The sequence below is a fragment of the Ischnura elegans genome, chromosome 10 (assembly GCF_921293095.1).
Source record: "Ischnura elegans chromosome 10, ioIscEleg1.1, whole genome shotgun sequence".
Classification (NCBI taxonomy): Eukaryota; Metazoa; Arthropoda; class Insecta; order Odonata; family Coenagrionidae; genus Ischnura; species Ischnura elegans.
Window position 1 is genome coordinate 12,237,132 of NC_060255.1, and position 124,074 is coordinate 12,361,205.

The following is a 124,074-nucleotide window of genomic DNA, read 5'->3' on the forward strand; positions in this document are numbered from 1 at the left end:
AGGGCGACGGAGGCGAGTGCGGCCTAAGTTGGCTGAGGAAAGAGGTGGCCTGGCTATTAGGAAGTGACATCATAAAATCTATGGCGGGGAAAGAGGAACATGGTAGGTTGCGTCATTAAAGTTGGGAAGGCCGGTGAAAAGATTTGTTCGAAAGCTGGTGGCACAGAATGGAAGTTTTAGCCTTGGGTGTGAAGTGGTGTAGCACTGTCCCCAAAAGAATTGGACTTTTACCTTAATACAGCATTGTTGTGGCAACCTTTAAGAGTGTCATTGGGAAAGATATTTATCGCTGACGGGAAGACAAACTGCTGGTCGTATATTTTATTTATTAGATCTAGTGACATCTCTTAGTGGTTTGAGAAAGGCAATGGATGCCCTCGGTTCGGTTCTGTTTCGCCGATTTTTCTCACCCATATCCGTGGATTGCATTGGGGTGTGGTGCAGTAGTTTTCGTTGGAATTAAGATAATATTCTTCAACCCTACTGTATAAGGTACTAAACTTTCTTCGCTCCGCCAGTTCTAGCCCCCAATATTAAAATAATTTATGGAGGAATATGTTAACTGTCCATTTTCTGATGAGTATTTATACGGATCCAATAATGAAGTATTGTATCAAGCTAATGAAGCATCCAGAATACTTTTTTTACACCATTTAAGCCATTACCTTGAACGTAGCTTCTCTACATATATACCGGCAGAGGATAATGGATTTTATACCTCAATTACGTTTATATCTCGCACTCTTTCGGGAATATTTTTACCTGCATTACACAAAATCTGTCTTGACAGAATGAAAAATGATGGTTCCACTGAAATGGTTTCGAATTTCGGTGGGGAGCTTCTATTTGTAAAATCGGAGACATATTAGAAGATTTGAGAAGAGTCGCCATTTTTGTCCATTGAACATTGGTTTGGTATAATTTTAAGAATCATTTAACCTTACAACACATGAATTTTAAATGAAAAACAGTGACCAATTTATCTTTGGATGATAATGCAGCAAACCATCCAACGAACGAACGTCCCGGTATATCATTATGACGCGGCGCATGCCTCTAAAGATTTATAGTAAAATTCATAAGTGTAGCATGAGATAAATGATAAATAATCCTGACGGTTTCCTAAAGATTTTTATCAAGTACATACAATGCGCAGTTGCTAAGTACTTCCATATTTCCATTGATGCACTTATTATGTCGTCGAAACGCGGCAATAGGGTGGTTTCCTATTATATTTTTCATTGCCTATATCGAAAGATTATTACTCCTGGAGTACGAATTTCACGCTTTTAGATTTTTAAAGGACGATATCTATTTTTCGCGATTAAATGAAAAGAAAAAATTTCAAGCGCGCGAAAACGCGACGGCTAACTATGAATGATGGGAAAACTCCGTGTGACGTTCTTCTGGTTCCCGCTTTCGCCGTGTGAGGTGACCTTGGGGCGAGGCTTTGAGCGCTGATACGACGCAGGATTCTAGCAGGTAGGAGAGTACCCTGCTAGCTGGTACTACTCGTATAGAAACTAGGTCCCTGTGACGTCACGTTGAGTGGCATCGCATGAACGCCAATCTGGCCTTTTTCAAATGCAGTTAAAATTGACCATTGCCATTCGTCTTAACTGGGATTTATAAAACCAAATAATATATTATGAATACACTAACAGTGGGTAACGAATCGCAATCAATGCCTTTCGTTTTTTTATGAAGGAAACTACCCTACTATTATTGAATGAACCTATACCAAAGCTTTACTGCACATAAGCATCACTCACACTACCTGTATCTTTGAGAGGTGAACGATAATTCATAAAATATCCTCACTCTCAAATAGTTTATTTCCTTTCCATACTTCTAACAATGCTTGTAGGAAGCAAGCTCAGGAAGTTTTGCGTAAAAACAGCAGGGGAGGAGGTCTGGCCTAATTTTATGGCCTATAAAATTCCGGCAGCAAAGTGAAAATGGCTTTCAATATTCCACGTTAACCCTGTTATAAAACCGCAACAATATGCACAAAACCGTGCGATAAACTCTTATCTTTTTCAATTATAAAAATCGCGAAGAATGGCAGAATATCATGTATCGACCATTCATAAAATAACGTACTTACGTGTTGACGATACTATTTTAAGTGGTTGCTCATTTTCAATGACCAAAATCATTATTATAATGTCAAATAGTATATAATTGCACAAATATTCATAAAAATTTGTTACCAATATATTTTGATTTGACTTCTGAAGGGGAGTATGAAGAGAGAAAATCAGGAACGTGTTTTAAATAGCACCCGGGAGAATGAAAGTACAAAGACCGTTGAGGTTAGATAAAATAATATAAAAACTGGAATAGTAAATGCGGCTGAGAAGTCCAGTGGCTACTTTGACAGTAGAAGGGTAAAGAAGCCGTTGATAATGCAATACATGATAAAAGAAACGGAGGAGAGGGGGAAGTGGAAGAACTTGGACACGGAGGAGGGCAAAAGAATATTTAGGCAAATCAATAATCGTGAAACTAAGAAAGCAAGGGAGGCTTGGTGGAAAACACAGTTTGAGGAAATGGAAAGGTTTCAGAAGGAAGGAGAGGTAGGCGCGTTATAAGCCAAAGTTAAGTCGCTATCGGGCGGCAAAAAGAGCAAGCCATGCCTAAAATTAAGGCTAAAGGTGGAAGGATGCTATCCGAGCGAAAAGTACAGAGTAGATGGAAGGAATACGTGGAGGATCTGTATGAAGGAAGGAACTTGGGAGGAGCTTTAGAGGAGGAAAGTGAAGCGGAGGAGGATTATCTTGGGCCATGGGTCTTAGATTCGGAAATCGAGAGAGCCCTTCGTGATATGAAGGCTAGGAAAGCAGTCCAGAAAGGCAGAAAGAATCAACATCCCATGTGAGCTGCTGAAGAATCTAGGGAGGAATAGTAAGAAAAGTTTTTTCGTGCTAGTTCGCAGGATCAATGAGATAGAGGAATATTTCGTGAAGGCGGTTCTAATTCCGCTACCGAAAAAGAATAAAGCTGTTGAATGCGGAGATTATAGGACTATTAGCCTAATATCTCACGCGGCGAAAGTGGTACTGAGGATATTGATCAGACGAATGGAGGCGACGGCAAGCGATAATTGGGTGAAGATCAGTTTGGGTTTAGAAAAGGGAAGTCAACTCGTGATGCAATAGCAATAATGAGGTCCCTCGTGGAGAGGAACCTAGAATATGATCAGGACGTGTACGGCTGTTTCGTGGATTTTGAAAAAGCGTTTGATAGAGTAAACTGTGTAAAGTTAATACATATTCTCATGAAAGTGGTTGTAGGTTGGATTGCTAGGCGACATTCGTAATCTGTATATGGCCCAGAATGCGCAAGAGTAGATAGCGGACGGAGAATCTGGTTGGGCAAGCATGAGCCGAGAAGTGAGGCAAGGCTGGTCCCTATCGCCGCTGCTCTATAACGTATACGATGAGGAGATGCTAAGGGAAGTGTGGGATGAGTTAGAAGCTGGAAGCTGGAGTAAAAGAGGGATGATTCATGTTTAAATCAGAGATATTCGCAGATGATCAGGCGCTGATTAGCCTGTCAGCGAGGGGGCTTTAGGCTCTAGTGGATGCGTTATACGAACGTTGCGAGGAGTATGGGATGAGGATTAATCACAAGAAGGCCAAGGTTATGCGGTTTCATAAAGCATCACGAGCGAGGAATGTGAAACTTAAGGTAATGGTGTAGCAGTTCAACTATTTGGGCAGTACGTTAGAGGAAAACGGATACAGTAGTAAGGACCTCAGGAGGATAATTGCATTAGGAAAGGAGGCGTTCATGAACAGGGAGGAGCTTCTTAGAGGTTTGTAAAATATAAATTTAAAGAAAAGATATGTCAAGAGTCTGATCTATAGTATAGCACTTTACGGTGTAGAATCGTGGACACTTAGGAAGGAGGACGAGAGAAGACTCGAAGCATTCGAGATGTGGGTGTGGCGAAGAATGGAGAGGGTGGAGTGGCCGGGGAGAGGAGGAAGAACGATGAAGTGCTGGACATGGTGGGTGAGGAGAGGCTGCTTTTAGATGAGATACTGAAGAGAGAGAAGGTATGGATGGAGCGAGTACTCAGCGGTGAGGGGATATTGAAAACAGTTTTAGAGGGTAGAATGTTTTGCAAATGAGGGAGGGGAAGGAAGAGAATAGGATTGTTAAGGCCGTATCACACTAGCGACTGCGACCGCCGCTGCGACCGCGATTTCGGCTGCGGCTGCGACTGCACCCCATCGCACATTGCGGCCGACGCCACGATCGCGCATGCGCACGTATGAATGTTTCTGCTTGTGGCATGTTTGTTTACGAAAGCCCAAAGAATAGATAGAGAGCAGCAATTGTTGAAAATGTTCCTAAAATATGTTAAAACGTACTTCATTTTCATTCACCTGTGTACTGGGGTGCAATATCCAATATACTGGGCTTCCAACTTCACTTTAAAAATCCGAAATTATCTCAGCGTTATCTTATAACCTTCTTGAACTTCCCTCGCTACGGTAACCAAAACAAACAAACACGTCTGCCGCAAGCACGCGAGATTGAAATGGAGCTCTCTGATTGGCTGCGACTGCGACTGCCTCGCTGTGATTGGTCGACGGGCCAGTCGCAGTCGCGGTCGCAGCCGCAGCGCCGACCGCAGTCGCTAGTGTGATACGGCCTAGATAGAATGAAAGGGAGCAGGCCTTATTGTGAACTGAAGAGGGAAGTGGTTGATGGGGAGGAAGGGTCCCAGAATTATTCTCAAGTATTCCATGGAAGCCTATCTCAATCGACATAACGCTTTTATTTTATATCGTACTAATTTTTCCTAGGCCATCATGAATTCAGTGACGGGAAACTTGATAAGGGTGGTGTGATTGATAAAATAAGGCAATTTATGTCAATATAGCTTAGTTTGTTGAAGAACCATGGATAGTGGATTGTAATAATCCATAGTTATCCTTAAAGAGTATCCAAATTGAGTATAAATACTTTCTTGGGTTTTTAGTAGTTTAGGTAGTGTTACACAAGTTTTTCCTGTTTTCCCTCCGGAGAACGATACAGTTGTTGGTAGAGGTACACATTATTAATTTAAATTATACGAGGCGAGGAATGATGCAAAATGAGAACCGACCGATGATGGGAGGAAAAGGAGAGGGATCAGGAAAGTTTAGGGTACACCGGGGGTGAAAAATGATAATTCATGTGAACAGGCTTCGCGGTGGTAAGGATTGCGCGTTCCTATAATCCCTAGAGCTGAAATGGTGGCATGAATTTGCAATAGGGTAGTTTCCTTCATCAAAGTAAACGAAAGGCACTGATTGCGATTCGTTGCCCACCATTATTGTATTCTTAATACACAAGTTATTTGGTTTTAGAATTACCGGTTTAGACGAATGGCAATGGTTAATTTTATCATCATTTGAAAAAGGCCAGATTGGCGTCCATGCGATGCCACTCCACGTAACGTCACGGGGACCTAGTTTCTATACGAGTATATAGGAGTTTTACATCGTCTGATATTACCAATGCATGCATGAGGCACAGAGCTCAGGGGAACATGTCTTAATAATCACCTATTAAAACTGCCTAAGGTCGGAAAGTTTCCTTCGTTTGATAGGGGAATAATAATCCTTATTTAAGCCAAGCGCTACCTGCTAGCAGGGTACTCTGCCACCTGCTAGCAGTCTACGTCGTATCAGCGCTCAAAGCCTCGCCCCACGGTCACCTCACACGGTGACAGCAGTAACCAGAATGACGTCACACGGAGTTTTTCCAGCATTCATACTTTGCCGTCGCGTTTTCTCGTGCTTGAAACTTTTCACTTTTCATTTATTTGAGAAAAATTGATGTCTTCATTTCAAAATCTAAAAGCGTGAAATACGGAATCCTGAAGTAATATATTTTCGATTTAGGCAATTATAAAAAATAGGAAACAATCCTATTATTCTCGGTGGGGCTACTCATGCGAGATTGGTCGAAAAACAAGACAATAGGTAGTCCACATGATGGTGTAACTTAAAAAACGCTGCTGGAATGGGACTCCTGGGAAATCCTACCAACTATCTCTTCCCTGAAAACTGAAGTTTGATCTAACGACCTTTGGATGGAATAGCGGGGCCTTAAGGGCATTTTCGAATGAGGCAGTGAAGTCGGCAGGGCCCTCTAGGCCCCATCATGGAAAATCTTTACAGAGCCTCATCATCTTTCTCAGCAGAAGCATCCAAAGATGAGGATAAGACAAAGGAGATGGAAAAGAAGAAGGCATCTGTAAATAGGGGTCGTGGAATGTGAGGGCAATGATGAATAAAGCTAGAAAGAATGCACGAAAATTTAAGCTAGAAATATATAAAGGGAAATGCAGAAAAGAAGGATAGATGTATAGGGTCTATCCGTAGTGAGGTGGAAGAATAGTGGAGACTACTGGAGTGACGGGTACAGGGTTATATAAAGCGTGGAGAGGAAAGTAAAAGAGAGGCACATTGAGTATGAAATGGGAAGCTCGGTAGGAAAGCAGTCGGTATATATCAGGTAAGCGATAGGATTCTGGTGGTAGAAACTAAGGCGACTCACCAAACTTATAGTGATTCAAGTTTACAGGCCCTCTAGCAATCACAGGGAGGAAGAAGTAGATGAGATGAATGAATAGATCGAGAAAATATTTATAGAGACTCCGGGTAAGAAAAATCTATTAGTGATAGGGGACTGGAACGCCTTAGTCGGCGAGGGGAAGGATGAACAGGAAATAGGAGAATTCACATCCCAAACGAGGAAAGACAGAGTACAGACGTATCAGTAGACCACATCACGGTAATACAGAGGCTTAGGTATAGGTAGTGTGAAAAACTCTCTCAGCTTCCCTGCGGCGAATGCTGATACAGACTACACCTAGTGCTCATAAAACGCAACGTAAGATTCAGAGGACGAGTGGAAATAAGAAGGGCGTGGAAATGGTTCGGAGAGGCGCTAAATGAGGCTGTGAGAATAGAATAGAATATTTTTATTATGCTCTAGGTAAAACCTATGACAGCAGAAAATAGAAAATACAGGAAATCTTCTACTCTTAATAAAAGGCATTTTGACAAAAAATAAGGCATTATGGAGATTATTGCTAGGCTAACAAGCAGTAGACATTCATACAAAACATGTAAAATATTCAATACTAATAACACAAAAATATAAGTTTTAACTTAGACAGTAATGAACAAATACATACATATACACACTTATGTAGAGAGTTTTGATAATATCACAACTTTAAGATGATAAATGTAATGAGTTGAGGAGACTGAATTAAACCACAGACTTCAAATGAGGAGAGAATATTAGGAACTAGTGGAAAATAGTTTCCGGGAGAATGAAGATATACACGCTGCAGAGGAAGGGTGGGATATAATTTAAACTCGAATAGCCAAACCCTACTGGAAGTCAAGCCTACTCTTACATAAACGTAGAGAAAAAGTAGATAGTACCCCTGACTTCCGCCAAGTGACTGATACCACGTCGTTCTATGAAGCTTCTACATTGTGGATCTGAAGTAAAACCTTGCACCAACTTGAAACCCCGAATTTTAAATCGTTTTTTCGAGCGTGCGGTCGACTCCTGTTCTGGCCGGCGGCGGCGGAGAGTGTGGCGACGCGGCTACCGTTTGGATGCAATATGGTCTCATTCACTTTTACATGTGGATAATAGATATAATAGTGATAGAAAATAATCACCAGAAATTAAAATTAATGGATGCTGCTGCGAATGACTCTTATGATGCATTGCTGGGCACTGCAAGAAGTGCACCGAAAGGTTTCTTTCTTTGAGTGCATTCCATGTACTACTACTTGGAATTAAATCGTGTGCTTAAAGTAGGGAAACGGAGTCTTTTATTAACAAACAAACTCTATTTCTAGGCAAGAGCCGTCGATGATCCATGGCCTTCACTTCCTAACCTCCCATACATATTTAAAGGCCTGCTGACAATGGTCGTTTTATAGTATTGTTGAAGTGCGGAGCCCTTCGACCTTGTTTTTTGTATGGACTCCTGCTAGCTGTAGAAGGATCGAAAGGCATATCACACACATCGAATAATATATGCTTTTAAAGAAATACAGTTAATTTTAATTTGTCTTATGCTCAATTTAAAGTATTTATTTAAATCTCTTACGTATATATCACAGTCATTCTTCTTAATAACCTGCGCTGCTCACAAAATCGTTATTTTTTAGAAATATTTTACCGTATAAGCAATGCATAAACAAAAATAACACAATTTACACTTTTCCCAACTAACATGCTGCTATTAGCACTTTCAGCAATAAAAAGTTACTGTTTTTCATTCACTATCTGTCGAGTCCTTATCACTTTCACTACCTGAGCTCAAGCATTGTTTTCCTTTTTCAAAAACAGATCCATTACAATTTTCGGCAAGCTGCCAGTTTCTTCCAGTTTAATTGGCGTATTTTTTGTAACTATTAGATATGACGTTAGAAGTTGTTTTCGGAATAAATCCTGATTTGTGTCCACTCGTGATATTTTTCTAGTCAACCGTTCACGGAACTTTCTCACGTCCTTTTTGCGCGCCTCTATTGCTTCCCCTGACAGTTGTCACAATTAAGAATGGACTCTTTTGCAATGTCAGCTCCATGAATGAAGACCTAATGCACGGTCGGTGGCATACAATAATTGTTTTGAAAGCGTCAGCGAGGAAATCTAGAATAATCGTGATGACTTTTAATACTCGTACCTGTTTCATCCTTTACCCAACGAAGAGCATCTTTTACCAAAACAAGAAGGCACAAGGGTGCTCACGAGCAAGAATTCATGAGACGTAGGCTCTCGTTCCCACATGTGATTATATTGCGCATGTCCTAATTGCTGTCAAAGCCGTGTTGCAACGTTTAAAGTGCACTTTATATGCGACGCGAGACTTGGATCTGTTGAAATGCACGTTGTGATTCGAGTTTCGAATGAAACAAAATCTTTAAAAACCCTTCAATTGAAAGAAAAAGAAGTGCCAATTAATATGGTATAACGGTTTTGTCGATTAAACTATTCATGAAACTGCACGAGGATAAAGTCGGAAAATTTCAGAAAAAGCGAGGGTGGTCGTTTTTCGCTAAATTTGACCTCACATATATTGTTAACATGAAAACACAGGAAAGAAATAACCAGAAAATTTATGCAGAATTTGTTTGAGAATATTTATGCGAAGTTCTTTCAACTTCCTAGCTTTAAAAAATCGTTTTTGATGTTTTGGCCAGCTTTTTTCGATTCTATCCCACTGTGCGGTGGGACTTAACTTAATTTTTACAATGCTCCAGTGGGAGCTTATATCCCATTTTTCCTAATGATTCCGTAAATATGCAGACGTACATGTTTGTAATCATCATAGATGGTTATTTGAGTCTTAAGTACCTTGTTCTGTTATAATCGTATAAAATGCTGAACTAATTTACATTTTTCGTAACTTTTGAGAGTAGATAAAAAATTATACATATTTTTCGCAGACTCGAGGATGGAAAACCTTGGCTGAAAGTTTAAGCAGCGGTCAAATAGACAATAAAGAAGGATAGAGGAAGATACGTTCAATGAAAAGAAAATGCACCGTTTCATAGGTATTCAAAATGTCCTATTTTTTCTATCTCTTGTTTTAAGAGTTGTTTTCAGAGTAGCATAAGCGGGTTACGCAGAGTAGTCGAGAACGTAACAGCTTTAAAAATAATTCAAAGACCCCTCCATCATCTAAAATGGTGAATTTTTTTAATGGAAACAGAGATCTCAAAAGATACACATTTAAAAAATTCTCATTCATCAACAGCACAACTTTTGAATGGAAGCAGATACCTGGAGTTTTTGAAGTCCTTACTTTTTTGAATACAGGAATTCATAATATAGTATGATAATTCTTGATTGAAAATTGATGAGAATCTTGTATTCATTCTTTTGAAGGAATTGATATCTTTTTCATTAATTTATATAATTAATAGTAGCGGTCTTAACTTTGTGGAAATACTTTATCGTAGGAATAGAAGAAACAAAAAATTGGCTTTTTCCACATGGAAATTTATTATGAATGACCATGGTTTCGCTATATCTTGACAATGCTACGCTGTAACTAAGCCATGATCGGTCACAATAAGTTAGCATGTAAAAAAAGCCAAGTTTTTATTTCTTCAATTCCTACGACTTTTTCAATCACTTGTTAATTTTTTACGATATATTTCATTTCCAAAGGGTTAGACTAATGCTACTCATATGACCTAACTTTATAGTGCCACATGTAATCAGTATACTCGCGCTGATATTTGCAAATAAATAAGTGGTTGGCTAAAGTCACCAATGCGAGGACATAATAAACAGCCTTTTGTCCCAATTAACTGTAGGAACGTAAAGGTATTTCCTCAAATGTCTTCTATTTATAAGAGTTAAATAGCACATCAGTGGTTGTCACTTTTATCCGGTGGCCAAAATAAACGGAATCGTAAACATTATCACAAAAGGAGAGCTAAATTCTGCTTAAAGAAATATTGACCCTATTTTGAGCTCAATTTACTCACGGATAATTTACTTTGTGGCTCATAGCATTCAAACTGCTCCGTCGAAATCCATATTTAATATCGTCTCATTTAAGAAATCCGCTTTTTATTGAAGTCGGAACACCTCTTTCTTCCTTGAGAATTTTGAATTTTTATCTCGGGTAGATTTCTGGGAGAGTGTCAAAATAATACTAAAAAATAGTATTGGTTAGATGTGCGTGAAAAATGGAAGTCGGGATTTCCAGAATCGTATTCCGGAATTTGTGACGATTCCTCTTTGGATTATTGACTTCCATTGGATCGCCGTGAGGATATAAAATGCTGAAATATAGTTTATTTCGACCACGAATACACATTTACTTCACAATTTAGTATTTCCCATTTTATATCCTTGACATAATTTTTCCCTTCATTTCTTCAAATTCTGTTTTTCATTGTAATTCATCGTCAACTTTGGAAATTAGTAAATAATATGAGGAATAATATGGCTGTACGTCCCCCAGTATATTTCAAATTTAAAACTTTCGTCGCAGAACTGGAGGTAATGATTTTTTTATTTCGTACTTTCCTTGTATATTAAACGTCTCTTTTATGATATCGATCTTTTTTAATTTTACTAATGAATGAATCCCTCTTCCGTCCACTTGAATTTACAGAATACACTATCATAACTACCCCTAAGGTAATTCAAAAGGTTTCAATTAATTCAGGTTCAAGGTCTTAATCTCAATTAGTAGAACAATTAGCGGCTATTTATGCCATATGGGTCTTCATTTCTAAATATAATGTATAAATTGGAATTCTTTAATTACTCCTCGAAACTTGGATTACCACTTTTAATGCTCGTCTGTTACAGCATTGATTATCATGTAGTATTACATTAGAGGCCATAAAGGACCTTCAGATTCCAGCCACTCTGCGAGTTAATTATCAACTCTGATTATCAACTTTCTTTTATAGCGTACCTGCTTCATTCAAAATCCATAAAATAAGAAAGACCTCCTCGTAAGACAAACTTCTCGGTTGCTAAAATTTACGTTGATAGTGGGAATTATCGCCCTTACAATTTCAGTGCCATAGGTATTAATTTAATTCTGCCTCTTTCAAAGATCTGTCGCTGACGTCTCTCACTGTGAGTGTCTTCTGCAAAGCGTACCGATATGGTTGGTCTACTACTTTACGGTTCAAAATTTATTCAGAATTTTTGTGAAGAAAATTGGTTATGCCGTCACATCCTTTAACCTCTATCCTCACCTACCCTTATAAGTAGAAGTCGGAATTAGGATTAACAGGAAACAGCGAGACATCAGCAAAATTATTTTAATTCAAGGAGTGATAACTTTATACGAATAAAACCTTTAAACAAGTATCCTTTCAGCAAACCGTAGCACAATGTTTAACTACCTAATGTGAATTTACTTCAATAAAACGTATTTATTAGCTAATAATATACCAAGACGCAGCTTGGAGATCTTCCTAAGTGTATTTTATCTTGATTCTTTCAGTGTAACTGACTTAATATCCGTTCTTCCCCAAAATTACGTGCATTTTTATTCTAAATAAATAAATGAAATCCTATGCTTAGGCGAAAAAAAACTCCTCGGAGGCGAGCAGTGGCATTGGAAAGGAATCGTCCCTCATAAAACCTGACTGTGTGAAATTCGCATGCCTGCGGCTTGGTGTGGAGTCAGCTCTACCCTCACCTATCCAAACCACCTGACGGGTTAATCACGAGACTGCTTGAAGAAATTAGGATTCGTCAAGCGTATAGTGGGAAGATTTTCGGATGAGAAAGTAAAAGAAAGGTACTATTTCGCTCTCGTCCGACCGCACCTTGAATTCACAGCGAGCGTATGGGATCCGGTGCAGAAAGACTTAATCCGCGAACTGAATAAAATACAAAGGAAAGCTGCGCGTTTCGTCAAATACTGCTACGGGCGTACAGACAGTGTTACCCAGATGTTAAGCGAATTAGGCTGGGAGCCGTTGGAGACTCGGAGGCTGCGCGCCAGGCTTAGATTGCTTGAACAATTGAGAATGGATATCTTTAAGAGCGACACAGAGAACATAATATTAGAGCCACACTATATTTCCAGGTCCAATAGAAGCGATAAGTTTAGAGAGATGTTTTGCCGAACGGATAGATGTGGGAATTCGTTTTTCCCCTCGTAAGCCCACCCGCACAGTGGGCTAGAATCGAAAAAGTTGGCCAAAACCTCAAAACGATTTTTTGAGCTAGGAAGTTGAAACTTCGCAAAAATATTCTCAAACAAATTTTGCATAACTTCTCAGGCTATTTCTTTCCTGTGTTTTCACGTTAACAATATGTGTGAGGTCAAATTTGAACAAATTTAGCGAAAAACGACCACCCTCGATTTTTTCTGAAAATTGACAACTTTATCCTCGTGCTGTGGTTTCATGAATCGTTTTATTGACAAAACTGTTATACCATCCTAATTGACACTTCATTTTCTTCCATCAGAAGGGTTTTCAAAGACTTTTTTCATCAATAACCATAGATATATAACAAAATGACGGAGCCTGTTTTCAGCCCATTTTTTTACATAAACGTAGAGAAAAAGTAGATATTACCACGGACTTCCGCCAAGTGACTGATACCACGTCGTTTTATGAAGCTTCTACATTGTGGATCTAAAGTAAAACCTTGCACCAACTCGCAACCTCGAATTTTAAATCGTTTTTTCGAGCGTGCGGTCGAATCCGGTTCTGGCCGGCGGCGGCGGAGAGTACGGCGACGCGGCGATTTTTCGGAATCGAGCGTGGACAGGTATTCTCTAGATAATTTTCAAGGTGGGGAGAATGAGGCCAAATATAAATCCCAAGAGGCGGTCCCATCTCCCCAGCCTTTCCGATATCCGTGACTCACTGCCGATAGCTCTTTTTTTTATTCTCGGACGATGGAGGAAAGAAACAGGCGCTGGGGGATACGGGATGATTGGGTGGGGAGGACGTGGTCCATGGGGAGCGATCATCTTTGATGGCTGCAGAAGTGGTTGGTTCCGAGAAAATAGAGATGGAAGAAGTGGCATCGCCCTCGCCTCCTTAGAGTCGTAGCAACGTATTGACTGCGATTTATTGACTCCGATTCTTATCGATTGGTATCGTCTTGCTCAGTCCAGTGACCTCAAATCAAAGGAGTGCTGGCTGCTATGCGCAAGAAGTAGAAGCCAGGCTAAAGACCACACGGACTTTCTTAACATGGTCGAATCCCATGTACTACGAGGGTTGTACCAAAAGTAAGGTTCCCGTATTTTTAACAAATACAAAACTTTTTTATTGTTATTAATCTTCACATCGTTAAAAAGCTTTCACTTTTGCCTATTTTTCAACGTAGTCTCCATTTTTTTCGACACACTTTTAAAAACAGTGCTCCAGCTTTTTATCCCTAAGTTGAAGAAGTCTCCCGCCAACCCGCTGAGGAAGTGTGTGACCTCTGCTCGGACTTCACCGTCGCTCTTGAAGCGTTTGCCATCTAGAGTTTTGTTTCGAGGATATAATGAAATACCCACGCATCATCTCCGGTGACGATAGAGACCAACAATTTATCCTTGTTGCCCCCCACCTTAAAAAAGTTGAAGAAATTTTAGAGCAGTGTCAAGACGTTGCTCCATGATATATTTGCTTGCTCGTGTATATAAGATGGGAAAATTCACGAAATTTTATTGAAAGAAGAGTGTATTTTGATGTGAAAAAATTGTTGCGTGGGATTCAAATAATTTGTTTCGCAAACGCAATTCTGGAGGTCCCCTCATAGTGGCCAGTTGCACAATTTGTCGGAGACAATAGGGGATAAAGTAGGCATAATACAGCATTCCATCGTTCTCATAGTCAGTTCAGTCGCATTTTATATAAATAAAGTCATTTAATGCTGATACTTGAAATTTATGTGGAGAGGGATTCAGCTAAGATATGCCTCCTACCGTTAGCACGTGAAGTAATGTGGCGTGGATTTTCAGTGGTAAAACGGGAAAAGGCAACAAACTTGTCGCGGTGGAAAGGCTTGCGCGTTTCTATGACCCCTAGAGCTGCGCTGGCGGGATTAATTCGCAATTATTCCCGGTAGGGCCACCCATGCCAGATAGGTCGAAGGGTAGGAGCCAGACGACAGGTAGTCCACGTGATGGTGTCACGTAAAAAAACACTGTTGGAATGGAAGTGGGAAACTCTACCAACTATCTCTCCCCTGAAAACATAGAGTTTGATCGAAGAAGCCGCGGATGGAATCGCGGGATCCAGCCCTCAAGCACGGGTGTCGTAGGCGGTAGTGAGGTCGCCAAGGTCCTCCGGGTCCATATCATACGAAATCCTTGCAGAAACATATCATCATCACCCTTTTCAGCATCAGCGGCAGCATCCAAGGATGGGGATGAAAAGACCAAGAGAATGGAGAAAAAAAGGATTCGATAGATGCAGGGACGTGGAATGTGAGGACAATGATGAGGTCGGGTAATCTAGAAAATGTAAAAACAGAAATGCAGAAAGGGAGGATCTTAGGTCTATCTGATGTTGGGTAGAAGGACAGTAGAGACTACTGGAGTTACGGGTTCAGGGTTATACATGATGGTGAGGAGGAAAGTCAACGAGGGGTGGCTTTAGTATTAAACGGGAGGATGGGTAAGCGTGCGGTATACATAGATCGGATGAACAATAGTATTCTTATGGTAGAAATTGAGGCACTACCTACCAACCTAGTAGTGGTACTAGTTTACATGCCAACAAGGAATTATATGAAAGAAGAAGTAGATGAGGTGTATGAACAACTCGAAGAAATAGTTAGAGAAACTCCGGGTAAGAAAAAATCTGGCAATGATGGGGGACTGGAACGATTCAGTGGGGGAAGGGAGGGATGGAAACGAAGTTGGCAAATTTGGATTAGGAATTCAAAACGACTGAGGAGAGAAAGCAGCATAATTTTGCAGGAGAAATAACACATTCATAACAACCACTTGGTTTAATCATCGCAAAGGGCGGAGGTACACATGCAAAAGGTCAGAGGATATGGGGAGATATCAGATACATAGATTACATCATGGTAAGACAAAGGTTTAGGAATAGTGTGCAAAAACTCACAAAGCTTCCCTGCAGCTGATGCGGATTCAGACAACAATTTAGTACTTAAAGAATGTAACGTAAGATAAAAAAAGACTTATGAAAGTTAGGAAGGCGAAGAATTGGAATGTAGAGGCTTTAAAGGGGAGTATGAGGTGAGAATATGAGGAACTTGTTGAAAGTAGCACCCGGCAGATTGAAAGTACATAGACCGTTGAGGTTAGATAAGATAATATTAAAACTGGAATAGTCAATGCGGCTGAGAAGACCGTTTCGTGGACTCTGAAAAAGCATTTGATAGAGTAAACTGTATAAAGCTAATGGATATTCTCAAGAAAGTGGTTGTAGATTTGATTGATAGGCGACTGATTCGTAATCTCTATATGGCCCAGAATGCGCAAGAGAAGATAGCAGACGGAGAATCTGGTTGGGCAACCATGAGCCGAGGAGTGAGGCAAGGCTGTCCCCTATCGCCGCTGCTCTTTAACGTGTACGATGAGGAGATGCTAAGGGAAGCGTGGGATGAGTTAGAAGCTGGAGTAAAAGAGGGAGGAATCATGTTTAAATCAGAGATAATCGCAGATGATCAGGCGCTGATTAGCCTGTCAGCGAGGGGCTTCAGGCTCTAGCGGATGCGTTATGAGAGAGTTGCGAGGAATATGGGATGAGGATTAATCACAAGAATACCAGGGTTATGCAGTTCGTAAAGCATCACGAGCGAGGAATGTGAAACTTAAGGTAATTGTGGTTGGTGAAAAATTTGAGCGGGTTGAGCAGTTCAACTATTTGGGCAGTACGTCAGTGGAAAAAAGATAAAGTAGTAAGGATATCAGGAAGAGAATCGCATTAACAAAGGAGGCGTTCATGAACAGGAAGGATCTTCTGAGAGTTTTGCTTTTTTAGAATTTAAAGGAAAAAATAGTCAAGAGTCTGATCTGTAGTATAGCACTTTACGTTGCAGAATCGTGGACAATGAGGAAGGAGGACGAGAGAAGACTGGAGGCATTCCGTATTGTCAGAAAAATTTTCCACACTGAGTAAAAAGACGAGAGTGCCCGTACCTCGCCTAAAATCAGCAAAAATGCTGAAAACGAAAATAAAAATATAATCATAATAACCAATATCATCATCAACATACCGGTACCGGCATCATCCCAAAACATATACAAAGCAGTTTCAAAATACTCATCCTTCATCCAAATACATAGGTACATCAAATAGTAACAGACTGTAATAATTTTAACCTGTCATATCACGTGAAAATTTCACAACGCAATAGAACAGTCATGAGAGGCCTCGGTGAGAACACATGCTCTTCACACTAAAACAAATCAGTGAAAACTGAAGAAAGTTTAAAGAAAAAAAAATAATATTAATAATAATAACAACAATAATAATAATGAAATTAACTAAAATATTATGCAACAATGAGTCTATTGATAAGCTAGGAAAAAATTTTTGGGAAACTTTTTTAACTTGTTTTACTTGTTTGATACGATGATTCATACTAATTCAATATTCTGTGACAAATAATTTAGGCCTCAAGCGGATTTAAGGGATGCGGATAATTTTTCTATGTCGAACCAATTAAAATTCATTGTTTTGAGACTGTTCTTAAAATACGCTTTGTTATCTGATCTAATTTCTCTACGATAGAATTTTTACAGTTTACACTGATTTCATTCCTTAAATTAAAGAAAAACTCTTTATACAATAATTAAAATTTAAAGCATATTTGGAGGCTTCTCCGTATATTTGAATTAAAATAGATCAATTGTTTTTGATTAGCTACTGAAGTACTTTACTTTGTGGGTGGATTAAATTCCATAATAATAGTAACCTCGATCCTTTGCCTTATATTTCAATTGCTGTCTCTGATTCCTTCAACAATCGATGAATGAAACCTGTTTTCTTCTCATCTGCGACCTCTTTTTTCCTCTCATCTAAATACAGCTCTTCCTTGATTGCCTTCCTTCTTAATCCAGCATTCCCTCCTCATCATTTCCCAAACCAGCACGATAAAGCCCTCCACCCACATAACATTACTCAACCCTCGAGCTCTCCTTTTCAGCCCTCTGAAAGCCTTTAATCCTACAGACCTCGGGAATAATTAAAATTTCTCCGTTCTCTCATCTTAAGGCCGTCATTCCTCCCACGACTGATTCAGACCAACTTTGGTGGAAAAAACGGAGTTCAAAGAGACCTGATATGTCGCCGCAGTTCTGTAGGTTGAAAGATTGAGATTAGAGCTTGGGACAAATCTGAGCGACTTCCTTCGTGATTAGTCCTCCGATTCCGTATCAAAGATATATTCATTGATAAATCAAGGAACGTTCCTTGGATAGGAAAATATCCAGTAGATAGCTTCTCGATATAGAAATTGCGGAGTCGCCTAAAAATCGTATCAAAAATGCGACCATAAAGGTAAACGCGTGTTCCTATAGAAAGAAAGGCACTTTGCTGGTTCCACTAAAACATTTTATGAATGACACTACCTATTAACATATCGTAACATGATTTTCAAGTGTGTCCGTATCACTAGTAGTGTCACTTGAGACCTTTTCGATTATTTTTTATTGCAAACCATTAGAGCTCATCTCATTTTTAAATGATTTTGTCCAAAAAATAAAAAAATTATGTTCCACGACACACTTGTTAATAATGCAGCAACATCGAAACGTGTGGTGTTCTTGCTAAAACTTTTGGTAAAACCTGCAAAGGACATTTCACCCATGAAGCAACGGTATCATCACATCTCACCTTAAACAGCCGTTTTTACTCAGGTTTCGCATTACTAACACTTAAAGACGGCAAACGGTGTGTCAGTGCGTTTTTTCACAATTTCTGAGCATTATTTTTCGATGATTTATAAGTGCGGGAATATTTTTATTACAGAGTGATGTATTCAAATATATCAATGCTTCTAAAAATAAATAGTTATTTCCCCTCACGGCCTGTTCTCCCTATTACTATAACATGATTTATACATCTAAATATTCAGTGTGAAACCTAACACAGCAATGAAAGTGACGCCATGAAGATAAAAAGCAAGTACTTTTTTGGAATGCTGTGTCGGCGTCATTAGAAAACATCATCCAGTTCGAAGCTCGAGAAAGGTTTTTGCTTTCAATTCAGGGCGAAATTCTTAAAATATTTATGGTGAAGATGCGTTTCGTGGGGCAATGGAGCAGGTAGTCCCAGGATGGGCGTAGTACACTAGGGTGGCCCTTATTTTTAAAGTATGCGAATTTATTTTGGGACGCCTCCCAGTTTTGTCCCATTTGGTGATAAAATAAATCAAGAACATTATTTTTGCAACCGGACACCGGGAAAACGTGCCACATGGCACTTAAAGTTTTGAAGTTTTGGTATTTTTGGGTGTTTTTCGGACATTACTGAAGATGATGTCACTCTCGCATTATTCCATCACTTTTTTGTCATCTAAAACGACTCATTAGACCTTTGCAGATTATCACCTCAAATTTCTTTCATTTGTGCCCATTGGTACCCGAGATATCGCACCGAGAGTGAGCGCGCGCCACCCCAGCCAGACAATTTGGGTGGCACGCGGATTGCATCCTCTCAATATTTGTTGATCATTCTCACTCATCGTAAAAGCATAAAATTCTTTAGATATACTTTAAACTTCGTCAATATAATGCCAGATGCTATATTTATCTCTGTTTATTAGCAAAACGGGATTAGTAGCAGTTGTTTATACTCCATATCTAAATGTTATGTATAAGTGCTTCTGTCTAAAGTCAGCCTGAATGCTCGCAAAATCTTTAATTTTGGGGCCCGAGCGGCGATGATTTATAATGTCCGATTTTTAGAAATTTCGGATCTGTACCCCTGATCTAAGTTTGCAACTATACCGCATAGGGAATATTTGATATCTTTCATTTCTTCCCTTTGGGACCCAGGGATGTCTATTGATGTTTTGTGCAAGCTAAAAAATAAGATTTTTTAAATGAGGCATTTGTATTTACCTTCCGTATTTAATGTACTAAAAAGGACGAAAGAAAGTATGCATATTTTAATTTGTAAAATGAAAAAATATTTTTTTACTTATTTATTTTAACTACTCTTATGCTACATTTAAAATTTTTATTCAAACAAATCCATTTCCGCAGTTACCCAACATCATGGGATAACATATTTCCTATCAAAATCACGGATACATTACTTTCACTTACAGGAGAAAATTAAAATTGGTGTAGTGCCCTTTTTTTACTGCACACAAAGCTTCTTAAAATTCTTTTGATAAAGTTGCACTATAGCAGTCTGGAAATTTTTGCCCGTAGTCAGTCACAACACTCAGCAAAAATTGTTTCCGTCTTTCACTTTTTTGTTAGAATTCTATCAAACTCATTCATCAATACTTTCAGCAGTATCATTGACTACTCGAAGATGTTTTACTAGCTTTAATCCTTGCTTATATGCGCCGTGACTTTTCCAATCAACCGGATCCTCTGATAGAAATATCAAAGGAATATTTAATCTTTTTAAAATATTTTTCGAGTGCCTATAAATAAAATACTCGAATCCCTTGCCAATGAATTGGACGATATCATTTGGCGATACATAAATTCGTTTCGGTAACTCGTCTGAACTATCTATAATATCGGACTCTCAGGCCTCTACCATTCGCTTATTCGTCTCCACTGATATATTGTCATCGAAAAATCCAAGGGCTACAGCTCCTGGAGAAAGGTGCCATAAACGGTTCCGAAGTTTTCTGAATTCCATACCACTAACTCCACAATCGGACTTTCTGTATTCATAAAGAGCTTTGAAAAATGATAAATCTCGCACAGGAGTCTCTTCTGCATTTGGCGCAGTAACCCAGGCCTCCACGTAAAGACAAACAACAAACAAGCACGCGTCACGAATTATTTTCTCCTCCAATGCCGATAAATGGAATTACTTGCGGAAAAAAATATATTGTCAGGCAATACAAAGCCTTGGACATCATTTAACATGGTTCAAAGTCCTGGCAGAGCGAAATGACATCCTTCGGAGTGGAACACCGCCCAAAAATATTACAGTTAATTCGAGGATTTCTATGTAGTCCTTCCTCGGGTGATTTTCCTCTTATTGCTCCAACGCAAATTTCATATTATCTGTGACGGCGTCCTGTAATCTTCTCGAGAACGCCTATCCTGCATGACTGATTTGTAGTTTTCCACATTCATCACAGGAATTCGATTTCTAAAAATTCTAAAATTTCATTTTTATCATAGATCGCTTTTAATTTAGGCATTTTAAAGCAAATCGCAACTGCAGCAAAAAATCTTAAATCAATTTTCTCAAAAAATTTTATATCATTTTATATCAGCTTCACAGACGTCTCCAGCTCTAAATAAAATGACTAATGAAATTATTTCAGCGATAAGTTCACTGATTATTCTATAATTCGACACATAATCGTTTTTCCCTGCGTGAAAAAAGTGAAAAAAAAATTATCCAGATTTTTTCGATTTCACCCCCACTGTGCGGTGTGTTTGTTCGTGTATATATTCCTCCGGATGATTATTCTATTAATATCTTTAATTATTGTGAATCAATCCACTCACTGGCCTTTTTCGTTACAATTACTGGTTCGCTGGCCTAAGCGCATCCTTTTCATGCTTTAATTAAATAAGGCTGCAATTAATTGCTGAACACCCATTGCCGTTTATCATCATATTGAGGGGTATATCACGTATACAACTTCTTACTCGTTTACTTACTAAACTAAAATTTAGCCTAAAAGTCAGCAAAATCTCTTTAGTATGAACAGTTGGGTCCTGGGGCATTATTCTAGTTCTTTCTGGCTATAGCCCCCGCAATTCATCGAAAAAATTGACGAACGGTGACTGAATTCGTATTCTCGTTTTCATTCGCTAGCTATTTCGCCAGAAAAACTTCGCTTCGATCCTCTGGCGACGAAAAAGTTATTCTCGTTCTGTCTGGCGAGCATATAGTGAATGTAAACATTCGACAAGAGCGAATTTCTCTAGCGACGACAGTAAAGTCGCTCTAGGGACTTGGCGAAAGAATTGATGGGAGAACGACTCGTGATTTAATTACAGCTATACACCATTATTATGTTATATTTTTGATCCCAATTAGTTTAATTGTTATTCAAATGCTTTGCATACAACATTTGTGTCGTTTTACTCGTCTTGTCGTTCTACGTAATTCAATAGATGTGATTAAAAGTGGGTTTGCATTTGAATGAACCGCGAAGCTTTTGTCTGGCAAACGTATTGTGTTATCGTGGGAGTACTGTTATTCTGAGCATATTAATGTTTGGATTGCCTGAGAAAACTAGTTATTTCGGTTCTTATTCTCGTGAACGTTCCATCGGAAACAAAAAGAAAGACACTGACCGCAGTTTTGTCATATAAGAGCATGACTTACAGTAAATAAAGTAGTGGTGTAGTGGGTAGCATGGCTATCTATAAATGCTAAGGTAGTAAGGTCGATTCCTCCTTTAGTCCCTTTTTTTCTCCTCACCGAGGAGAGGCAGCTTTTAGATGAGATACGCAGGAGATAGAAGGTATGGCTGGAGTTGGTGCTTTGCGGTGAGGGGATGTTGAAAATGGTGTTAGAGGGTAGAATTTTAGGGAAACGAGGGAGGGGAAGGAAAACAATAGGATTTTTAGATAGATTGAAAGAGAGTAGGCCTTACAGTGAATTGAAGAAGGCAGTGCTGGAAGGAAAGGGAGGCTCCCAGATCACTTCTTGAATACTCAATGGAAACCTACCTTAATCGGTAGAATACTATAATAATAATAATAAGAAAAAGGTTCACATACTACTTATCTACTACATCTTCAGAGGGAAGTCTCTTGAATTTGTCAAAATATTTTCTATGCACAGGAAAATCTATCATCAGTTGTTCAGTTCTCATAAAAACTCACTGAATTTCACTATTAGGCTTTACGTTCATGTCCGGCAGATCTCTAGGCAGCATAGGATGTGTAGTACGTTGTTATGCCGCCATTGGTGTTCATCCAGCATCAGCAAATTGCGTTAATATGAGAATATTTGACTGCATTCCATGCCTATTCTTCCCTAAAATCTTATTCTTGCCTTACACGAGTTCCTCAGCGTACGATAAGCTGCTTATCATTTTCTTCCGTGGCAAAACCATAAGAATCAGATAACTCTCTTATTTTTTGCCAATTGAGTTACGTTAAAATTGAAAATATTAACCCATAAGTTTCACCGGAGTAACTTTTGGACACATCGTATGCTCCTACGAAAACGATGAAAAACAAAGAGAACGGTTTTATGTTCAACTACGGAAAACCACCGATGAATTAGCAATATTGTACAACAATACTTAATACGGCAAGAAGATAGTCTCACGCAATAAACAAAACATGGCGTAATACATTTAATAAATATGATTTGAACTTACGAACGTGCTTCGCGCTCTTCAATTGTTTCGGACTGTGGAGGCAGTGTGTTGATCGCTGACATTATCTTGTGCCCATTGACTTATGGGTAATTCCTCATTGCTTACGCCACAGTATTTCGCCAAGAGAACGAAGTTATACGAACTGAAGCGATAGGCGGGGCGAAAAGAACGAGAATAACAGCGGAGAAAATTTTCGCTTCGTTTCTAGTTGCCGTAGCGAAGCGAGGACCTGGGCGAAAAGAGAACGAGAACCACCGCCCAGCTTGCAGTGCTGTAAATTTTCGCCCGGAGCCATCTGCAAGGAGGATAAATAATGGCACACGGGAGAAAAAAAAAACAAATGGGGAGAAGGAAAAAATGTTCATAAATCCCATTCATTCGCCCTCGCTGTTACCTTTGTCATCCGTCCGCGAATCGCCTTATTTCTATGTCCTTGCCTCCTTCACCTCCAAAAATTCCTCCGCCTCTGGCCTGTTCCAAAATCAGCCGCCTTCTCCGGTCCATTCAATGGTACTCTCGCGAGTTAACCATTTCCTGCCGGCGCCTACAATCGAAAAACGTTTTCGTGCTACGAGTAGCATAACAATATTTTAAACCTCTCGGTACGGAGCCCTTTCTTGGGGGTGAGTTGCCTGGGTATTTTCGTCCCTCAGATTTGGGAACCAGCTCAATGGGGTGCCCATCCCTTACCCCAGCCACTGGACAACATCCTTTGTCATAGCATGAATCCATGGTCAACTTATTGCGTTTACCAGAGTTTTTTCGAACAAGCATTGTAGTTGATTGTTAATGATATGTATACTCTTCTGAAAGAATTACTTAAGGTTTTTAAGCATTGTGGAATTTGAAACGGGTTTCTAGGGTTAATAGGAACAAAGTTAGTAAATATAAGGTGATAACGCTATAAGTCCGGAAGTCCGTTATTTTTAACGCTAAAATTCCGTTTAAAAATTGCTTGGGCACAGAACAAAACGAAGAATTCATTTCAAAGTATAAAAACATAGTAATATGCAACAAAACATATCATTGAAAAACTATTGAAAACGTAACTACTATGCGACGGATTCCTGCGGTGCCCTCTAGTGCCCAACATAAATGAGTGGGAGGGTCGGGCTTTATTGCCTAGGAGTGGCCCTAAGGACTAGCTAAGCTGGGTCTCAGGTCGGGCCTGAATGCCTCGGACAATTGCTACCTCATCAGTCACTTCCCTTCCCTCACGTCGGCCAGAGCCGACGTCCGGTCGTCTGCGTTGAAAAATCTGCGACAGCTATACCCGACGGCGTTCTGCGTATGAAAATGCCCGTCGGCTCCAACCGACGTCCGGCGCGAAAGGGTGCCTTCATAGCTCGGCGTTGGGTACTTGGGGGCGGAGCTAAATCGCAGCAAGTTGGCAAGGTGACACCTTCTATCACCTTTGCCGGGTCTACACTAGTAACTTAAGTGACTACTTAAGTTGGCTCTGTATTTAAGTTGGTAGTGTAGGTGTCACCAGCTTCATTTAAGTACACCTCCACTTAAGTCATCTTAGAACCCAACTTAAATTGCGTATGCAACTGTTTCCGCACGGTTGAAGCTCTTCATGTGTTGTAAATGGCACATAATACCCATCTCACATCATCCCGTTGATTATGTTCTAAGTTGTGCTGTATTGTATGATGTGGTTATTGAGCGTTCTATTTCGTTAGTTAATTTCTAGTGTTGGGGATATTAATTCGACGAATTTATTTTGTAGTGTTTCTCATCTTATTGTTGGTTTTATTTCCGTGAAAACTAATTGCTATGCCTGTTGCTCACGGTGAAACTCGATTTATAAAACTTAGAAACGTTTTAAGGAATTTTAAGACTGACAATGAGACGACGGCAGAGGATCCGGTAAAACATAGTTTATTTTCCATGGTGTCATAATCGAAAATAACTTAAAAGAATGCACTCAGTAACATCCCACACACTTATTGAAACTATTGTATAGGGCTTTAATTTTAGTCCTAGGGATGCCGAGGGAGATAAGATATGGCGATTTCATTGTACGTGGGAGGAATTAATGGTTGAAATTTAACATCAATGGTTTTAACAAAGCAGTGGAATTTGACTAGCAATAAGTGTTTTACTTTACGTAATGAATATGTCATTCCACGAAGTCACGCTTAGTAATTCTAAATTCCTCTGGCTCCATCACCTCTCGCCATATAGCGTTCCCTCAGGAACTGAAATCGGTCTTTCCTTTTAACCTTCTAAATCCAAAATGGTTAATTCACGGAGTTTGGAAGTTTATTTCAAATAATTGTCGCTTTGAATCAAAGAATCACTGATTGCTCTCCTAGACCTTCATCTGTCAACATAACTGTTTCCCGATATAGACAATCACGGTGCTGAAGTCGACTTAAAGCTCAAGTGTAGCTACCGCACCACATTTAAGAATATATTTAAGTGAAGTCACTTAAGTTAAGTGTGTAGTGTAGACAAGGCACTTGGGAGCCCTTCACAGCTCTGCGTTGCGAAAACAAATGAAAGGCGAAAAGCGTTGGCTCCTAAAAATCTGCCTGGGAGCATATCATCTTATGATTTCGAGCCAAACGCACAATACATATGTTGTTTTGTGCATTTTTACGCAATTTCATTTCTTAAAATATTCATCTTAACTATAAACAGCATTTGAAGTTAATATGGCGACCATAATGTCGATAATCATGCATGAAATGATGGCCCTTGCCTATGCATTTTTATGATCTTTAAATTTTATTTCCTAACTCGGAATATTCGAGAAATAGCTAATTACATACACTCGGTGAACATAAGTTAGGTGGAATATTATCAGGAATACTTATTAATGATAAATGTTATTCAAATAGATAGTCCTAGTCATGTTATCTAAATAGCTTCAACTGGGTAGATCATGAGGGCACAATTTTTAGGTATAAATTGGACTTCAAACGACCGTAGTCACCAACAAGGAGCTCTCTCGCTGTATTTAGCCTGTGATACCATTGACGGATAAGTGTTACGCTAATCTATGCTCCTAAGGGATTGTAATCTAATTTAGGGTTAACATTTATCCTATGTTTAGGCAAGATACGAAATATCTATGCTTAACACTTCAAAATAATAGTAAATATTGAAATAAACAGCATTTGTCACTCCCATTAGAGCTAATCTTGCATATTTGTGTACCTAAGCTTCCCATAAACAAACACCAATTCGAAATCGTCGGCGTACTGCCGCGTTCACGCAGAGAAAATCCGACAGGTTCAGTTTTTCTGCGACGACGCAGCGAGCTGGAGACGTGACGTCATCAATGACGGGCTCTGATTGGCTCGCTAGCCGCGGCGTCAACGCAACGCCGAACTGTGAAGACACCCAAAGGGTTGAGGGCATAGAAAATGGGGAGAAGGATTAAGCCGTGTCCCAATTGGCCATTTGGCTATGCCAATTCCAGGATTTAGCCATGACGCCATCTTGGAAGGATGTCCCAACTCGTTAGCCAGCATAAGGGAGGGAATTTAGGCAGCTAACGCGGCCGCCAGATTTAGGCATCGAGGAGTGCATCCTTCGCCCCACTTTTCCCATGATTCAAAGCGTGCAAAGCGTCTTCAGGAGAAAGGGCATCATGGCTGTCAACAGGGGATAGTACTTGTTTGCAAGTAGTTGGAGACTTGTTCGAATAATTATTAATTTTAATTTTGTTTATAATAATGGAAGTGAAATTTCGGAGAAATTAGTTAAAGAGAAGGTGGCGTTAATTTTAATGCTAATTAATGTTTGTATGCTTCTTATGTATGTATATGTTATTTTATAACTTTTTATACCGATCACATGTTATCTTTTGCTACCGTTTACTTTTTTAACGTGTTAAATAATGCTTATTGATGTTTATATGCTTCTAATATGTACTTAATTATGTAACAATATGTCTAAATTCTTATTTAACACTTTTTGTACATTAGGTTAACACCCGTAAGAATAAACAATTATTATTATATGTTATTGGACAAAGTCCCGAAATTGGAATCGGAATAAGTAACAACATTTAAAATCCATAGTGATCATAAGATATGATACCGAAACCAGATTTATGTACGTAAACAATACTTGAAATAAATTTTGAAAATAATTCCCAAGTCAGGCGGTAACCGTTTGAATAGACTGAATAGACCTGTTCTTAATGATACAAAACTAGAAATTAAATTGCTTATATATAAGGAATTCGAAAAAGTACTTGGTTGAGAGCAGTGGCGGATACAGAAAAAACTCAAGGGGGGGGCGCAACGTATCTTGAGTTGTCTTTACTTCTATCGTAATAAAAGATGATCAAGTCACAGGCAAAGTATATGAAAATTTTATTTAACGTGATTATAAACATGTAAAAGACAATGCCATCTTATGATATAAAAAAGTTACAATTGTGGTTTTGCAATGTTCGGCAATACAAGCGGACCCGCAAGGGGGGGGCGCGCGCCCCATGCGCCCCCCATCTCTATCCGCCACTGGTTGAGAGACGATTGAAATATTACAAACCAATTAAAAGGGATATACGCTAACATTTCGCCACAAACTTAGCTAAAACCTCTTTAACAAAACCATACGGAACTAAAAATACGAATTTGAAAGAATACCCCTACTTTACCATTACAAAAAGTTTGTCTAAGATACTAAAATTATGATTAAATACTCTTCTCCGACATCTAATAAAATCACTTGACACATCACATTTAAACAATTTAGGGTGGGTTTTGTTCATCATTTGTTCAAATCATTCCGATTATCTCTTGTTTTGCATTGGCCTAGTGCCCAGTAGATGGCAGTACCTGCGTAAGGATGTCCCAATTCATGCTCCCTTGTGGTTGGCTGCACAGAATCTGGCTGGCTAAATACATGATGCCTAATGGCTAACGAGTTGGGACACGGCTTTAGTGTATGGCTGTGGAATGGGGGAATATTTGGGACCATGTCGAACCGAGCGTGAAGCAATGGGAAAGGATAGATGATCCCGTAGCGTACGTCTAGTGGCGTTTGACTGGAGATTACTTTCGTCTCATGCATTAATACGTTCAACTACATTGGCTTTTAGATTGCTAACAACATTTGATCTTACCTTAGAAATTTGGATTGAATGTATACTTAAGTACATTTAAAATATTTCAATCACTCACGGGATATAGAAGTGGAGAGTACATTCAGCTCTCGTAGTGAGCGTCTCGTGGTGTTGAAATTATTGGAGTGATGATTCATGTTTTCTGCTTATTTTGACGTGCACTGGCTTTCGTTATTAAGAAATCTCTGATTAATAACTGAGTTTACCAAGGATAAAAATGTGCGATTCACGATTGCTTTGAACATGTATTGATTTATATCTATATGTATAAAAGAAAGTCGAAAATCGTGTTATGCCTCATTCACATTACGATTGTTCCAGCGATTGTCGGAACTATCGTGCATTCACACAACGATGGTTAAAACCTGTGCTGCCCTCTAGTACTGACATCTAGACTTAATGGGAAATTGACGGTTAGCAAAGCTGTTGAGGTAATCAGGGTCAAGATATTACTGTGTCCAACGTTTATTTACCGAATAATTTTTCTTCCGCCCATATTCTTCCTTTTTTGGACAAATCCATGTAAAAAATAGAGCGAAGAAAGCTTCACGAGCTTTTCGTCTTTATCCTGTCGCTTCCGTTTCCGGTCTCCCTTCGCCTAACCAACGTAAAGTGGCAACGTTCGGAACTACGTGAACTATTGTCAGGACATGCATTCACACGGCTAGTTCGGCTAACTATCGTTAGAACGATCGCTCGGACTATCGTTATGTGAACGAGGCATTAGTTACACCATTTATAACTCGATAACTGCAGCACCGATTTAAATGTGACTTCTCCCTTGGTTGCTTCCGATTCCCGAGCTGTCCCTCCCAACGTTCGCAGCAGATCCTTCGCTCCTCGCGGGCATACCTGACGCGGAGACACCTGTCCTGTACTGGACTCTCTATCCTGATATTAGCTATCCAGGGGCGCAGCTTGGATGTAAGGCTAGGGGATTCCAGGCGCACGTATTACTTGGAGGCCTGGAGGTATTGCATACTCGCCAGAGTAAGCGGGAGGTGCGGAGTCCCTCCCCCAGAAAAAATTTAGATAAGTGGTTCAAAATAGCGAGTTATACGTCTTTCGGAGGGATATTTTATTAATATACATAGGCGGATATAGGGGGGGGGGCACGGGAGCACGTGCTCCCCCCCCAGAACCTTGAAGAAATATACAAGATTTTTAATACGGTCCCGTTATAATTTCCTGGATATAAACAGTTACTTATACCACTTATTTTATAAGAGCGCGACCCGGGTTTCAATGAGTAATCATCATCATCAGGCGCTAATTATAAAATAAGTGGTATAAGTAACTGTTTATATCCAGGAAATAATGGAATACCACATAGTTAACCAAGAGTTAGTGAATTTTGCCAGTTATAATTGCCTTCGTTTTGTATTACGGGGTATCCTTGTGCCCCCCCCCCCCCCGAACAAAATCCTGGACACGGCCTTGCTTGTGCCCCTCCCCCCCAAAAAGAAATTCTGTATCCGCCCCTGTTAATATTTACACTATTTTGTAAGTAACATTGATCCAATTAAGTAAAATAGATTTAACTTAAAAATTTCTCTTGAGCTCTGGGGGGGGATTTATCCCCAACCCCCCCCCCCCCCCCACGCTGCACCACTGATTAGCTCTGCTTTCGGGAGACATAAACATCAACCCTGGCCCTTCCAGTGCCCCATCATGGTGGTTAATTGCCGTAGTTTAAGAAATAAGATTCCCGAATTCCACCATTTAATTCATAGTACGAAGTGTAACGTCATTTTTGGAACAGAAAGTTGGCTAACAGATGATGATTCAGACAATGAGATCTTCCCAAAATCGTTCACTGTTTATCGGAAAGATAGAATGAATCGAGTTGGGGGCGGAGTTTTTATAGCTGTAAAGAATTCAATCGTCAGCCAAGCGATAACCGTAACTGAGACCAGCGTTGAATCTGCGTGGTGTTTAATTAAATGTCCAAAATTCAAAACTATTTTATTATGTTCGTATTACAGACCACCTAACTCAGATATAACGTCAATGTTGGATTTTCAAAATCAAATAAACAGCGTAGCATCCAAGTATCCTGAAAGAAACTTGATTGTAGGTGGAGATTTCAACGCACCTTCTATAAATTGGGAGACTTATAGCTTCATTCCTGGTGGGAGGGATAAAGTGATCTGCGAGGCTGTATTACACACATTTACATCTAATTCATTGTTTCAAATAGCATCCGCACCAAACAGAGGAGAAAATATTCTTGATTTATTAGCGACAAATATACCACATCAGGTAGTAAACGTTGGCACTGTCGAAGGAATTAGTGACCATAGGGTAGTAACTGCAAAGTTTTCTCTAAATACCGCTGTAAACTTTAAAAAAAAGAGCGTAAAGTTTTAATTTTTAAAAGAGCTGATTTTGATGGGTTTAAGAGTCATCTGAAAAATGCTTTCCCCGAGTTTCAAGAATCAGTATTAAAGTTAAATGTAGAGAATACTTGGAAAGCTTTTCTTTCGCTCGTAACTTCGGGAATAAATAGCTACATCCCTAGTAAAACAGTAAAAGAAGGCAGCGAACCGAGATGGTACGACGCGGAAGTGAGAAGATCATTGAGGCGACAGAGAGCGTGTCATGCAAAAATGAAAAAAGTCAGCACGGATTTATCCGCTAATGAACGCGAGCTAATAATTAAAAAATATAGGATGACTAAAGCCGCCACGAAGGAAGCGTTCAGGAATGCGTTCACGAATTTTAAAAGAAAAACACTAGTAGAGCAGTTATAGGATAACCCAAAAGCATTTTGGTCATATGTTAGGGAAGTTCAAGGTAAACGATCTACCGTATATTCGCTGAGAAACGACAATGGAGATGTGTTGACAAGCAGTTACGATAAAGCCAATTCATTAAATTCCTACTTCAAGAGCGTGTTCACGGAGCCTTCCGAAAACTCACCCGAGACCGATGACAATCCCTGTCTACATAAGATGCCAGCTATTGACATTAGTACGCTCGGAATAGAAAATATATTGAAATCGCTTAGTCCAAATAAATCACCTGGTCCAGACGAAATCCCTTCTCGCGTATATAAAGAACTAGCCTCAGAAATTGCCCCTTACTTGCAGTTAATATTCAGTAAATCCATCAAGCAACACGAAGTACCTAATGACTGGAAAATCGCTAATGTAACGCCAATATTTAAAAGAGGAGACAAGGAACAGCCATCTAATTACAGGCCGATATCTTTCACGTCCATCTCTTGCAAAGTCCTTGAACACATCGTAGTCAGCTCGGTAATGAAACACCTAGACGCGCAAAACTTATTAATGGGAACTCAACATGGATTCAGGAAAAGCAGATCGTGCGAAACTCAGTTAGCGCTTTTCGCCCACGATATTTTAGTCTCCGGGGAAGACAACATTCCAGTATACGCGATTTTTCTTGATTTCAAAAAGGCATTTGATAAAGTACCCCACGGAAAGTTAATAATAAAACTGAAATCTTATGGTCTAGACGAAGATGTCATTTCCTGGATTAGAGAATTTCTGAGTGAACGCGTCCAAAGAGTAGTATTAGACGGTGCAGTCTCCAATGAGGTTAGAGTCACTTCTGGCGTTCCTCAGGGTAGTGTCATTGGCCCACTCCTATTCCTTCTTTATATAAACGACATTGGCGAAGTAGTACACAGTAAGTTACGATTATTTGCAGACGACGCTGTAGTTTACAGAGAAATCCGTTCCAGCAAAGATATGGATGAACTAACGAATGACCTTGCTGCTATCCAAGCTTGGTGCGATGCTTGGCAGTTGGAATTAAATTTGGAAAAATGCGTTGTAATGAATTTCTGGAAGAAGAATAACTCCCTACAGCGTAACTATATCATTCGAGGCACCCAATTAAATGCAGTTGAATCCGTGAAATATCTAGGCGTTAGACTCAATAATGATCTATCGTGGAATAAACATATTCGAGAAATAACCGGTCAAACTAATCGTAAAATGGGTTTTGTTAAAAGAATATTAGGAAAGTGCGACGACAAAGTGAGATAAATTAGCTACTTTTCCCTCGTTAGACCACATTTGGAATACGCTGCCAGTGTTTGGGACCCTCATGAAAAAGGCTTAATAACAGAGTTAGAACGCGTGCAAAGAAGAGCTGCCAGGTATGTGAAAGGTCGTTACGATAGTCTTGTTAGTGTAACTGACCTCTTAGATAAACTCGGATGGGAATCTCTGTCGGACCGTAGATTGAAAAATAGACTAAACCTTTTAGATAAATTCAAGAGCAGTGTCTTTTCTGACGAAGTTAACCATATCTTGCGGACGCCAACGTACTACGGAAAATCAGATCATATAAATAAAATAAGAGAGATAGATTGTAGAACAGACAGATTCCGAATGTCATTTTTTCCACGATCAATAAGAGATTATAACGGCAGCAATAGAACTCGTAAATAGATTGCATGACTTGTAGTGTAGCCTACTAACCTATGTAAAACTTAATGCATGTTTCTGAATTTCTATTCTATATTCTACTAGCTGACCCGGCGAACTTCGTACCGCCTAACAATCAATGACCTTACAGTTTACTTACACCATTTATAAATCAAGAGCGGCTGTATCCTTTTTAATCATGTTTAATTTATTATAATAAAATAAGGATACAAATTATATAAAAATACGTAAATGAGTACCAAAATTGCTTGTCAGAAAGACATTTTCTTTATTGAATCTTCATAGTGTGAATCGGAGCACGTTTACGCGGATTTTTTTCAACAAATTTTCTTACGTTTTAGCTTAAGAAATTTTGGGCATTGTGGTTTAATAAAGCAGTTCATGGAATAAAAATTATACGCATTCAGTTGTTGGCTATTTGCGTTATTAGCTGTAAAAGAATGTTTTTAGGTCCAAGTCTGTTGCATACACTTGGCCCATTCAGGGGGCAGGTTGACACGACCCCAGACCGACGCTTGACTGATGCTCAAAATCATGCAAGAAAAGACCCTATGAAGCAGCATTCGCATAAATGACTTAAGGCGCGCCAGTTTTAGTATCTCTATTTGGAAAAAATGCACTGCGTAAACGTACTGCATACGTAAACGCACCACGGTGAGCCCTACACATTCGGGTTTAATGTCTTGCGTCAAGCACCTTCTGAGAAACAGCAGTTTTTGTTTTGTTATCAGGCGCAAGATGAAGCGGATGAAGCTAAATAAATATAGCGAAGCAAAGCAGTGACGCAGCGAGGGGAGGTTTTGGATAACCCCCCCCCCCCCAAGAGCTTAGAGAATTTTTTTATGAAAGATTTTGTTATTAATATTAGGGGGACGGATGACTAACAAACAAAACATATTTAACTATTCACACAGCCACAAAACCCACTATTTTGAACCATTTATCTTAAAAAATGTCTGGGGGAAGTGCCCCCACACTTCCCGCTTACCTTAGCGAGTTTTCTATACCCTACAGACCCGTGGTATTAGCTGCGCCCAAAACCCCCTATCCTAGCTACGCACTTGAAGCGAAGGAAGAAATAGAGAGGATGGTTTATCGACTTGTGAACATAGCACGCTAAATTGACCATGAGAAAATCATGGGTTTTCATTAGCACATGAGCACAAACAACACAAAAACTGAAAGAATGACCATGCGACTTTTTAATCGTTATCACGAATGCAACACGAATTGTAAATTGAATACGTTTTAGCTCAAAAGGGCATATGAGTTGAGATCATGGAATCTACGGAATGAGGACTTCCTAACCTTTGAATTTTCCTTTGAGTAAAGTTGCGTGAATCACATTCATCACCAATTTTTTTAATGATCAAACACGTTCCGTTGGATAGTTATGGTTGGTTTAGGCTTCGAAAGATCATGAGCACAGAAACTACATTTTTCTGTAAATCGTGCCTTGGTAAGCCAGGTACGTCCAAGGACTTAAAATATTCAGATAGATAGTTTGTGATTTCGTCTTCGTTTGTTACACATTTAAAAGATTCGAATCCATGCGGAGTACGAACTATTTGAATTTACCTCGTTTTAGTCATCCACATCTTCGTTCTTGCTCGCTAAATCAACCATCTTTGATTCTTTTGGTGATCAATCATATTCTGGAACTCTTTGTTGATGAGCTCACTGAAACTAATTTGCAATCATTCCAAGGAAATGAGTTAAAACTACTCGATTCCTCGTCAGGAACACGGACATTACCGTTTGTCAACAATTGCTTGGAGATTTGTTTACAAACACGGTAGTGAAGTGTCAACTCGAGCTGGGCCACGGCTGGGCTTATAATCAGCTCGAATTAAATTTTAAAAATGTAATTTCAATTTAATTAATATTTTGAATATATTTAGTAATTAAAATGTTATATTGTTTCTAAATTCAGTTATTAAAGTGGTAAAAACAAAACAAATTATTTAATTTGTAGTTTTGACCGACTCATCAATTGTTGTGTTACTATAACTCCTAAAAGCATGTCCATAGGAAAGAGATGAATTTTTTTGTGAAATTATCCTTTTTTTAATGGCCTATATGTTAACCCCGCCTAAGACGAATCCAAAGAACCAAATCTCATTGAAATCGGTGCAGCCGTTCTCGAGTTACAAGTGTTCTAACTAACACGATTTTCGACTTTCTTTTGCATATATTTATTTCTAACAGCATATAGTAGTATAGTTTGTTATTAAATGGGACGTTTTTTGGACGGTATGGTGTGCATGTGGGAGTCCAAATGCATGCTGCATGCTGGTGATTGATCACCCCCTGCCAAACACCCTAGAGGTGGCTCGCAGGGTATTATGTAGACGTAGATGTAGATCAGTGAGCTTTTACTATCAGAATGTGAGAAGCCAAGTTGTCCTCGTGTGATTCACACGCTCATGAGTTGTCGTCCTTTGATGCCATTGCCCTCTCCGATACATGGCTGAATTCATCCATTAGTGACAGGGAATTGTCCTTTTCTAGCAACCATACCGTGTATCGCCGTGACAGACCATCGAGAGGCTGAGGAGTCCTTCTCGCAATTAATTCAGCTTATCAGTCCATGCGACGGAGAGATTTAGGGACAGAATGTGAAATTGTTTGGAGTGAAGTGTCTCCCTTTTCTCATAAATATCCCGAGAGTAAGTCGAGTAAAACATTCATTGGATGTTTTTATTGCCCCCCAGAAAGTGACTCAAATGTATTAGAGAAGTGTTTTGACTCTGTGCTACAGGCTGTTAACCTCGACAACATAATTCTGATTGGTGATTTTAACTTGTCTATTCGCTGACACTCCCCCACCTCAGGCTCACCGCTCAATTCCTATGATGGTTACTTTATTATTCACTCCATTAATGCACTCCGCTAAGCGCAGTTTAATCTTCATGTCACCAGAAACTTGGCAACATTTGATTTCCTCTATCCCCCATCTCCATCAACCCTGGCATAATTAGTTTCGACTCCGACCACGAGTCCCTCGACGCCACGTTTTGTTGCCGAGGCTCCCGGAATCACCGCGGGACGCCTTATGCCTCGTTCACATTATGATTGTCCGAGCGATCGTCCGAACGATAGTTGGCCGAACTAGCCGCGTGAATGCATGTCCTGACAATAGTTGACGTAGTTCCGAACGTTGCCACTTTACGATGGTTAGGCGCTGGGAGACCGGAAAAGGAAGCGGCAAGAGAAAGACGAAAAGCTCGTGAAGCTCTATTTTTTTCATTGGATTGGTCCTAGGAAGGAAGAATATGGGCGGAAGAAAAATTATTCTGTAAATACACGCTGAACACAGTAATATCCTATCGCTGCATACCTCAACAGCTTTGCTAACCGTCAATTTCCCGTTCACTTTAGATGTCAGCACTAGAGGGCAGCACAGGTTTTAACCATCGTGGTGTGAATACACGATAGTTCCGACAATCGCTGGAACAATCTTAATGTGAATGAGGCATTACAGACCCCATAAGCCTTTTCATAAATGGTCGAACGACCATGGAACGACCTCAACCGCGCACTCGACTTAATCCCTTGGTCTATCCTCAGCTCATTGTCTCTGGATGAAGCAGTGGACTTCTTCTACTCGGTTATCAACAGGGCCATAAAAGACTTGTTCCGCTTGTGACCCCAAGAACTGAAAGATTTCCCTTCGTGGATCAAGCCCGACTCAATGCATACCCTTGGTAACAAAAATGGAGCTTGGTATCTGTATAGAGACTACCTAAGTGAAATCACCTACAAACTGTTCTCGGACCTACGTCGCCTATCTAAATCCCTTATACGCCGTGACTACAAGGAGAAACTGAACTGTATTCCTTCATAACTTCAAATCCTAAAAAATTATGGACCTTTGTCAATAAACGCCGTAATATCCCTCAAATTCCCGATACGGTGTCACCTAATAATTACTGTGCCGTAGGAACAGACAGACCGAACTTCTTCCTCGAATATTTCACCAGTAGTAAAGCGCTAACATCAAATTTCTCACTCATAGACGACTTTTCCCTCTTTCCTGTCAACAGTCACTGCCTCTCAGAAATTCGGACAGATCCCAAAGAAGTCGCTAAATATATATCAAAGATCCCCATACGCCGCTCACATGGCCCTGATGGTCTCAGTCCTGTATCCGACCGGAACTGTGCTCAGTTTTTCTCGGTTCCCACTGCCCTCCTTTTATATCGCTGCTTCCACTCTGGCATATTTCCTTCTCAATGGAAAATAGCAAATGTTATTCCTATGCATAAATCTGGTCCTAAAAATGACGTCTCTAACTATCGGCCCATCTCGATACTTCCCGTTCTTTCCTCGATCTGTGAAAGGATCATCCTGAACCGACTTTACTACTTCACTTCTCCCTTTCTCTCCCCTGATCTATGTAATGATAATTATTTAATTATTTAATAATTTTTGTTATAAGTGCTCTACAAATTGGCAGCCTTGCTCTACGTTTACAACTTTAGTAAAATTAAAAAAAAATTATATTTAGTTTTTTTGGATTCTTCATAGCCCCGGATATCAGAATAAACATTTCAAAATAGAAAAAAATTCACGAAAAAATTGATCTTGACCTTAAGGTTGTTTTATTTGGGGTGGTAATTCTGCAAAAGCTATCAAGTTGGTCAATTTGTTTTGTTTTTACCAATTTAATGACTCAGCTTCCTAACAGTATTGAAAACATTTCAATTATTGAAATATATTTAAAATATTAAAATCATTTAATTCAAGCTAATCCCAGCTAATATTGAGATGCCAACAAACACGTCACTGACGTGTTTTTCAACAAATCTCCAAGTAATTGTTGACTAACAGTTATGGCTATATACCTGTCGACAAATCGAGTGGATTAATTTCATTTCCTCGGAAGTTTTGCAATTTCGTAACATCGAAGGATGAATTTATCAACAAAGTATTCACGAAAATGATTGAAAACTACAAAAAGCACAAATGGTTGATTGAGCGGGCAATATCGGCGGTTTCGAACGAAGATATGGATAACTGAAACTTGGTAAATCAAGATCAAATAGTGTTTACTCTTTATTAATTAAAATCTATTGACTGTGTAACAAAAAAAGACGAAATCACCACCTGCCATCTGAATTTTTAAAGTCCTTATATGTTTTTGACTTAACATGGTGCTATTTACAGCTGAGGGTAGGTTCTGTGTTCACGATGCTTCGAAACCCAAACCAACCAAAACTATGCAATGGCACGCGTTTGGTGATTTAAAAAACTGATAATCAATGTGATTCACGCGACAATACTCAATGGAAAATTCAAATATGAGGATGTTCTCATTCCGAGGGTTCCTGTAATCCCAACCGATTTGCCCTTTGAGTTAAAACGAATTCAATTTCCAAGTCGTGTTGCATTCGCGATGGCGATTATCAAATCACAAGGAGATTGTTTGTGCTCTGAATCTAGAAACGCCATATTGTTCTCATGGTCAAATATATGCTGCATGTCCACGTGTTGGTGAACCATCCGCTTTATTTGTTCTTCCGCCTGACAACAGGACAATAACTGTTGTATAACAGACTGTACTTGACGCAAGTGAATAAAGCCGAATGTGTAGGGTAGACCGGGGGACGTTTACGCATTGGGCACTGGGGCAGGTTTACGCCGTGCACTTTTCCGAACCGAGTTATACCTAGCGTGCCACAAGTCATTACATATTAATTCTGCACCTTAGGGGCAATTTTCACGAGATGAGCGTCAAGTTAAACATCGGGCTGTCGTTACGTGAACTTGGCCCCAGAACGGTGTAAGACTTGGACCTAAAATAATTTTTTTGCGGTCAAAACGCGAATAGACCAACTACTGAATGCATAAAATTTTGACTATATTAACTGCTCTATAAAATCACAGTGTCTAACATTTCCTAAGTTAAGACATAAAAATGATAAAATGTATTGAAAAAAAATCCTCGTATTCGTGACCCGGACAACCCTATGCAGATAAAAATAAAGAAAATGTGATTCTGGCAAGACATTAAAATGCATATTTTTGTAGTTTCATTGAATGTTTTCTTAATCTATTACAATGAATCAACTATTATTAAAATCATTACAGCCTCTCTTGATTTATAAATAGTGTAAATGTAAACTGTTCATTAATAATTAGATGGTACGACGCTTGCCGGGTAAGCTAGGTTAATATAAGAAAAAAATCTAATATTTTTTTTTCTTCTTCGTTTTGCCGAATTTGAATACAGATGCGAGAGGAGCTGCTTCGGCCGGAACAGCCTTATGTTTTTATATTTTTTTAAGTTGGAGTTCCCTCCTTTCTTTTCGTTTTTTCCCGCCTGTCTTGGTTTTAGTTTCTTTTGTTCCTCTTCGCGTGTAGAGGGCTCTAAAAGCTCAGGGACAGAGCTCTTGAACGCCTCGCACCAAGTCTTTCGTTCGCCGATGTTGAGTCGAAGAAGACGGTGCACTCCATCTCGCCGAAGCTCGGGCGAAGAACTTCGCTCCACTCTCGTCGACGGGAAGGCGGACACTTGTACACGGGGTGCACAGACTGACGGAATCCAAGGTAAGGCGTGAATTTCCTTTCTCGCATTCTTTTCCACCCCTTCATTTCTTCCTCTCTTCAATATTTGGTTTCCTGTCCCTCATAATTTTTTCTTCATTGTTTTCGTTGTAAAAAGGCTTAAGTTCCGCCCCTGTATTATGAATATTTCGGTTGGGACACAACGGCTCCGTGACGCGATAGAAACGACGACTGAAGAGAAGCGATCTCGTAGTGACAGCCCAGTAGTGTTGACAAGAGCCGAGCCATGATTTTGGTCTCCTGTTTATGTTCACATGCAATGGCTTCTTTGTCTTCTGATTACTCGAAATGTCAGATTTGGTCTGCAAAAATTGCGTGCAATTCACGACTACCTTGAAAGAATTTCTATTCTAATGAATCAGGATTGTTTTTACGGGTTTTCTTGCGTTGGATGTAGTATTAATGTCACGTTTTCGGTAACATTCCCACCAGCATTGTGAGCGTTACATAAATTTGACTCCATAGCTACGGCGTGAAGCTGGTTGATTTCGGATTGGTTCGCTCATTTTTTTTCTTTATTATTTCCTTTGTAAACGTAAAGCTAAGTTCCGTCCCTACACTACAAGCAATTCGGGCAGGACATAACGGCTTCATGACGCGACATTTTTTGGTGCTGAAACCCGGGATCATTTGGAAATCATTAGTTTTTATTTATATTTAATAGTAGCGGGCGTAACATGGTGGAAATCCATAAACGCAGGAATAGAAGGATCAACAACTTTGCTATTTCCACATAGTAATTTATTGACACCGACCATGGTTTCGTTACAGAGTAAAATTATCAATTACATAGTTACATTATCAATTACAGAGACACATTATTAATTACCATGTGGAAATAGCAAAGTTGTTGATCCTTCAATTCCTGCAGGTTTTTATTTAATTTTAATCCATTTCGATCGTTCAATGCAATCGTGCCCGAAAGTGAAATAACTACGACTCAGATTTTAAATCTTGTCTATCCCTTCTGCGATTCAAATGGGAGCCGTCCAAGGCCTCTCCTTCGATCGCGTATGATTTGGCAAGTCAGTTGAGAGTATACCAGGGGCGATTCAGGGAACACCCTAATTTTGGCGTGTTCTCGGCTAGGTTTTTTAGTATAAGGGAGGTTTTCTTAGATGAAAATCTAGCAATCTTTGAACACTGAAATAATTGGAATCGCACGGTTATGCATAAAGTATATTCCGTTCTGGCAAAGGAGTTCCAGAGGAAATATTATTTTTTATCTTGTCTGTTTTTGATGGAATGAGGACTTCCACGAGTGATGTGAATGGGGAAGCCCCTGTGCCATTTCAAAAATGTAGACTTGCAGCCATTGATGTTCCCAAGTTTTCGGGTTGTTTTCTGAATGGCCAGCTTTTCGTTATATGTTTGAATCGGTGATACATTATCGGAATGATATATCCGCAATTGAAAAGTTTTCCTATCTTTTCTACCTAAAAATTTTTCTCCAAGGCATTTGCAATTATTTCCTCTGTTCCTTTTGGCAAAGTTCATTATCCATGCGCTTGAAGAGAATTCAACGATTTTTATGAAAATCCTCGCATTCTTGGGTTCTCATTTTTGCATGAGATGTTGTCGTTTCCGGAAATTTCTAATAATCAAACGAAGTACCAATTCGCCACAACATTTGCGAAAATGTATGCAACCGTAGGGACCTTTTACATTCCAGATTTGGGCAAATTTGTTTATACCGCTAGGCCGCTAGAGTTATTAATGCAGCTAGGCATTATCCCAATTTGGGTAATCGCTAAGTGGAAACATATTACTTTCCGAAACGGATCTAATTAATTTTAAAAAGAAACATTAAAATTCTGAAACGGTTTCTAGGTTCTAGACACCTCCTAGAATTCTCGAGGTAAATTTAAATTTTCACTTCCAGTTTCAGTGAACAAAATCTCTTCAAAGGTGAAGAATTACTCAGAAAAGCGTGATAATTTTCTGTTGTGTTCTTCTTCACATGCTTTATTTAAATGTCCTCGTTACATTGAAATGAGTCGTCATCACCGTTCAACCTTCGTGCGTTCAAATGAGCTTTGTCTCAATTGCCTAAGGCCGGGGAATTGGGCTCCCTTGTGTCAAGTAAGAGGTATGCCTTGTCAAAGGTGAAAGCGCTACCAGCAAACGCCGTTGCATAATTCTGCAGAGGAGGGGAACTCAGTCGCCGCGTAGTACGCAGGAAACCCATAAAGCACAAACGGTCGCAAACTGGCATATAGGTAAAGTGACCATGCGCCCCAGTTTAACCGGGACAGTCCCGTTTTCAGAACGCTTGTGCCGGTGTCCCCGCGATGTTCCCCGGGACAGGAAAATGCCATGTTTTTTGACTTGCATCTGTATGAAATAATGATACTTTTATTTTACGTCCTTTTAGAAATTTGTTGCCCTGACAAAAAACAACAATACATAATAAATAATGCCACTATTGCTGCTAGTGAGCTATCTTACCTTCTCCATCCTGATACTGAATCGAAAGAGTATGGAGGGGGGAAAACTGGTACCCGACATTTACGACGTTAGTGTATTTTTTTTAATTTCTACATTTAGTTAACCGTAAACAACACAATAAAGTGAATGTTTGAAAGTCTCCCATACTTAAATCACCTGACCATTTTAAAGGACATGTTTTAAATTTAAATACCCTGCCCCAAAAATTCGCGAAAATGCTTAGGTACGCTATGTCCCGCTTTGTCCCTCCCAAGATATGGTCACATTAATATAGGCCGTGTATTACACGTGTTTAATCTCGTGTAAAAACCGTTATTACCCGAGTAAAAACGAAATAAATCTGGTGTATATATGGTTTTATGTCCGCTAAAAACCGGATAATACACGTGTATGCACAAGGAACCCAATAACGGGACCGTTGTAGTTATTCCTTTCTCCACCAGGTTTAGGGCTTCTTGAAATAGTATAGTTGATGACCGGAAAATGGCAGTGACCACGCAAACGGTTGCACTTCACTTATACTGAATAGGTAATAAGGCATAGGCAACATAGTTTTTCAAGAAATTTCATTTATTGCCTCAGGAAAAGGTTCCTCAGTCAGAATAATTAATCAGGAAATACGTACAGTACAAAACACGAGTGGTGATGATTTGACAAAAAAGTGGTGATTGTGTGAAAATAATGTGAATGACATAATGGACAGGATGATAGCGAATATAAGATGATGGATGGATCTTATAAGTACTGCTGAATAGTTTAAAAAACCACAAAACCTTGGTAAAACCGCAAGTCGTTTCACTGGGCGCAAGCATACCAGGATAAAGAGAATAACCGAATTGTTGATGTCGTTGAGGTTACCAGTTCGAGTCGCCCAAGTTATATCGTTACGTGATTGTTTTCCCAGCGTTCAATTCGCGTGGTGCGAGGCTATGACGGAAATAATTCGTAATTACTGAGAATTTTAAATTGACAGACAGCATCATTTTAGTCACAATTGATGATTAACTCGTTCATATTTCAACAGGAGCATATATATTGTCCTAATAAATATACACCTATATAATATTTGCTGAAAGATGATTCGTGAAATGATTTTATCCAGATTTCGTTGGGAAAATTTTGCTGGCATTAAGGTGGACGACTTAATTGAATCATCAATCTTGAAACTTTCATCATGTTCAGATTACTGCTGACCATAGCATATGCATTATCACATTTAGCTTCATATTTTTTGCACATAAGGGTCAAGGGAGTTTGACCAAATTTACACAGCAAGTACGCGTGTAAAAATGGGCGAATTCTCGACTTATTTCTTGCGCCAAATTTCGACTCATTGTCAGTATACACGAGTAAATTTCTGTGCTGTATGGGAAAGGTTCCCACCGGATTACGTCACGGTACTGAAGAAGGCATTTCCTTCCTAGGCACAGCGGTCATCTTGATTCAGGTGGGTAATGGGACGTGGGAACGCATTAGAATTCTAATTGATCCTAGCTCGCAGTTACCTATTATCTCATCCTCGGCTGTAAGACGATTGTCCTTACCCGTATCTGCTTACGAGGGCGAGCTATTTGGATAAGCTCATGTTCTCAGCAACTCAATGGTCAAGTTTCATGCTCTTTGTCTCCAAGACATATGTCAACCCCAGTACTCACTACGAAGTCGGTTGTGGTATCAGAGGTCCCACATTAACTTCCAACAGCTCCTCTCCCGCACTATATTTTCAAAACTTTTCAAATTTGCGTCTCGCAGATCCTGAGCTCGATAGGCCGGCCTCAGCAGAAGTGTTATTGGGTATGGATATATTTCCTAAGAATCTTATTGATGGGCGGAAATCATTGTTTAACGCAAATGTTTCATCTATGAATTCAGTGTTCGGTTGGATTATAATGGGAAGTTGTCCAACCATCGCCCCCAGCATCCTTCTTATGGTTGGCAAAATCTTTGTAACCGAAAATAAATATCTACTCGGTGCTCTTCTTTTTAAGATTTTCAGAGAGAGAATCCCTAATTATCTCCGGGAAATTTTTATGAACAGATCAGTAACTACTCACATATCATCTCGCAAAAAGGACTATTTACGTTATCCTACTCCACGTACAACTACCTACCAGAAATCATTTCTAGTAACGGCACCTACATTTTGGAATTCTCTCCCTGTGGGTCTAAAACAGAATGGCTCCAATCATGCATTTAAATATAAATTATACATGGCTTTACTTAATGGAGAGCGAAAATAAACTCCTACTTAAAATACAGCCAATATATTCCGTGTGTTGTCACATTTCAATCCTTGTTTACGTGTAATTTCTTTATTATTTGTGTCTCAAACAACTTAATTGTTATCACTTTATATTTTCATGAACTTTGTGCTTTTGATGAGCCAATTATTATAAATTGTGTTTTGCTCCAAGGAATGAATAAATATATATTCTATTCTATTCTTACGTAATTTCGCTAGCCATTTGTAAAAGAGATTCGCTTATTCCCAATCAGTTGTAAAGGTTTTGGGAGGTGGAAGAAGTGGAGGTCGAAAATTGACCGTGAGCTGAAAACGTGCAGTGCGAAGTGGGGTTTCAAAATAAGCATCGTCGTATCCCCTACGGCAGATATGGTGTTATGTTGCCGTTTAAGGCATATCCTCCAACTGTGTGAGATTCTAATGGCTGTGCTATCACGCGATGGATGAATACGGACGCCGATTATCGAGGAACTCCGATTTAAAAGGGGAGTAGCATACTATTCATGAAAGAATACGAATCGCTGGGACATTTGTCTTGCTCTGTGAGTCGCGCATCGTATTATCTGCCTCATGATGCCGTGTTCAAGGATGCCTCTCAGGGCGGTCAAATACGTATTGTTTTCGATGCTTCGGCGTAGAAATCACTCGGTAATTCACTGAATGATGTATTAGAGACCGGTCCCAAATTTCAAAGAGGCATTTTTGACATTTTAATCTGAATTAGGACACACGAGGTCGCGTTTATTGCCGGCATTTCCAAAATGTATCGACAAATTTTATTGCATCCCGACCATTGTCCATATCAACACTTTGTCTTGCGAGTGGATCCATCGTCCTCATTGGTAGATTATCAATTACAGACCGTGACCTATGAAGCTGTTTCTTCGCCATTGCTAGTAATTAGAACTCTACATGAGCTCTCTAATGATTAAGGAAAACATTCCCCTTTAGCCTCACAGGTACTCTTTAAGGACACGTACGTGGATGACATCGTCGCGGGAAAGAGTTCTATTCCAGATATGCTATATTTGCAAAAAGAATTAATTTCCTTGCCGTTATCAAGAGGCTTTTCTCCGAGAAAATAGGCAAGCAAACTCCTAAATTATTAATCACGGACCATTGCTTGCCCCGAGGAGAAGCGGGTATCAATTTTAAATTTTGATTCGAGCGAGGTTTGCTTTCAAGGTTTTGGGAATGTACTGGTCACCAAAGTCCGATATTTTTCCTACCCTGTCAATTTTGATGCTGTTGTAAATTCAAAAATAGAGCTGCTACTGAACATTGCCGGAATTTTTTTATCCTATTGGGGTTTTGTCTCCCATAGCTTCATGGGCTACAGTTTTAATGCTATTACTGTGGAATGAAAAATTATTTTGCATTGATTCCCTTCCAGAAGGAATAGGGAATCAATGGGAGACTTTTGTCTCTCAAAGTCATTTGTTGGAGCAGATAAATATTCCTCGATATGCATTTCCGCAGGCTACTTCAAAGGCGCATATGATCGGATTCTGTGATGCATCGGAGCGCGGATACGGTGCGGTGGTGTATGTAAGAACGATCGCAGAATAAGAAATTGATGTTCATTTAGTTGCGGGTAAAGGATTGAAAACCTTGAAAACCTTATCTATGTAAAGGCTTGAGTTATTGGGAGCGGATTTATTTTGTGAACTCCTATCCTGTTTGTCATCTTTTTTGGACCAAAGATTTGAGAAATTTAAAATATGTGCTTTGACCGATTCCCCGATCGTGTTGGCATCGTTGCGAATGTTGCATAACTTATTAAAGACCTTTTTTTGCTAACAGAATCACCAGCATTACGGCGTCAATCCCCAGCTCTTCGTGGCGACATATTGAATCATACAGTAATCCAGTGGATTGTGTTTCGAGGGGTATGATGCCTCCTTTGTTACCGCTATGTGACTTACATTGGTCAGGTCCAGAAATTCTAAGGGAGGATGAATCAAAGTGACGAATCTATAATAGGGTGGTGCGAAAATCTCAATTTACAAATTTCGTGTCGCTATAGCGCGGAGAAGTTGCGATAAGTTTGTATAAGAAAAACAAAAAAGAATTATGAAAGTAGGACGTCATCTTCCGATCCCGCTAAGCGCTAAAAATGACAAAAATGAAAATTTTTTTCGTAATGACAAAAAAAGAACATTAAATGTATATTTTTAACGCTATAGCAAATTGATTTCAAGTAGTATAGGTTATCATTAATTAGATTTTTAATGACCTTTTGCAATCGGAAATAAATGTTTAAAACCATGAATATGTGTGAACTAATAATAACCAACACTATTTGTAATAACTTTTTTCTATAGCTTTAAAAAAATATACCTGTAATTTTTTTATTACGATTAAAAAAAACAATTATTTTCATTTCTGTCATTTTTAAGGCGCTTTGCGGGATCGGAAGATGACGTCCGATTTTAATAATTTTTTTTCTTCTTTTAACGTATCGTAACTTTTCCACACCAAAGCGAAATTTGTAACTATTCCTTCTGCTCCCCATTTTGGGGGACTATAGGAGGCTGGCATTTAATCATTAAAATACCATTTGCGCAGATTTCTTCATGGCCACACTAAACTTAGAGGAATACGCGACGTTATTTTGTAAAATTGAAGCCATTTTAAATTCACTACCATTGACTCCAATATCATCCGATGCTTCGGAGATCAATAGGGTGGTTTCCTATTATTTTTTTATTGCCTAAATCGAAAGATTATTACTCCTGGAGTACGTATTTCACGCTTTTAGATTTTTAAATGACGATATCTATTTTTCGCGATTAAATGAAAAGTGAAAATTTTCAAGCGCGCGAAAACGCGACGCTTAAGTATGAATGTCGGGAAGTCTCTCCGCGTGACGTATTTCTGGTTCCCCCTCCCACCCTGCGAGGTGACCTTGAGGCGAGGCTTAGCGGTGATACGACGCAGGCTGCTAGCGGCTAGCCTAGTACCCTGCTGACTGGTAGCGCTTGGCTTAAATAAGGATTATTAATAACTTATCAAACGAGGAAAACTTTCCGACCTTAGCCAGTTTTAATAAGTGATTGTTAAGACATGTTTCCCTGAGCTCTGCGCCTCATGCATGCAATGGTAACCTCAGACGACGTATAACTCCTATCTTCTCGTATAGAAACTAGGTCCCTGTGACGTCACGTGGAGTGGCATCGCATGGGCGCCAATCTGGCCCTTTTCAAATGAGGATAAAAATGGACCATTGCCATTCGTCTAACCCGGTATTTCTAAAACAAAATAATTTGTATATTATGAATACACTAATGGTAGGTAACGAATCGCAATCAATGCCTTTCGTTTTCTTTGATGAAGGAAACCACCCTATTGCCTTACGCCTGGTCATTTTTTGATGGGTGCCAATGAATGCCTTTCGTTTTCTTTGATGAAGGAAACTACCCTATTCCGTCCCTTTGCATTGAAAAGGGATGGTTTCTGAAAGTATAGCAGGGGTTGGGGACCATGCACCTATTTCCTTATTCATTTCCAAGCCTCTTCTTTTCGAAAATTGGCATGATTACGGGGAAGGATGAAGGATGATATTTATGTACTACCGTTTCCAATTATATGTAGACACCCACGAGCCCCTCTTGACTGATCGGGCCGGGACGGTGAAAACTTGGAAGGTTGGCACATGAAGCACAAGTAGAGCCGACGAGGACGGACGCGGTTACGCGGCTGAGCTGCCGAAGCTGTAGTCGAACTCCATGATATGTCTCACTAATACGTTAGGCATGGGCGGTAATTGAAAAAGTACCGGTATTTTTGCGGCGATTATTAAAAAGCAACAATAGTACTGCCCCGGTAGTACCGGCGAAAAAATACCGGTATACCGGTATTTTCATAATTGATAAAATACCTACGTAAAGAAGTTGAAAATAAGCGTTTGCATTACCCCAATTATCCGGTATCTTGGAAAATTAGAATACCAGGAAGAGAGAAACATTGAAAAGTTTTTAAGTCATTATAAGTCATTATAACACATTAAAAATACATTGGAGGCCCGGTGATAGCGACGTAGTTGTCGAAGTCAACGTCATGCAAACAATTTCGGTGCATTAGTTTTGAGTTTTGGTGTTTCTCTGGCGTATTATGTGTGAAGTTCTCTCGGGAACTCCGTCAGGTGAGTGCTTTCTTTACAGCCAGCGAATTTTGTCAAACTTTGGCACCGTCATCAGAGCGTCTTCTACCATTATCTTAATGAATAAATCTTATTCAAAGACCTGACGGTTTCAGTCTGACAAACTTTATAAACTATAAAAAAACACTCACCTTGTGCCCTAAAATGCACTAATTATTTGAATTTTTGTTCTTTTTTCGAGAGTAAAAATATGTTTACACTCGCCTAATGTAAACACTAACTATTTTACGATTTTTTCATTACTAGAATCGGTGTTTTACTATTAGCTATTTAGCTTCAACTATCGTAAAATTACTGTGCAAGTTGTATTTAATTTGAATTTGAAGCGTATTTTCTGTTTATTTACTTTGTTATCACATACGTAGACTTGCAATTCATTTGTCTAAAACTAATGCTGCCATCAGACAAAAGCCTACTTGCACTAATTTTTGATAAATAAATTTTCAAAATTAAAATACTTAGTTATATTCAACACTTCAAATGGTACGACCCGGAGTTCTGCATATCATGCTATCATCAGGTACAATAGGGTAGTTTCCTTCATCAAAGAAAACGAAAGGCATTGATGGCGATTCGTTACCCACCATTAGTGTATTCGTAATATACAAAATATTTGGTCTTAGAAACCACAGTTCAGACGAGTGGAAATGGTCAATTGTAACCGCATTAAAAAAGGCCAGATTGGCGCCCATGCGATGCCACTCCACGTCACGTCACAGGGACCTAGTTTCTATACGAGTAGATAGGAGTTTTACATCGTCTGAGGTTACCAATGCATGCATGAGGCACAGAGCTCAGGGAAATGCCACCTGCTAGCAGCCTGCATCGCAGCGGCGCATGGGACAAAGATAAAAGACATATCACTAAATGTGCCTTCAAATGGTAATAAATAGGTAACAAAAAAGTCATGTAATTAATGCTTTCGATGTTTTTTTAACTATTAAAAATATATTTATGATAACTATTTGGACATTCGAACCTTCGATGAGCATGAAGATGTGGTTTAATTACATACTGATACCTACCTGTAATATATTATTAGCATTATTTAAATATTTGCGGAGGAAAATGTTGGTAACGACTGGCATAAATATCATACCGAAGCAAACAATAATGTAGCGCACATTAATATTTCTCGTGTAATGAGACACGTAGAGAACTTTAGGTTAATATATTTCCATATTATATTATGTATCCCAAGAAAATGCTTTGGAATGATGAATGCGCCTACTAGACTGCCGTTCGAGTGCGTTATAAAATGCTTTAAAATAAAACGATTTCCGATCAGGAGAGGACGGAGTAAATTCCGATTTTCTTTTCTTCCTTATGCGTGTGTTGCGACGCAGACACGTCTCGATATTTTTAATACCAACCAGACACATCAGACTGTCTATCTCAGAATACTATCAGGGTTAGAAACACATGACTGAGAACTTATGCATTTACTAGTGCTCTGGCACCGGGAGTCGGGTAAGTCGCGAAGAATTTAGGAATAGCGTAGAGTGCCTTACTGAATATTTACTCGGCTGGTGAGAGTAAGTCAAACTGGCCCTTTCAAGGCACAGAAGGCATAGGAAATGCCTGAAGTTGGAGCTCAACGGAAAACGTAGTTACTCGCTCAGGCCGTGGGGACCGACTTTATATGTGACTGTACATCATTTGTTCTCGGGGTAAGCTTGTGTATTCGTGATACGTTAAATGTTTCCTTTCGCGATGCATAGGCTTCGATAACGGCGGGGTGAAGTCCCCGCCCACAAACAGCAGGCCGGCCTTATCAATCCCGCATTGCCCCAATCAAGGACATGAATGTTTATATGTTTATGTGTGCACAGCTCTACTTGGTAAATCTCCCATGCTAAGACCGTATTGCCCTCTTTTAGAGAATGAGTGAAATGAATGAACATTGCGCTGGCGTTGCAACGTCACCATCATCATCATCAGTCAACAATCCTATGATTGGTTTGACGCAGTTCTCCATTCCTCTAGATCCTATCCGCTAACCTTTTCAAAGCTACATCTTTCTTCTCTTATACATCGTTCATAACCTGTCCTATGTAACTCATTCGGGGCCATTCCTTGCCCTTTTTCTCTTCCACTTCTCCTTCAACGATTGTCTTCATCAGACCATCGTGCCTCAAAATGTGGCCAACTAAGTTGTCCCGTCTTTTGCTTAAGGTTTTTAGGAGGCCTCTCTTCTCTCCCACTCTTCTTAGCACTTCCTCGTTACTTACACGGTCAATCCATTTTATTTTCATCATTCTTCGATGGCACCACATTTCGAATGCTTCCACTGTTGACTTACCTTCTGCTGTAAACGTCCAAGCCTCGCTTCCATAGAGAAATATACTCCATAAGTAGCATCTGATGAATTGTTTCCTTAATTCTATGCAGGTATTTGCAGCTGTAAGAAGATTCTTCATTTTGTAGAAAGCCCTCTTCGCCTGCGCTATTTTACTGAGAATTTCTTTCCTAATCCGTCCATCGTTGGTAATTCGGCTTCCCAGGTAATAAAACTCGTTCACCTCTTCAAGCTTATGCTTTCCTAGGTTTATGTTTACTCCAGTAATATTAGCTACAGAGTTGTGGCACTCCGCTGGTATGGGTCCTGGTGGTAGGCCATTTTCTCGTGTGGCTTGCGAGATAAATTATAGAAGGATATTGATTTCGGAGATCTCGGTGACAATGGGATATAATCACCATTTTGGTATACCTAGACACGCATCATAGTTCTCTCACGTAGCTTCACCAGGGTATAATAAGTTGCCTTTATTCGGGCGAGGTTTAGACTAAGAAGTCCCCTCTTCCACCTAACCCCTCAATAGCGTCAATACAAACATATTAAAAAATTGTAGATAAACGTTTACAATACAAAATATATACAATATACACTATTTGTGAAATTTAAAAAATATAAACGAGTATAAGTGAAAATTTTGTGTAAAAAAGATTTCTGTTTGTGGGAAAAGACATGAGGATAAGGGTGTAGTATCCTTCAGCGAAAAAACCCACTGCAGGAAAACGCAAGAAGGGGGGCGTGAAAAACCTGCGAAAACCTACTGAGTGAAAGCTAATACCATGTTCTTTGTAAAATACTACATAGCTAATGAGGTACAAAGTATACACAAATATTACACATGCAATTAAGATATAAAATATAACATATGTACATAAACATTCAGTGATACATATCACTTTGTCGTAGGCGCTGCTCAGTGTCTTGTATATTTACCAGCTATTTGTGAAGTGAGAAGACCTTTGTGTAGCCTCCTCTTAAAAGACGCCAATAATAATGATGAGTTCCTAGTTGAAGGGTTAAGATTATTCCATTCCCTACATGCAGTAACGGTAAATGATTTGTTGTATGTTGCAGTGGAAAGGGAAGAAGGCAAGATGGGGTTGGGAAGGAAATGGCCGTGTGTTCCCCCGCTATTCCATATCCCTTCCCACTCCTCTGGAAGTCTGAAATGTTTTTCTCTTCTTTTAGAAGGAAAAGGGGAGGCGCCGGAGGGTTGACGTCAGGCCGTGGGAGGGTGGGCGGGGAGTCCTGAGCGAGAGGGGTTGCGAGAATTCACGGTCCCCGCGGAAATTGCCTTCAGTAAATCTTGACGCCCAAAAGCATTAGAAGCTAACATCTCTCCCACCACCGTCACTGCTTTCAAACTGCCCCCTCGCACAAGCCCCCTCCCGGAATCCCCATTCCCCTCTTTTCTCCTCGTGCTAACCCGCCCCCCCCCCTCTCCCCCGCCTACAGCACACACACACACGTATATCACCCCCGACTCCTACATTCGCGGCTCTTCCCTCGCCAACGAGCCTCTTCCCCGCTAAGGATATGCAAGATTTTGGGCAGGGATGAAGGTATTTGTGTGCACGAGGTGTTCTTGGAGTCGGCTTGCGTGTTAGCCACTTTGCTGTGCCCCGGGTCAAAGCCCTTCCTTCCGGAAATGTCCTCGAAGGGGCTGGATGCGAACAAAGGTGGCGATTGATCTTTCGAGGGGGTTGGAAAAAAATAAATGCCTTGTCTCAGGGTAGATTTTCACTTACCTCTCACCAAATTAGCAGTTAGGTGTGGCTAATTTTCCTGATCGCTCATTGAGCGATGTAACCCGAATGTTAGTTTGGGTATAAGAGGGTAGCGCTCACCTCGGACTACTGCTTAGACTCCGATGAGACACGTTGAGGGTCTAGGGGTCTGATTTTTTCCTGCTTTTTCAGGACACCCGGAGACTTCACACTGTTTTTGAATCCGAGTTCCTCAGGTCCAAGCGTTCCTCCCACATACAATCACAATGCTTACGACGGACTGTTTTCTATGAGGCTTAAAATCCATCCAGAACAATATTTCTACGTATTCTCTCTGCAGGAAATACTCGAAAGTCTGGGATACAGAAGTATTAACTTGGACAAATTATACTTGCCACAAAATGTGAATGGCAAAATTTCTACACCCTCGTATATAGCTATAGGTATTTGATATTTGAATCGTTTATTCATTCATAGTACTGCAGTCCTGAGATTGGAATCGTATGACCATCCAAATCGTCCTTTCCCAAACTAGTTCCTTTAGTTACCGGATGTTCTAATACCTTGTGACCTTCCTTTTCTGCTTCGAGTAGAGCTTATTGGTCTACTTAGGGGGGCTTCATCTTTTTTTTATCAATATATTCCTTAAGTAATCGCTGTCTAATGACTTGGCATATTCTTTGCTTTGTTTTTGAGCTCCTCGTTTCCTTTTTTCCTACTCTTCCGTAGACCACCTACTTTTTCTCCTCAAGGTGAAACCATTTGATTTTTGGCACTGGTCGTGATCACCAGGTCTCCAAAGTATCGAGTACTTTCTTGACAGATTTTCCAATGCTTTTTGTTTATGATCCGTAGAGTGTCACTGCCCACAATTAAAAGTTTCACATGCGGTATCTTTATGATCATTCAAATGCTCTTGAATCCGTCGAGTATCCGCCTTATTGTCATGAATGCCGTTTTAACTAAAGCTATATGAAAAATACTGTGATGTATATACTGTGTATCATAAATACTGTGTTTTAACTAAAGCTGCATGTGATAAATACTGTGATATAACCCAAATATTTCGAAAATTATCGACGAAAGCAAAAAGATTCCATAACGAAATGCAGGCCTACTAAAAATGAAATGTGCTAGTTAGTATCGTATGGTAATTGCCTGAGTTTTCTTCTTCTGATGTAATTCCAATCGTCCTTGTGTGACAAATACTCTACTCTCGCCAGTCAACTTATACGCTGATGAATGGCAATGAGTGAATGAAAATTCTTCATTGGATTGACCCAGTCACTTCTATGTTAGATGAATTCGTCAGTTTAGTCGATGATGCCACAACTTTATATACCATCTGATGTCTCATTAATACCAGCTACTAGAAAGAGGTAACAGCAGTAATCCATTTTCAACGTAGTGACATGGATTTATGATTAAATAATCGCCAGGCCGAGAGTGATTTGTGGTTAATGTCCCCATTACATCTACATCTACATAATACCCTGCGAGCCACCTCTAGGGTGTTTGGCAGGGGGTGATCAATCACCAGCATGCAGCATGCATTTGGACTCCCATATGCACACCACACCGTCCAAGAAACGTCCCGTATAATAACAAACTATACTACTATAAGCTGTTAGAAATAGAATATAGATTAGAAATTCAGAAACATGCTTTAAGTTTTACATAGGTTAGTAGGCTACACTACAAGTCATGCAATCTATTTACGAGGTCTATTGCTACCGTTATAATCTCTTATTGATCGAGGAAAAAATGACATTCGGAATCTGACTGTTCTGGTGATACATGATCTATGCTAAGCTATATTTTTGATTTCCTTGGAGACCCGTGTCATTATTTGAACGCTAAGTTGTAATTGCCTAAATCATGACCATGAATCGCGTAGTTGAATTGATTTATTTTTTTTGTTTTCATTATTAGTAGGCCAGTAAGTAATGCCCTGCCCTAGTCAGCCAATACCCTATGCAGGCACATTTCTCCTCCGATTGTTTTTTTTTTTAATTCTTAGAAAACCAACATTTAACTCCTAATTTTATGGTTTTCGATAGGAAAAATGGTTTTCTGGGTGGAAAATCTTTCATCGGGTCACGCTACATCAGGTTCATTATGCGTTTGATCTTAGTTGTTTTATCAAACTAATGGGTACCACGTTGATGATATATATCGAACTACATTTATCAAACTTGATTGGTAGAAGACAGAATTATTTGATGCTCCATATGAATCCATATTGGGATGAGTTTGATCAGAAACTGGTATTTTTAACTATACTTTTTGCAGTGTTTACTCGCTTTATGTAATGCTTCACCAATTAAAATTTATTCTCGCAATTCTTTTTCCAGAGCGTTCAAGGCGGATGTCAAAGTTTCTCGTCTTTTATGCGCGTCAACTTAAACAATTTTAAAGCATACTCTAGGTCACGTGATATCTTTTCAGGCTTGACGTGGTGGAAATGAGATATACCTATGATAAAATATACACAACAAATGGTAATTTCCACTCTTTAGTATATAACTCCACTACCGACCATGGTTTAGACGCTTTGTAGTGTTTTGTGTGGGGGATGAGGGGGATAGAGCTCCCCGTTCACACTACCATCATTGTCAACCAGCTGAAAGATGACGTCAGAACCAGCGTGCGTTCACACATGCAATAGTCAGACACTGGCGACATCTGTTCGTACCCTGGCATACAATCACCTTCGACTTTAAGCGGTCTTTGACCTTCTTTCTCTATCAAATTTTGCGTCCATTTTTTTCTCTGCTATTTTTGCAAATTCCTTCCTCCCCCTCCAATCGCTTCTTCGCCACCTTCCTCTCCGTTTCACGCACAGAACGGAAAAACTTCCCATACAATCTCGCAGAGAGGTCACATGCCCCGTTCGCACTACCATCATTCTCAACCAGCGTAAGATGGCGGCAGAACCAGCGTGCGTTCACACATACCATGGTTAGACACTGGCGACATCTGATGAGTGGTAAAGTAAGTCCAAGTGAAAAATGAATTGACAAGAGCGAATAACCTGTTGGAAGGAAATAGGGAATGTGAAGGAAAAAGTTCTTGTGTTAATTGCAATGATTTTCTACGTATATTCATATATGATCTGCTTATGAATTAAATAATTGCATTCCAGTGTCGTCGAGCATTGTTCCCTGCCACGTAGAAGTTAATTCAGATGTGTTCGTCCAACAAATCATTTCATCGATAGCGTGGTTTGCATTTTTCTACTGCTCTATTGAATCAGCATTAAAGTGACTATTAGTAATAATTTGGTTGTCATCAACAACATACTACTACTACTACTTGCCCTTGATTCGGATGTGTTGGCAAATCATTGATGTAGGTGAAGAAAAGAGTACCTAATCTCGAGTCTTAAGCGTCAATTGAAGTACACTTTTGTTGATTTGGAATTTAAATACACTTGTCGCTGCATTGCGGTCTTAGCAATTATTGTTTTCTGATTTTGACAAAGGACATGATCCAATCAGATGCTATACCATAAATGAAAACTATTTTACTTCAATTTCATGGTGGACGAATAACTTGCCTGTGTAATGTGACTTGAATATTGTTGAAATTAAACTTATGAAATAAGAGAACGCGGTATTTTTGTGATATTTAGTATCACTCGACGTTTCTGTCTTTATATTCTATAGTTATATGTAACTAGCAGTAAGCCTGATATTTATATTGGTATGGGAAGAACGTTTTTTCTAGAATGAACTTAAGTGATCTTTTTAAAACTGGGACAAATAACTCTTACCAAAACATTAAAATCATTATGACCATCAGATTTTCATTGGGGTAGTTTCGCACATTTAACATTATTCTAGGAAAAATATTTGTGGAGATTATTAAATATGTCCGTACATTATAAAATATGTCAATACAATGCGAGCCAATGGCTAATTCACTACGAACTACAGCATATCGCATAAGTTACATCAAGTTTAAAATTTAATAATATTCAACAAATTACGGAATGAATCTATTGCACTTTCCTTTGAATTAAATTTGACGAATATAGTTCAATAAGAACGGCCGCCGCCTCTTAGAATGCTTAACTTTATGTTTCTTTCCCCCTATCCCACCTTGTTGCTGCTTCGCCTTCTTCTTTTTCTAACCAGCTTTTAACCAACTTACGATAACACACGCATCAACTACCGCCAACCATGATCGGAAAATGGTGGTCATAATCCCAACCACGGTTAACGGTAACTTGCGTTCACACCTCGTTTTGTAACCATGGTCGGGGCTAACCGGCGTAACAAGAGCGTAGTGTGAACGGGGCATTAGACACTGGGCGTAGTCCAGTGCACGCTCCCAATGCTCCTGAGTGCTCCCGCTTCAGACGCTGCATACTCGTGGTCCACTTTCGCTCCTATCGCTCCCAGTGCTACCCTACTGGATCACGGCTGGAGCGATTGTAGCAATTGCTAGTCGTTTGTTTTACTAGTATCGTCTGCTCGGATATTAGATCGTGTGAATAAGGCATTGATATAGCCCCTTGTACTTTACTTAGCTTGTTAGAAAGGTCATTAATACAAATGACAAAAAGAATATAACCATGGGGTACACCACAATAAACCATATTAATATTAGATCTGCATTGGATACGATGATCGGACACCACAACAGACCGATGCTTGTCCTGAAGATTTTACCCTCTGGTTTGCAAATCCTCTAACACCGAGGTAATAAACGTTGACTAAGAGGAGATCATGATTCATATAAAAGAAGATAAGCCTGATCAATAACACTGATTAAATACCTTATTAGAGAAATTTCATTGAAACCATAAATAAGCCTAATCTGCGACACTTAACTCATGCCTGTTTAAACGATACACGTACATGTTAATACCTGTGTGCGTGAATGATATTTGTGGACTGAAACGGAACATGTACGAATGTATGAACCATACTAGAATAGGTTCTATTTTCCGTTCATGCATTCGCACAAGTTGAGTGATTACCTACTCGGTACATTTCGTGTTCATTCTCGCGTTCATACATTTAAGACTCTTACGGGTTTATGTACCGTGTACAAAGGTCTTAAGTGGAGTGTGCTTGCTACGATTCATCAATTGCACTCATGAAATTGTATGATACGTCTCAAATGCAGCCCTAGACTTGAGCCCATCTCGTCAACAGCAAGCCTTAAGCGTAATTGCAATGCGTGTCAACCTGCCCTTAAGAAAATTACACACGGAAAATACAATCGAACACCAATAATTGCTAAAGCTTAAAGTTAAGTTGAAAATTAGAGGGAGATATCATCATTTAACAGAGGATACAATCTTCACGGAGAAAGGTTGGCCGCCACACAATGCCGCAAACGGAATGCTTGGACCGCGAAGTTCACCCACCACGTACCCTAACCTTAGAAGTCATATTCTATCTCAATTTCACGCAATCTCAAGTTTAAATAACTAATAATTCATCTGAGTATCAAATAAATGAAAATAACTCATAAAATACTAAATAAAAAACAATGTTTCGACCGGAAAGTTCACTCACCACATGCCTTATTTAACTTCGAATAGTCATTTTCTATCTCCACTTCTCGCTTGCTCAAGCTTAAACCACCAATAATTAATCATCACAACAACAAAATTTATAAGATACCTTGGACCTGCCGCTCAATTTCTTCCTCGATCAGGCCCGTGGCGAACATCGACTCTGAATTGTAAAACCATTGAGTTACAGCCATTTCCCTCACCGTAATGTCACCCGAATAGATCTATAACCAATTTTTTTAGCACTTAACATCTGGCTCTCTTAGCGACTTCTTCTGTCAACTCCAAATGGTCATATTATTGTTCGCCTGGTCCAAAATTGTTATGAACACCATTTTCTTTTGCCTTCCTTCCCGTTCAAAATCGCGCTGAAAACCGGTTCGCTCCAGCTCACCCACCTATTTCGCAGGAGCGTTTGTAGCGAGAGAGAGAGAAGCGAATATAGTGACGTAATGCGTGACGTAGGAGAAAGCTATGGGAGCTTTTGTGGCTTCTACTGGACCACGCAAAGACTCGCTCCCAACGCTTCGGAGCACTGGGAGCTTGTACTGGACTACGCCCACTGTAGTGTTGTATGTAATCGGCCTTCTTATGTTCGCCCTTTTCTCCTCCCACTCTCTTCACACCACTTCCATATATCCACAACCCTCCTCTTCCTTGGCTCTGGTATAAATTCATGAGAGAGTGTCCGTTTCATCATAGAGTAAGAATATACCTACTCTATGGTTTCCTCAACTTGAAAATGGTATTGTCGAAACCACGGTCGGTAGTGGGGTTACATATTAGTGTGGAAATTACCGTTTGTTGTTTATATTTTTATCATGTATGTTATAGATATTTGTTAGTGACGAATTTCCCTACTTATTATGAATGGACATATCGTAATATTTAAATTAGTATAGCGACCTTATTAACATTAGTTTTGTAATCATGTTTCAACCAAAAGGCAATTCCCCCAAATTGACACACATTTTAAATCTCAACACGTCCACCCTAGTACATCGTTCCTCTTCATTTAAATACGTCGGTACGCTACGAGTTAAGCTTAGGAAGAGAAACTGCAGTCACACCTTATTCATATTCCAGGATTTCGTTGAATGGTTTGAAAAATAATTATTAAACTTGTTTTAAATATTTATCACGGCAAGCTATGAGCGTAGTCGATAGAGTCTGTTATTACGCGTTGGGAGGCCCGTGTTCAATACCCTGTGCAGGCACATTTCTTCCCCGATTTTTTTGTATTTATTTTGAGATAACCTACGTTGAACTCCCAATGTTATAATTTCAATCAGAGCAATACTTTTCTGAGAGGAAAACCTTTCTTCGGCTCACGTTACGTCGGGTTTATTATGCGTTTGATCTAAGCTGTTTTATCGTACTAATTGGTGCCACGTTGATAGTATTTATCGAACTACATTTATCACACTTGTTTGGTAGAAGACAGAAATATTTAATGCTCCATATGAATCCATATTGGGACGATTCCGTTCAGAAAATTGTATTTTTAACTATAGTTTTTGCAGTGTTTACTCGCTTTATGTAATGCTTAATCAATGAAAATGTAGTTAACTGTAGTTCATAGTATTTCGTAAAGTCATTATGTTTTTATATTAAGTATGAATTGAGTGTTACATTGAAACATGCTCTCAACGATTTTTACATATGAATTGAATAATTTAGAGACACTGTCAGACTCGTAGAAATTTATTTTATTTTTTTAGTCCCTCAGATAAACGTTCCTCTTCTATAAAAATTTATTTTCCTTATGTGACCTACGTACCATGCGCTCGTTTTACATGAAAGTGGAGAAATTGCTTATATCTAGTGTAGCCAACTGAAAAGCAAACGATCCTCAAGTAACAAATGACAGACAAAAAGTGTAAGACTTTCCATAGTGACCATTGTAGGCCGCCGGCCTTTTTCGGGTGTCTGGGGAGGCTGAGCCCCTCCAACGAGCAAAAGCGAGTCCTCTTCATGAAAATGGTGATAATGATTTTTCACTTACAGGATATTTTTTGGAATTTAATTATAATTCTACCCAGAGGGTAACGGGAAAGGTAGGGTAGATTTTGAGGGCACAAAGTACCCTCAACGGTTTTTCTTGAAGATTCCAAATATCTCTATACCAAATAGGGTGGTTTCCTATTGTTTTTTATTGCCTAAATCGAAAGACTCCTGGAGTACGCATTTCACGCTTTAAGATTTTAAAATGACGATATCAAATTTTGGCGATAAAATGAAAAGTGAAAATTTTCAAGCGCGCGAAAACGCGACGGCTAAGTATGAAAAAATGCTGGGAAAATCCCGTGTGACGTCATTCTGGTTCCCACAGTCGCCGTGTGAGGTGACCTTGGGGCGAGGGTGTGTGCGCCCCTGAGATGCAGGCTGCTAGCAGGTAGCGGAGTACCCTGCTAGCAGGTAGCGCTTGGCTTAAATAAGGATTATTAATACCTTATCAAACGAAGAAAACTTTCCGAGCTTAGCCAGTTTTAATAGGTGATTATTAAGACATGTTTCCCTGAGCTCTGTGCCTCATGCGTGCATTGGCAATCTGAGACGATGTAAAACTCCTATCTACTCGTATAGAAACTAGGTCCCTGTTACGTCACGTGGAGTGGTATCACATGGGCGCCAATCTGGCCTTTTTCAAATGAGGTTAAAATTGACCATTTCCATTCGTCTAAACTGTGATTTATAAAACCAAATAATTTGTTTATTATGAATACACTACTGGTAGATAACGAATCGCCATCAATGCCTTTCGTTTTCTTTGACGAAGGAAGCTATCCTATTTTAAACCTCATAAACTGAAATGGAAAATTCGCCTGTCTCGAAAATGGAAAATCGTAATCGAAGGCTTTATTCCTCGGAATTGTTTCGACGTATGGACCTTCCAAGATAGCCAAAACATCAAGCAAAAATCCTCTATCTTGCGTTTCAAGGAATTTACCCTGCGATTATTATAAGTTGGTCAGAAAATTGTCCAAATTTAGCACCATAAGGAAAGTATTGGAAACTTTCAGAAAATCACAATAAAAGTTTTCCTGGATATACACAATTACTTCTACCACTTATTTTTATATCAGAGCGCGACCCGGGTTTCAATGATTTGTCATCATCTTCAGGTGCAAATTTGCGCACGCTCCGATATAAAAATAAGTGGTGTAAGTAATTTTGTATATCCAGGATAACTTATATTGGAATATCACAAAGTAGAGCAAGAGTTAGTGAATTTTAATCATAATAAATACTTAATATCAGTATATCGCAATAAAAATCAAATCAAAAATATACCAGCCCCCATATCCTAATCATTGGGAATACCTCGTGTCTTTACATTTTAGAACCTGCCGTGCTAAATTGTTTTGCAAGCCAGAGGACTCCCCTCAAACTCTCTTGACAAAATAATCCCCTTAGGGATACTCATCAACAACCTTATACAGCCGCCCTTTGGCGGCGAGATACACTTGGGAAGGGCTGATCTCTTCACCGTGCTTACAAAATTCTTCATTTCTCGCCCAAAACGTCTTATTTTTTTTAACAATAACTACTATCTGCAAGTGTCCGTCTGAGCAAGTAGGTTTAGTCCTTATGCAAATCTTTACCTTGACCTGTTCTAAGAAAATTTCTTTAAAACATTTTTAAAAATTAAAACCTCTTCTTTGGCTCAGGCACATGGACGACATCTTCCTTCTCTGGTCTCATGGTATCAACTACCTTAACACCTTTGTATCTTCACTCAACTCATCTGCCTCTATTTCGTTCACTTCTTCTATCTCCAACACTAATATAATCTTCTTGGACGTTGACTCACACCTTTCTGGCAATAATAAATTCAAGACCTCGGTTCACATCAAAGCCACTAACAAACAGCAATACATGCACTACAACAGCTGCCATCCACCACACACCAAACATTCCATCCCTTTTTCTCTCTTCGTCCGTGAACACAGGATTTGCAATAACCCTGGCGATCTTCAGAAGTTCCTCTCTAAACTACATAACTCTCTTTTACACTGTGGGTTCCCCGAAAAACTTTTAAACAATAAACTTACATATCACATCACATCCTGTAGCTATTCGGAACCTAGAAGGTCTTTGGCCTCACCAACTAGGCGCCTCCACATTCTCCGGTCGCCTGCCATATCCAGCTGGTCTCCCATCTTTCTCACATCCTTCTTAACTTCATCGCTCCAGCGCATTCTTGGTCTTCCTACCGGACTTTTGCCTTCGGGTTTGCCTTCCAGAACTTGTGTTCAGCATTGTGTCCTCACTTCTTCTATGTAGGTGGCCCAGCCATCTTATTCTCTTGCTTTTAATTATTCCCACGATATCTGGTCCTTTGTGTAGGTCTCTCAACTCTTTGTTCTTCCTAGTTCTACATCTTCCTCCTTCCTTCATTGGGCCGAATATTCTTCTTAAAACTTTGCTTTCGAAAGTTATGAGCTTCTTTTGTGCTACTTTTGTAAAAGCGCATGCTTCAGAGCCATATAATAATAATGGCATGACTATTATTTTATATATTCTAAGTTTTGTTTTATTTGACAAGAGTTTATTTTTCAATAGTTTTACTAATTGTAAGCTCCAATACGATCTTTCAGCTGCTGCCAATCGGGCGTTTATTTCTACATCTTCTTTATTGTTGTTCGTTAGTATCACTCCTAAGTATTTAAATTGTTTAGTTTTTTATTTATAATTTAATACTGGTATATAATTCTCTTTGTCCTCGTTTCTGCTAATTCTCATGTAATTTGTTTTTGCTTCGTTCACTTTTAAGCCTACTTTGTTCGCCTCTTTCAATAACACCTTCGCTAGGCCTATTAGGTCCTCCTTGTTTTCAGCAACAATTGCTACATCATCTGCTAAATCTGGCAGATTAATCTTTTCTGGAATTTTGGCTCCACCAGGTGCACTCCTAGTTTTCTTTAGGGCCTCTTCTTCATTGAAGAGAAGTGGAGAGAGTGCATCTCCCTGTCTCACACCTGTATTTATTTTAAACGTGTTGGTGTATTCTCTTCCCACTTTAACTTTGACTTTGGACTCATTTATACACATTTTGGCTAGTTCGACAAGTTTTACAGGTATTCCAAAGTTCTTTAACCTTTCCCACACTCTTTCTTTGTTTATTGACTCATATGGTTTACTGAAGTCTGTAAACGAGACAAACAGATCCTTATTATATTCCCAGTATTTGGAGGTTAGCTCTTTCAGGATAAATATTTGATCAGTTGTTGCTCTGTTTTTCATAAACCCCGCTTGATGGTCTCCTATCCTTTCCTCCTCTTGATTTTTAAGCCTATTTGACACAATTCTAGATAATATTTTGTAAGTTGTATTAATTAATGATATTACTCTGTAGTTTTTGCAATCCAATTTATCTCCTTTCTAGTGTAATGGAATGATATTACTCTGTAGTTTTTGCAATCCAATTTATCTCCTTTCTAGTGTAATGGAACAATGATTGCCTCTGTCAATTCTTTTGGCATTCTTTCTGATCTCCATATCCTTGATATTAATTTATGTAAATAACCAATGACCTCTTCAAATCCATTTGCTATTAATTCAACAGGTATAGCATCTTCACCAGGAGCTTTGCTACTTTGGAGAGTCTTAAATACAGATTTTATTTCCTCTAAACAATAAAATAAGAAAAAACCGTATATGATGTCTCCATGTTTCTGGGTTTCACCGCGTGGATTTTCTTTGTGACGACAGTTTCTCCGGTATTTCAACCGGCGTCTTCAGGTCAGGCCGACCTGAAGGCGCCGGCTGGAATTTTGGAGAAACTGTCGTCGCAAAGAAAATCCACGCGGTGAAACCCAGAAACATGGAGACATCATCTAGACAACGCAGCGGAAAACTACGCACCAAAAAACCGTATACTCTGAGTAATCCCCGGGTGGATCAAAATTGATCTCCTCTCTACTCACAACCTACTTTCCTGGCTCTCATGCCCTACCGGATATCCTGAAGGACTTGTACTCAATTCTTTCTGACCACAAATCCACCTCCATTGAATGATAAAAGCTTAGATCACTAAACAAATTCCGGAAACAGGTCTTAGCATAAGGTATTTATCCGAAAGGTAATTTTGAGGAACAGTGATTAACGTAATATATTTCCTGGAGGTACGAGGTTTCTATTGAAGTTAGTTCAAGGGTCCGAGCGTGATTTGTCGAACTTTTAATTCGACTGCATTCGGCGGTCGAGATAATTCCAATCCCTCTAATTGCGGTTAGACGGGATAAGAACTTAAATCTATCTTTCCTTCTCTCAATTTCCGTGGGGTCGCCACGAGACTCAGACGTCCTAAAAACCGATAAGGAAGAATTTGTTGGCGCTATCTCGGGAAAAATCGCCAGGGTTGCGGAAGATATCGCCGATTTCCAGTGGCAGTCCTTTTTCTGTTCTTTTTGTTTCCCTCCATAGTGGTCCCAGCCGATTTTATCAAGTTCCGCTCTTAACTCCGTCGCCAAGGGCGGAAGGATATCGTCGGCAGAGTTCCCAACCCTCCCAAGGTTTTGGACTACATAGCGCAAGAATGATGATGTCCTTGAGGAAGGGACGCGATTCTTTTTGCCCCGATAACTTTTGCCCCCGGCCGGCGCTAAATTCTCGCCTTATGCCCCGGAAAACCGCCTGTTGAGTGTTCTCGCTGGCCACCAACCAAATAAACCTGTCTCCCAACTCATGAAGGGTTCAACGGAAGCCCATCGTCCTTGTTCACTCTTCGCAGTATTCTTCATCGCTCCGATTCAAGTGCTTTAACATGGAATCCGCCACGAAGGGCGTCAGGTGGAGTGGTTGTCCGTTATAAATTTCCCCGACTTTCTCATTGGGTCAGTTCTTTTTCCTTTGGGTTCGTGAGAGAAATGACTCATTCACATTACGATTGTTCCAGCGATTGTTGGAACTATCGTGCATTCACACGACGATGGTTAAAACCTGTGCTGCCCTCTAGCACTGACATCTAAATTGAACGGGAATTTCACGGTTAGCAAAGCTTTTGAGGTATTCAGGGACAAGATATTACTGTATTCAACGTGTATTTACCGAATAATTTTTCTTCCGCCCATATTCTTCCTTCCTTGGACAAATCCATGAGAATATAGAGCTGCAAGAGCTTTTTGTCTTTCTCTTGTCGCTTCCTTTTCCGGTCTCCCAGCGCATAACCATCGTAAAGTGGCAACGTTCGGAACTACGTGAACTATTGTCAGGACATGCATTCACACGTCTAGTTCGACCAACTATCGTTAGGACGATCGCTCGGACAATCGTCATGCGAACGGGGCAAAAGAGAGTGGGATATAGGTTTTTCGATGAATCGATTGACTAAAAGCAATGTCGATTATTTTATAATAGTTTCGAAAAGGGGAAGATCGTGACATCGAAGCAAATAAATGCAAGATAGTCGGTGTACGGCATTGAAGGATGTGTAGCAGGGAGATGAGGAAGCTTTGTTGATGACTGGTGGGGAGGTGGAGCGGAATAAGAACTTGCATCTTGGGCAGTTGCATTGAGGTGAGGAAGAAGAAGGAGGGGGGGCAGTTCGAGGGGAGTGGATCGGAATACGTTGCGCAGGTTGGGTGCCTTTCTGTGTGTGACAGAAGGGCAGGAAGGGAGGAGACTACAAGTGCTGTGGTTGGTGCTGATGACGGGGTAGAGGTCTCTCAGGATATTGTTTATTTTTTGGGTACCAGGAATACAAAGGAGGTGTTTCAAAGGATATTGGGGAAGGAAAATTTGTTCAAATTGGCCTAGGTAGATGTTTGCGTAGGAGAGACTGAATCTACTACCCATTGAGCAACCTTTGATTTGTAAATAATGATTATTGTTAAATGAGAATGAATTGTGCGTTAGGACGATATTAGCTAGGCCTCAGAGGAAGTCGGTGCTAGGTGTATGAGGAGTTGGGCGTTGGGAAAGGAAGTGGCGGAGGGAGGAAAGACCTTCAGAATGAGGAATTGATGTGTAGAGAGAAGTGACATCTATGGTGGCCATGGTAATTTGGGTGTCAGGAGGAATTGGAGTGGATTAGAGACGGCCTAGGAAGCTATAGGTATCTTTGATATGGGTATAGGTATCTTTAATATATAGGTATTTATATATATGCCAGGTGCTCTGCCAGTTGAGCTAGGTACCGGGACGCTTAGATTTACCATCATTTCGGCAGGTAGATGGAAAAAAATATATGTATATATGTATATTTTTTCCATCTACCACAGCACCGTTGTCCTCGTCCATTTTCCATTATATGTTGCCATCCCTTCCTTTCCTTACCCGTGATTTTATTTGTATATTATTATATAATTATGTATATATTTTATTTATAGTATTTAATAAATATATTTTAGAGCAACTCGGAGAACATTATCTTAGAGCCCAGCAATTTTGCCGAACAGTTATGTATTGGCTATCGTTTTTCCCCCAACCATGCAGTGCTTCAATAAATTCTAGTCGTAATTTTTTGTAATTTTTTCACATGAGTGGGTGAGGAGCCAAGGTTTACAGTTATTTCTGTTTTCTAAACAGAGTTAACTACAGAAATCATTTAATGAAAATAAACGATATCAACTTGATATTTGGCAGTGCATTTTGTATTCCACTCGATGTCAGTACAGAACAGAGACCCACTTGTGTCCCTCGGCAACCATGTTTTTGTGTATTTCTTTTAACAATAAACTATACCTAACTCTGTTTAGAAAAAAATCACTTGCACCCCTTTGCTTCCCACCCCCTCATACCTAAACGGCTGGTATCCAATGCCACACGCCTTATTATTCGACTTGAGGGATAGTATGAAGTTATATTCTAGATCTACATAGATGAATATTAATTCTATAAAGTTTAAATCTAATACAAAGTTTAGAAACAGAAAAGACACCCATGGTAAAAAATAATACATTCATTCTAATCTCATACTACTGAGAATTTAACATTTTCCCAATAAACCAATTTCAAACAATCCATTAAATGCATAAATTCTTAAATAATACAACTAACAAATGAACATTGACTCAATTAACCCAATTAAGCCAGTTAACCCAATGTCACACTCTCCATTTTAAACCACTATGTAATTAACAAATAAATGATGAGCACTTCTTCCTTAAAATTTTCGCATTAGCAGGGGAGATCTTAAAAATGACTTCAGGTAGGTCTTTCCACTCCTTTATCCCTCCTATAGGGCTATGTAGGAGGTATTTCTTCAAAATGTTTGATTTCTGTTTTTTTAAATTTAATTTTGAATTTATGATCCTTCCTTCCTATGTAGCAGGGTGAGTCCAGCTTCAGACCTATTTATTTCCAACCCCGCTCATTTGTAAAGGTTTTGTACACCCCGCATAGCCTATTTATGGTTCTTCTCACTTTTAGGGGTTTCCATCCTAATCTCCCTAGCATAGCAGATACACTTTCCCCCCTTCTATGTTTCCCTAGAGTATACCTGGCTACCTTTCGCCGAACTTTTTCAATCTTTAAAGATCCATTTTTGCTGTAGGGATCCCACACCGAAGTTGCATATTCCAAATGCGATGAGAAATTGGCGAATATTTCGTTTTCCGTTGCAGAATCATCGGTAAGTAGGCATGCAGAAGCGCTCCGAATGGTCATTAATTTCGCTAGCACTTCCAGGTCTCAGTAATTCTTCCCGAAGCACCTAATTGCTGTGGTCATGAATAAATAGCAGATGGTTTCGTAGCGCCACGCCGCCACCTTTCAAGACTCCTCCTTTTTGCACGCACTCCTCGCTAAACGTCACCCCATTCGTTTCCTCGAGTTCTAATGGAGTAGAGACTTCGCCACATTCGACTCCTCGCAGCGAAACTATCCTGCCTTCCCCCCCCCCCCCCCCTCATTTCCTACTATCCAATAGAGTTGTTTCCTTCATCAAAGAAAACAAAAGGCATTCATTGCGATTCGTTATCCAACATTAGTGTTTTCATAATATACAAATTATTTGGTTTTTAAAATCCAGTTTAGGCGATTGTTCATGGTCAATTTTGACCGCATTTGAAAAAGGCCAGATTGGCGCCCATGCGATGCCACTCCACGAGATGTCACAGGGACCTAGTTTCTATACGAGTAGATAGGAGTTTTACATCGTCTGAGATGACCAATGCATGCATGAGGCACAGAGCTCATGGAAACATCTCTTAATAATCACCCATTAAAATGGCCAAGGTCGGAAAGTTTTCTTCGTTTGATAAGGTATTAATAATCATTATTTAAGCCAAGCGGTATCTGCTAGCAGGGTACTCTGTAACCTGCTAGCAGCCTGCATCGCAGCGGCGCACATATCCTCGCTCCAAGGTCACTTCACACGGCGAAAGCGGGAACTAGAATGACGTCACACGGGCTTTTCCCAGCATTCCTACTTAGCCGTCGCGTATTCGCGCGCTTGAAAATTTTCATTTTTCATTTAATCGCGAAAAATAGATATCGTCATTTAAAAATCTAAAAGCATGATATGCGTACTCCAGGAGTAATAATCTTTAGATTTAGGCAATAAAAAAATAATATGAAACCACCTTATTCAGATTTGAAGTTGCATGAATCCAAACTTGGGGTCGTTTATTTTTAAGCGCCACCCAATCCATCCAATAATCCATCCTTCCTGCTCGTCCAATTAATCCCGAACAATTCCACTCAAAATGGACATTATGATAGGAAGTGTTATTTTGATTCTGTGTGAATCAGGGAAATTTGGCTGAGCAACAAAAGATATGGAACAAGTAAAGAAGGATGTGAAAGAGAAGAAATAAGTAGGTGTAAAAAGATTAACTGATACGAGAACTGAGTGGAGAGCTGCGTCAAACCAATCCGGGGATTGTTGACCAGTGATGATGATGATGAACAGAAATGAGAGTGAAAAATTAAAAGGTAGATTATCCTCCTCGGGAAATAGATCTTTCATCGCCCTCTCAAGGCGAAATCTGTCTTAGAAGAAAATATTACTCTCTAGAAACTGATTTACGGTCGAAATTTGACCTGATATCGAAAGATAGCTAGTCTTTATTTTTGCTTATGCTGTTCTATGAATATTTAATTTTACTGCAAGTCAACAAAAATAGTTATACTACAAATTGTTATACAACAAATGTTATATGTATTTCAATATCTTCAAACATGGCTTCATGATTTAAAATAGATACAGCACATTATTCATTCAATAATATCGGAGAGAACGAGTGGCGTGACTATGGGGGGGGATGAGGGGATGTATCCCCCCCCCCAAAGCCTCAGAGAAATCAAAAAAATTACTTAAAGTCATCTCTGGATTTGATATATAGGTACTAACTGCGTCTGATAAAAATTAAATCGTAAGTGCCAAAATTATGTAAAATGCATTTTCAGGCATGTTATTTTTCAAAATGTTTCCTTAAATCCCCGTTTCCTGGGGGGTTAGCCCCCACTAATCCCTCTAATCCCCCCAAAGCCCCCACATCTCCCCCAAAGCCCCCTCATCCCCCCCAAAGCATATTTCTAGTTACGCCACTGGGGAGAACTTCAACGAAAACGAGATAATCAAATTATTAAAATATGACATCGCAATATTTCCACAGAGTTTTATTATTACACAACGCGCTTCTTCGTTACAAACAACATTATAATGTTTCTAAATGGAGCATGTAATGTTGTTTGCAACGACGAAACGCGTTGTGTAACAATAAAACTCAGTGGAAATATTGCGATGTCATATTCTAATAATATTAAGAACTTCCACCATATCGTGCCCAACATCATACAAGAAAGAGATAATCAAATTTTGCATCACATTTGGGATTACAATTGCAGATGATTTAGGATGATGATTTAGGCCATTTACTAAATATGAGTTATTCTTTATGAGCTTTGAAAATTTTTTGTGCTGCAATATCATTTTGTGACTGTCCAAATACATATTTAAGCTTGTTCATTTTAATGGTGCGCAATGGTAAACAACTAAATGTATATTTCTTTATACATTATATGTAGCACAATATAACGGGTACTGTATGACTTCCAGTCTTCCCGCATTCACACACGCCACACGCTTCCGAACGAACATAATATACACACATATATATGTGTATATAGAGGAAGGTTGCCTAAATCGCACTAACTTTGGAAAAATCTGAGGAATATGTGACGCAACATAAGTTTTTTATGCTTCTTAATATGAGGACGAATGTCTACTTTTCTCACAATTTTTGGGGACAGTCAATTCCAAGTTGAGCGCATGTATAAAAATTCAATTTCAAACCTCTGCAAAGTCTGATTTGGGCAACCGGTTTCCCAAATCGAACCACTGGAGGCCAAAATTAGGAGATGATATTTCAACGAAAATGAGCGGCAGAAAGGCAGTTTCTTAAAGCTAGTTTTAGATCCCTTAGCAGAGCAAACAAGTGCATTAAAACACACGAAACATAAGGAACGGAAAATGTTAAATAAGTCATATTTTTGACATTACCTAATAATAGATGTAGTTTTTTGCTTGATAAAAATCTGCAATAATTTAAACAAAATTTATGTCCGTTGTAGAAGTGTTTATGCTTTCGAATGTTCTTTTCACGGCAGCATTTTTGAAGACTTCGTACATTACACAGGTACAGAGAGACGTGGTGCGATTTGGGAGTGACCGCCATTTTATACTAAATCATTTCCACTGCCTAAACACGTGATCATACCACGCTGTAAATTGCACTAAATGAAACACAATAGACCTCAAAAATATGATATGTAGCTAAAACTATGTAAATACAACGTATTTGTTTTCAATTTTCTTGTAAAAATACGATAGAAATAACAGAAGAGACACTTCATTTCTTTATATCTAGGCACCTGGCTTGTCTCTACACTAGTGGCCACAATTGAAGTGTGGTGTACTTGGTGATGCAGGAAGTTCCAAATGGAGCCATTAGATTGCATATGTATTTAATACATTGGTTTTTAGGATGGTGGTGCGATTTGGGAAGCGGTGCGATTTAGGCAACTCTCCCCTACACATCTTAGGGATATGAGTTTATTTTGGAGTAAATTTGAGCGTATACGTCAGTGTCGAACGTGTAGCACATGGAGTATATTCCGGTAATGTAGATTAGGTAGCCAATTTTTCGTAATCAAAATTGATTAAATTTTTAAACATATCTCCTTCGTTTTTAATAGAAAGTTTTATTTTTTTTTTAATATATTCCCAAACCACCGCATTACAGCTCAGATTGGCCAATTTATATCGGTGTATTCAACAAATTTAACGATTAAACGCCCAGGAACTACCATGCCCTGGATAGGGGAAACCTAGCCAGGCGAGACTTGAACCCGCGACCTCTTGTTTGGCAGGAGAGGACTTTACCCCGCCGCTGCCTTTGAAAATAACGTTGTAGGCCTTTGTTAAGGGCTAAATTAATTAAGTTCTTTTTCATTCCACAGTTTTGAAAAGGGGTGAGTTTATAGGGCTTAATTAAGGTATATTAATTACATGTAATAAGTAAAGAATTTAAACGGCTATATCTCACCAAATATTTGACGCGCAGAAAATTTACAGAATGCACAGAAAAAATTATAAACTACAATTCGTTTTCATAGTATTTTTTCTATCTCCAGTATTTTTGGAATTATTTTGAAAAAAGCATTTTTTACGAAATATTAAAAAATCGTTTTACAACTTATCTCATATGTTTTCAAATTTGAGGATTTTAAATTGATGAACCTTTTATGATTCATTGATAGCACATGAATAAGGAGAACTGCTAAAGGAAAACGATCAATTTCAGTTAAGGTGATAGTTAGGTTGTTGTTTTCATTTACATTATTTTTATCATAACTTGCTCAAATGTCATGCTAAACACCTTTTTATGTTTCAAAAGAAAGGTATTTTGTTAACTTAAAATGACATCAAAGGTTTCCTCTGGAAATGTATTCTCCCTATTTTGGTCGCTAGTTTTTCGCTAACATTTCACTAGTTTTCTCGCTATTGGACAATGAGTCTCTATAATTTAACTTTTGACAAGCAAAAGTTACCCATGAGCAAGCAATACCTCGGTAAATATTGATCGTCAAGGGAACATTGAAAAATTATTTTCTTTGTTGCTTTATAAGCTACAATATTATAATTTACAGTTTTATATGAATGTTATTAAGTTATTTGCGAAAAACCGATGAAAAAATTGATTTTTTTTCTTCAAAAAATTGTTTCTATCCATCGCGAATAACTCGAAAACTATTCATTTTACGAAAACAAGGAAACAATCTATTTTGTTTAAAATCAACATCTCCGTCGATTCCATTGGTCCAAATGCAATAAAAAATTTCTACCCCCGAGATGGGTCGCAATCCACCCCCAGGGTAAAAGCGCCCGTCGCGTTGGCATGATACAGATTTTTATTCTTGGTCTATTACCTACCTGCTGTCGAAATTTCAAGTAAATAACGCAGTTTGAAAAAATTGCTAGCCAAAGTGCTTCATTTCCTGAACTGGTATGAGAACTATATCAAACTGCTGTTAGATTAAATACTAAAATTATTATTGCTGTTATTATTTTTTTCTTTTAAATTTTCTTCAGTTTTCATTGAATTGTTTTAGTTTAAAGAGCACGAGGTAACTCTTCACTATCGAATTGCGTTGAGAAATTTTCTCGTGATATTACAGGTTGAAATTATGACAGCCTTTTGCAATTTGATGTAGGTATGTATTTGCATGAAATTTGAGTATTTTGAAACTATTTAGTATATGTTTTGGGATGATACCGGTAGCTGAGATGACAATTGGAGCTATATAAACCTGTTCCATATTCCATATTCTTTTTAATTCTATTGCCAATTCTTGGTAATTATTAATTTTTCCGGATATTGTCTTTTCGATGTTATGCGACAGTGGCACAGCAATATCAACTATGAAACAAGTTCTATGTATGGATATGCAAATCGTAGTAAATTTTAAATGCGCCGTTTTCAAGCACTGTTTCGGGGTGGTACACATAATATGGGGTCTTAGTATCTATTAAATTGTGTTGGTAGGCCAGTTTTTGGTGGATAATTTTTGCAACTTGATTATATCTACTTAAATATTCTGAATTAGCTAGCATCTTACAGCCAGATATAATGTGCTGGATTGTTTCAGGTACTTGAAAGCACCTTCTACATTTGTCATCTGTTATGCTTTTATCACCAAGGATGTACTTTGCATAATTTTTAGTGCGGATAACCTGATCTTGTATTGCAAGCATGAACCCTTCGGTTTCTCCATAAAGTTCACCCAACGACAACCATTTGTTTGATGAGATTTTATCAACATATGGTTGATTGAGGTATGGATGAGATTATTGTTGTTATTATTATTAGTACTATTATTATTACTATTATCAATATTGTTATTGCTATTATTATTATTGAATAAATAGTTACAAGTCGACCATGTGGTCGGGTGGTTACTACTGCACAAAACTATGCATAGGTGATTAATGATAACATGCTGGAAATATTTCAACTTTAAAGAAAACATGCATTTTTTCTATAATTTTTAAATTTATTATTTACAAATAACGCCAAACTGTGGGGTGTAACTGGATGACACTTCATTGGAGGACTGCGCTAAAGTCAAAATTGCTATATCTGGAGTTATTTAAAAAAAAGCATTTTTGTACGAATAAGTAGAAAATCTTTTTCAATTTATCTCATATATTTTCAAATTTGAGGATTTTCAATTGATCAAACGTTTATAATTCATAAGATCTTTTTAACTGGGTCATTATATCTGGACTTCAAAAGAACCCGACTCTTAGACAGCGGACTTGGATATAATCTGTTGAAATAATTCCTTCATAGGTTTTTCTTATGTACGTATACCACTCCTAAAACCTAGGTAATAATTTTCATACGCATGGTTTATATAATTTATCAGACGAAATAAATATAGAGCTGTTGGTTGACTGCTTAAAAAAATTGTTGTTAGTTTATATTCAGACGCAAGTTTGGTTACATTTTATTGCTAACTGAAGACTTTCAAAGAAGTTATTCAATAACCCAGCGTTTTTTCCTTATAAACTATATTTTTTAATATTTAAAACAGAGAAGCTTTCCTATCAAATGTTACACATTGCCTCTGCATTGGGATGTCAAGATAGGAGAAAGAAATTTCCAGATAAATGATCACAAATCAGATTTTCTTCCAAATTTTATGGCTTTTTCCCAGCCGGTGATTTCTTCCCAACTTTCAAAGAACACCTCCTTTTTTTATGGACTTTCTTCCAATATTGATGCACAGAATCTCTGGAAAATTTTCCTAATCTCACTGAGAGAGGAAGCTACTTTCAATGGAGTTTTATTGCAAAAACAAATATATCGATTCTCTTTTTCCGATTATAGCTTGAATGGAAATTCGGGTGACCGAATCGCTCGCTGAACTTTTTATTGAAGAAAGTATATATTATTCTTTCACTTCTCTTCAATGATTTTCGTACAAACACATAACAAATTGTGAAGCCTGCAAACTTCTTCGGCCATTTTTCTAAGTTGAGGTTTTTCCGACCCTGGGGTACTTTTTGAATGCCTTTTTCTCGGAAACATAAAGGACTGTAATTTGTTTTCAGATTACTTCCGGAATTGAGATTGTTCAGCTTAACAAGTCGCTACTTTCATCGAATATCTAAACTAGTTCCCAAGAATTTTATTAACAACGATTTCTTTTTCTATGTAATCTCCTTTCATTCGTGTACAATGCAAAACTCTTTGTCCCAAATCTAATAAAATCGTTTTACGTAATGAAATGTATTAATAACTCTGCTGTTGTGAGTACGCTTAAATGAAATGTGCTTATTTGTGATTTACCCTCCAAATGGATTCATCATTTTTTAATTCGCGACAGTAACCTGAAATATGGTAGGAAAATTCAGCATGAATGTTGTTCATAGAAAGGACACGGAAAAGAGTTCAATGGTCCTGATTTTAATCGGGCTCACTAATCAATATGACCTTCTCCTCTTTCCTCTCCCAGTTCCTACCACTCTCCACCATATTCCTTCCATTTCCTTATCCTAAATTCCTCAACCGCCGGTCATCCTCTCAGTCCCCAATTGTCTCCTTCCAGAGGAAGAACGAGAAACGGTAACAAATTTGAATCAAAAAATGTAAGTGCTGATTTTATTTTTGCGTATAAATCTATCATCGGATTTAAACAACGTCCATGCGTGGATCCGAGTGGGGGATATATCTTAATCTGAGGAAATGCACGGTGGTATATTTCTTGCGTAGGACGTCCATATATACTCTTGTATATATTATCACCTGGTAGCAACATAAAGGTAACAGATGAGGAGCATATGGGAGTTGATAGATTAAATGGAAAACTTTGTGTGTGACAAAACTATATGCACGTATTCGTCTTACTAAGGGAGTGTCCGAAAATTAGGTCTCAGAATTCAATCAAACTTCGTGGTGTTAAAGTCCTTCGGGATCCGTCGTCAAATCACTCCACAAATAGGGTTATATAACCAAATGTTTGAACTAAAAACGCCGTTTGACATTTATAGGTCGAATTTATTCCCGTATAAAGGCACGGTACTTAACACCTACAAGTTATTGTGTGATTTCATGAATGATTTTTTCGGACTGTATCGGAACATGTAAGAATGATTTAATCAAATTTTAACAGGTTCTATTTTCCACTCATGCATTCGCACAAGTTGGGTAGTTATACGTTGCATTTTCGTGTTAATCTTTGCGTTCGTAGTATCGTATTCAAAAGTATGTAGACACCCCATAGTCCCACTTAACTCAAGTGGCTAGGTTGTGAAAACCTGTGAGGTTGGCACATAAAGCGTCCTGCATCCCTCACTCCTATGGCACAGAGAGCTGAGGACGGAGGTGGGTGCGACCTAGCTACCGAAACTGGAGTCATACTGCAGGAGCATGAGCCCAATCAAAATTAAGATTAGCGGATGGAATGTACTGGGGTAACTCACGTCCACACTCACGTCGAAGTATTTTTTTCGGGCTACGTGGCAGAGTTTTCCTATCTTTAGATTCATATTTAGACTCACCGTTTGTCTCTTACCGATACGTCGCTCCTAGGCCGAGTAGGTCCGTACTGTATACGGTGGTAGCGGTAAAGTTCTGGGAGGGTTCGAATTAGAACTTATGATACTTTTTCAGTTTTAAAAGGAGACATCCTGAACATCAACATAATCTATGCAGATGACTCAAGAAAAAGTTACTACTGATTTTTTTTAAACGACTGAAGTTATTCAAATGATGACTTTATCTGCGCTAAAACATTTCTAAACAGATTCATCAACGGTGAAGAAATAATCAGGGGAGGTAAAAAGAGTTGTATCTTCGTATCTTTTCGGCTAATTACCATCAAATCTCCTTTGAGTGTAATGCCTATACATAGTCATTACAATTACCACAAAATAATCAGATAGACTCGTATTTGAAATCAATTTGAATGACTCTATTGTAATAAAAATAGTTTTAAAACGATCGATGATCATAGTTTTTAAATATCTAGTTATTTGTCACAAAAATATGGGAAATAACGTGATTAAAAGCATCGACGCTTTCCTTTTAGTGGGTGTGCGAACAATAATTAGTATAAAGACCAGATGGATATAAATGGATTGATTCTCACTTTACCCCTTACAACTGAAGAAAAACACCAATCGTATTTTCAAGCTAGCCGGCCCTGGTGGGCCTCTATCGGACTGGAAGTGTGGGGAGATTAATCCTATTTCATCCCAAATCGTGTACCCTTAGTACGGGAAAAATCCCAGAGGGGGGACTTTTCACCCTCTCATTTAGCTATGTCCTTTTAGTCATTAAAATATTGAATGAAAAAAGTTTCCCTGATTATTTATACTTTGCTTTGCCTCATTTTGATTAAGGGCTCTTGGAATCATGATTTTTGGGTCTTAAAAAAATATGGATGCAACGAAATCACCTAAGGACGGCTGCAAAACTATTAAAGTAAAATTTTAGAATTAATTAGATGGAAAGTTATTTGTACTTCGATCATTGAATCACTATAAGCCACCAGGAAAAAATAGACCTCTCTTATTTCCCGTTCCAATGCAAAAAATGTGTTCAAATGGGAGCGTGAAGTTTGAATACTGGGGAACACAAAGTGGCACGATGGGATATTAATGCTTCGCGGCGTATTTTTATATCCGTGGGCCCTAATTCAATTTGCTATCGGCAGTGCACTTATCATTGTTAACCGTATTGAACTGGGGAAAAATATCCGCTCTCGTATTTCAAACCTCCAGAATTTTACGTTTCCGATGTTGGTCAAATCTGTTGAATTTACGCACGAGGATATTCGGCATCAATTAATATCTATTTAGCATAAAATAACTGTGGTAGTGATTCATTTCGGAATATTGAAACAGCAGTTATTTTTTTCATGTTACTTGATGATTTTAATATGAATTACGAATTTTAAATGCCAACCAGTTATTATGAATTTATCAAAATAGAGGAAGCAAGGAAACATATACATCATGGCCAAAAGTTTCCCTGATTATTTATACTTTGCTTTGTGATTAAGGGCTCTTGGAATCATGATTTTTGGGTCTCAAAAATAAGAATGCAACGAAATCACCTAAGGACGGCCAGAAAAGCCATTTTCACCTTTGTCTCGAGAAATCCTAGCCCAGGAATTGTCTATAGAATAGGTATTGAATTGCTTTGAATTGTGAAATGCTTTTTCATCATCAGATGCCAGTGATTCTAGGATTTGTTTGATAATTCTCTCCACTCTTAATTCAAATACGCAAATACTTTTAACATTTTCCTGACCTTTACCTCTATTTTACATTCTCCATCATCTACTACACGTTTATAAGAGAGAGGGAATTACAGCTGCAGACCGTGAAGCTGTTCGATTGCGAAATTGACATCAACTAAGGACGATTAAAAGATTTAGTTAGACTCATTATTTTCTTCAAATTGATGTTAAAGTGCACAAGAAGCTTGAGCTATCAGGCAAATGTGCATATTGTGGTGGTAGAAGATAGCAGAAAGTGAATCAACTTTCAAGGAAGACAGTGTTTAGGATCGGCTAATGCATGATGCAGATAACATTTCCAAAACAGCATTTACCTTGAGAGGCGATTGCATTAGAAATCCCCTCCCTGCTTTCATCTTAGCTTGAAACGTTTTAGAGTACCGTGAACTTGAGCTTAGCGGCGAGAAGACGAAAAAGCATGGCGGCTTTTATTCCAGGGAATGACCAAGAGAACACGCAATTAGCGTTAAGTGCAGCAGGAAGTCTCGATTCCCCAGATGCATGTAAGACTTGAGATATTTGGTAAACCAATGAATAATTTCGAAGGGGTATATTGCTAAAGGGTTATGTGGTACTATGTATCTGATTAAATTCATTAAATTGCACATTTGTTTCAAATAGTGATGAAAATTACTCAAGATCTGGCAGTGAACATGGTTTGCATTATAAATGAAAGGGTAATAAAAAAATTAGATATTGCCTTCTCGCTATAAAACTTATCCTCGAAGAATTGTGAATACGGTTTATTATATCGTTATTGTTATTATACATTAGTGGATTTGTAAGTTAGATGACGACCAACACAAAAAAGAAAGTTTTACTTTTTTCGCACCTCCAAAACCCTGCTTAATTCAGTATGACTTCTCCAACTTTAGGTTAAATTTTATGTTCTCTTGAGAGTTAATAATAGAGTCAGGCATATACGTCCCTGTTATACTCTAAGTTCCTCTCCACCAGCGAACTCATTACCGCTATTGCGTCACGAGTTGACTTCCCTTTTCTGAAACCAAACTGATTATAATAATCGTAAAGTACCCAAATACTCGTTTGCCCTCGCCTCCATTCGTCTGTTCAATATCCTCAGTACCACTTTCGCCGCATGCGATATTAGGCTTATAGTCCTATAATCTCCGCATTCTACAGCTTTCTTCTTTTTCGGTAGCGGAATATGAAACCGTCTTCACAAAATCCTTCGGCCGACACCCCTTCTCATAGATCCTGTGTACTTGCTCGAAAAACTTTTTCTTGCTCCCTAGATTCTTCAGCAGCTCACACGGGATATTGTCCACGCCCACTGCTTTCCTAGCCTTCATATCACGAAGGGCTCTCTCAATTTCCGAATCTAAGATCCCTGACCCCAGATTATCCTCCTCTTAAGTCAATCTCTCCTGCCTGTTCTTTTGGTCATACAAATCCTCCACGTATTCCTTCAGTCTACTCTACCTCTTCTCGCTCGGTACGGATCCTTCCATCTTTAGTCTTAATTTTAGACATGGCTTGCCCTCTTTTGCCGCCCGACAGCGACTTAACTTTAGCATAAAACGCACCTACCTCTTCTTCCTTCTGAAACTCTTCCAATTCCTCACACTGCCTTTTCGTTTAATTCTCTCTTTCACTCATAGTTTTACACCGTAATTGATTATTAATTTACCCGAACATTCTTTTGCCTTCCTCCGTGTCCACTTTCTTCGACTTCATCCTCTCCTCCATTTTTCTTATCACGTTCTCCGTTACCCACGGCTTCTTTATCCTTCTACTTTCTACGTAACCAATTGACTTCTCAGCCGCTTTGACTATTCCAGTTGTGATATTAACCCATCTTTCCTCGACGGTCTTTGTACTTTCAATTTCCCAGGTGATATTTTAAATAATTTCCTGATCTCTTCTCATACTCCCCTTCAGAGCTTCTTTGTTCCATTACTTCACCTTCATTTTTATTGTTATTAGTCTTTTGAATATTACTTTGCATTTATTAATGCCAGGTTGTGGTCTGAATCCGCATCCACTGCAGGGAAGCTGCGCGAGTTTTTCAGACTGTTCCTAAGCCTCTGTCTTACCATGATATAGTCTACATCATATATTTTAGTACCTCCTGGACTTTTCCATATTGTACCTTAGCCCTTTGTGATGATTAAACCAAGTATGTGTAATGAATAACTTGTTTCTCCTTCAAAATTCTGCTGCTTTCTCACCCTTGTTGTTCTGAATTCCTAATCCAAATTCTCCTACTTCGTTTCCATCCCTCCCTTCCCCGACTAAAGCGTTTAAGTCCCCCATCATTACCAGATTTTTTCTTACCTGGAGTTTCTCTTATTATTTCCTCGAGCTGTTCATACACGTCATCTACTTCTTCTTCCTTATGAATACTTGTGGGCATGTAAACTTGAACGATCACAAGGTTGGTGGGTCTTGCCTCAATTTCTACCACAAGAACTCTATCGCTTTCATGATCTATATCTACCACACGCTTATTTATCTTCCCATTACTCAAGCTACCCCTCGTTGACTTTCCTCCCCACCACTAGATATAACCCTGTACCACTTACTCCAGTTGGCCCCACTATCATTCTACCTCACTTGGGATAAATCCAAGATATCTATCCTCACTTTCTGCGTTTCCTTTTTTATATTTTCTAGTATACCCGCTCTGATCATTGTCCTAACATTCCACGTCATTATGTTCATCGATGTCTTCTTCTATTTTTCCATCCTCTTGGTCCTATTATCCTACTCCTTGTGTATTGCTGCTGTTGATGCTGTTAAAGGTGATGATGATATGTACATGCAAGGATTTCGCATGATACGAACACCAAGGACCTTCCTCACCTCGCTGCCACCTACCAAGCACTGGGTCCGTTCGCGGCTCGTTCGATCAAACTCCAATGTTTTCATGGAAGGGATAGTCGGTGGGGGATTCCCACTTCCATTTAACTGTGTTTTTTACGTGACACCATCACGTGGACTACCTTTCCTCTTGCTCCTAGCCTTCGACCTATCTGGCAATCCCTACCGGAAAAAAACTGAGAATTAAACCCGCCAGTGCATTTCCAGGGGTCATAGGAAAACGCAAGCATTTCCACTGCGAAAAGGTTTTAGCCCAAGGGAAAGAAAATTCATCATGGCGGTTATGTAAAAATATGGAAAACGGAGTTAGTCCCGATAATGATTCCCCCTCGATAAATGTCATGGAAAGAGTAACGGTGAGGCATCGTTCGAATGGTTTGTGGTTATTCATTATTATACAAATATGAGTCTTTGAGACGTCCTTAGGAACTATAATAAATATTACCAATTTACTCGTATTGCTAACTGTCTCCTACGTGTTCATGATATGAGTTGATGCTTTCGTTGCCTTTGCGGAAGAGAGGAAATATGTGCAAAAAAGGTGTAGCAAAACGAAGTTAGTTCATGTCCTACATAATTTGTTATTCGGAAATAAACCTTTCGTCATTGTCAATGTAATGACATGAATTGTAGACACCATTTATCAAAATGAATTTTTGATTTTCTTTTTTTTTTCTTGTCTTCTGTTTATTCGCTCGAAAACTTTTGTACCAATTGATATGAAATTCTGAAGAGTGATACTTGACGTCCTGTTCACGCATCGACTGTGTAAAATATGAAACTTAGTAGTATCCTACACTATCCTACCCCGTTAAAAGGGCTTTTGGGCTATAGATTATCCTGAATTAAGCACTTTCTCGGTCGAATCTCATCCTTGCTTTCATTCCTATGCGCTCCAAGAATTTCATTTCAGATACGGCTGTTGCGTGTAGGATACTGGAGGTTGGATAAAAAAACAGGCGACGCTCTAAAGTTGCCTGCACTTCATGACATGCCATCCGCGAAGCTGTTAGAGTAGGCAAAGAGAGAACCGCTGTGATTAAATCGATGGGAGTATCGTCGAATCTGGTGTGGATGTGCCCGTATCTGGTAACTGGCATAGATGTCCTAGAGGAGCCGGATTGGGGCGAAAACGCGTATTAAAATCTCCTTTTGTTTCAAGAGCCTCTTTGATCATCACTCTCAAACGGGTTGTATTTGTTACTTAAATTAAGTAACTTCCTAAAGGTTTTTAGAAAAAGACCACATTCTTCAGGAACACCTATTATGGGTACGAGAAGTCCAAGTAAAGAGAGGTAGTGCTATTCAAGAGCGGAGCCTTCATCTAATTAGAGTTTTAACCATTTTGTAATATTTCAACGGTAATACTTGTTAAAAGGCAGCCAAAGTGTTATTTTTTCAGTTTCAATAATCGAAGATTGAATTACTTCTGCGTTAAAAATTCATTTTATGTGTCAGAATGTTTGTCTAGTTGTCGGAAGCTACCCGTCCACAAGCATCAAATGTCGTCAACATAACGATACCAGTAACTAATTTTTTTTGTTAACACGTCATTAGATTTAAGAAGATTACCTTGCAAAAAGTACATAAAAATGTTTGCTAATACAGGTGAAATCGGTGATTACATAGCCAAACCATGATTCCATTTATAGAATTTGCTGTCAAAAATAAAATAGGTTTCAAGATACACAAATTTGCAATACTTGAACAAGAAGCCTCCTTACCTCTAGTTACGATATGTCCACCCACCTTGTAGCTAGTTAACCCTCGGTCCATTACGTCGGAACCACTTCATTGTACTACTCAAATTGTCTTCGTCGCACCATAGAAAATTTTACTCTGGCACCATTCGAATGCGTTGCTGCGCTATTCCTTCCATCCTTGTATGTAAAGCCGCATGTGTAACTCACTCACTCATGTATACAAATTCCCGCCCACTTCCAGAAGAGCTGGAGAGCTGAATTTGGCACACAGGTAGGGGACCAGAAATGATCCGGATGAAATTTCCGAAAACCGGAAGTTTACGTCACACTTCGTTGCTAGGACGTGAAAATGGTCGAAATTTCGCATTTTCTAGTAACTGGTTTCCTGTTTTTAATATAATGCACGCGAAACGTGCGTGCTACGCGAATGATTTTGTCTACTTTGAAAGCTGGTAAGTTTGGCGACGTAACTATGTAGTCGTTTTAGTTTATTTTGAAGTCCATTGTTGCGAAATGGAGTCCGAAAATTGATTTTTCAAAAACAATTTCATACTTTCCGCTGCCTCACACCTAATATTGTGAGTCAGAAGACGACAATTATTATTATATATGCTCACATAGTGATACATTGTATGTAGGTAACAGTTTGTTTACGTTGCCCTTGGTTACAGAGATAGAAATTAAAACATTCGGAAAATCACTGAAAACTACGATTTACGAAAGATTAACACAACATTTCGTCAAATTTTACCTGTCCGATGTCTTTTAAGCTTTATAATTAAATGAAACCATGCATTCTGTTTCAGAAAAAGTAAACATTTATGTTGAATAAAAACTTTTGGGCTATGTCGCCGCATCAATCCTTGGGTGGCCCCAACGTTTCCCGAACGATGCTGGTCGCTTTCTCAAGGGATTCTGAACAGTTGAGAATTTTAATTCTTATATATAGGTATCTGTGTCAGGTGGTGGGGAGAGGGGAGCGGGAGGTTGGAGAAGTAGGTTGTTGATTGTTTTTTCTTACTACGGGTTGCCAAGTATGGCTAATTTTAATGCCGGTTTCCCTGTTGAAATTGTTATTTTCTTCTTTAGATATTTCAATGGCTTCTCTGACGAGTCTCTGTTTAAAACCTTTTACAATTTTGCAACGATTTCGGCTTCCTTAAGGTCCCTATTAGCCGAGGCAACCAGACTTTCCACCGAAACCAGTTGCCTGAGCCCCGCAACCGCGCCTTCCACTTTGGGTTGCTCAACATCGTTCCTGGGCATTGGAGTATATGTAGCCCATTAGCCGAGGCTACCAGACACAACACCGGTGACTGAATATTGCATTCTACTATTCTACGGCCGTGGGTTTATGGCACAGGGTACACTCTGCTGGTACTGATAAATTTGAACCGTTTCACCTCTATTTGTCGCGAGGTCAATAGGTAACAAATTGACTTCCATTAACAACTTTTAATGTCCTTTTACGAGCGACGACGTCCTGCGCCATAAATCTAGGTCACGGCCAAATATTCGATTTTATTTTCGGTGCACAAACGCAACAGCTTCTCCTCTCGAAGATAGGCAAATAATCGCTAATGTGGAGCAGTGGAATCCAGGTCTTTCCCTGCTCTTCAAAGGTGACGGACTCCCTTTCATTGTTAGAAATGGCATAATCAACCTACTTCTTTTTGAAGGATGGAGAGCAGTGGCGTAGCGACGGGGGGGGGGGAGTAGGGGGATAAACCCCCCCCCCCCCCCCCCAGAGCTCCGATTTTTTAAAAAGTTAAGTCTATTTTACTTAATTTCATTAACACTGTTTATAGAATTTTGTGAGGCTTTATAAAATATCCCTCAGAAAGTCGTAAAACTCACTATTTATCCTAATTTTTCTCTGGGAGGGCCCCCGGACCTCCCGCTTTACCTTGCGGGTATTTTATTTTATTTTTTTTATTTTATTTTTTTTATTTTATTTTAAAGAAATATAACCACATACAGCATATACTTGCCATTTTATAGTGGCCAGGTAACAATACATAAATTAGAGGACGAAGACGCAATATAACATGTAGAAAACAATAATTACATTTACAAAAACAAAAGGACAACAAGAAACTGCAGTGACAGACTACTTCGGTGACAGATAGGACAGGGAAAGGCTTATGAAGGATTTCAATGGAAGTGCAAAGGGGTCGATATGTGGAGGGAGTGAGTTCAACACAGAAGTAATGCGGTAGAAAAACGAACGTTAAGTGAGTGAAAGTCTCGGAATGGGCATGTGGATTAGGGGATGAGAACGGGTAGGGCGGGGTGGAACTTTAAAATTGATAAAAGAGAGCTATGCAGGGCAGTCGATGGTGGAATTGAGAATCTTATAGATAAGTTTTAAATCAGCTGTGAGCCTATGGGTAGTGAGATTAGGGATGAAGAGTGAGGAGAGAATAGCATTAGTGGACATGTTGCGTAAATGCGGTATTCTATTTTTTACTATATTGGCAAAGAAATTGCTGACACAGTCCAGGGATGAGAGGTTGGTTTGTGAAGAGATAGACCAGATGGGACAAGAGTAGGTAAGAATTGGAAGAATGATAGACGAAAAAAAAGTTCGAAGAGCTTGGGGGTCTTTAATTTCAGTGAAACGGAACAGGAGTCCTAAGAGGGACAGCTTTAGACTTGATGGATTTTATGTGCGGAGAAAAATTAATTTATCGTCAGTGATAATGCCTAGGTCCTTAGATGTTGATACACGTTTCAGCGAGTGATTAAAAATACTGTAGTCAAATTGATGAGTTACCTTCTTTAGGGAAATGGACATCACACTACATTTAACTGGGTTTAATGCAAGATTCCAGACATTACACCAATTCGATGTCTGACGTAAGGCATCTTGTAGGTCTTGGCAATCAGATGGTTTTTAAATTTCCTTGAACAATTTACAATCGTCAGCATAAAGGAGAGTATGCCATACCCCCAGACACCAACGTATTAGTTGCGCAAAAAAACCCCTCCTATTCTCAATTCCTGGCTGCACCCCTGATGGAGAGTGCATGTAGAGATGTAAATACTGCCATATGGAATCCAATTAATTTATTTCCCGAATCTCAGTATCACCTAAGAATTATATGAGCTTGGAAAAAACTCTGCAGTTTCGTGATTTTCCATCTATTATAGTATTCGAATGCCGCGCAATTCTTGGTGTCATACATCAAATGTCGACGTATTTTGCCAAGTTGGTGAAATTTATTGGCTTGACTTGGGTAGGGGGACATAAATTCCGTTGATTATTGAGATTATTGCTTTGAAACAGCAAAAACCGTCCATCAATCGTGAAATCAATATAAGAGGTCTTACGTTAGCTTATATGCCTCCCGATAAAAATACTACTTAAGTACTACTTAAGTAGTATTTTTATCCGCGACAATAGGGAAATTGCATACTTTTTATAAACAGTATGCTGATATACTACAGTAAACACTTAGTACCGCAATATACTTTTTTCCGCTTAAGATTCGGTTTTTACCCTAGAAAATGACTCCCAAAAGTCTCCTGAGTTTCGCGGGCTAAAAAATACCGCCCCCACTAATCTTTGGCCGTGACGTCATAGTTCAGTAGGAGTCCAAGATCCAAGCCCAAACTGCAGGTTTGGAAGAGCCACGTTGCGTTTTAAGGAGAACATGGGTGAAGTAAGGAAAAATTACAAGTGGTGCATTGTTCCTCTGTGCAATAACACCCCAGAAAAAAATTTCGTCTGCATTCCCACGGAGGAAATTAGAAGAAAAGCCTCGATGCATGCCGTCCGTCGGGATGAGCGTTACGGAAAAATAAGAGTATAATAAACGGAATGATAAACCCGTGTGCTATGTGAGCGAAGATAACTTTAATATTAATAATATATCCATATTTCATTGACTGAATAACTTGAAACTGAGATTTTTCGATAATTCGGCCGCCGTAGAATAAAAACTCAACTTCACAACAAAAATCGAGATAGGTGTTTCTCGATGGTTATGATGTACTCAAATTATTTATGGCACTTGTTCAATTTCAGTTACGGAAGGACATAGAAAATTCCATGATGTTTAAAATCAAGAGAGGAAATATGAAAATACAGAGCAACGTTGATCCTCATGCATTCGAGTGCCAGCCAAGAAGACAGCGTTTTCTTCTACTGTCGGCGTCAAAATGATGTGCCGCAGTACTTTGCAAATTTATACCCTGGCTTCACTGCATGCTATAATAATGAACTATATGTCATTTTAAAGGAAATTTTATCCTACATTCTGATTTATTTTATTACAAAAAAATTGAAAAATGTAGACACGGCCAGTGCAATATAAATGACTCCGCGCACCGAAAAATTAGCCGTTTTGTCAACTTCATGAACTTTGCAACTCAACCTAAGGAAAACTACTACGTCTACAGCATTCATCTTCCACATTAATTTACACTCGTCAGTGCGGATTAATAAAATGGCTTTTGGGTATTTTTAGAACTTATATTTTGTTATAAATTAATGAAAATATTTAAACATCGTCTTGTCCCAAAGATAAAGGAAGTTGTAGATGAAAAAAGAATGGAATCCAGAGGTGGTCACAAAAAATTAATCGCAGCATTCTTTGATTTTATTCTACTCCGGCTTGCTTTTCAGAAAAAGTTGAGTCACAATGAGGAATGTTCGGCGGCCCTTGATTTGGAAACTGTGGAGATAGAGGAAGACGTGTGGATCAGCAATTTCCATTTAGTTGGTTGTCAGGATAAACCAAGGATCCATTTAAAGGTTGTTAGGCTATCGTATAAAGATAGGACTGATGTGCACCACAGGGGAAATGGGATGTTTGAGGGAAAGTCAAACCCAAAGTTGTCCAAAGAATGTGCAGTTCTATGTTGCTCTTTCCCAGTTAAAACCAAATAGAAATTGGATTGGGATTATATTTTCACCACGGGTTCCAGTGATAGTGAGAGTGCAGGTGATAATGGTCATCGTCGAAAGTCATCCCTCTAGGATTTCCGATACGGAATTTTTAAGTGACAACCGATCGCAATGACGATAAGCTCGCCTTTAGAGTAGGTTTCAGATATATCGCGAGAAAAGCTCCCAAAATGTATTAAAGACTCTGTTTGGAAAATATTCAAATTTTAATGTTACTTTAGGAAGGCCTTCTAATTACAAAAGTAACTTATTAACACCTGAAGACGTTGTATTTATTATATTAATCGAAATGCTATTGACCGATTCTTTCTGCAGAATAGGAAGTGGTTTCGGGGTTTTGAGTTACAAGATGGTAGATTGTGTTGGAAGTTCGTCTATATTATCGCTACTAAATTGAAACATTTATAGTCTGGCTTCCTCAGAGCTTCCTGTCGCCTTCCAGGCAAGGTATTTTTAAGTTGAAAGTATCATCGACAGCTTCGAGGTGGAAATAAGTTCACCGTAAGACTCTCTACCGGACTGCCAAAAGAATACACATTTCACATGAGTATACGCTTTCGCCAATGTTATACGCAAGTCTCACTTTGTTATGAACTATAAAACATTTCAGATGCACATCGGTTGGTTCCTTTAATTGCGTCGATGTTGCCCGGGCGACCACCATATCGAATTCCCATCGTAAAAAATGCCCCAGATATGATACGCTAAATTTTTTTCGCGTATAGAAGCCGATATTCACTTTTAACATTGTTTTTTGTGGGATATATGTTTCGATTAACGTCATTTCGTTTATCGTCACATTTTTCAGGAACGTTAAACGAGGACTCACTGTACTGGAACTAAGAAATGCCTCACAACCAAGCCGTCGCTTGTGTCCAAATGCCTATGCTGCTTCCTTCGCTTCCTCGTACTGAACTATGACGTCAATTTGCCGCTAGCCAATCATCGGGCGTTTTCGAGTCCCATTCGTATTTGAAAATTCTCTTGAACTTTAATGAATAAAATATCGCAAACGACATCAAAAAGTAATAAAACCTTTTCACTGTGAAACGCAAACATGTATTTCTACATGATTTTGGAGCCCACAACTGTTTCTGAAATGTATGCAAGTTCCCTATTGTCGCGGAAATTTTGGCAATGCGCTAATAATTAGCACTGCGGAAATCTTGACAGGACTTTACCAGAAATCTTTCTTCCTTCCCACAACCTAATTTTATGATTGATTCAAGCTTTTCAAAACTGATGATACTATTTCGGAATACAATATGAGCCATTTCATGGAAAAAAAATTGATGTGACGCATTGATGCGTTAGTTGATATAGGAATGATAACAAAAACTAACTGTATGCACGTCGCCGTAATACTTTTGAGTTAACATGAAATCGACAGTGTACCTTATATTAATATTAATTACTGGTAAGATAAATCAGTTTCCAAGCCCCCGTTATGATTTGTATAACTATGTAGGAAATTATTATAAAATCGTTTTCAGATACTACCTAATACCTTATAAATGAAATCAATTACAATTATCTAGCTATCGCAAAAAGACATCGCTTTTTTGTTTTATAATGATGCATTTGCATTTTTTTGTGATCGAATTTAACTTAAACATGATTTTATTTGATTTACACTTGATTGCAATTCTTTGATAGTGAAACTTTTCTAAGTCAATACCAAAAAATATTTGTTAAGGGTCGCCCAGGTCCAACGTAGTACATCCTTAAGAAATTTAGCCTCAATGCCTCGTGTTTGCGTTCGAGCCCTTGCGGACCCGTTGGGATTTCTAACTCCCTCCCAGTAGGAATTCTTCGAATTTGACTTCGTGGATCGGGATCTCTCCAGCTTCCGGGGCCGGAGGCAAAGATCAGCAACCTAATTAAATCTCGTCCCCGTCAAAGGAATTCGGAACTTAGGCTCTCAAATTCAATGCATTTAGGGTGTTATCTTATTGTTCTTTCAGGGAAGAGGGTGAAAAGGGTGACCTTACTAGCCCAGTGCAAATAGACTTTCAAAAACAGCCTCAATGCTAAACTTCTCTCGTTCGTTCTTCTGCTTGACGGATTGCCGCTGATGGACGTTCATTTATTTCTTTAAGACACATCGTTTATAAAAATTCACTCACGTGTGAACAGGTCAGTTGGACGTTGCGAAATAGTCCGTTCAAAGACAATCGAAAAGCTTCAAATGGCTAGAAAACTGACTCATTTCACGTAGTCTCATTTACAGAAATTCATAACTACGCATTTTTTTCAAATTTAACTCACGCATCGCACCACGCTTGGATAGCATCAAAGTCGTTTGTTAGTTCATCCCTATCTTTACTCGAGAGAATTTCCCATTAAACTACAAATATGCGTAGTTTACAGGGTACTATTTCACCAGTGTAGTTTATATAGTGATGGAATACGAGTGGGCCTATTACTACACTGAGGGACGCCAGAAAAGACTCCTTGGAGACTGCACCGGCTAATACTGCTCTGTTCGCGGTTGCTCAAAAGTTGTCTTGTCCAGAAAATGACATCTTCATCTAGGCCATAAGATTTTTAGTTTATTAATAACTTTCCAAGGGGCACTTTATTAAATACATTTTGAAATCAAGAAAAATCGCGTCTACTGGAATGTTCCCCTCTCCGGAGACTAAAAATATCGTGGGCGAAAAGCGCTAACTGGTTTTCGCATGATCTACTTTTCCTGAAGTCATGTTGAGTTCTCACTAACAAGTTTTGCTCTTCAAGGTGTTTCATTACTGAGCTGACTACAATGTGTTAATGGACAGCATGTAATGGACATTAAAATATCGGTCTGTATTTAGATGGCTGTTCCTTGTCTCCACTTTTGAATATTGGCTTTTACATCAGCAATTTTCCAGTCATTAGGTACTTCGTGTTGCTAAATGGATTTACTGAATATTAACTGCAAGAAGAGGGCAATTTCTGAGGCTAGTTCTCTATGTACGCGAGAAGGGTTTTCGTGATTTATTTGAACTTAGCGATTTCAATATATTTTCTATTCCGTGCGCACTATTGTCAATATAGGCGGCATCTTTCGTATGCAGAGATTGTCAATTGTCTCGGATGAGTTGCAAGTTGAAGAGAACCTCTTCTACTTGCAACTCATCAGAACAATCAGGAATGTCCCAGATGGGTAACTGGAGAATGGTCACGGGTAAGTATGTACATTAGCCAACCAAATTTTCCCATTTAATTAAGTCTACATATACACTTTAGGTTTGAAAACCTGTGTTAATATATTTAATATGTAGTACTGCATTTCAATGCTGGAGCTGAAAATTTTTATTTCCTCAGATTTCATACAATTTTTAGACCTTCATGCAGCCTTCATTTAAAACTATTTTACATTAACGCTTGAACTATACTTCAAAGGTTGAAGTTGCTAAATATGTACTCGCTAACATCTACATACATATATATATGTATCTCATTGCATCCAATTTCTCATGCTACATTCTCAAAAGTGGGCTCTGCTTTTTGCTATGAAAGCTGAGAGGTGGTGTATTTTTGGCACCTTCAAATGGAAGGACCAGGTATGGCCCTAGTAGAAAAAAATGTGTTCTTTTGGTGTTCTTTATATGTTCATTCAGTGTTCAAGTGTTCTTTTGATGTTCTTTTGGTGTTCTTTTATGTTCACCAATTTCTTGGTGTGTTCTTTTGATGTTCAATTTATGTTCTTTTTATGTTCATCTCAGTGAACACAAAATGAACATTTTTCTTTATGTTCATTTTGTGTTCCCTTTGAGCTCATTTTATGTTCACCATGGTGAACACAATATGAACATTTTTTTATGCGTTCATTTTATGTTCACTTTGTGTTCATTTTATGTTCACCATGGTGAACACAAATTGAACATTTTTTTATATGTTCATTTTATGTTCACTATGTTGAACACAAAATGAACATTTTTCTTTGTTGTTCTTTAAAATAAACCAGTATAAAAATTCTCATTCCTTGGAGGTGATTGTGGATAACTGCAGTTCATGTGTCATGACAAGTAGCTTTACATAAAACAAGTAATACAGATGATTTTGGAGACTTTGTCTACCAAAAATGAGTTTGAATTTCGCCATCTTGAAATCCACAAAACTGTATTTTTTAGCAGTTTTCCATAATATTTCTAGAAATTTAAAATAATGAATTTCCGGGAAAAATATCCCAAAATGAAGGCATATCATCAAAAAATGGACATTGAACAATCCGAGAATGCAATCAAGGAACACCTGAAAACACTCTCAATATGTACTTTATTGCATACTAAACAGGGATAAGGCCTGAGCATTTGGCTTCTATGAATAAGTTCGTTTCTAATAAAAAAAGCTGGAAATAAAGTGATTTAAAACTTATCCAAACACTTTCATCTGATTCACAAAGATGTGAAAGTGTTCATGGTAACTATGGGGCTTCCGTGAAAGCTTTTTCTTTGTTGTTCAACAAAGTGTTCTTTTTATGTTCATTTTGTGTTCTTTTGATGTTCAAAAAAGTGTTCATTTTGTGTTCAAATTATGTTCTTTTTATGTTCACAGACGAGTGTTCATTTTGTGTTCTTTTTATGTTCTTTCTGTCACAAAACACATAAAAAGAACATAAAGTGAACATTCGGTGAACATAGAAGGAACACAATTTGAACATTAAATGAACATAAAAAGAACACTGAATGAACACACTTTTTTTCTACTAGGGGGGCTTCTTAGATTTTCGTTTTAAACATCTAATATGGTTATCTGCTTTGGTGATAAGAAGATACTTATATACACTACTTCTTCTAAAAACTCTGAAATTTATTCATGAACCATAAGGCCTATGGCATAAATGACTTCAGAATGATTCCTAATGGGGTGCCATTAGGAATCATAGTAAATATTAGTGTTCATAGTACAGTGCACTTACCCTATATCTTGGAACATCAAAGAAATTAATTTTATCCTTCATTTTATTTTTCTAATATTTTCCAAAACTTATCTTGTCCTTTTTCATTTCAATTTTCTATATTAAATGGCTGATACATCATACTGCTCTTGATTTGAACATTCTGTCGAAGCAAATAAACTTGGATTTTCTTTGGTATGTTTGAATGTGCATCTTGTACAACTATATCATCCAGATCCTCATTACCATTATTATTTAAATGTATACTCATGTCACATATCTAAATGTTTTGATTTTTGGAATTCAAATCGCAAAATCCCTTGGTTGACATTGTAACAAGCCACTGCTTCAGTAAAGTTCAGGAATAGCAAATTATCAGCACATAAATAGTAAGTTGTACCTACATTTGGTATGCTCCTATACGGAAGTGAGGCATGGACAATGACCTCAGCGGAGAAAGCAAGGATAGAGGCCTTTGAAATGTGGTGCTACAGAAGAATGATGAAGATCAAATGGATCGACCTAGTTAGTAACGAGGAAGTCCTAAGAAGAGCAGGAGAGAAGAGAAGCCTCATGAAAACCTTGATAAGAAGACGGAACAACCTTATAGGCCACACATTGAGACATGATGGCCTGATGAAGACAATCGTCGAAGGACAAATGGAAGGCAAGAACGGAAAAGAAAGACCTTGAACAAAATATATGGAACAAGTAAAGAAGGATGTGAAAGAGAAGAAATACGTAGGCGTGAAAAGATTAGCAGATAGGAGAACTGAGAGGAGAGCTGCGTCAAACCAATCCTAGGATTGTTGACCAGTGATGATGATGAAATAGTGAGTCAATGTATGAGATATTTTTATCCTTAATTTTCAAAACTGAAAGATATAGTATGTGGTCTGAAATCACTCAAGTTCTTCAGTGAGTCTGTGACTATAATTCTAACATCATTTGATTCCTCCAAGTGCTCTGTGACATGTGGAACTGGTGAGCAAGGCCGACCATATTGGTGCGAACTTGAAGGAAAAGCTTTCGCTGAAGCATATTGCTGTTCACTGGGCGGAGACCGAAATGACGGAATCCCTGTACATGTTCAGCCATGTAATACTGGTCCTTGCAGTTACTCTGATATAGATAATTGGATTCAAGAAGAGGTAAATTCCTCTTTACATCTGAAATTCTCATGCTTCCAATATCATCTAGTCATGAAAGGCAGGAAAATGGATGTGACAATGGCATCAGAAATTCTGGCATAAAAATCTCATCGAAAACCTTTATTCATCTGATTTTTAGAATTGTTTGCTGCTCTTAATAAAATTTTTCAACCAAGAAATGTCAGTGAAATAAGGTTGAGTCCATCTCTTTCATAGGATAAAGTACATCAAACTTATAAATACGTACGGACAAAAATATTTATCACTATGGAGACCTTTGAAGTAGGCCCAGTATGTATGATATTCCTTCATGCAGGCTTGTCTTGTTCCATAGAAATATATGATATTTTGTTGAAATTCTTTTAGGGAATTTAAAGAAAGGGTATTGTTTTTAAATCCATTTATTGTAGATGAGGTCAACGGGTGTTTCCTAGGAATACTTCATGATTTTACATGACACTTGACTCAATTTTTCAACTTTGTACAATGCTTAATGAAGGCAAATATGGAGTTTTTAAAGCAAATATTGGCATTTTGCGTGTTAAAAATTATTTTTATGTTAGTCAGCTGCCCAATGACAGTTTCCCATAATGATGTTTTAATAAATTTCTGTATTTTTTCATATACGTTTTTGCTGATAAAAGGAAATTTTGTGTTTGTGAGGCTTCTTTTAAAGTCATCCTTATTTTTTCCTGCAAATGTCCTTCTTGTGAAGTCTTTGTCCAGTCGCCCTACTTAAATACCATGGTAATAATTCTCCTGGTTTCATGTTTCAATTGTCTTTTGCAGGGACCAGTGCTCACCACCCACCCGTCTTTGTCCTCTTCGCCTCTGGTTTCTCCGTCCACGGGCCTCTTACTTCCTTGCACTCCCCCCCCCTCCACCCTCATCGAGGTAGAGTCACACTGCTGACATTCACGACTCTTATTCCTTCCCATTGCCAAGGCCGAGTCTAAATATCGTTGGCGAGATGGACTCTGGGGACCTGTAAGTGTGATTAGGAACCACGTTTCATGTAATCATAAGGTGGTTTCTAATGTAACTTCGAGGAATTTATAGTTCATGTTGATCCAGCCAACTGGAATAAAACTTCGTACATCTCTATAGGATGATTCAATACCTGATGATGTCAACTATTTGACCAAACCATGGTCATGTATAAAATTGTCCTGAGAAAGTATACAAAGTTTTCACTAGCTTGCAATGAGCCGTGAATGGAAAGTGCTCACACAGTATGCAATTTTGAGGGTAAACTATTTATTCAGGCTGAATTCGAATTGAGATTCTCCCTAATATGGTGTTCGCCAAATGTTCTGGGGTCAAGCAATTGGGGAAACTCAAGTGGATCCATAGTACCTCGACAGATATGGCATTCGCCCTGAAATCTAAAAATTAGTTTATGCAAAAATAAGGCTAAGGAAAAATCATTTTCCTTACCCATTTGCCGTGTACTAAGTATATTGTTTTTTTTTCTTTTTTCCACAGTGATGTTGGTAATATGAATTTGAAAGATTTTAATTTAAAATTTGATCACATACTTTATGTGGATCCCTCCCAATTAGCTAACAATAGTGCATAAACAAAAAATTGCATTTCTTGGAATTACATATGCATGAGCCCACAGGTCATTATGTTTACCGTGTAACGGATTTTCAGAAAACTTATGGTGGTGTTGAGGAGTTGGCTGTTAAAAGGCTCATATTTACTTCTTTTGCATGACAACACCATTGAATTCAGTATTTCTGTTTTCACAGGGACTTGGAAAGATTCCAATTTAATTTTATGAAACTGAGAATTCTAAAATCTTGCAAATCATCATACTACCACGAAAATCATGCTAAGAAGTGGCCTTATTGCAATGGTTGTTTGCAAGTTTTGAATATATTTACAGTTGAAAGGTTCATTTTTAGAGGCAAAGTCAGAAAAGGAAGTGGTTTTGACTAAATATATGTTGTACTTCTTATCAATTATTGGGGTAGAGGGGAAAAAGTTAACAAAAATGGTAATGTGCCCTATGTATGACCCCTAATGTATGTTTGGGCTACTGATGGGTTTAAACAGGTGAAGGCTAGGAATATTTTAATATAAGATTTGAGGCACTGTGTGCTCCCATTATGCTGTTGTGTTAAGGTTTTTTTCACTAGCATGGAATACGTTGGCATTCCTCAAACCAAAATTGATTATAATTTGAAGATCGTTATTTTAGATGACATTTATTGTATAAACATCCAAGTTTGAATTTTTTCAATGATTTATTCTCCAATAGTGCTCAGAAACCTGTGGGGAAGAAGGTGAGAGATCTGGCGGATATGTTCGAAGATTGGTTGCCTGCCAGGACGAATATGGGAGGGATGCAAACGATTCTCATTGCTCCCACTCGGAAAAGCCACGTGATGTATCTCTGTGTCCCAAGTGCTCACATGGAGAGTGGGGCCCGGTAAGTTGTTTTTAATCAATCTTCTTACTCTCTCACTCTGATCCATAGGAATTTTGTGACTTTATTTGTGATACGTACTTTGATTTTTCAATCAGTTTGTGTGGACCTCTATTTAGCTTAGGTTTTCACAGACCTAGGCTAAGATTTCCTGAGATGGGTGGAATACCTAAGAGAAGTAGCTGACTATAGTTACAGTTAGAAGTATGCACCAATTACTGTTTTACAAAAGGAACTTCTTACAGGTACTTTTCGTAAAACTCTTTGGAAATCTCCTAAACAGTGGGTTAGCCAGGAATTTCGTTCAGGGGGTCCAAAACCAGGGTGGACAAATTTTGAAATGCAGGGTACTAAGTAAAGGATTTTAAACTAATTTTAGCGCTTTTCGTAATCGAAAGAACCTCTTTTCTCAAAGAAATCTTTTGAACATACATGATTTTTCAATACCATTTTGTTTTCTTTTATGAAGGAAAGAAATTGTGTTTTTATATTTCAGGGGAGGTCCAGACACCCCTGACCTTCCCCCTTGCTATGCCACTGGTCCTAAAGTTTAATGGAATGGTTTCTTGTGTTGTTCGAGCTACAATCTTCATGCCCTGCATTTATTGTAAACAGATAATGTAGATACATAACATTTAGCTCTCTTATAAGACCTTTTGCTGTTGCACATTGATTTGGTAGTATGTAGGAGGTAACGACTTCTTACTCAAGTAAAAATTTCTCCCTTGAAACTTGACTGAAACTGGGCTGAAACAACCTTGAAACTCACTTCCTTGCTTCTATGCTGAAACTGCATTGAAATTGAAACAAAACCTGTGGAGTTTGGAAGAGGGATGGCAGTGCAGTAGCAGTGCAATTAAGTACTCCAGCTACTCCAATGAAACTCCCTTGGCCGACTAAACTGAAACTTCCTTGGCTAGCTACACTGAAACTCCCTTGACTACTAACTAGATTGAAACTCCCTTGGTTACTGGTCTAGCTGGTCAGCTAGACTGTCCTAGCAAGGGAGTTTCAGTCTAGCTGGTCAGCTAGACTGAAACTCCCTTGGCCAGCTAGACTGAAACTCCATTGGCTACCTAGACTGAAACTCCCTTGTATGCCAGGTTGAAACTCCCTTGTTTGGCTGAATGCAATTCCCCAAGCCAATCCATTAAAATTACCTTGTCAAATCATATGAAACACAGTAAATTAACAACTTGCCCAACCCAGCCAACAGTGGATGCTCACATAACAGGTTTCTCCCACAATTTTGCATGCATGATAAAAGATAAAGGGTGGACAGGTGGTTGCGATCAACAATAGTTATAACTGCAATGACCACAACATTTTTCAAGACAATTTATTAGAACATGAAAATACTTTAATAAATTATTAACTGTTAAAAGCACATACAAAAATATTCTAAATGAAAGGAGTCATGTAAGTTAGATGCTCCTGCTATAGAGAAGAAACATGACTGATGAGAGTCACAAACGACTTAGCTCAAAATCAAATGAGCAAAATTGCGCATTAAAAAAAAACTCTCCTTTACTTGGCTTATTAGTTATATGGTGCATTAATATGAAGCATTCAAATTATAGAAGAATTTCTCAAGGGCCTTTGGGCCTGTTTACACGATACATTAACACATACGTGTTGAGGTTCCGTAATGAAAGATCGACTTATCTCAACATGAATTTATTTGTTGCTTCTTCGCAGCGCAGAACAAGACTAGACTCATACAGGGAATAATCACGATAAAAACCCAGTCAGCCAAAAAAAACAAAAGAGCAGTGAAAAACGTAAAACAAGTCAAATCAGCAATTGAAAACTTTTACATTTTCTACAACACTCCCCCAAAAAGTTTACATTGCTGTAATAACAAACAAAAGAAATGCATCAAATATCAATAACATCTCTTTTGCTCAAAATGACTCTTACTTCATCAGTAGCAAAATTAAAAGAAAACCCTTACATTCCAAATAAATAATTCACATTCAACTTCAAATTAAAGTTCACACATGCCCAATAAAGAACGCAAATTTTCAAATGGTACTCTTGGAACAGGCTTAGTAAAAACATCTGCAACTTGATTTTTACTTGGAACATACTCAATTGATAATTGTCCTTTTTGGAGTTGTTCACGAACAAAATGATAACGTACATCAATGTGCTTAGACCTCTTGTGAAATTCAGGGTTTTTAGCAAGCTTAATAGAACTAATGTTATCACAGAACAACACCGGGGGACACTTTAATGGGGAAATTTCGTCAAAGAGTCTCTTCAACCAGACAGCATCTTTTGCGGCTTCACTAGCAGCAATGTACTCAGCCTCTGTGGTTGACAGCGACACACACTGTTGCCGCCTGCTGGCCCAGGTGATGGCACCACCACTATGCATGAACACAATGCCACTGACTGACCGCGTAGTGGGGTCGCTGGCATAATCAGCATCACTGTAACCAACTAGTTCCCCACCATTCTCAGATGAACTGTAGAGAATCCCCTGTGACATTGAACCCTGCAAATACTTCAAAATCCGTTTAACTAAATCCCAATGTCTTACCTCTGGGTTATCAAGGAATTGGGATGCATAGTTCACCGAGAATGCTATATCTGGCCTAGTAGCAACAGCCAGATACAACAGGCAGCCCACAGCCTCTCGATAAGGTGCACTTGTTTTCTCAGCATCCTTCCTTTCCTCTTCTTTCAAATACTGTTCAATTGGTGTAGAAACTGGATTTGCTTCAGCCATATTGAACCGCTGCAGCACCTCTTCCACATAAGAACTTTGGTTTATGAAGATTGAACCATCTGTTTTTTTGAGTTATGTGTAAGTTCAAGAAGTATCCCACTGGTTCACTAGTGATTTTAAACTCCATTTCTAAACGTTGCATAAATTCAGTAATTTTATGTTTATTTGATGCTACCACAAGTCCATCATCAACGTAAATGACCACTATCAGTTTGTCATGGCAATTTGTGCCATAAAATAAGCAAGGATCTGCTTCACTCTCACACAGTCCAAAGTCCTTAAGAACTTCCTTAAAGCACTTATTCCAACACCGGGGGGATTGCTTTAGCCCATATAAACTTTTGTGAAGCTTGCAGACTCTGCCAGTGCCATCATCATACCCCTCTGGCTGCTTCATGAATATTTCTTCGTCAAGAACCCCATTGAGAAAAACAGTTTTAACATCAAATTGTGCCAAATGCATGTGTTCCTTGGCAGCAATACTTAATACAGCTCGTATAGTATCGAGCCGGGCAACAGGGCTAAAAGTTTCACTATAATCTACTCCTTCTCGCTGGCTAAACCCTCGCACTACAAGTCGAGCCCTGTATCTATTAATGTGACCATCACCTGCACGTTTTACTTTGTAAACCCATCGATTAGAGATGGATTTGCGATTACCTGGTAGCGTAGTGAGGGTCCAGGTCAAGTTTTCCTTTAAGGCAGCCATCTCTTCCTCCATAGCCTTCTCCCAGAGTAATCGCTGATCAGATTTCATTGCCTCCGAGTAGCTGCTTGGCTCATCAACCTCAGCTAACATTGACTCAATGAGGCGTTCAGGTGGTTTGATTTTCAAACGATCCCGTAGGTTTCTCTCACATTTATCAGTGGGTTCAGTAACGCAGTCCTCTTCAGGATCATTTGAAGGCTCCAGCTCATCATGCACGTCAGTTGGAAATAACGTCAGCAGCCCCCCACAAGTCTCAGGTTCAAATACGACGTCACAACTCCGAACTATCTTGTTTCCAGGTTTTATCCACACTCGAAATCCATCTATATTCTGAGAATACCCCACAAAAACCCCACGCTGGCTCTTTGGGTCCCATTTCTTCCGACGGACTGTTGGTATGTGAATGTAACAGTTGATACTAAAAACCCGAAGTTTGTCTAAATGAAACTCTTTCCTTGTAAAGATCTCATACGGTGTTTTTCCATCCACACTGCTTGGGCCTGTTCGGTTGAGAACATAAACAGCCGTATTAACTGCTTCTGCCCACAATGTTTTAGGCAAATTCTTTGCTAATAGCATAGTGCGAGCGAGTTCAACCACAGTCCTGTTACTACGCTCTGCACAACCATTTTGCTCTGGCGTATATGGATTGCAGACACAGAAATCCACACCCATTGACTTTAACAGTTTTTCTACCTCATGATTGACAAACTCTCGACCACCATCGCATTGAAATACACGCACAGATCGTCTGCATTGATTCCTCACGATCTGCAACACTTCTGTAATCTTCTGTGCAGTTTCTGACTTCTCCTTCAGAAAGTAGACCATGCGAAACCTCGAGTAATCGCATGTAAAGCATAGAAAGTAACGTGCTCCACCCAGAGACTCACACTCCATCGGCCCACAGATGTCAGCGTGTATCAACTCCCCAGGTTCTTTGGCTCGCTGACTTCTTGAATGAAAGCTACTCCTGTGCTGCTTACCTTGAACGCAAGCGGCACAAAAACTTTCACCTTCAGTAGCTTCGATTCCCCGTTGTTTGAGAAACTTCAGGACATGTCTTTTATTTTGATGACCAAGACGCTCATGCCAAATTTGTAGTGTGTCTTTCGATGCTACATTCATCTCTTTGGCACCCGTTACATCTAACTTCAGCACACGGATGTGGAGTCTGAATAATTGTCCATACCGGACGCCACAAGCTTTCACTACACCGTCTTTAAGAAATTCACACTTAGTTTTCGACGACTTAAAAGACAAGCCTTTATCAAGGGCGGAAACAACAGAGAACAAATTTCTCCGGGCAGTGGGTACATATAGTACATTCTCCATGCGACACGGTAGCAATTTACCATTAACACAGGATTCAAACTTGATTGTCCCTTTACCTAGTGCATCCATTGTGGATTTGTCGCCAATATGTATTTTCAATGGCGTTGAAAACTGTACAAAAGAAGAGAAACATTCTTTCTGGTTAGATATATGATCGGTGGCACCGGTGTCTACAACCCACATATCACCAACAGTCTCTGCATTCAAAAGTTCACTAATAAAAGCCTGATCAGCCTCATCATTACGGTCTGGCGCACTATATTTATTTTGTACCCTCTTTTGTTTCCAACTAGGACAATCCTTTTTCATGTGCCCTTTTCCACCACAACCATAGCACTTGATTTTCCTTTTATCTTTTACTTTCTCTCGTGAAGATTCCCCTTTCTTTCTACTTGAACCTGCGGCATAAGTGGAAAAATTGCTATTTCCCTGAATTTTAGATTTTACAGTCATCAGTGCTACTGCCTCTTCCTTTCTTTCAGCTCGTTTCAAACGACGTATTTCATCAGAAGTCAGCACTGCCACCAAATTTGCGAAGGTCTGATGATCTTCAGGTCTCGCCCACCATGCCTGTTTCAGACTCTCGTACTCGTCGGGCAATGTGTCCAGTAACTTAACCATCAACGATGACTCATCCGGCTTCACGTTTCACTGCTGCATTCGTAAGACTAACCCTTCAAACTTCGCGATATGAGTGACCATATCGTCGGCGAGGCTCATATTGAAGCCAAAAAATTCCGCTTGAACAGTATGAGCAGCTTGTTTAGTCTGTTGTTCGAATACAGCATGCAATTTGCACCACATGTCTCTCGCCGAGTCACACGTGATGAGAAGAGCAGTCACTTTAGATTCAATAGACCTTACCAAGACTTGGCATGCCGCTCGATCCGCCTTGTCCCAAACTCTATACGCTGCATCATAGGAGGTGCGCTCATTAGAGGATGAATTGCTTCCCACAACCTCTGGTTTTGAGACCTCTCCAGTGCAGACCTCGTATGCATTTTCAATACCTCGTAGTACATTTTTCACCGAGAATTTCCAAATTGTCCAGTTCTCACTACCGCGTAACTTCTCGATTCCATGGAGCTCCATGCTTTACACTTAACAGCAAACAGTTCGTTCACAAGTGCAACCAAGCAAATGTCCAAACGAGAACGTGGCGCGAAAACGTTATTTAACTCGCGAAAAAACACGATTGAAAGCAATGAAGACTATTTAAGCAACCAAGGAACGCAAGGAACCACGCTCTGCTACCATGTTGAGGTTCCGTAATGAAAGATCGACTTATCTCAACATGAATTTATTTGTTGCTTCTTCGCAGCGCAGAACAAGACTAGACTCATACAGGGAATAATCACGATAAAAACCCAGTCAGCCAAAAAAAACAAAAGAGCAATGAAAAACGTAAAACAAGTCAAATCAGCAATTGAAAACTTTTACATTTTCTACAACAAACGCAAATACGGGGTTTTACTGTATATATATATTCTTTAACCTGGCGTGTCCTGTATCAGTGTAACCCTCGTACTATTAGATCTCTGGACAAATGAAAAATTATTATTATTATTTATAAATTTACTATTTTTATATTTATTCTTCATCTAGGCTGTCGTAATTCAACTCGATGTATATTTATAACTATGTTTCCATAATATATGTATAATTGCATTCTTTATTTAATTTCCTTAGTATTCCACTACCTGTGGAATTGGTGACCAGCAGAGGAGGGTGACTTGTCACAAGGTGAGCAGAACAATTCCAGCAGATTCGGATCAGTACGACAGTATCCTGGAAAACCCTGGGCCTCCACAACAGCACTATTGCTCTGCTCATCATAAGCCTGCAGTGGTGCAGGGATGTCAGATTGTAGAGTGCCCTATTGTCGAATATAGGTGGAAAACTGGAAAATGGAAAGCTGTAAGTGAATCTTAGGCCTTGAAGTACATTGCACAATGCATTGATTGTTTAGATTTGAGCTTTTAAAACCATGGTGCTTATATAATTAATTTATTTTCTAGTGCTCCAAACCATGTGGTTGGAAGGGAAAGCAGAGGAGATTACTGAGTTGTGTCTGGATAAAGCGAGATGGTCAAATGGAGCCAGCTTCAAAGCAGCTCAGCCCGTAAGCATTGAGACCTCCTGCTCGTCAAAAGTGCAATCGCCATGCATGTATGTATCCAAATGGTTTTAGTCATGCCTAATCACTGTATTAATTCCAAAGAATGATTGTATCGGAAGTGTTTCTTTTGGTGGTTAGACTGTTGGCTGAAAAGTAGAAGTTTGTAGTAAAAGTAAAGTATTTCATTTAAAAGTTTTTAACTAGGAAAGCTAATTGAACTTCCACAATTTGACTGACTTATTTAGTGGAGCTTGAAAATTAATATTGCTATTTCTTACACAGTACACGGAATGACGGGTGTCATAAATGTTATTAACACATTCAGTGAGGAGCATGTCAATTGAGGTGGTCCCGTCCAAATCGAGATATGGAGCACATCAATAGACGTGCTCTGCTGGTCGGGACGGGAGCCCTTTCTCTGCCTCCGTACGTACCTAATATCCACTTCCGAGTCTTTCTCATCGTGTGCATGGCCTTCAGCAAGCTTCCCTCTTTCCAACCATGTGCGCCGTTTGTAGAAAGCAGTATTTGAACAGAAGTTATGGCACAGAAACCTTCCTCTATTTTTCTTCCTTATTTTAACGGCCGATTTTGACGACTTTAATGAAAATTGGGCTCACATTGAATGTGTTAACCAACTATTGTAATATTTGAACGGCCCCAATGATTGCAATCCCAGTTTCTCATTTCCTCTTGCCATTTGGACTGTGACTGCTACACTATTATCATAACTTAATTGACATGTATGTATTGGGATATACTCTTTCAAATAGCCTGGGATTTTTGAACCACACGCCCTAATGATGATAATAACAATACTTTCAGAGAGCAATGAGTAGATTTCAAGCATAGTTATACATTTGTAAATGTAACGTTTACAATAAAGAAGTGAGTGAAGTGTAATCATTTCTGGGGAATCTGATAATTTTACTCGATCACTTCCCAACTGTGAGTGCTTGCAATTAAGTAGTTCAATTTTCTTAGAGAAGTTGTGGAACTGAGAAACAGAATCAGGTTTTCTACCTGAATAATCTAATCTTGCACCGTAGAGTGGGGAAGGACAAATTAATACCGTATTCCCCGGCCTATAAGACCAGGTGCATAAGACGCACCTGGATTTTTCAGGTTAGAATTTACGAAAAAAACTGAAATACTTGGATAATACAGAAAAGAATTTTAATGATAACATTTAAATAAAAATGGAACATTAGTATTAAAAAATTAATTAGCAAATATATCAGAGTTTATTCATCATAGAACCCCAGAAATTCCTCATCACTGCTGCTAAAATCATACGCGTATATAATTTCTCGGGAGTCGTCACTTTCCTCATACAAAATGTCATCTTCACTTCCATCCAGCGCATTGCTGATTCCACACTTTTTGAAAGACTTTATATGATAGTCTCACTTTTTACTTTCTGCCAGGAGTTTTTCAGCCCCTCACAAACGGTAGAAATTGACGGCCGTTTCATTCTTCTGGTCGGTGTGAAATCGTGAGTTGGTGCCTCAATCCACTTTATCCATTCTTCACGCATAAATCCCTTGAATGGTTTATTGATTGAAACATCCAAAGGCTGCAGTTGAGAAGTTTGTCCACAAGGAATCACAGCAAGATACGTCTTCAGTTCTGTAGCAAGGATTTTTGCTGACTCGTTAAATGGGCCTTAAACTGATCGCACACTAACAAAGACGATCTCTTCAGAAGTCCACCTGGACGCCGGGACCACACCCTCTGCAACCACAGTTTCATACCCTCTCCATCCATCCATCCATCCCTTAGGATGAACATGAAAATAAATTCCATGTGGAATTGTACACTTAGATCAACAAAGACAAACAACTTCGTTTAAAGATCAACAAAGGAGGGAGTTTTGAACCATCAGCACAACACGTAAGGACAACAGTGTAGCATATTTTTTCGTTACTTGAAGTCTTTATCGTAACTCTCTTTGCACCTTTAATGTCCACAGTTCTATTTGATGGCACATCAAACGTCAAGGGAACCTCATCCATATTTCCTATTTGTCCTATTTCAAAACACTTCATTTTTCTCAGGTTAAGTACGTATTTGTGGAATTCGATAATTTTTCTTTCGTATTCAGGTGGCAGTTTTTGTGCTATTGTGGTTTTAGTACGCATGCACCGACCATTTCTCTTCATAAATCTTTCACACCATGACGTTGTCCCAGAAAAATCGGCAATAGACATATTTATCGCCAACTTTCTCGCTTCCATTAAAATCAGTTTTGTTGAAACAGTGATCCAGTTCTTCCTGTGATTTTTTATCCAGGTCTTAACGTGCTCCTCAAGCTATAAATACGATTGCAGCCTTATGGGTCGGAAAGCTCAAATAGGAGGTTCTGCGAACCACTCCGCTTGGTCGGGGGGCCGAAGCAGAGGACGGAGCCGCTTGCGCTCCCGCTCGCCGCGACAAGGGTCGCCCTCACCGACTCTGATACCCAACACATCACCTACGGGGTCTCACATGTTCTCTGAGCCATCCAGCCTGCTGAATACGCGGGTGCAGCCGCCTACGATAGAGGAGCCACCCTCTTGGCTCCATATCTTCCTTAAAGCCATCACTGAGTCCAGGGCCCCAGGGACCGTCAGCGTGCCGCAGCCGCATCCCCTGGACCCTGGCCCCAACACCAGCCGAGGAATCCCGATGATGCAACTTGGCCTAATGCCGGAGCCCACACCTCCGCTGGTCTCCTTTCCAACGACGCAGCCTCCTAGACCCTGCACTCCGGCATCCCAAGTTGTGCCAGAGGACCGTCGCTTCCGTGATCTCCGACCTGAACGCCTGCCAAACACTATCGAGCTGCCCCAGGAACAAGAATGCTTCAAACTAATTTACCTCCTAAGGAACAACGCCTCCAGCCCTAAGCTCATGAAGCGAGATGGCCACAAAGTTTCCCTGCTATTGGGGATTGCCGCTGATTGGGACGCACTCCCGAGTCCGGTTCGCTCCCTGGTCTACAACTGGGCACGAATTCTGACCATTGCCGCTACACACGGGTGGGACACAGCCACACGTTTGCTCGCCCCAAACGTAATATTGCGCCTCCCACCGTCGGCAGCACAGCCCACGACCATCATTTGCGAGGTCATCCAGGGCGCGCCCCAAGCACCAAAAATGCATCGCGGACCAGCAGCCAGCCCTCCAGATTCCGAGGCCGACGACGCGGCGGTTTTAGTCTCGCCCCTCCCAGACGCCGCTAAGACGCCGCCCGTACCTGTTGCGGAGCCCACTTCACCATCCGTGCTACACCTGCTGGGCTCTCTGGCTCCAGGCCCACCGGAATACGTGGACAGGGAGGCGGAGGACGACCCGGTCATCGGTGAGTTGCTCCGATGGCACGACTCTGGGGAGCCCGATGACCCGGTCACCCTCAGCCTCTCCCTCTCGGATGCCGATTCGAAGTAGTTGTCAGGTGATGACGACAACAGCGACAACGAGGACACCACCTCCGTCTCTACACAGCGCAGTGGGTCACCCGAGGACCCCAATGATGTCGACTCCCCGGAGGACACAGTTTCCGGGGGACCCGGGTTCGGATACTCTCCCGGGCTCCCGTCGATGGACCGGACACCCTTCCCCTGGAAGAGCTCCTAGCACGTCCTCCAGAGCAACAGCTGGTGGTGAGTCCTGAATTCGAAATTATACCAAGGGTCAAGATCTATCCATATGATGACGAGTCCGTCCTAGATTTAGTGTTGTCCAGTGCTAACGTTCCTAAACCCACAAATGCTCCCTATGTTTTCCTAAGATCAACGCCATCAGAAAACTTAGTTTCTGTGTTAGAATCCATGGTATCGATCCACGATGTCCGTATTTTGCCAAGTTGGTGCAAATTCTTGGCTTGACTTGGGCAGGGGGACATAAATTCCATTGATTATTGAGCTTATTGCTGCGAAACAGCTCAAACCGTCCATCAATCGTGAAATCAATACGTATAAGAGGTCTTATACAGTGACGCCGACTCCATGGGGCCTGAGGGGACCCGAGCCCCCCCAAAAATTTGTTACAGATGTGAGGAAAAAATGTGTCAGGCTGGTCAATTTTCCCCGGAGTGTCCAGATATCGAGATTCGAGTGATCAGGGTTCTAATGTTGATCATATGACTCTTCTAAAATGCTTAAAAAACTTAAAATTCACTACTTATAAAATTTACCGAGGCAAGGTCCCCGGTTTGGGCTCCCCCAATATTTTTTGTAAGTTGGCACCCCTGGTCTTATATGAAGTGTAAAACATGTAACATATTGACAAAGCCATGCATAATTCATATGCTTATGGTTTTCCGGGACTTTCTTCCTTCCCACAACCAAATTTCATGATTGATTTGAGCTTTTCAAAACTGAAGATACTATTTCAGAATACAATATGAGCCATTTCATGGAAAAAATTGATATGACGCATCGATGCATTAGTTGATAGGAATGATTACAAAAACTAACTGTATGCACGTCGTTGTAATACTTTTGAGTTAATATGAAATTGACGGTTTACCTTATATTACTGGCAAGATAAATCAGTTTCCAAGCCCCCATAATGATTTGTTTAACTATGAAAAAATATAAATAAAATCGTTTTCAGATACTTATACCTTATAAATTAAATCAATATAAATTATCTATCGCAAAAAGACAAAGCGCTTTTTTGTTTGCTGATGGTGCATTTGCATTTTTTGAGATTGAACTTAACTCAAACTTGATTTAATTTAATTTAAACTTGATTGCAATTCTTTGATGGTGAAACTCATTTCTAAGTCAATACGAAAAAATATTTGTTAAGGGTCGCCCAGGTCCAACGTAGTACATGCTTAAGAAATTTAACCTCAATGCCTCGTGTTTGGCTTCGGCCCCATGCGTTGCGGACCTGTTGGGATTCTTAACTCCCTCTCAATAGGAATTCTTTGAATTTGACTTATTGGATCGGGACCTCTCCAGCTTCCGGAGCTGGAGGCAAAGATCAGCAACCTAATCTCGTCCCCGGCAAAGGAATTCGGAACTTAGGCTCTCAAATTCAATGCATTTAGGGTGTTATCTTATTGTTATTTCAGGGAAGAGGGTGAAAAGGGTGACCTTACTAGTCCAGTGCAAATAGGCTCTCAAAAACAGCCTCAATGGTAAACTCATGGCCCTTAGTATATAAGGACCATGGGTAAACTGGTAAACTTCTCTCGTTGTTCTTCTCCTTGACGGATTGTCGCTGATGGGCGTTCATCTTTTTCTTTGAGACACGTAGTAATTGTTGATAACAATTCACTCACGTGTGAACAGGTCAGTTGGACGTTGCGAAATCGTCCGTTCATAGACAATCGAAAAGCTTCAAATGGCTAGAAAACTGACTCATTTCACAGTAGTCTTATTTACAGAAATTCATAACTACGCATTTTTTTTCAAATTTAACTCTAACTGTCACGCATCGCACCACGCTTGGATAGCATCAAAGTCGTTTGCTAGTTCTTCCCTATCTTTACTCGGGAGGATATCCCATTAAACCACAAATATGCGTGTTTTGCAGAGTACTATTTCACCAATGTAGTTTATATAGTGATGGAATACGAGTGGGCCTATGATAAGGACTCCAGAAAAGACGTTCTTTGGAGACTGCACCGGCTAATACTACTCTGTACGCGGCTGCTCAAAAGTTGTCTTGTCCAGGAAATGACATCTTCATCTAGGCCATAAGATTTTTAGTTTATTAATGACTTTCCAAGGGGCACTTTATTAAATAGGTACATTTTGAAATCAAGAAAAATCGCGTCTACTGGAATGTTCCCCTCTCCAGAGACTAAAATATTGTGGGCGAAAAGCGCTAACTGGTTTTCGCGTGATCTACTTTTCCTGAAGTCATGCTGAGTTCTCACTAACAAGATTTTAACAAGTTTTGCTTGTCTAGATGTTTCATTACTGAGCTGATGTTTCATTACAATGTGTTCAAGGACAGCATGTGATGGACATCAAACACATCGGTCTGTATATTTAGATGGCTGTTCCTTGTCTACACTTTTAATATTGGCGTTACATTAGCAATTTTCCAGTCATTAGTAGGTACTCCGTGTTGCTAAATGGATTCACTGAATATTAACTGCAAGAAGAGGGCAATTTCTGAGGCTAATTCTCTATGCACGCGAGAAGTGATTTCGTCTGGACTGGTGATTTATTTGAACTGAGCGATTTCTATACATTTCCTACTCCGTGCGCACTAATGTTAATAGGCGGCATCTTTGGTATGCAGAGATTGTCAACTGTCTCGGATGAGTCGCAAGTTCAGAAGAGAAGAGGACTTGCAACAATCGGGAATGTCCCTGATGGGTAACTGGAGAATGGTCACCGGTAAGTATGTACATTAGTCAACCAAATTTTCCCATTTAATTAAGTCTACATATACACTTTAGGTTTGAAAACCTTTGTTAATATATTTAATATGTAGTACTGCATTTCAATGCTGGAGCTCAAAAATCTTATTTCCTCAGATTTCATACAATTTTTAGACCTTCATGCAGCCTTCATTCAAACTATTTTACATTAACACTTGAAATGTATTTCAAATGTTGAAGTTACTAAGTTTGTAGTCACTAACATCTATGCATATGCATATATGTATAGGTATCTTATTGCATCCAATTTCTCATGCTATATTCTCATAAGTGGGCTGTGCTTTTTACTATGAAAGTTGGGAGGTGGTGTATTTTTGGCACCTGCAAAAGGAAGGACAAGGCTTCTTAGATTTTTGTCTTAAACATCGATAATATGGTTATCTGCTTTGGTGATAAGAAGATACACTACTATATATGTATAGACACTACTTTTAAAAACATTTATTCATGTGCCAATGTTTGCTATGATTCCTAATTGTGTGCCATTAGGAATCATAGTAATCATTACAGTGTTCATAGTACTTCGACAAAAATGGCGACCTCGCTGGACGCGTCAGTTTGTGGCTCCTGCCAAATTGGTATTAATTTGAGCGAAAATATCGTCTCGTGCGGCTTTTGCTCTACTATCTTTCACCATAAGTGCTCTAAATTGAACGAACTATATTTTAAAGCTTTAAACGAGGCTAATTACTTTTTTTGGAAGTGTTTTAGTTGTCGTACCCTGACAAAAATAAACTCCACCATGGTGGGTACAGGAAGGGTGGCATCCTTCATGGTGGGTAGTTACCCTTGCACAACCCACGCCCTACCCACCATTAAGGGTAAGGGAAGGAGAGAAAAATCCTTCGTGTACCCTTCCTTGGAACTCCTTCCCTTACCATCCGTGTACCCTTCCTCTACCCACCATTAAGGGTAAGGGAAGGAGAGAAAAATCCTTCGTGTACCCTTCCTTGGAACTCCTTCCCTTATCATCCGTGTACCCTTCCTCTACCCACTATTAAGGGTAAGGGAAGGAGAGAAAAATCCTTCGTGTACCCTTCCTTGGAACTCCTTCCCTTACCATCCGTGTACCCTTCCTCTACCCACCATTAAGGGTAAGGGAAGGAGAGAAAAATCCTTCGTGTACCCTTCCTTGGAACTCCTTCCCTTACCATCCGTGTACCCTTCCTCTACCCACCATTAAGGGTAAGGGAAGGAGAGAAAAATCCTTCGTGTACCCTTCCTTGGAACTCCTTCCCTTATCATCCGTGTACCCTTCCTCTACCCACCATTAAGGGTAAGGGAAGGAGAGAAAAATCCTTCGTGTACCCTTCCTTGGAACTCCTTCCCTTATCATCCGTGTACCCTTCCTCTACCCACCATTAAGGGTAAGGGAAGGAGAGAAAAATCCTTCGTGTACCCTTCCTTGGGACTTAGCATTTATAACTGAAGAAAGCATATCCTGAAAGAGTCTCCTTAGCTACTTTCACCTGCTAAAGAGTATTGAGTTCCGTACAAGAACGTAAGCAGTCTTTGAAAGCAAAGATAGACGGGCTACACAACTAATCTTTAAAATTTCCTTAAGGAAAACAATAATATACATATTCAGGGGCGTATCCAGGGGTGGGGTCCGGAGGGTTCGGACCCTCCGCCCCCCAAGTATAAAAACACAATCATTTTCCTTCATAATAGAAATCAAAATATTGAAAAATAATGAATTTAAAAAATATTTCTTTGACTATTGAAGTTTTTTCGATTATGAAAAGTGTTTGAATAAGTTGAATTCCAATACTTACTATCCTGTTTTTCGAAAATTTTCCCACCTGGTTTTGGCCCCCCCCCCAAACGAAATTCCTGACTACGCCACTGTACACAATAGTTTCTGTAATTGTGTGAAAAAAGCTCATTTAGAAGTTCTTCCATTCACATTTTAGGATGTAACCTATTTGTGTGGCTGACAATGAGACATCGCTAGAGTGATGTTCAGTATTAGAATGCCGATCTTATTTTCTGAAACGAAATAGGTGTGGTAGAAAAAAGTCACAGCTTTCTTCCACATAGGCCCGGATGCGATTCTCATCTTAAGATTTTGTAGTATAAGTTCCGTTGAGAAACAACTTCAGTCAAGTACCTCGATAGCCGAGGTTGTTAAATCTCTAGTTCGTAATCCTGTAATACGTAGGTCCAGGGTTCAAGACCATGTGAAGGCTAATTTTTTTATGCCCTATAACTTTAGAAATCACTGTAGCAACTCTTCCCCATTCGTTTAATTTAGTTTATTAGCGATTTTTTAAATTTTTATGTTAATTTATGGATTTTTAGTTTTTATTTTATCCTACCCTTCCTGTACCCTTCATTGAGGCTGGCCAAACCCTTCCCGTACCCTCCAGGAAGGAGAGGGCGTACCCACCAATGTTCTAAAATACCCTTCGTGTACCCTTGCTGAAGGGTACAGGAAGGGTACACTTATCCTTCCTGTACCCTTCATCGAGGCTGGCCAAACCCTTCCCGTACCCTCCAGGAAGGAGAGGGCGTACCCACCAATGTTCTAAAATACCCTTCGTGTACCCTTGCTGAAGGGTACAGGAAGGGTACACTTATCCTTCCTGTACCCTTCATCGAGGCTGGCCAAACCCTTCCCGTACCCTCCAGGAAGGAGAGGGCGTACCCACCAATGTTCTAAAATACCCTTCGTGTACCCTTGCTGAAGGGTACAGGAAGGGTACACTTATCCTTCCTGTACCCTTCATCGAGGCTGGCCAAACCCTTCCCGTACCCTCCAGGAAGGAGAGGGCGTACCCACCAATGTTCTAAAATACCCTTCGTGTACCCTTGCTGAAGGGTACAGGAAGGGTACACCTATCCTTCCTGTACCCTCAATGGAGGGTAAACCTCTCCTTAATGGAGGAGTTTATTTTTATCAGGGTATAGTCAAGCATTCTCTCGACAACATGGCTGACGACATCAAATATCTTAAAACTGAATTAGTTGCCCTAAAAAACATAGTTGGGTCGTCTAAAACCAAACCTTTGACTAAAGGTAGTAAACGTGTGTCTTTCGCTGAGGCTGTTACTCCCGCTGCATCTCATGTCTCGGATCTTCGTGAGTCTCCTCGAGCCTGTGAATCTCCGGCGCCTGTTGTAGCGTCGGCCGATGCATTATCATCTCCAGCTCCGGAGACACATGACTACGACAAAAACATCTTGTGTGCCAACACAAACGGGAGCTGTGCCGATGGATTTACAGTAGTTACATCCAAGAAGAATAGACGGAAGCGGGTGAAGCCAGTTGTCGGCAACAACTCGGAAGCAGGCTCAAACTTGCTTGTTGGTGTTCCTCGTCGTGTTAATATTTTTGTTGGACGAGTTGCCTTGGGCACTTCTCCCGGGGATATTCTGAAATTCCTAGCGGTGAAATTTCCTGAGAATGACTTTACCTGTGAACAATTCCGTTTGAATGACGCTCAGTGTTCTTTCAAACTGAATATCCCTTCTACCTTACGAAATGAGGTACTGAATTGTTCACTATGGCCCAGCGACATTATCGTTGGTAATTTCTACCCCCCTAGGAAGTCTCCTAACGCTCCTAATGTCAGTGAAACCACGGTCATGTCTCCAAATCCCTTCACAGTCCCATGTCAGGATGTTCCTGTTGATTCATTTGAACATTCGGTCGATGACTCAGTGAAACGGCAGGCGCTTGGTCAGAACAGTTTGATTAAGGCCAAACCATCGGCAGGGACTTCGTGACTAGATGCAGATACAAATGTAATTAAGTTCCTTTACCTTAACATTAGATCGTTAAGGAACAAGATTGTTGATCTGGAAGTCATAGTGCAAGACACAAAATGTGATATTCTTCTTTTGACTGAACACTGGTTATTACCAAATGAAATCGAGTGCTATGTCATTAGTGATATGTATCTTGCTGCATCATTTTGTCGAAAGGATACAATTGGCGGCGGTGTTGCAATTTATTGTAATCGCTCCATGAAATGCTCGAAAACCAAGCTAAGCAATAACATCGAAAAAGTGAATGAGTGCGCCGCAGTGATATGCAAATCCAACAAATCCCGTTTCGGGATTATTGTTGTTTACAGGTCTCCCACCTCCTGTTTTCATTCCTTTTTAAAGGAATTCAGTGACACGATACAATCTGTGTTCAGTGGTAATGTTGACAACCTAATCATCTTTGGTGATCTTAATACTGATATATTATCTAACTCGACTCAGTACTTAGAACTGGATTGTCTTTTCCATTCATTTGGGTTAGCTGTAATGAACAATAATCCCACCAGAGTAACCTCACACTCTTCTACTCTGATTGACCTAGTAGTTTCTAACTTTCCAGAGCAATCTTTTTCCTGTGATACTACATCTTGCTACCTTTCGGATCACTGTATGCTAGGGGTTGTGTTGAAGATTACTGATGCTATACTCATTGATCCTATGTATGTAACTAAACGATTTTACCACAGGGAAAGCTGTGAGGAATTTATTTATAATGTGGCTAATACAACATGGAGTGAACAAGGCCATGGCAATCCACTCGATGTTGATGCTAGGTTTAACTCCTTCCTGAATGATTTTCTGTTGCTTTTTAATCATTCATTTCCTTTAAGAACCAGGAAGTTTAACTATAAAAGCAAAAATATTAAATTCCCTCCTGAGCTCCTAAATATGAATGCCAGGGTTAAAGAACTGCATAGACTGTCAAAGTTTTCTGATCCATCCCTCCTCAATCAATACAAAGCTCTTCTACATAAATACAAATGCAGTATTAGGGAATTTAAGAAAAATCGTCATAGCCATGTCATTGCTTCTTCAAATAACCCCTCCAAAGCTGCATGGAGGATTATTAACCAACAAACTAAAAATAACTTTGAACAGAGACCTACTTTTATCAAATTTAATGACCTACCTGTTTTGAACCCTATTGCAATTGCAAATTGTTTTAATAGCCAATTCTGTCAAACTGCCAATAACACAGATCTACCTTCTCTTAGTTGGGATAAAACACCCTCGTCAATTTTTCTCTCCCCATCTACCCCTAATGAGGTTGCCAACATCATCCACTCTCTTTCTAATTCCTGGTCAGTAGGATATGATGGAGTCCCTATACCTATCATTAAATTAGTTGCTAGGATTATTTCTGCTCCCCTGTCCGACATTTTTAATTTGTCTATCTGCAATGGTCATTTTCCTACCTACCTGAAAACTGCTGTCATCATTCCAATCCATAAAAAGGGATCCACCACTGAAGCCAATAACTATCGACCTATTGCACTACTCTCAGCTTTCTCAAAAATTTTTGAGAAACTCTTCTACAATCGCATAATGAATTATTTATCCCATTTTAACTTGCTGAATTCTTCCCAACATGGCTTCATCAAGGGAAGATCTACAATATCTGCAGCTTTCCAACTCATTAATGATATCACTTGGGGTCTTTCCAATCAGAAAGAAATACTTGGGATTTTCTTCGACCTATCGAAAGCTTTTGATACCCTAAATCATAATATCCTGTTCTCTAAACTCAATCACATTGGAATAAATGGCAATGCTCTAGCCTGGATACAATCTTACTTATCCAATAGAATGCAAATGGTTCAATTAAATACAACTTTTGCTGCGGGTGCTAACACACTTCGATCCAACCCTCTCAAATCGAACTGTGGGGTCCCTCAAGGATCAATCCTGGGCCCTCTTTTATTTGTCATCTTCATCAATGATCTCAAATATCACCTACCTATGTGTAAGGTGACCCTATATGCTGATGACACTTCTACACTGAACCTTAGCGATACGCTGTTAGGAGTAACGAATGCTGCTCAAATTACTGTTTCAACTATAGGTCAATGGTGCCATAATAACAGCTTACAATTAAATGACCTCAAAACATCTTTTCTCCACTTCCATAACAAAATTTCTCCCCCGACTTCAAGCCCTTTACTCCGAACTATCAGTAATAATTCAATCAAGCAATCTAACTGTACTAAATTCTTGGGTTTAACTCTAAATGAAAATCTTGACTGGCAATTCCACGTTGATAATCTGAACAAAAAAATTTCATCTGGTATCTTCATGATTCGTAAACTTGCCCCCACCACCTCTGTGGAGATCTTAAAGCTAGTTTACTTTGCTAAAATCCACTCCTACCTGTCTTATGGTGTGATATTTTGGGGCAACACCAGTGCTGCCACAAGGGCCTTCTCCATGCAAAAGAGATCTTTGAAGGCAATTGCTGCTGTCTCCATCAGATCTCCAGGAAAGCCACTGTTTCTTAAATTCAAGATAATGACACTACCATGTCTGTTTATTTTTTATTGTGCACTATTTGTCAAAATGTATCCTGATTTGTTCTGTCCGAGCTCTACCATTCATGATTATTTCACTCGGCGCAGAAATGATGTTCACCTGAGAAGGCAACCCTGTGCCTTATCTAGAAAGGGAACTCATCACTCAGCTTCCCTTATTTTTAATAAATTACCACCGCATGTAAAAACTCAGTCCAACATTGCAACCTTCAAGCGCGAATTGAGAAGGCTGCTTTTATCCAAAGCCTATTACAATCTAGACGAATATATGTGTGATAATGTATAATTGATCTGTGTCGTTTTTTGTGTGTTTGGTATCTTTTTATCTGTAATATTCTCTTGACCATGTTCTATGTTCTATTCCTTGGACCAACAGAACAATAAAAATTATTATTATTATTATTATTATTATTATTATTATTACAGTGCACTTACCAATTTTACCCTATATCTTGGAACATCAAAGAAATGAAATATATTTTTCATTTTATTTTTCTAATATTTTCCAAAACTTATCTTGTCCTTTTTCATTTCAATATTCTGTATCAAATGGTAGATACATCATATTGCTCTTGATTTGAACAGTCTGTCGAAGCAAATAAACTTGGATTTTCATTGATATTTTTGAATGTGCATCTTGTACAACTGTATCAACCAGATCCTCATTACCATTATTTTAATGTATACTCATGTCACGTGTCTAAATGTTTTGATTTTTGGAATTAAAATCGCAAAATCCCTTGGTTGACATTTTAACAAGCCACTGCTTCAGTAAAGTTCAGGAATAGCAGATTATCAGCAGATAAATAGTAAGTTGTACCTACATTTGGGGTATGCTCCTATACGGAAGTGCGGCATGGACAATGACTGTAGCGGAGAAAGCAATGATAGAGGCCTTCGAAATGTGGTGCTGCAGAAGAATGATGAAAATCAAATGGATCGACCGAGTTAGTAACGAGGAAGTCCTAAGAAGGGTAGGAGAGAAGAGAAGCCTCATGAAAACCTTAACAAGAAGACGGAACAACCTTATAGGCCACATCTTGAGACATGATGGCCTGATGAAGACAATCGTCAAGGGACAAATGGAAGGCAAGAACAGAAAAGGAAGACCTCGAACAAAATATATGGGACAAGTAAAGTAGGATGTGAAAGAGAAGAAATACGTAGGCGTGAAAAGATTAGCAGATAGGAGAACTGAGTGGAGAGCTGCATCAAACCATTCCTAGGATTGTTGACAAGTGATGATGATGATGATGAAATAGTAAGCCAATGTATGAGATATTTTTATCCTTAATTTTCATACTGAAAGATATAGTATGAGGTCTGAAATCACTCAAGTTCTTTAGTGAGTCTGTGACTGTAATTTTAACATCATTTGATTCCTTCAAGTGGAGCAAAATTGGGTGGCTGATGGAAGAAAATGACCTTAAAAATCAACCAGTATTCACCCAGCTTTATGATCCTTGAACTAAAAAACCGAATCACGGAGCAAATTTCAAAGTCAGGGATTTTCTTTAAAATTTTTAAATTTGCATTGCTAAGAAAATGCATATGATAAGGCAACTAAAATAGCGTCAAATGTAGCCAATCAACCAAGGAGACTAATGCACATAATGACTAGAGCAACAACTGTGCCTTGTCATAGAGGATTCCCTAGTCGTCCCCTGAATATGCTGTAATACATTTGAACAGTAGCTACTCTTTTTGCTAATAGCAGAGCAATCAGACTTTCACGGAGAAATTAGCTGTAATTTAGGCTCTTGAACAAAATTTATATTTGGGATGAATTAACCTATCAAAGGCTCTACTTTGCACTCTCCTTTCAGCTTTTTGACTACCCCTATTATTCTACTATTACTACTATTTATTACTTTTATGTATTCTATTTCAAAAGCTGTGCGGAGAGTACAAAGCATTTTCATTTTACATGCTTAATCTAAGGAAATTCCACAAGGTATCGCCTTTGCCCATTATTTCCCACATAGTACAAAATATTTACTCAATATCTTATCGGCCTTTTGCTGATATCTAGAAAATATCTTGGAATAACTTGTTGACATCTTTTTGGCATTTTGTAGATATCAGAATGTCTGCTTTTCCTATTTCTACAAGATATCTTGAGCAGATATTTTCTAGACATTCATATTCAAATTGGACCCACTGGGAAAATTCATTTCATGAATGACTCGATCATAATATGTTTCGGTATAACTAGAGTTTATTATTCCACTGACAACCTGCTGGTGGAGCAGGAGATTAGGGTACAGGGTGTCTTCTGGGGATTCTTCCCGAGTATTGGAACCTCGTCTTTCTAGTAGGGGTTTCCTCCCCCAATTCCAAATTTTAGGTTTCCAAACCTGCATAAAATTTACTTTTAGTTTTCTCAAAGGGGTCTGCAACATTATCAATGAATGTTGATTTAGTGTCTTGCAATATACGCATTAAAAATTTTTAATGCAAGTTTATGCAGCACCTTCATCAGGGCTATGAATGAATATGAATACATTACTGTGGTACTTAAAAGGTTATGGCAATTGTTTTACAACAGCAAAAAAAGAATTTAGTTATAAATTAATGAAAAAGAAGAGATGAGAATTTTGACATTGGTACCTTTTATTCTACTGAATAGGATTTTTTTATTTATAGTGACGTATCTGATACAGTTCATGTATATCTATTAGATTAATAAAATAATGATAAAGTTTGCTTAAATCGTCAATGTCTTTAATCGCAAATATTGTTGTTTTTGAAGTATGTTGGTATCATTTCTTTATATAAACTTTTTGTAAAATTGCTTTCAAAAGCTAAAATTCTCATATTTTCTAAGTCAAAGCAGTAGCTGTACCTTCATAGAATAGACACCAAGTAGATATTTTAAAACAAGTTTTTGTTTCTTTAAATTGCTTTTATAGAAATTTGCTAGAAGAATTGCCTTTACTTTTTTAGTGCAAATGGGTGGAACAACTTCCATCTATCCTTCCACTATGAAGCAGTTACACTTTTTTTACCTTGAACTGTCTCACCCAGTATTTCAACCCTTGGGTAGGATTGGTGTGGTTGGGTAGAGCTCTCCACAGACTAAGCTAGGGGCAAGCGTTTCTCACTCAGTGAGTGATTCAACTCAGTAGTGTAGCCAGGATTTTGAAATGGGGGTTTATCGGAGATTTCGGGGCTCGTCTGGGGTGCATGGGAAACGCCTCATGACAAAGGAGGGTCTGGGGATTTTTGGAATTTTTGATGTTGAAAATGTGATTTTTAGGACTCTCAAATTTTGTGTGAGCATTTATTAAAATGAAGTATTTTTTTATACATCGAGACATTGTTACTCGTTTTTGACGCCTCTCTTAAAGGCTCAGCGGGGTTTGTAACCCGTTAACCCCTCCCCCCTTTCTGTGGCTACGCCACTGATTCAATCTGATGATTAATTCAGATAGGTGAGGGTTGAGCTCTTCCCAAACTAAGTTGCAGAAGTATGTGTGTCAGGCATTCTGAATGGGATGTTTCCTTTCCTTGATCCACCTTAAATTTTGAGGATTTTTTTCTCTTGGGGTGTTTGACCTGGGATTGAAACCTGTGAACCACAATCAGAAGCCTAAAGGACAACTCAATGAGCTACCATGTTCTCCTTTGAACTTGCTAAGATGCCTAAAAGGTGGGATTAGATACCTTCCTCGTAGTTATGGGCTCAAGAGAATCCTTTGAGAAAGAAGCTAAGGTGCAAAAAAATGTGTCCACTCAGACAGCCAGGATGTCAACCCAGCAACTTCCTCTGTTCAGCCTCCTCAATCCTGAGGATGTTGGTCGGAGTATTGTTGAAATCATCTTCAGTTGCCAAAGAATTGAAGGTGGTGAAAACCTAGAAATAATATTAAGATGTACATATAAATCAGTAGATATAGTTACTTTCATCATGCAATGTCACCTTCTAAGCCTCAGCAAATATGTGCTGTTCTCTGAATAGAAATTAAATAGAAACTATTTCATAGTCCTTGACAAGTTATCTTAAAGTAGTCAATTATATTTTCTGGAAGTTGTTCCATAATACTTTTTTTTATTTGGATTGGAACTCATAATTTTAAAAGCAGCATTGATCATTACAGCATATTTTTTTGGGGTTCATCCTCTAGGGCTTTGTCCATTTTCAGGATCCAGAAAAGAGCCATTCGGCTTATGACTTTTTCCAAACATAATGCCCCCTGAAGTTCCCTGTTCAAAAAACTGGATATATTACCACTGCCATGTGTATATATTTTTCATTTACTTGTGTATACAAAAAGAAATCTATCCCATTATGTTAAGAACTGTGATGTTCACCATCATTCTACCAGACAAGTTGATCAGCTGCAATTTTTCATTTGTGCGCACCAAGAATACTGGTGCTGGTCCAAACTGTATGGGCCTTAAATTCTATAATAAATTGCCAGTTGAACTTAAGGCACCTCTTTTAAGACCAACCTCCTAAAATATCTGAAACTAAAAATGTATTATTCTATGGATGAACTTTATAACAAAGTTTGATATATCTTGCATCATTGTATATTTGTATTTATTGTATATGTATATATATTCTTTAACCTGACGTGTCCTGTATCAGTGTAACCCTTGTCCTACTAGATCTCTGGACAAATAAAACATTATATTATTATTATTTATAAATTTGCTATTTTTATATTTATTCTTCATCTAGACTGTGGTTATTCAACTTGATGTATATTTATAACTATGTGTCCATGATATAGGTATTGTAATGGTTCAAGCCCCATTACAGTGCATTTCTACTCGGCGCATTTTCTTCCCTACCAGTTTACTCGCTCTTTCCACAACCTTTCCCAAAACCCCACCCCCAGACCATGGCCCGTGGAGGAAGGCGTGGATGAGTAAGAGGGGATGAATGTGTTTTCGCTGATTTTTGTATGGTTGTGTGTGAGTGTGTGTGTGTGGGAGGAGGGGAGCTCGGATTTTCCCTGAGTGAGTGGCGTGTTACTCCTCCCTTTGTTCATTGTGCGTTACCCCCACCCCAAGTTGAGGGATAATAAAAGGTGGTGCGCGTAAGAGAACCTAAGGAATTCCTAAGTGACTGTCGGGCGGAGCCTATGCCCGAAATCAGTGCGACGCACGGCAGGAGGAGACAAGGGGCCCAAACATTATTTCAGAAAGATTGATCTGGAAGAAGAATCCCCCCCTGTCCGAAGGAGCAAAGCCAAGTTAAGACAAACAGTCACGGAACGCACCCGTTACATTAGTGAAAGTGAAATTAATCACCAAGTACAATTAACGTTCGCGCCCAAATTTACATTCGTCGGGATGGACTATCATTTACCTCCCCAGTCAAGAAATCATTGAATTTGTATCATATTTACGTGTTCACCACCGAACTTTACTTTGTTATCATCATTTTCTATATTGATTTTCATCTAGAAACCAAGTTACATTGTTGTTTTTTTTTATTTATTTATCATTGATGTTTCATAAGTGGCTTTCACCAATTCATATTTCATTAGCGTAAAGGAGGGTTTCTTTTGTTTTTGTCATATGCAACCTTATTTGTGTGAATTATATTTTGTTTAATTGAAAGTGTTTGAGTAAGTGATTTGTTCTGATTCCTCCACGGGTCACCCGAAGGAAAATATCCTTCGTCTTTCCTTTCGCCCCGTCCGTTTTCCTTCCCGGAAATGCGTGTTGGACGAGTGCATCAGCGCCCGAACGTCACCCATCAGTTTGAATCGGGAACCCCCCAGCCGCAATCATCTTCAAAGAAGGGGAATATTTTCATTTATGTGAATTACGAGAAGTGAGTGGCATAGTTTTGTCCCGTAGGTCCCATGCGGGAGGGATCTTCGCGGATTTGTATATTTCTTTTTATTTTTGTGCGACGTCTCCCCCCGGTTCTATTGTGGTATCCGGGCGAGTCGGGGGTGGGATGCCACAGTATAATTGCATTCTTTATTTAATTTCCTTAGTGTTCCACTACCTGTGGAATTGGTGATCAGCAGAGGAGGGTGACTTGTCACATGGTGAGCAGAACAATTCCAGCAGATTACAGTACGATGAGCAGAACAATTCCAGCAGCAGCAGTACGACAGTTTCCTGAGAAGCCCTGGGCCTCCACAACTGCACTATTGCTCTGCTCATCATAAGCCTGCAGAGGTGCAGCGATGTCAGATTACAGGGTGCCCTATTGTTGAATATAGATGGAAAACTGGAAAATGGAAAGCTGTAAGTGAATCTTAGGCCTTGAAGTACATTGCACAATACATTGATGGTTTAGATTTGAGCTTTTAAAACCATGGTGCTTATATAATTAATTTATTTTCTAGTGCTCCAAACCATGTGGTTGGAAGGGAAAGCAGAGGAGATTACTGAGTTGTGTCCGGATAAAGCGAGATGGTCAAATGGAGCCAGCTTCAAAGTAGCTCTGCCTGAAAGCATTGTGACCACCTGCTCGTCAGAAGTGCAATCGCCATCCATGTATGTATCCAAATGGTCTCAGTAATGCCCAATCACTGTATTTATTCCAATGAATGATTGTATTGGAAGAGGTTGTTGTCGTGGCTAGAGTTTTGGCTGAAGAGTAAAAGTTTGTAGTAAAAGTAAAGTAAAGTATTTCATTTAAAAGTTTTTAATTAGGAAAGCTAATTGAACTTCCACAATTTGACTGACTTGTTTAGTGGAGCTTGAAAATTAATATTGCTATTTCTTACACAGTACATGGAATGACGGGTGTCATAAATGTTATTAACACATTCAGGGAGGAGCATGTCAATCGAGGTGGTCCCGTCCAAGTCGAGATATGGAGCACGTTAATATTGATGTGCTCTGCTGGTCGGGACGGGAGCCCTTTCTCTGCCTCCGTACGTACCTAATATCCACTTCCGAGTCTTCCATTCGTGTGCATGGCCTTCAGCAAGCTTCCGTCTTTCCAACCATGTGCGCCGTTTGTAGAAAGCAGTATTTGAACAGAAGTTATGGCACAGAAACCTTCCTCTATTTTTCTTCCTTATTTTAACGGCCGATTTTGACGACTTTAATGAAAATTGGGCTCACATTGAATGTGTTAATCAACTATTGTAATATTTGAATGGCCCCAATGATTGCAATCGCAGTTTCTCATTTCCTCTTGCCATTTGGTCTGTGACTGCTACACTATCATCATAACTTAATTGACATGTATGTATTGGGATATACTCTTTCAAATAGCCTGGGATTTTTGAACCACACGCCCTGATGATGATAATAGCAATACTTTCAGAGAGCAATGAGCAGATTTCAAGCAATAGTTATACATTTGTAAATGTAATGTTTACATGAAAGAAGTGAGTGAAGTGTAATCATTTCTGGGGAATCTGATAATTTTACTCGATCACTTCCCAACTGTGAGTGCTTGCAATTAAGTAGTTCAATTTTCTTAGAGAAGTTGTGGAACTGAGAAACAGAATCAGGTTTTCTACCTGAATAATTTAATTAATTATCCTCAATACATTGTATGCATTGTTTCGCCGCCGGGCCCAAAATATCTGTGGCCACGTGTGAGTCACACCTTTTCGGTGAGACACAAGGGCGGCTATGTACATTTGGCAACGTTAAGGTCGCTCCTGCTCTCTCTCTCTCGGTACTACCCCTTCCCCTTCAGCGGGGCCCCTCCCCCTTCAGCGAGGCCCTCCGAGAGTGTCCGGGATCTCACGAAAGTTGACCCGCAGAGATAAAATGAACAGATAATAACGTTCCTAAACCCACAAATGCTCCCTATGTTTTCCTAAGATCAACGCCATCAGAAAACTTAGTTTCTGTGTTAGAATCCATGGTATCGATCCACGATGTCCGTATTTTGCCAAGTTGGTGCAAATTCTTGGCTTGACTTGGGCAGGGGGACATAAATTCCATTGATTATTGAGCTTATTGCTTCGAAACAGCACAAACCGTCCATCAATCGTGAAATCAATACATATAAGAGGTCTTATACAGTGACGCCGACTCCATGGGGCCTGAGGGGGCCCGAGCCCCCCCAAAAATTTGTTACAGATGTGAGGAAAAAATGTGTCAGGCTGGTCAATTTTCCCCGGAGTGTCCAGATATCGAGATTCGAGTGATCAGGGTTCTAATGTTGATCATATGACTCTTCTAAAATGCTTAAAAAACTTAAAATTCACTACTTATAAAATTTACCGAGGCAAGGTCCCCGGTTTGGGCTCCCCCAATATTTTTTGTAAGTTGGCACCCCTGGTCTTATATGAAGTGTAAAACATGTAACATATTGACAAAGCCATGCATAATTCATATGCTTATGGTTTTCCGGGACTTTCTTCCTTCCCACAACCAAATTTCATGATTGATTTGAGCTTTTCAAAACTGAAGATACTATTTCAGAATACAATATGAGCCATTTCATGGAAAAAATTGATATGACGCATTGATGCATTAGTTGATAGGAATGAATACAAAAACTAACTGTATGCACGTCGTTGTAATACTTTTGAGTTAATATGAAATTGAAGGTTTACCTTATATTACTGGCAAGATAAATCAGTTTCCAAGCCCCCGTAATGATTTGTTTAACTATGGAAAAATATTAATAAAATCGTTTTCAGATAGTAATACCTTATAAATTAAATCAATAAAAATTATCTATCGCAAAAAGACAAAGCGCTTTTTTGTTTGCTGATGGTGCATTTGCATTTTTTGAGATTGAACTTAACTCAAACTTGATTTAATTTAATTTAAACTTGATTGCAATTCTTTGATGGTGAAACTCATTTCTAAGTCAATACGAAAAAATATTTGTTAAGGGTCGCCCAGGTCCAACGTAGTACATGCTTAAGAAATTTAGCCTCAATGCCTCGTGTTTGGCTTCGGCCCCATGCGTTGCGGACCCGTTGGGATTTTTAACTCCCTCTCAATAGGAATTCTTCGAATTTGACTTCGTGGATCGGGACCTCTCCAGCTTCCGGAGCTGGAGGCAAAGATCAGCAACCTAATCTCGTCCCCGGCAAAGGAATTCGGAACTTAGGCTCTCAAATTCAATGCATTTAGGGTGTTATCTTATTGTTCTTTCAGGGAAGAGGGTGAAAAGGGTGACCTTACTAGTCCAGTGCAAATAGGCTCTCAAAAACAGCCTCAATGGTAAACTCATGGCCCTTAGTATATAAGGACCATGGGTAAACTGGTAAACTTCTCTCGTTGTTCTTCTCCTTGACGGATTGTCGCTGATGGGCGTTCATCTTTTTCTTTGAGACACGTAGTAATTGTTGATAACAATTCACTCACGTGTGAACAGGTCAGTTGGACGTTGCGAAATCGTCCGTTCATAGACAATCGAAAAGCTTCAAA

General features: G+C 39.2%; 2 protein-coding genes across 2 annotated transcripts; both read left to right on the forward strand.

The window, feature by feature from the left end:
* The first annotated feature begins 6,165 nt into the window (after positions 1-6,165).
* Positions 6,166-102,074, forward strand: LOC124167117 (A disintegrin and metalloproteinase with thrombospondin motifs 9-like). The gene is made up of 6 exons (XM_046544915.1): positions 6,166-6,258; positions 92,548-92,736; positions 93,526-93,630; positions 95,003-95,173; positions 101,638-101,865; positions 101,967-102,074. The coding sequence occupies exons 1-6, from the start codon at positions 6,166-6,168 to the stop codon at positions 102,072-102,074; spliced, it is 894 nt and encodes a 297-aa protein (XP_046400871.1).
* On the forward strand, positions 93,548-121,197 carry LOC124167088. The gene is made up of 7 exons (XM_046544880.1): positions 93,548-93,723; positions 95,003-95,173; positions 101,638-101,865; positions 101,967-102,117; positions 104,360-105,711; positions 120,711-120,966; positions 121,068-121,197. Exons 4-5 carry the CDS (start codon positions 102,112-102,114, stop codon positions 105,494-105,496), a joined length of 1,143 nt encoding a protein of 380 aa, XP_046400836.1. The 5' UTR covers positions 93,548-93,723; positions 95,003-95,173; positions 101,638-101,865; positions 101,967-102,111; the 3' UTR covers positions 105,497-105,711; positions 120,711-120,966; positions 121,068-121,197.
* Positions 121,198-124,074: the final 2,877 nt, after the last annotated feature.

What these genes read in the sequence shown, in the direction of transcription:
- LOC124167117 (XM_046544915.1), top strand. Translation starts at nt 6,166, where the DNA reads ATGGAAAATCTTTACAGAGCCTCATCATCTTTCTCAGCAGAAGCATCC. An exon ending in CCCCCTCCACCCTCATCGAG is followed by an intron (nt 93,631 to 95,002) that starts GTAGAGTCACAC and finishes ATTCTCCAATAG; the next exon opens with TGCTCAGAAACCTGTGGGGA. An exon ending in CACATGGAGAGTGGGGCCCG is followed by an intron (nt 95,174 to 101,637) that starts GTAAGTTGTTTT and finishes TAATTTCCTTAG; the next exon opens with TATTCCACTACCTGTGGAAT.